Below are 144,179 nucleotides of genomic sequence, written 5' to 3'. Positions count from 1 at the left end.
AAATGGATTTTCATCTTCCATTTGAAGAGTCAACAAGGAGTACTGGATGGGATGCATTGTAATGAGATGGGTGTAATAATCTATTTGAGTCAACTTGGTGACAAATTTGAATTACTCAGGCAAGTGAAAAAATATACTAACATATTAATATAAAGCACATCTTAAATTTGCAATCGGAATAAAAATCTGGAATTTTTCAAATAATTATTGATATCTTACTTTACTCCCAATACTTTACTAATATTTTTCTTCTTTCCCATTTCATTACAATAGAACAAAATATTCCTTAAAACTTATGAAAATTATAAATGTTACTAAAAATCAATTGTCTCTACACATATTTATTATGTGATATATGACATAGTGGTTGAATGTGGGGAACCATCTGATTTTATTTTGACATGCATTATTTTATATTTATCCAAAAAATAAGAAAAAAATTAAAAACAAAATCTGGTGCATATTTTGAGTATTGTAAATCGTATATAGGTTTAAAAATGAATTTTGCCAACACAAAATTCAAAATCACTAATTTTGTCAACACTATTACTCTTGATTTACTTTCATCTTGAACTAATGATTGGATTTTGAATCACAAAATTTTCTTAAGATACATTTTTCTTTATTTTCATTAAAAATTTATAGAAAAAAATTTATTTAACACAATCATATAATCAACTTTAAATCTAAGTGATAATAGATCCTACACAAAATGTTGATATCCACTTCAAAATGTTTATAGACCCTTTTCAAATGTGTTGTAAGAACATTTTGGGTTTAGTACTTCACTGACATAAACAAGGAATATTGTAATCTTATGCGAAAAAACCTATCAATACTTTGAGAAAGTTATACGACACTATATGATTAGATCTATAAACAGAATTGGATCATGCATGAATTCCTAGTTACCGAGAGCTCTCACACGAGATGGTTGAACTTGAACAAAAAGAATATATGAAATTTCTTTCATTTAGCTTCAAATTATACAAGTTGTGATCTTCTTAATTAATTAATCATTAATATACACTCAAGTTAGTAATTAGCTCTTAAATTATGGGATGGTTGAAAAGTTAAGAGGATGAGAAATTTCAAGAGTTCTACTATAAAGGCTAGATCTTACGAAGGTTTCAAGAACCCCATAGTCCTTGGGTGACTGCCATCTAACTATGTAGGGATTGTTTCCTTGATCGATTGGCAGATGATCATCCATTTCCTTCATTGATCCAACTCTCATTTTGGTGTTTTCGCCTATGGTTTGAGTTATGGGGGAAGTTGCTTCTTCTAAATCCTTCCCATATGTATTTAAGAAACAACCTTCAGTTCCTATTGATGGTAGAATGTTCAAACCTATCTCAACTAGGTTCAGATAACCGACAATCTTGTTCCAAAATTCAAACGTGGAGGTTGGCTCAATTAGGTTTAGATTTGATTAGTGGGATTTTTTTTTTTTAAATCAAGAACCTCAAAGTTTTTTCATCCAAACATTGAGGTTATTGTGAGATTTATAATATACAAAATATTTTATTCACATAACTATTAGTCTATAATTTTCAAGATCAAGAATCAAGAATCATTCATATATCTCAAGAATCCTATTCATGTTCCTAAAGATAAAAAAGTTTAGGGTACCTATCTTATGTCACAAATTGATGATACAAATATAGTTAGATATGTGCCTTTCATAATCTACGTGCCAATGATCCAATGTGCGTAAATCCCCAATCATGAATCTTTGTTCTACATGTTCTTTAATTGTTCAGACTCACCTTCTCTCTCCTCTCTATGTTGGACCGACTAGAGTTCTAGTGATTGATGGGATCACCACTATTCAGAATTCTATGCGTATGTATGTCTCTTTTCTATTATAAGATATCGATCCATTTAAATAGATGGAAATAAAATGCTTAGATATCATCTTTTAATAGGATTCCTATCCATCAAGGTTTCCTAATAAAACTTAAAGAGTATTTCTAATTATGATTTTATTGGGATTTAACATTAATTATTGATGTCTTTAATTATATACGATCCTAGTGCAAATTAAATATTTAAAACGTGTAGGTCAAATTGGGCCATATAATATTCGGTTTTAACGTGCTCTCACTTGGCCTATTAGACCAATTGTGTTAAAGTTAATGTTCTTTTTACAAAATAATTTCCTTCTGAAAATGACTCTATTTAGGATTCTATAAACAAAAATATTTTTACACGTTATCACGAATTTTGAAATCTTATCAATAATCCCAATATTCAATCAGATACTATAATACTATATTTTGATTATACTAATGTCAATAATGGCGGTTGTATGTCATCTATATCATACTTCATTCCATGTATCACACCATTAATATCTTTTCTAATATATTCATAATTGTGCTCTTGTTATTTGTATTGTCAAAGCATTTCATGTATTACTTAAATTCAAAACAGAATATGATTATAAGATAAATGGAAATAAGAAATCAACAGAAATAAACTCTATTTAGTATTAATGTTAATGTCAATTACATAATCACTTCAAAATAAAATATTCCAAATACATAAGAGATTTTTCCCAAAAACCTATCTTAACAACATGTTCTTTGTAAGCTTTTGGTGATAACTCCTTTATTAGTGGATTAGCTATCATTTGAGTGGTATTAATGTTCTCTATTGACACTAACTGTTTCTAGACCTTCTCTCTAATCACCGAGTACTTAACCTTCATATGTTTCGTACCGTTCGAGTAATATATCTTCAACGGCCTGGTTATAAAGTCAACAATCCCAAGTTCTAAAATAAAATTTTGCAACCATAGAGTGAAAGCGCTCTCGATCCGTGGGGTGCGTGGATCAGCTTTTGATTTTTGAGGTTTGGGAGTCGCCACCTAGTTATTACGGTTTAGGAACCAAATATTGATTCTACCAATAGATAAGATACTGATCTACATAGAGAATAGGTCCGAGGATCAGGTTACGGTGTTGGAAGGTGTTAAGCACCAACCCCGCCCGACAAACGTCGGTCTTTACTTTTTTCAAATAATACTACATTGCAAAATAGACCTAAAAACAATAAATAAATAAAAATAATTATTTAGCGGATTACGACGGTTCCCTCAGTACTAGCAAATAATGTCCTTGTATGAGTTTCCTTACTATTCTTCCATCACTGGATTTGTTTCTGATCTCCAATATAGTAGGGGCAACCTATGCTGAAAATAGTCTATCCTTCTCAGACTCAGATCTCCCAAAAGAAGGGCCGAGCCACACAAAGCCGCTACACATTACGATTGACTGCAATGGAATGAAAATCCCTCTAGTCTTGGTAGATAATGGAAGAGCACTAAATATCTGTCCTTTGAAAATTGTAATTTACCTCGGGTTCAAAACAGAAGACTTCAAACCAACTAGCCAAGGCGTCAGAGCTTATGATAATACGAAAAGGGATGTACTAGGGACTTTGCAGCTACGAATATCCACAGGTATAGCAGGCTTCCCTGTAGAATTCCAAGTCTTGGATATTCAGTCATCATTCAACCTATTACTAAGGAGACCATGCTGCATCAGATTAAGGCTGTACCTTCTACTTTGCATTAGAAGATTAAATTCATTAAGGACGGTTTGGTGATCACACTTCATGGGGATGCCGAAATTATGGGGATTGTGAACGAAATAGAAACCAAAGATAAGTAGCTGCCTGAAATTCAACCCGACCAAAAAGAAATACAACTCAGTGGGTTTGAATTTGAAAATATTCATGTTGTTTAGTGGGATAATTCTACAAAAGAGCTGAGACAACAGGGGATGGGTTTGGGTCATAGACAACAGGGGATCAAAGCTGTACCAGCCATTTAAGAAGTAGTTAGGACATTCGGATTGGGGTATGAACCTACCAAAGAATACTGAGCCCGATATTGGAAGATAAGGAAAGATAAGGCAAATGCGAGGAGACAAGGGCATGTCACCAATCTGATCAATATGAAGCCTTATCTTAAAACCCTTAATGGGCGCTTTGTGAAAGTAGGGGAAGATTTCATTTATTGTGGTTTTCCAGAACCCTTTATCGACCACGTTACGGGTACTCGCCAACTAGGATTTGAGATTTTCTTTGGAATGGGTTGATTTGACAAGGAAGAAGATAGAGCATCTGAAGAATTCAAAGGAGAAGGTGATTGGCAGACAACCGTGGATTTACTCAATATCGCTCAGATGTTTATCGAAGAAGAAAATATGTCAGTCCTGTCAGTCAAGAGTGGTGTTCAAAACTCACAATCTGTAATCAAACCCTCAGTCGGGTCTCTTTCCAATTACCATGTAATAAGTCCTTTGTTGTATATCGGGTCTTGTCATGATGAGTCTATCGAGTCCGCAGTAAGTCTTGTTACCCCATCTATCTTTAATGAAATAGAAGAAGTTTCTGATTACCTTGAGTACAATAATGATTTAATTGATAATCTGACTTCGAAAGACGAATCTTCTGAAACTCCTATCGAATTAATTAAACTACTTGAACAATAAGATGAACGTCGGGCTGAACCTGTAATGGAAGAAACAAAACTAGTCAATCTCGGGACCAAAGAAAATCCTCAAGGGATTCATATTGGAGTCACCTTATCTCTTGAGGAACGCGAAGGGATAGTGGATTTACTCAAAAAGTTCGAAGACGTATTCGCGTGGTCTTATTAGGATATGCCATGAGTAAGTATATATATCGTTCAACATCGGATTCCATTGCATCCCGATGCTCGGTCGATAAAGCAGAAACTCCGACGTTTGAAGCCAGAATAGACTTTGAAGATTAAGGAAGAGGTCACTAAACAGATCAATACCGGATTCTTGGAAGTAGTATAGTACCCAAAATGGATCGCTAACGTAGTTCCAGTTCTTAAAAAAGATGGGAAAGTGAGAATGTGCATGGACTTCAGAGATTTAAATAAGGTCAGTCCAAAGGATAGCTTTTCGTTGCCTCATATAGATGTATTGGTCGATAATACAGCAGGGCACGCCATGCTTTCATTTATGGATGGGTTTTCGGGGTACAACCAAATAAAGATATACCCTTGTGACATGCAAAATACGTCATTCATCACACAATGGGGAATATTTTGCTACAAAGTCATGCCTTTTGGTTTGAAAAATGATGGGACTACCTATCAGAGAGCAACTACGACCTTATTGCACGACATGATACACAAGGAGGTCGAGGTCTATGTAGATGACATGATAGTGAAATCCAAAGAACAACTACGACCTTATTGCACGACATGATACACAAGGAGGTCGAGGTCTATGTGGATGACATGATAGTGAAATCCAAAGAACGATCGGGACACATCTCTACACTAGAGAAGTTTCTTACAAGGATCCAAAAATATCAGTTACGTCTTAACCCTCAAAAATGCGTATTCGGAGAGACCTCTAGAAAATTACTTGGATTCGTAGTCAGTCAAAGGGGGATCGAAGTAGACCCTGAAAAAATCAAAGCTATACAAGAAATGACACCTCCTAAGACTGAAAAACAGATTCGGGGGTTCTTAGGCAGAATTCAGTATGTCAACAGATTCATCGCTCAGCTCACCAATGTGTGCGAACCTATATTCAAGCTTCTCAAGAAGAACGAGCCGACAATATGAAATGAGCAATGCCAAAAAACTTTCAACCAAGTTAAGAAGTATCTCTCAAATCCGCCCATTTTGGTTCCACCTACCCCAGGTGAACCTCTTCTCCTTTACTTGTCAGTCACTGAAGAAGCTATGGGATGCATGCTGGCACAGTACGACAAAGACAGTCACAAAGAGAGGGTCATCTACTATATCAACAAAAAGATGTTAGAGTATGAACGAAAGTATTCAGCTCTCGAAAAGACCTACCTAGCACTAGTATGGGCTACTCAAAGGCTTTGACACTACATGCTCTCTCATTCAATCATTCTGTTATCTCGGATGGACCCCTTAAAATATCTCTTCAAGAAGCTGGCATTGACAGGTAGAATTACACGTTGGTTGTTGTTGTTATCAGAATTCGACATTACATATGTTACGCAAAAATCTGTTAAGGGAAGAGCAAAAACAGAATACTTGGCTGATCTCCTTGTGGCAGAAGGAACAAGACCTATCAATCAATTCCCAGATGAAAATATCCTGAACCTTGAAGAAGAGTCACGAGATAGAGTATGGTAGTTATACTTTGATGGAGCGGCGAATCAGAACGGATTTGGAATAGGGGCAGTCTTATTCTCTCCCGAATGATGCCACATTCCAATTGTTGTTAAGCTAGCTTTCTCCAATATTAATAATACAACTGAATACGAAGCATGCATCGCCGGACTTGAGGTTGCTTTGAATCTAGGTATCACAGAAATTGAAGTATTTGGAGATTCAACTTTGGTTATACATCAGTCATTGGAAGAATGAAAAACTATGGATGTGAAACTGAAACTCTATCACGAGTATCTGCTAAATTTAGTAAGGAAATTCAAAGCCATCTTGTTCTAACATCTGTCAAGGGAAGAGAACAGATTCGCTGATGCTCTACCTACTCTTTCTTCGATGATCCATTTGCCTTCAGGCATGGAACTAAGGCATATCACAGTCGAAATCAAAGATAAACCTGTATATTGCCATCAGGTCGACATCGCTGCTCGACTCCCTGACGGAAAGCCATGGTATACTGACATCCAGAAAGTATTGAAAAGACAAGAGTTCCCAGTTGAAGCGTCAAGGAAAGAACAATAAATCCTACAAAGATTCGCATCCCAGTTCATCATGTGCGCAGGAAACTTATATAAGAGGTCTTATGTTGGAATTCATTTGTCATGTGTTGACGAAAATCAAGCTGAACGGATAATAGAAGAGTTGCATTTCGGAGACTGTGGACCGCATATGAGTGGGAAGATGTTAGCCAAACGAATCATGAGACATGGATATTATTGGCCAACAATGGAAACAGACTGTCATCACCTGGTTAAGACTTGCCATAAATGCCAAGTACATGCTAACCTTATACATGTACCTCCATCTCAGTTAGTTGGTTTGACTTCATCATGGCCATTTTCTGTCTGGGGTATCGACATAATTAACAAAATCACACCTAAAGCATCGAATAGACATGAGTACATTCTTGTGGCCATTGATTATTTTACAAAATGGGTGGAGACCACTTCATATGTTGTTCTCACTGCATCCAAAGTTGTCAAGTTCGTCCAAACCCACATTATCAGTCGATATGGGGTGCCTTCTGAATTGATCACTGATAACGGGTCACACTTCAAAGTTGAATTTATTTCCTTGTGTTCAGTTCAAGATTCGACACCACAAATCATCACCCTACCATCCCCAGACTAACAGAGTAGTTAAAGTAGCCAATAAGAATCTCAAGACGATCATCAAGATGATGTGTCAATCGCATAGGAATTGGTATAAAAATTACCATTTGTGCTCTGGACATACCGTACCTCGATATGATCTTCCACTAGAGCCACCCCTTATTCACTAGTGTACGGAATGGAAGCTGTCTTACCAGTTGAAATGGAAATCCCATCCCTCAGGAGTCTAATGGAAAGTCAGTTATCATAAGTAGACTGGGTTCGTCACCAGTACGAAGAGTTGAACTTAATCGATGAAAAACAACTTAGAGATTTGTACCATGTGCAAGTTTATCAGAGAAGAGTCGCTCGAGCATTTGATAAAATGATCAAAGTTCGTGACTTACAAGCTGCAAACCTCGTACTTAAAGAAAATCGAGCACCCATCTTCGATCCTAGAGGTAAATTCAAGCCTAATTGGGGAAGTCATTTTATTATCAAAGAGATACTACCTGGGAAAGCTGTCAAACTCCAAGATCACGATAGCATCGAATTACCAGAACCGACAAACCTTGACCAGATCAAGCGGTATTACATTTGAGGAGGCCATCTTTGGTCGAACCAATTTTCCTATCACCCAGTTAAATATCTCCTTTCTCAGCCCTTTGCAGCCATCTTAAAAATAAAAAAATAAAATAATAAAGCCTTTTTTTCTCTCTCAACCCGATCACCTAACCTAGGGGAGGGAAATGTTCAAACTAAATTTTGGTCTGATCCCAAAATTATGGGGTACGTAGGCAACCTGAGAAGTTACTTTAGGCCCGACCAGTAAAAAAAATAAAAACTATGTTCCCCCACAAAGAAAAATTTTGAAAATGGAGAAGAAAAAGAGAACTATTTTAAAGAAATATCACACAAGGGGCATTCGGGTTCTTAAACCTCAAGTCTCCTTTCTTTCTTAACCTACTCCTATGCCCACGTATGGAAGTCCTCCAAAGAACCGCACGAAAAGTTCAAGGAAAATAGCAAGCGTGATCAGACAGTAGCTCCAGAAGTTCAAAAAAAAAAAGAGCCTACTAGGTTGAAAACCCGAAAGGGTGACTTAGGCAAAAATTAAGGCAAGCTTGCAAGGTTGAAAATCTGAAAAGACAGTCTTGACAACAATCAGAGTAAAGAAAAAAATTTATAAGCTCGCTAGATCGAAAACCTAAAAAGGCGATCTAGGCAAAAATTAGAGCATGCTCGCTAGATTGAAAACCTGAACAGGCAATCTAGGCAAAAGATAGAGCAATCAAAAGAAAATCTCCGTCGAACCGAGAATCTAAAAAGACGAGCCGAGTCAAAGCATCAGAAGTCTGAATGACCAAGCTTCAATACTCAGTTTAAGTCAAGCAAAGACTTAGAAGTCACATGTATCTCGTCTACGATTGATCTGAAAAAGTTTACTTTCCTAAACGAGCCAAAGGGGCAAAAACGTGATCTCCAAGATGAATCTCAAAAATGAATATTTATTTCCAACAGATGAGCCTGACTCATGATCTTCAATAAAATCAAAATTAAAAGTAAATCCTTATTGAACTTATGGTAATCTAAGACTTTTAATTTTCATATTGGGGGGCACTTCTCCTTTTGTTCGGAAGTATATTTATTTTTCCCCTACATTAGGGGCATGTCTTTTCAATTATCCCTAGTGTAAGGTCCTATCAAACTAGGGGCATTTTTTTTGTTCTTAAGCCTGACCAATTCCAGCCCTAAAGGATAAGGAAAATCTGAAATTAAAGGTTACCCTTTAGATAACATTTTTTGAAAATCCCTGAGGTTCAAATGTTGACTTGACCATTTAAAAAAATTTTAAAAAATAAATAAAAATGATTCTTGTGGAGTGAGATTTTTACTCCAATATTTTACTCAGACCCATCAAGATTCTTACTCAAATTTTACTCAGACACTGCCAAAGGTTTTCTCGGATTTTGCTTAGACACCGCCGAGGATTTTCTTGAATTTCTTAGACACCGCCGATGGTTTTCTCGGATTTTGCTCAGACACCACCGAAGGTTTTCTCGGATTTTACTCAGACCTACTCAGATTTTGCTCAGACCTGCCGAGATTCTTTCTCTGATTTTGCTCAGATCTGCCGAGATTCTTTCTTGGATTTTGCTCAGACACAGCCGAGGATTTTCTTGGATTTTGTTCAGACACCACCGACGATTTTCTCGGATTTTACTCAGACCTACTCAGATTTTGTTCAGATCTACCGAGATTCTTTATCGGATTTTTCTCAGACACCGCCGAGGGTTTTCTCGGATTGCTCAGACACCGCCAAGGATTTTCTTGGATTTTGCTCAGACACCGCCGTTCTCGAATTTTACTCAGACCTACTCAGATTTTGCTCAGACCTGACGAAATTCTTTCTCGGATTTTGCTCAGACACCGCCGACGGTTTTCTTGGATTTTGCTCAGACACCGCTGAGGGTTTTCTCAGATTTTACTCAGACCTGCTTAGTTTTACTTAGAACTGGCGAGATCTTTCTCGGATTTTGCTTAGACACAGCCGAGGCTTTTCTCAAATTTTGCTCAGACCCGCCGAGATTCATCTCGGATTATTCTCAGACCTGCTCAGATTTTGCTTAGACCTGCCGAGATTCTTTCTCGGATTTTGCTCAGACCCACCGAGATTCATCTCAGATTTTACTCAGACCTGCTCAGTTTATGCTTAGATTTTACTCAGTTTTATCTGATTTTCTGAAAAAACATGTTGCACTGATATTATGTTGACCTTACACAGTTGTTATCCTTTTAGCATGAATTTGTAGAATAGAGGTGCATATTTTCAAAATCATCACTACATAGTGACACACACATGCACTCACATTGCATTTACATTAGTTAAGGAGAATTTTTCAAAATTCAAGGATCTGACATTTTTTTCCAAGGAGAGGTTATCCTTAAGGATCTGGACGTTTTGACAAATTATCGAATCAGACTGCAAAATGAGCTGTTACTAGCTTTGGCATTCGGATGTCGCATTATCTACCATAATAGATTGGGCATCTAGTTTGCTTCCACCCTCTGTCAAAGAGGGGCATCTGTAGACACCCCATTTTTGCATCTGCCTAATTCCACAATTCGTCACATAATTGTTGGATTCCTAATGATGAATATAAAAGAACTTGAAGGCTTGTGAGTACTACTTGATTCCTTCTGTTTCTAGTTTCTTTTCCTCTCCCTACTCGTCACGACTCGACATAGAAGTTTACGTACGCTTAGGATCGCTACATCTTACGACCGACTTAGCAAGCACGTACGCTTAGGTTTGCTACATACTTTGATAGTTTAGAGACCTCACTACGCTAGAAAAATATGACTTTGAGACTTAGAAATAATCACGCAGGAACTAAAAGAAATCTCACGCTAAAATTTGTAAAAATCATCAAAATGATGAAAATACCCCTCATAAATTCAGACTCCCAAAAAGCCTTGAAAGTACCTCCATTGTATTCAAAAGGTGATTTCGAGTCTAACGGGACCCAAATCGATGAAAACAGATAAATTTGTAAAAATTTGTAAAAAATCATCAAAATGACGAAAATACCCCTCATAAACTTCGGACCTCCGAAAAATCTCGAAAGTACCTCCATTGCACTTAAGATGTGATTTTGAGTCTAACGGGACCCAAATCGATGAAACAGAGAAATTTGAGAAAAATCTGTAAAAATCATCAAAAAGACCAAAATACCCCTCAATATCCAACTCTAACATAGAGACCCTAATCCCTAGAAAAATAAAATTCAAACTGAAAATCAAACAAAAATCCAACTAGAAAACCAATTTAAAATTCAAATCAAATTTAAACCAAAAATCAAAATAAGATTCAAATTGAAAATTAAACTAAAATTTAATCAAAATCAAATTAAAATTCAAAATGTAACAACAATTTAAGATCAAATTAAATGTCAATTAAAATACAAAATCAAAATCAAAATTAAGTAAAATATCGACAAAATCCAATTGCAATTAAAATTCAAAATCAAAATCAAATCAAGTAAAAAAAAAGTCATTTAACCAATTAAAAAAAAAAAGTAAATCGATCAACTAATCAAAATAAAATCAAATCGACCAACAACCAATATTAAAATCAAAATTTAAATTTCAATCGAATAATCAAAATTTAAAAATCAAATTGAAATCAAACCAAATGCAAATTCAAATTAAAACATTAAATTCAAATCAAACTGTCGACAACTTCGAAATTCAAATCAAATCAACCAATTAGAATTCAGCGACAATAGGCTACTGTAGTACGAGTAGCGTGAGATTCCTCCCTCATTCTATTAAAAGAAAAAAATAAAAATAATAAAAATAATAAAAAAAGAAAAAGAAAAGACCCACGTTTCTTCTTTTTCGCCACGTGTTCCTCTTCTTCTTCTCCAACTGCTCTATTCACCCACACAGCAGCCACGTCTCCAACGAAAGCACTTCCTCTACCCACGTTCTCAGCTCTTCTTCTTCCCCAACCCATCTCTTCCCTCTCTCACGTTTTTGGTGGGGAGAACTACCATAAAAGGAGGGAGATGGAACCATTAGAAGGACGATTTTTTTGGCTTGGCTGATTGATAAAAAAGATTTAAAAAAATCTACAACACTCTCTTCTCCATAAAAAAAAAAAAAACCTGCAACTACACCACATCCATCTTCAAAGTAAAAACAGCATCAACCTCCCCTCTATCCCATCTCTTCCCACTCTTCTTCTCTCACATTTTGTTTGGAAGACCACCATAAGACGGCAGCAACCATCCACCATTAGAAGGACATTTTGGCTGTCCTCAACTTTAAAAAAAAAACTGTATCGTTTTCTCTCTCAGCCCCTCCTTCTCCCTCATGTTTTGGACACCACCTCCTCCACATTGGAGCAAAATCAGCGATCTTTACATCATATTCTCCAGCACCCTCTTCTCCATAAGAATCCAGCCAACACTGATTTTAGGAAAAATATAAAAAAAAATCAGCAAACTTCCTTCACCTTCATCACGTTCTACCCTCATAACTTCTGTTTTTTTTTTTTTTTTGTTGTTGTTGCATCCATCACCATTACAGCATCCACGTTTTGGACAGTTAACTCCTCCATCATCTTCCTCTCCTCCATTAAACCTGTCCCTTGCTATTCTTATCGACCAACATCCCAGCAATTATCGGTTGCAGCATTCGTTTTCGACCAATGTCTCTGTCCAATCACTCTCTCTCAGTCTTTCTCTATTTTATGTAGCTGTTGCATTCACAGCATTGAAATACAGTCATTCACAGTACTGTAGTAAAGCCCTCTTGTCTGTCCAACCTCTCCATGCACTGCTACAACACATCTCCCGTTGCTCTCATCTTTGGCATTCTCACGGTAGCGAATACTCACAATTTTTTTTGAGTTGGACCTAAAGGACATTACTTCATTTTACAGGTAAATATTTTTTTAATTATTTATTTATTTTATTTTTAATTGATTTTGCGCATCGATAGAATTAGGAGAATCTTCCTTTGATTACATATTATTCTCTACGTTTTTTGCATGTTGATAAAATTAGCGAAATCTCTGTTTATGCATTTCTTTATTTTTTTATTCATGTTTACCAATTGATAGGATCATTAAAAAAATTTTATGCATTCGAATAAATTCACTGATTTATAAGGTACACGTGGCACTAATGGCAACCTTTAAATTTCTAAAATATTAGTTGATCGATTCGCTCATTTTTGTGGATAGATTGACTGAACCAACTCGCTAATATCAAAGTGGTGGACCGGCTCATTCGGTGGTAATATTATCGGGTCAATTTATCGATTAATGATGTTATTGGGCCAACTCGCTAAGATTGATATCAATTAACTCATTGATTTTGGTAGACATGGTGACTAAAAAAAATCAATTTAAAAAAAAAATATATATGTGGATTAATTCATTAATTTTGGCACACGTGAAGGGTAAAAAAAAATCAAATTTTTTTAATTTTTTTTTATCAAGATTGTTGCGTTGACTCGTTGATGTTGTGTACATTAGAAATATTGGGTATACAGAATTGACTCAATGATTTTTGCATGCATTGAAAGTCTCAAATCGAAATTTTTTCATGAAATTGGGCATGCGAGTCGACTCACTGATTTTAATACACGTAGCAATTCATAGAATCGAAATTTCTTTGATTAAAAACATATGAGTTAACTCAATGATTTTGGCGCACGTGGCGATATTGGAAATTCCAAATCAAAATTTTCTATGAAACGGGCACGTGAGTCAGCTCACTAATTTTTGTGTGCGTTGCAAATTCTAAATCAAAATTTTCTATGAAAAAGCATATGAGTCAACTCATTGATTTTAATACAAGTGGCAGTTAAAAAAAATCAAAATTTCTTTGATTAATAATTTGCAGGTTAATTCGCCGATTTTAATATATGTGACGTTTCAAAATTGAATTCCTTTTATTAAAAACATGTGAGTCGACTCATTGATTTTAATGCACGTGGCAATTCAGAAATCGAATTTCCTTGATAAAATATCGTCAATGAGCTAATTCACTAATTTTGTATACGTGGTATTCAAAATCGATTCCATATTATTCAAAATGTGATTGAATTGATCCATTAATTTTGGTGCCACGTAAGCCTTATTAAATTGTGGGATTCATTTATGCAAAATTCGAGAAATCATTTTAACTGTAGGATTTATTTAGCAAATCCGATGCAATTTGATGATGATTGGACTCTAGTTTGACTTTTAGTCTTTGAATGTTGACCGTAAGATATTTTTGGATCGTAGTAGAGACTGATCATCTTGATCATGCGGGTTCGGTGCCTAACACCTTCCGAAATCCGTTACCTGACCCCTTACCCATCTCTCTGATCCACGGACCGACCCATATCCATTTGGAGTTAATTTTGATTCCTAGACCTAAACTAGGTGGCAACTCCTTATTCTTTTAAAATCCTCGAGATACGTAGATTGAACCACTATCCACTATTTAGTGGACCGACGGGGGTCGAGGTGATTTCAAATGGGCAATTGGTCCGTCTCGTTAATGGGCTGAGGACTAACTATAGTAGTCGCTGGGCCTACTTGGTTGGACAGCTAGTTTGTCTCACGATCGGGCTGGGAGTTGCCCACTGTATATGATGGGCCGCCTAGTCCAGAGTGTAGCCCCATCTCGCGTTCAGGCTGAACGTTAAGTTCATAAGTCAATGGGCCGTCAAGCCCAGGCAGTTGGTCCACCCCAACGTTAAGTGCATAAGTCGATAGGCTGCTAGGCCTAGATAATTGGTCCGTCTCAACGTGAAGTTCATGAGTTAAACGGTTCGTCTCGTATATAGTCTACTCACATTTTGATTCTAAAACATAGCTGCCTAGTTGACTAGGCCTAATCGTTGCTCCATCTATGATTCTGGTCCCTATGGCTTCTACCACGTCAGCACAAAAATCCTTTGCGTAAGAACATTTGCTTGTCTCGTACTCAAGTGTAGCCGCCTTCCCATTCCTGTGATTTGACAAATCTGTTTTATAACCCTCTTTAGTGCCCACTATTTTATAACATGATGCCCACTGTCAATGGTGCATTGCTTGCTGGAATTTTAACCCATCTGAGGATGTCTAGGTCCCTCCGTCTAACCTTGATACTAGCCACTGTGAGATATTCCAAGGATCGAGTACCCTCCTTGACCTCCATAAGTCCGCCTAGCATATCACCAATGAGCTTAAAAGACTTAGGCTCCCACCTATGGAATGGAAGCCCAATGATGTCTATCCAAGTGCTATCCTGCATCCAACTCTTCGCAATGCTATTATAGTTAGTGTACCACGCTCTCAAGTCAACCACGGCATCTTGAACCTTAATTTGTTTAGATTTTTGAAAATGGTGAAATCTCTCCTCCTGTGGCATACAAATATTCTTATGTTAAACCCGCACAGTCTTAGAGCAAGTTTTCTGGATTTGGAGCTAAAGAGTTAACCACTCTCTCTACTTCTTCCCAACAAACCGATTTGTCCCTTATTTCGCATATGATCGCCCACCTCCATACACAGAAGTTTTCTATTGTACCAATCTCATTGGTTATTATTGGTGGTTTCTAAAAATCGTTCGTTCTTTTTCCAAGCAAAGATCTACCATCAACTTCTCTCTTCCAAGGATGTAACTCAACTGCTCCACCTCTACTTAAGGCCTCACCAAGGTTGTCCCATCCTATTCCTTCAACTCCTTCAAGGATCAAAAGTGAAGGAAACCAACCTTGCCCTAAATACTTCAAAATTTTTAGGAATCGGCCGTATTCGTTCTCATATCCTTGTGTCATTTTGCAGTGACTCATAATTGTCGATTTCTTCCAAAATAAACTGTCTGTTTTCCAGCTCTTGGCATCTTCCAAGGTCTGCACCAAATCTTTATTTTTCAAAAAGCACAAGCTCCGATTCTCCCTTGTCTCTTCTCTCCACTACCCTGATTGCTTGATTCTTCTTCACCCAACATTTCTGAACCTCAAAGACCTTCTGATCAACTTGAACTACAATGGACCTCCCCACCAGAGAGTAATTTGTGCGTATCCTCAACATTTCAAATACATTGTTCCTCAACATGTTTTTTGTTGTTAGAAAATAGAGATTTTGAGTTCAAAATATGTATATAAACTCATCTAAAAGCTTTTACCACTATCCATTGCATGAAATGCTTGTTTTAAACCTCGATTTTACGAGATCACCTCAAGATTTTAATGGAGATACAATGATAACAAAAATTCAGAGAAAGGATGACTTGATTCAATGAAGAAAACAAACTCTACACTTTGATCTGATCCATTATAATCTTCTTCTTCTTCTTCTTCTTTTTTTTTCTTTTTTAAATTAAATTATTTTTTAAAAACAAATTCTTCAGCAGAATACAAAGCGGGTGAAACTTCTACCCAACTAATGGGTGCAACTTGTTCTATTAGTCTTTCAACTTTCAAGGAGTATCTCAAGTAATTACCCAAACGTACTTGGAGGGGTATGTCTATGGGTGCTCCTATTTATCTTAATCTTAAAAAGCGAGATATTAAGTAGTGATGCCACTTTTTCTTCACATCAACGAGAATGGCATATCCTCGCCGCCAAACATTAGTAGAAACTCGAGTTCAAATTTTGTTGTTTACAAAAAGAATAATGCTAGAGTGACTTACGAAAATTGTGTCAAGTGGATGAATCAATGGAATGATGTTACTGTGAAAAAATTCGAAATAGCAAAGATAACACAATCACACAAAACATAAGGATTTACGTGATTTGGCAGTGTGCCTACGTCCATGTAACAGAACAACAAGAATCATATTTTTTTCATACATTTTACAATCGTAGAAATCTCTATTTATATACTCGAGAGTTACCAAAACATGTACAACTCCCCAAAACAGAAACTCCCAAAAATACAAACTTTTGCAGTTCTGAGTAGTGCCAAAAATACAAGACATTTACACAAGTCACTTGTATGGAGAATAGAGTATAATCCTAAAAGTTAAATCCCTTAATCCATGTTCCCCCACAATTCTCTATCCCTCACCAATAATTCTAATTTTTTTTTTTTTTCAATATGAGTGGCATCCCTATGAATCAATACTCATACTTAAACAAAGCCTCTACCAACCCAAGTGAGAATAGTGGGTAACGAAAGAGAAGTCAATGGTTATCTAGATCAATAAATGGTTAATCATATTTTTATTTTTAATACAACATTTTATCAGCTTAATTCCATAGGTAGATGGCAATGGAAAAAATTAAAATATATATTGAGTTAGAATTGTATTCTTATGGGAGTCACTTTCTATGTCAATTATCCAACGGAGGCCAGGGACTAGTTAGTACCCATATAAGGGGCTGATCTAGTAAGTTGTGATTCGGTTTAAAAGATGAAGAAACCATGAAATAGGACCCTAAAGGGCCCAATTTATAATGCTAGGTTGATTTTGGGACCAACAAAGCTCTGTTCAAGCCTTTTACTAATATTTGACAATAGTCCAATTAGCCTATGATCCAGATGGCCAATTTTTGTTTGCACAAGGTCACACACCAAGTGTTTTAAATTTGGTCTTTTAAAAATGAGTCGTGCTGGTGTAACACAGGATTTATTGTGATTCTCACAATTCTGAGGTGGACATGCATACATAACTGTAGATGATTTTTAGTCAAGAAAACACATCTATGATTATGTGCACATCCCATGTCAGACTTGTGAGAATTGCAGTAAACACTTTTTTTTTTGTCATTTCAGCATTTTCCTTTAAAAATATATGAATAAAACGCAGGTCTGGCATGGCATGGACACTTTTCAATCCGGGTATTAATAGTTGTGCCACTTCCACATAAAATCGATCATGTTGGCTTGGCTCCGTCAAGGAACATTTCTCAGATATGAAGTTAGTCATGTAAGAAAATCCTGACCATCAGATCCAGCCAATCATATATTTTTTCTTATACTGTTCCAGATTTTATTTATTATGGGAATACTTATTTGTTTAAGAAATTCATGATCTCAATTAAACTTTTTCTGACGTTAGAAAAGTGCTTTTGAGATTTTTGATAAATGAGATTTCTTGAACTTTCATCTCAGCCGTTGATTTGATGGAGCAGGCTAGCATTTTCCAATAATAAATAATGAGTGCTGATAATATGACACACGCGCTTGACACATTTGTTCACAGCCCAACTAACGTTAGACACATGGTTCGAATGACATCAACAATAGAGAGATTCTCTCTCTTTTGCCCGGTGTCCACGTATTTATTATTTTAGATTTGAATTCTTTAAAAAAGTCATTCAATCCACATTTACAATTTAATAATAGAGTCTTTTAGATTTCATGAAAATATTCATATTCAAAAGAAAATATTGTTTCTTGAACTTAATTCAAGGTGTACCCAAATTTAAAAGTAAAATTAATTGTGAAAAATAAAATTTTTTATTATTTTAAATTGATATAATTTTATCCTCTACAATTCCATTGCATTGGATTACGTTTTTGAATGTCACAAGGTGATGATTAGATAAGAAATTTTCCTTTTTTCACTGTGGACAGCATAGAGAAAATGGTGTCAAGTGCGTTAAAAATAAATAATCCCATTGGCAGGTGGGAGAAGTGGGAACAAGATAAGAACAAGGTCATGCAGAGGGATACATTTGCACCACCACTACTAAAATTAGACCTTTTTTGTTTTTTTTTAATCCTCCACACACTCTGGGTACATTGTAACTGGTTATCAGACAGAATTGAACTCTTGAGCCCACCAGTGGGACTTTAGTGAGATACATCCATGTGAATATGTGATACTGAATGAGAGGTACTATAGAATAGAATAGAATAAAGGAAAGGCAAGAGTTGAAGAAACTTATTAATAGCCAGGTAGCATCTGCTGCTGCTGCTGATAAACCATCTAGATCGATTGATTGACCGAGGAAGAGATGGCCGCCGACACTGTTGTCTCTTTAGTCTTGGAGAAGCTAAGACAGCTACTAATAAAAGAAGCAAGTTTGCTTGGTGGATTGGAGGATGCAGTAAAGTCACTCTGTGATAAGCTGGAAATGATGCTCAGGGATTGTGGGAGGGTATCCCAAGAGGACGAATCTGTAAAGTTGTTCTTAAACAAAATCAGAGATCTAGCTTATGAAGCTGAGAATATTATCAACAGATTTGTCACTACAAAAGTTAGTGGAAACAGTTTTATGGTTTTAGGTGTTCTAAGAAGGATCAATGATATCATGAAGAGGATGGACGAAATTTATGATCCGAAGTATAAATCAAGCAAGAACACAAGAATCTCACACGACACAAAATATACGTGGTTCGGTCAAAGAATCGACCTACGTCCACGGGCGAAAACGGCGATTTCACTATATCAACCAAAGAAGAACACGGTTACAATATCTCTCTGTCTCTCGTATCTTTCTCACACCCTTTAGGGTTTCATCTCTTACCCTTTATATACTTAGGGTAACAAAGAGGTTAAACGGGTCGGACCAAAACCAAACCAAATGGGCCCAATATTTTGCTTTGTTTCCTATATTTTGATATGTTCGCTAAAGATCATGAAATCTCAGCAAGACAGTTGATCCAGCTGTGGATAGCAGAGGGATTTATTCAAGAAAAAGTTGGAGAAATGATGGAAGATACCGCAGAAACATACTTGGAGAAGCTAGTTGATCGAAGCCTTATCCAAGTGGCAAGTAGGAGGTCGGATTATGGGGTGAAGACGTGCCGTATCCATGTTCTTTTGCATGATCTATGCATTATGAAGCTCAAAAAGAGTGTTTTTTTTTTCCAGATTCATGGGCAAGAAATAAATTCTCCTCCCCCAACAAATCCTTTTCGACTTTCTGGGAATTATGAGAGTCTTGTAGACATTATTTGTGACCCCCATGCTGTTGCAAGAGTCCACTCTCTCCTTTGTTTCACCCAAAGCTCAGATGCTTCTTCAGATTCGAAATCTGATGCTTCCCTCAATGTTCGTAGAACATTGCCACTGCTTAGAGTGCTGGGGATGGAAGGTTCGGGTTGTAAACCCAAGGACATAAGAAGGCTGGTTCATTTGAGGTACTTGCGGGTGAGAAGCAAAACTACAACTGTAACAATTCGACACTCCTTACACAAGTGCTGGAATCTTGAAACCCTTGATTTAAGATCAGGCTACTTCCCTCATGCACAAGACGCACCAGATAGTATTTGGAAGATGAAAAATCTAAGACATGCTTATTTCGAAGGCCAAACTCTTCTACATATGCCACCCCGGTCTTTGTCATCGAAAAATAATGATGACTCTTCACTAAAGTACCTTCAGACTTTGTCTACCATATGTCCCAGTAATTGTACACGCCAAGTCTTCTCCAAACTACCCAATCTTTTAAAATTGGGAGTTTGTGGAGACTTAGAATCCTACATTTATGCTTTACTCGATAATCTCATGATATTGATGCGCTTTCAGTCATTAAAGTTGGTAAGACACCATTCTTTCAAACCACTGACAAGAATTCCAAATCAGTTTCCGCCAATGCTTACCAAACTCACCTTACGTGACACTGGACTACACGAAGATCCCATGCCGGTGTTAGGAAATCTACCAAAGCTTCAGATTCTCAAATTGGTGGGCGATACATACAATGGGTTTCAGATGGTTTGTTCATCAAAAGGGTTTCAACAACTCCAATTCTTGAAAATTGTGAGATCGAAAGTACGTGAATTAATAATCGAGAAAGGAGCAATGCATCATTTGGTTGTCCGTGACTGCGATCATCTATATACTTTTGACGAAGAAGATTTGCAGCTGTCTGCTGTTAAGAATGCAATAGAACAATGGCAAGAGATAACAGCAGTAAGAGTTGAAGAACAAGTTGAGGAACAAGTTGAAGAAAAAGAGATAAAAGATGAAAGCATACGGTACATAAGTGTACATGGTTTCCCCTTTATCAAGGTATATCCATGGATCCACACTGATTTTGTTTTTTTGTTTTTTTGTTTTTCCTAAGTAGGCCAAGAGTATAATAGAACTACAATTTTTTTATACATGTTCAAAAGCCCAAAAAAGAAAATTATAATCTTTCTTCCATAGAAAACAACTGTCACTCCTAACGAATTAGGATTAGCATCCTACAAACATAAATCCCCTGGACCCCTAATAGGAGAGGAAAAGGGGAGGAAGGGGGGGGGGGGGGGGGGGGGGGGGGTGGTATACTGACCCCTGCAACCCTCCAACAGAAGAGAAGAGCAGGCTCCGCGATCATGGGGCAGGTAAAACCAGGCCCTACCAATTGCTCCATCCATGCACATCAGTACCATCATGCTCCAAAAAATACAACAGAGCACACATAATCAACATGGATGGTGTGAGTGTGAGGTGAGTTCCACCTTCATACAATTAGTAAACTCATGTTGAACATTACTAAATTCTGGCTCCACCCATCCTATTTTGAATGTTGTCTGTTGATGCTAATCTATACACCAATTCATATGTATTCTTTGAATGCTGAAATTTTCTTGTTTGAACACTGCACTGATGTTGTAGTGTGTAGAAAACCATTGATATATATATATATATATATATAGGGTAGCGTTCAAGGGCAAACTTTTTAGCAAACTTTTTGGCAAAACATTTTTCAAAACATGGGTTAGAGGTTTTGGAATGGGCTGATTTTTGGTGAGGATGATCTCTATGGTGAGTAGATCATCCTCACCAAAAATCAGCCCATTCCAAAACTTCTAACCCATGTTTACCAGTTGAAAAATCGTGGACCGTCCATTTTTTGTAAACTATTTTTGATGGTGTTAGAAGTTTTGGAATGAGCTGATTTTTGGTGAGGATGATCTCCTCACCGTAGAGATCATCCTCACCAAAAATCAGCCCATTCCAAAACTCCTAACTCATGTTTTGAAAAATGTTTTGCCAAAAAGTTTGCTAAAAAGTTTGCCATTGAACGCCCCCCATATAGGGTAGCGTTCAAGGGCAAACTTTTTAGCAAACTTTTTGGCAAAACATTTTTCAAAACATGGGTTAGAGGTTTTGGAATGGGCTGATTTTTGGTGAGGATGATCTCTATGGTGAGTAGATCATCCTCACCAAAAATCAGCCCATTCCAAAACTTCTAACCCATGTTTACCAGTTGAAAAATCGTGGACCGTCCATTTTTTGTAAACTATTTTTGATGGTGTTAGAAGTTTTGGAATGAGCTGATTTTTGGTGAGGATGATCTCCTCACCGTAGAGATCATCCTCACCAAAAATCAGCCCATTCCAAAACTCCTAACTCATGTTTTGAAAAATGTTTTGCCAAAAAGTTTGCTAAAAAGTTTGCCATTGAACGCCCCCCATATAGGGTAGCGTTCAAGGGCAAACTTTTTAGCAAACTTTTTGGCAAAACATTTTTCAAAACATGGGTTAGAGGTTTTGGAATGGGCTGATTTTTGGTGAGGATGATCTCTATGGTGAGTAGATCATCCTCACCAAAAATCAGCCCATTCCAAAACTTCTAACCCATGTTTACCAGTTGAAAAATCGTGGACCGTCCATTTTTTGTAAACTATTTTTGATGGTGTTAGAAGTTTTGGAATGAGCTGATTTTTGGTGAGGATGATCTCCTCACCGTAGAGATCATCCTCACCAAAAATCAGCCCATTCCAAAACTCCTAACTCATGTTTTGAAAAATGTTTTGCCAAAAAGTTTGCTAAAAAGTTTGCCATTGAACGCCCCCCATATAGGGTAGCGTTCAAGGGCAAACTTTTTAGCAAACTTTTTGGCAAAACATTTTTCAAAACATGGGTTAGAGGTTTTGGAATAGGCTGATTTTTGGTGAGGATGATCTCTATGGTGAGTAGATCATCCTCACCAAAAATCAGCCCATTCCAAAACTTCTAACCCATGTTTACCAGTTGAAAAATCGTGGACCGTCCATTTTTTGTAAACTATTTTTGATGGTGTTAGAAGTTTTGCATTGTATATTGAGATCAATGATTTCTGCACACTGCCACATCAGTGCAGTGTCCAAGGAAGTCAGTTTAGAATGACTCTTTCCCTCTTTCTTTGAGGTCTGATGGAAAGGTCTTATGAGGCTCTGTTCAGATGCTAGTGATTCATTAGAAAAGGCATCCCTAGAAAAACCTATACTAATTGCTAGACAAGTTAAGTAATTGACTTTATATTTACCAAGTTGACTCGAGAAGTTTGTTCTATGGAATTTTGGGGCCAAATCATCTCAAAATCCAAGTAAATTTAGTCAATTCAACGATTTTTTTTTTGGCTCAACAGACCAATCAAATGAGCCCACGTGAATTGACGTGGTGTGCAGTGGAGAGCCTGTGAGCACTGTGATGATAAAAAAATCCACTCTCTTTTTATAGTTCTTTTGGTGCAATCAAATGCCTGAATTCATTTTATTTTCCATGACCAATTTTTCCAAGGTATCTAGTTTTACTTTCCATTGAAAATAATTGAAAACAGACCCCAAATAAATAATCCCGTTTGTAGTTGGGAACAAGATAATATTGGCTATGAGAAAGACCCCCACCATTTACAATTAGATGAACACTTCCCTTACTAACTTAGAAGGACTTGAAATCTTACTAAGAGTTGTTGAGCTCAAATGTCCATACACCACAGCCCTCTATATTTCATGGGAAAACTTAGATCCGATATTCTTTGGACTTGATCCAAGGTGTTGAAAATGGATGGCTACTGAACTCCCACCAAACTCCCAAACTTAAAATTAAAATTCAACTGTGAAGTATGCTTCTTGAAATTAATATAGTAGCATCTGCAGATGGGTCGAAATCGATTGGATGGAGAGATGGCCGATACTGATGTTTTCTCTTTTCTCTTGGAGGACCTAAGCCAGCTACTACTAAAAGAAGCAGATTTGGTTCGTGGAGTGATGAATGAGGTGCAATCTCTCTCTGATCAACTCAAACTAATGCATCCCATCCTCAAGGAATGTGAGCAGCTATACCAAGAGGACGAAAAAGCAAAGATGTTCCTAAGCAATATCAGAGATCTTGCTTTTGAAGCTTAGGATACTATCTACACATATGTCTCTGCACAAGATAGTAGCAGGAGGGGTGACTTCGTCAATATGACAAAGAAGCATGAGGTTCCAAAAAAGATCAAGAACATCAAAGAGAGGATGGAAGAAATTTTTTCTACTAAAGATAGGTTTGGGATAGGAATAAAGAAGGCTTCAGAAGCATCAAAAGAGCACCCGTTTCGTAGGAAAGCTTGTGTCATTGAGGAAGAGGATATTGTGGGCTTTAAGGATGAGGCAAATACGTTGGTGGAACGGCTTATAGGAGAATGGGTTGTGTAAGAGGTTGGTAGATTGATTTTTGGGAGAAGGAAGGGAATGATGCCATGTGGCATATGTGAGGTGATGAGATTGGTTGATTGGTTGATGGTGGTTATTTGATTAGAGAGAAGCGTATGGGTTGGTTAGTTGATGATGAGGGAAGTATGGGTTGAGGTGATTTCATTGGAGTGTTTTAAGGAAGATGATGGGTATAGATATGGGTTGTGATGTGGGTGGTTGTTGATGTTAGAGAATGATGATAGGTTAGGGTGTGTTGGGTATGGGTTGTGATGTGGTTGGTTAGAAAATGAGGATATGTTAAGTTAGGATAGGATATGGGTTGAAATGATTTTGGAGGGAAGTGGTGTGGGTTAGATAGATTTTTTAGAGAATGGTGATGGGGTGGGTGATTAGATGAGGGAGGTGGAAAGGTATGATGACATGTGTCATCTTTTGGTGTGAAGATTGTGATTGGTTGATGTGGGTAAAGGTTGATGGGTTAGGGTTGTGGGTTGGATAATGAGTTGGGTATGGGTAATAGTTAGTGGGTTTTTAGTGTATTGGGCTTGGGTTTAAAAGGGTTGTGGGTTGTTTTGGTTTGGATGAGGTTTGTTTGTGGGTTGGATTTTTGAGGGTGGGTTTACTTTAGGGCTTAGGTGATGTGTGATCAATTTTAAGTTAGGGGTAAGGTGGGAAATTGATTTTTGTAGATTCGATAGTTCATGGGTTTTGAATGGGCTTAGGGTGTTTGCGAATTCGGAGGTGGAGCGGCGAGAGTAGAGGAGGGGTAGGCATCCCAAGTCTCACATTTTTATTTTTTTGATTTTTTTGAGATTTTTGCGATCGTTGATTAGATCAAAAATGCCACGTGTTGACAAATCGGACTTTTTGGGCCCGTTGGATAATTTCGTCGAGCGTTCGATTTTTCTTGGATATAAAGTAGGTGCGGTGAGGTTGAACATGTGTCGGATGGGTCACAACCCTTTTTGTAGGTCCCCTAGACCATTGGGGGGTCTTAGGGGCCTCGGTTCAATCAAAATGCCATTTTTCAGTTATTTAGGCCCTTGAGGCCCGTTGGCCAACTTTGTCAAAAGTCGATGTTTTGAATGGAGTGAGGTAGATGGGAACATGCTCGATCTTTTCATGTGGGTCCATTAGACCCTTAAGGGGTCTTAGGGGCCTTGATTTTGACAAAAGTGTCACATTTCAATGATTTGGACTTTTGAGGTCCGTTGGCCGAATTTATTGGAAAACTGCTATTTTTGGGCCCTTTCGAGTGAGGACCCGTTCAAATTGGCATGTGTACAACAGCAAAAGTAATTTACTAAAAAATGACGGTCTACAATTCTTCAACTAACAAGCATAGGGTTAGAAGTTTTCGAATGGATTGATTTTTTATGAGGATGATCTCCTCATCATAGGGATCATCCTCATAAAAAAATCAGGCCATTCGGAAACTTACATTGAAAAATATTTGGCACAATGTTTGGTTATCTTTGGGGCCTTTGCACGCTTCCACATATATATTTATATATGTTGGGCTTATTTCGTAATTTGGTAGTGGTGTTCTTATTATTTTAACTTTAAAATTCTAAATTAATTCTTCTCTTATTAGGATAAATCCCAAGGACTTAATGATGGGAAACTTTGAGAATTGATTTTTTTGACGATGAAATCATGCATGTGATCACCCCAAAAGTTCAGTAAGTTGTGTAGCTCTTGAATTCAAATAGTTAAACAATTTTTAATTGTATATTAATTTTTTAAAGGGTTGGGATCCGTTGACTTTTAAGAATGACTCCTAAAAAAAACACATGATCTCAACCCTTCGAACACAAAATCCAATAAGTGAGATTTATGAGTATCTTGAAAATACATATCTCGGAAATACTTATCATAAGGATAAATCTCAATCATTGGATTTTGTATTTAAAAGATTAGGATCATGCGTTTTTTTCACGAATCATTCTTAGGAGTCAAGAGATCCTATCCCATTTTTAAATTGTTAAAAAATTATACTAAACTAATGGTGGACGGATCAACTAACAGTAATTTAATTATTTTTCTACCCTATACTCATTTTTAAACCTTTTTTTAAATTGTTAAAAAATTATACTAAAATAATGGTCCATCGATCAACCTAACGGTAATTTAATTATTTTTCTACCCTAAACTAAATTTTAAATTATTAAAAAAATTATATTAACCAGTGGTGGATCCAGCCACATAACGGTACGTTAAAATTTAAGTGTTTTCCATAAAAGATATCAAAAGCTGGTTAACTGCCAGTATTGCCAATGGGAGACCAAATTCTAGACGCTGCCATAGGTGGACAAATGAGACCACAACACGGCCAATTAATTGAACAAATTTGGTTGATTCAGATATACCCCTCCAAGTTTTGGTAATTGTTTGAGACCCCACTATGTATCCAGATGGAATTTCCATTGATCTTAGTATTCTCTAATATGCTAAAAGAAAATGACTTAAATGCCCTCATTTTCAACTTGTAGTAAAAAAAATCCATTTTTATATATAAAAAAACTTGCCATCCTCAATCTCTTCAACTTTGTGGTAAATTATTTTTAAGGGAAATTACCAGAAGAGTAGAAAAATTTTTGAAATTATTTTTTCAGTGCACTGTTCATTTTAATTTCGAAAACAATATATTATCATTTTTAAAAATTGAACCTTTACCAAAGAGGTAAAAAATATTTTAAATTATTAAAATAACCCTTAGAGTTTTTTTTTTAATTTTTATTTATTTTTTAATTTTTTTTTTAAACAACACAATTTAGAAGGGTATTCACGTAGTTAAATTAATTTTTTTCTATTTTATAAAAAAATTAATTCCAACAATGGTAACTTATTGATTTTAGAATTAAAATGAATGGGAATTTCACAGTTTTCAGCAAATGATTCAATTAATTAACCTATTTTCAATTGAAAACCCTTGATTTTTCTCTCCAAAATTTTGTCATTCTAGTTGTCAAAAACTCTTATCTTGTTATTGAGATTTAGAGATTGAAATAGATAGAATTTTAAGGTTGAATATAAAGATAAAAATATTTACCTTGAGATTAAAGATGACTGGCTTTAGAAAGAAAAATCAATGGTTTTTTTTTTTTCACGAATAGAGGATAAAGGTATTTAAGTCATTTTCATTGTCTATTGATGTAGACCAAGGTCAAGGGGCATGCCATCAATTTAAAAACACGAGGGATATCTCAAATATTTACCTAAATCACCAAATTACTTGGTAGGCTGTGATCAGCAAATAAAGGAACATTTGTAGCAAGTGCAAGGGGGTCTCCACGAAAGAACATATGCGCTCCAAATTATTAATGAAGTAAATGCTCACCAATACTTTATGAAAAAAGTACATATATAAAGAAGACTTGTTGTTCAACGGAGCCTCAAATTATAAAAATATATTTCTTTTTCTTCTTCATTTGCTTTTGCTTCATTGTTTAATGGAAAAATACTTGGGTCTTCTAAGAATTAGGGTTCATCGAGGCATTAATCTGGCTATCCGTGATCTTCGTAGTAGTGATCCTTACATGATGATCAAGATGGGCAAACAGGTGAAATCAGAAAACCAACTTACTCACTTAATTCTATTTTGATTTGTTTGTAGTTCCTACTCAATTGGTTTCAATTGATCCATAAATTTTTTTTCTCTCGTTTACATTTGATCAGCATATTGGGTCTGATTGAGCTATGGCTCCATGTTTGGATCCTCTGTTCTTTTACTTAAAAAAAAAAAAAAAAAAACAATCTATTTTTTCCTTTAGTATCAAAGGGCTTTTCTTAGTTTGGATAATTTTCTATTTAAGAATTAAGTTCAAAACCCATATCAATTTTTTTTTTTTTTTAATTGATTGATTCATTAATTGTTGTTGTTGTTGTATCAAAGAATTATTATTTCTGTTTTTGTGTACTTTGGATAATTTTCCATTTAAGAATTAGTCCAAAACCCATTTATCTGATTTCCTTTATTGATGTTGTATCAAAGGATTTTTCTTAGTTTGGGTAATTTTCTATTTAAGAATTAGTCCAAAACCCATATCTGGTCGTTTTAAATGAGTACAAAATCTACAAGATTAAGGATTCTTTTATGCACCATCCCCTTCTTCATGTGTTTCATTTGTTTAAGTTTCTCTCTGGATAACTACAGCCCACCTATTTAAAGACAGTTTGTGTGTTACTTCTGGACTAGTTCATAGTTTATGACATTTTCCACTGATCTGGGGTGGTGTTTAGGTGTACAAGGGCTTGGCTCAAATTTGGTGAACATAGTAACCAAGTTTGGATTCAACAACTATTCCACGGTTTGGGGAGTTCAATTTGACTTAATTTGGATAAATCCAGAAAATTTTGGGAAAAAAATTAGTAATGATATTTTATTTTTGTGGTGGAAATGGAATTTATTCTTTCCAATAAATATTAGAATTTTATTAAATATGTTATATATGAGTTGAGTCAGGTATGCCTATTTATAAATGGGTTAGGTTTGAGTTTAAGTTTTTGACACGATTATTAAATGGGTTGGGTTTGAGTTTGGTAAATTTTCATAATACCCTTACCTCAATACTACACGATCCCGACCCGATCCATTGCACCCCTATAAAAAACCATTGGTTATGTTAACATATCTACTCTTCTGCACCAAAAACTAAATCTAACAACCAACTAAGTAAAAGGTTTGCAATGGGGATTAACTTAATTGTTTTCTTAATTTTAATTGCACCCTGCCCTCATAATTTTTGTTACATAAGAAGTCAAAGTTTAATGGAATCAAATTAACCCGATTTAACATGAAAAGTTATAATTCCTTTCCTCATAGCCATCATCTTTTGTGTAATTTGTAGGATGTTTTCGACAAGGATACATTCACCTTTGATGACAAAATGGGAGATGCAGAGTTTGACATTAGACCATATGTGGAAGCTGTGAAAATGAACTTGGAAGGTCTTCCAAGTGGTACAATAATAAAAAAAGTGTCACCGAGCAGGAAAAATTGCTTATCCCACGAGAGCTATATTATTTGGAAGAATGGAAAGGTTGTTCAAGATTTATGTCTGAGATTGAGAAATGTGGAACATGGTGAAGTAGAACTCCAACTGCAATGGATTGACATTAAGTCCTAGTTCTATGTGTTTGTTGTAGAGAAATTTACCAAAAATATCATTTTATGATCTAATGTTAGAAGGATCATTTTAACATTATATAAAATTCATTTTGATCTTATGTCAAAAACATCCTTCTAACACTATATAAAATAAAAAATATCCGTCTAACACTATATAAAATATATTTTGATCTAACGTTAGAAGAATCCTTCGGAAAAAGGGGGATTTTCAGTAGCAAAAATATAAAGATTAATATTTTTACCATTTTGGTAAAATAAAATATTTTAAAAAATGGTAAATTACCAGTTTCAAAAATAAGATGTACAGTTTACCATTTTGATAAATAATCGATATGTCGTACATGTTTTGATATAGAAACAATCAAGAAAAATCCAAGTTTACATGGTTTGGTTATGCCTTCGTCCATATTATCTATAAATTTTGATTATGAACATATGATTTTCTAACGTCAATCTATAGAAGTCCATTCATTGCTAGAAGAGCCAAATAATGAGGCAGTAGGAATGGTTTATTTAAAATGAAGACGATCTTAGTCTCACTTGCCCCTCCAATTGCCCCTCCAATTGTCTTGAAGTTTAAATGGGCATGAAGAAAATAATTGACATAGATAATGACTCCCATAAAAATGCAATTCAAACATGTTTCTCTATTGCCATTCACTTTATTTATATATATATATATTATGTGTATTGCCCTCTACAGTTTTGGAATTAAGGAAAACAATTCTTGGAAACAAAGTTCTTTTCAATTAGGAATGTTTTTGGAAACGTGATCAACTTTTGATGAATTTATGATTCCAGCTCACTGTTCATTTTATGTACCAAAGTATGAACAGTAATGATATTAGAGGTTTTAAAGTGACAATTTCACAGATTTCAAGTGACTTTCTCACATGTTTCGCTACTTTTAGCGAAATCGCCACTATACATGCCAGTGAATTTGTCACTTTCACTACGTCACAAACCAAATATTGCGAAAAAAACGACGGACTAAAGCCGTCGTTTATATGCGACGGTTTTCACCTATCACTACAAGAAAATGTGTATTTTGGAACAAGAGGGCGAAACGGACTTTGGCCGTTTGTAATAAAAAACGGGTTAAAACCGTTTTTTATATTAGTGACCGTTTTTATATCTTAATCCACTCGATTTAACCTGAACCAAACTGAAGATGTCATAATCTCCTTCTTACAAGAACGAAAGACGAAAAGAGTATGAGAGAAGGGAAAGTCGCTCGAAATCTACGAAAATCCAGTCGCTTCTCAACGAACTCAGGATTGACGAAGATTTATCAATTTCAGAGCGAAAATCATTTCGTTTCTTAGCGTCGATCGATTCTTTGTCTAAGATCTGCGAAACCTAAGGTTGGGATTGTCGAAAACCCTTTGTCTCCCATGTAAGATATTGTTTTCTTTCAATTTCCTCTTCGATCTATCATTTTTTTAATGATTTTGGAACCCTATTACGCGATTCTTAGTTAGATCTGATTTGATTTGCTAATTTTTGGCTGAGATCGTTGCGTTTGGAGTCAATCGGTTGTGTTTAGCTAGTATTGCTATTTTGATTTGTGGATCTGAGGTAGAAATCTATCGTTTTTGGCTGAGAATCCTTGCATTTGGTACGTCTTCGATCCCTAGATTTGAATTTTAGTGATTTTGGATTTCTTAGATGGAATTCCGGTCAATGTAAGGTTTAATATCTTGTTTGATCTTTTAAGAACATTTTTTGTTGTTTTATTGAAGGTTTTAGTTCTGATTAAATCATCTTGGATCTCCTGTAGATTCTCTCTAAACACAGAGGTAAGCTTCGATCTAAAACTTGGACTTGGTTTTTGTTTTGATGTGCTCTAAGCCTCTCTAACTGAACAGAGCTTCAACCATTTTACCAAAAAAAAAATAGTTGCATAAACAAATTTTAGGAAATAATTGAAGAAAAAATGACAACGAACTAAGCTAAAAAATTCCATTTATCAACTCACTAAATTTGTTATGGGTAGAAGTAGAGGAAAAGGTAAGATGTCTACTGTTGTTCCCAGTCATGAGGATCATATAAGAGAGCATTCTATAGGATTTGAGATCAACTATGGAAACTGATTTGGAGCTCAGCCTTGCAGCATCTCAGACTTCCAATCCTGGAGGGTCCATTGTAGTGATTTGAGATCCTGAGATGGTTAGGGAAATTAAGATAATTGTGCTTGGGTTTTGTGGAAGGGGTTTGTTTGTGGGGTTAAGGGCTTTTGAGGAACTTAGCTGTTGTGTTTCATTTACTTTTTGTCGGGTTTAGGAGTTTGTGTCTTTTTGAGGAAATTAGCTGTTGTTGTTTCATTTACTTTTGTGTGCTAAATATATGCAAAAGTCTTCAAATTGTTTTTAGTCCCTTTTCTATTATTATTGTTATGGTATCATTATGGAGTTAGTTAAGCACCGTGGTGGTGGTACTGGGGCTGTTGGGATTATGCTGATTATTAAAAAAAAAAAAAAAACGGTTTGAATGTTTGATTTCTCAATTGCTTTCCTTGTAAATGCATCTAGTGCCGCCTTGGCATAGAATCCTTGAATGTTTCTTTCTGGAGCTGGTGGCCCCTAACTTTTTCCCTCTTTAAACAAAATACAGGGGAAGTCAATTAGCCAAAACAATACACTGTTGGTTTTAGTTATTCTGAATATAACTATGTGACTTGGTGAACAGACCTTAGGTCAAGGAGACTGGTAGGTTATGTTTCAAAGAAAGAAACCTAATATGTTCCTTTAATTATTATTTCTATAATTTTTTTTCAAAACAAAGTGTACCATCTTACCTAATCTAGGTCTAAGTCAATATGTGATGCAGTTAGAAAATATGGGGGGGGGGGGGGGGGGTTTAGGCAATTTGATTTAGGATTTGGGTATGATATGTTTTGTATTTATCAATATGATTGTTAGAGGCTTGGGATGGGATCGATGGGTGCTTCAAACTTTTGTCTTTGTTGGGCTTGGATGCCAAATCTTCCTCTCTGGTCGGATGGTAGCAGAGGCAGTCAGGTAGGTTGAGGAAGTTTTGCATTTGCAGTGTACCATGCTGGGCCCAGGATGGTTAATTGAAGCTTTCTTTTGATTGTTAGTTGTCTTGGACCAAACTGAAATAATTGCAAAAGAAGAACAGACGTTTAAAATGGCATTAAGCCATTTTTTTTAAAAATGGTATTAAACCATTTTACTTTTTAAAGCCAACCTCGAGTTTTTTGCAATAAGAAAGCCTTTATATGTGGCTTGCAACAAGCCATTAATGTGCTGTTTTGCTTTCATTTAATTTTTTTGAAAATATTTTCACTTATAATTGTCCATTGAAAAGGGAAAAAAGATAACAAGAACTTATATTGCATCAAATCCAACCGTAGGATGTTTCACTTATTGAAACCTGAGATGCATTTTATTCTAGGGAAGGTGGTTGCCAAGGATTATGTGGAAGGTCACATGTAATAGGTTTTTTCCTTTCTATTTTGACGAAAATATTTTTATGGTTAACATCTAATATGTAAAGTAGAGTAGGGCTCAAACCTTAGCAGGTTTTCCTATACTATTTAGAAAAAATTAGATCTAGAATCAAGAAGCTGTAAACAAGTAGAGAACATCTGTAGAAAATAACCTTTCTCTTTTACTATGCTTTGGCTCTACTTGATCTGCTGCAAACATTTTCCTGGAATTATTTCTGCCATTTTTAGTTATTTAGTCATGCCAAAAATTTACAAACAAGGAAAATGCTTGCATGATGGCCCATACTTTCAGTTGTCTACATTCCTATTTGGTTTCATCTACTACAGGCTAGATATATTGCCTTATGCCTTTCTACTTGCGTTGCCAATTTCATGTTTGTAGACAATTCAATGATAAATATTATTAAATTATTGAATTTCTTGTTTATTAGCTAATTCCCAAGATCATATTCAAAAGATATGGTAACCTATAGGATGGTCCAACACTGGTAGTCCACCAATCATATCTGAAAAATATATTTCTTTATAAATCTGGAATTATACTCTTTTCCTGGTTTGTTATTTCTGCAGACGGTTCGATTTAAAAATGAGCTGGAGCGTAACATTACTATCAAGCTTGGATATGCTAATGCAAAAATATACAAGTGTGAAGATGAGCGATGCCCTCGTCCTATGTGCTACAAGTATGGTGATCTCTAGGACCTAAGGTTCTTATCTTTTCATTGTTGCTCGGATTTTCATTATTTATGTATAAAATTTGTATACAGGGCGTATGGCAGTGGAAAAGAAGATAGTCCTCCATGTGATGTTCCAGGATTTGAAAATGCAAGAATGAAGCTACTTAGACATGTCTCTTTTGTAGATTGCCCGGTAAGGTGATTGGCCTTTAGACGTTAATGTCAATGTATATATTAACTAGAATACTGTGATATGGGCATAACCACTGGTCTATATTGGATGAGAGCGATTGTGTTAATTTAGGTTTTTTGATCCATTAGTTTCTTTTGGAAGCTAACTTTTGATTACACAACAGCGTGAATTTTCTTAACTCCACGTTTGAGTTCTTTTTACCCTCTGCAGTGAATTGTGAATCTGCAAATCTGCAGTATGAACTTTCTTCTAGTGGACATATGCAAAAGTATTGAGTGAGTAGACAGCTGTATTCTTAATCATTTTTATCAAGTTAAGATCATAACTTGAAGCAAGATTGAAGAACAGAAGTTAGGCCAGGAAAACTAGTTGCTTGAGTTGAAAGTGGATAACATTTTATGAAAACCATTGACTGGTTGAAGGATCTAATGGACAGAAGGTGAGTGAGCCATAAGGTATCCATTGAGGTGAGATATTGACTTTCGAGGGATGAGTCACGTGGACCAAAAGGTTAACAAAATACATAATCAACCAATAATATTATGAATTGATAAAAGACAATTAGAAAAATGGGGGAACTGATAACTCAAAATCGTCACATTTTTGACACATTGAAACTGTTAATTCACAATTTATCTGTCCAGATTACTGTCCAAATTCCAATTGAAGGGTTTTTTTTTTTTTTTTTGGTATAAGCAAAATTTTTATTGAAAAGAGGACAAGGAGTCCTCAAGAGATGAAACAACAAAGGCAAGCCCATAAAGCAACAAGAAAAAGAGAAGAGAAAAGAAAGAAAAAACAAGGACAACCCAAACTAACAAGAGGGTCACCCTTTACACACAAGATCCCACCGAAAGAAGAAGTCGTCAAAGGAAACCCCCCTGAACTCAGAAAAAAGCTTACACCAATAAAAAAATAATAATTCCATAACATAATCCACATGAAGTTTAGTTTACATAGTCGGTCACTAAAATTTTTATTTATGTAAACTACGTTTGTATAGAGATGTAGAGTTGAAGACCAGCCAGTGATAAAACAAATTTCTGCACTAATTCTTATTTGTATATTTTATGTGCCATAGTTACCTCATTTACTGCTCCCAATGACACTAATTGCAAGTTTGCATTGACGGCCTTGTGTGTATATATTTGTGGTTTTCTCTCTATAGTGGATCTGAAATTTTTTATTCTGCTTTTCTATCATTTAGGGTCATGATATTCTTATGGCTACCATGCTCAATGGAGCAGCCATTATGGATGGAGCATTACTTCTGATAGCCGCCAATGAGAGTTGTCCCCAACCTCAGACTTCCGAGCATTTGGCCGCTGTTGAAATTATACGCCTCCAACACATAATCATCCTTCAAAATAAGGTTGATCTTGTTCAAGAAAATGTAGCCATCAACCAACATGAAGCTATCCAGAAGTTTATTCAGGTCAGTTTTCTTGGACCATAACCGATGCAATGTATATATATATTTGCTAAGCAAGCAAGAGATTATATACTTCCATTTGTTTACTGTACTGTTTTGAGTTAAATTTCAAACGTGAAAATTTGCAGAAAATGGTTGCTGATGGAGCACCAGTGGTTCCAATATCTGCACAGTTAAAATATAATATTGACGTCGTATGTGAGTACCTTGTAAAAAAGATCCCAATCCCAGAAAGGAACTTTGTCTCACCACCCAATATGATAGTAATCAGATCTTTTGATGTGAATAAGCCGGGGTCTGAGGTTGATGAGATTAAAGGTGGTGTTGCTGGTGGAAGCATCCTTAGGGTATGCTGTTAATCCATTACTTTCAAAGATAGGTATCTAAGGTATATTTCGACAAGGATTTGTGGGTATCCTATTTATAACTGGCCAATAGGCATTATGCACTGCAGGGTCTTGAGACAACTCTTGTCCATCATTCATTTCTATCCAGATCCATATATTTTGAATTTCATCCACTGTCAACACCATCACTAGCTTTGATTGAAGAAAGCATGGAGAGTTCATTTAGGAACTTTTGTAGTGGTCAACACATTTTGATTGCAGAATAAATACATTGGTGCGTTTCTCTCTTTCTTTTTGTCTTTTTCTATACATAGACATGCTGTTTCCTAGAACTTGGATGTTCATGTTTGGGAAGCCTTTCTCCATGTAAACTAGTTCTTCTATATTTTGTGTATTTCCTGATTTATTCTCGTTCTGTTATGAAATAGGAGTGAAAGAACCATCCATGGGTTGTATAAACACTTTTTATTTTATATTTTTAAAATTGTCCATTCAAATAAACATTGAAATTACGGGCTTTGTACCGTGTCTAAACCTAGAGGGGGGGGTGAATAGGTTAATTAAAATTTAAGTCTACAAAACACCCCACGAAGTTTCAACTTTCTCGATTATACTAAAATGTATACAACTTAGAGATGTACAAGAATAATATCTTATGAGCTAAAGCCTACATCATACATCATACATCACAAAATAAGTATTTTATCAAGCATTTGATGAGCAAGTAGTTGCATTCATATAAATTAACGCTTAGAGCATAATCGTAAAGGAAACACACGATTTATAGTGGTTCGGCAACTTACCTACATCCACTACCAAGTACCCTACTCTTGGGTCTTGGGTTCCACTATCAAAATGGAGGTTTATGGTTCACCCCGAAACCTTACACAGAATTTTTTAAGCCTAGGACAAATTCTAAACCTTAAGATTGAGAAAATGACTTTCTCTCGAAATGGGATTTTTCTATCGGTAGAATCCCCAAACCGATTTGTTCAAATGAGGTACCACCTCATCCAAACACTAAGTTTTGTTCTTTGGAAAACTTAGAACCTTGTTCTCTTGAGTAGAGTCCTCAACTCTTCTCAAGAGCTTGGTTTTAGGATGAAACCAAGAAACTCCTTTTTGGTTGTAGAAAAATAGAAATCTAACAACAACAAATCATACTCACAAGGACTCGACTCAATGGATCGATCTACCACGATGTAGCGTTGAGTTCTTTCATGTCCTTGAGAGTGATATCTTCATCTTGTTGTACTCCTTGCTTCAAAGAGATGTTTCAAGCTTCCTTTTGGGTTCACCAATGTGTGCACAAGCAAGGGTGTGGTTAGATGAAGAGGTTCACCATTGAATAAACTTAGATTAAGGTTGTTCAACTAAGTATGTAGCCTATTCAAGCTTAGAGAGAGCAAGGGGATGTAGATATGAAGTGTGAGCTTTCTCTAGGGCTAGAACCATCAGAGAAATGAGCCAAAAATGCCTTTTTAAAGTCATTTTCGAAGTTCCAACGGCTCTTTCGGTGGAACCGTGCTCCAACAGTGTTCTACCGTGCTCAAATGGTAGTTGCTGCCGGTGCTACCGTGCCTAATGAACAGTGCTACCGTGAAAATTACAGAAATGCCATTGGAGGAGTATTTTGGCCATAACTTCCAAACGGTAAGTCCGTTTTGCATGCCGTTCGGGGAGGAGATAGATCTTACTATATAGAACATCCCCAAACTGAAACAAAGGGTTAGATCTAAGAATAATGAGTGAAATGACCAAAATACCCTTTTTATCTTTTTGGATCAAATTGGGCTTTCGGGAAGGCCGGTGCAGAAACGGTTCGAAGGTGTACTAGATATTATCTATATAATACTACCTTAAAAACACCAAGGTCAGAAAATGGGATTAGGATGATTAAATCGTTAATGTCCCCTCTTTAGCCATTTTCGATTCTCGAAAAAGCCTTTTTACCTTTTTGGGTCAAATCGAGCTATCGGGAAGGTTGGTGCTGAAACGGTTCAAAGGTGTGCTAGGTATTACCTATATAATGACACATATAAAGCACCAAGGATAGAAAATGGGTTTAGGGCGGTCAAAACTTTAATGTCCCCTCTATGGCCATTTGGTTCCCGAAAAGTCCGATGATAGAATAGGTCGAAGAACGAGTTTCCCTAATAATTATGGGTCGACCTATCATTCATATAAATGTTGGAAAATGGTCTTGGGTGGTCTCATTACCTTTTGGGCTTCTTGTACACACAATGGAGGTTTTTGTTGAGCCCGTGCGATTGAGAAGCTTTACCGGAGTCTTCATTAGTCTTCAATGGTAGATCGATCCGACACTCAACATATGTCTTGTAATTGACAAAATATGGAATTAACAACATGCATATCCAGGCCGCCAAAATGATTGGTTTATGTTTGATACAATAGCTGCCCATGTCTTACATTAGTAGGTATCTCAATCACCAAATATCAGATTATGTTTCTTGCCTTCCGACAGTTCATGACTAACGTTCAATTCCTTCCATTTCTAGCCTATATCTAGCCCCTTGATTTGTTTGTTTATGGTGCTGTGGATGCAGCTATCTGCTTAAGATTCCTTGCCTATCATTTTTCTTCCTGAAGTTGTATAACCTATGTGTCAAAGTCATTCATTAAGGTGCAATGACATGGTCTAAGCACCATGTCATTTGTGGGCCACTCTATTCGTGAGAACCTTTGATATTGCTGTTAGTTTTTAAGTAACTGTAAACAAGTTTAGTTCCATTTATTGCCTATAAGTGGGAAGGAAAACTTGACATTCAAACCCTCCGATGCCTTTAAAAGCATTTGCACCAATCATATTCAATGAGGCCAATGCATTGAGTACAACCACAAATAAAGAAGACAACACTAAAGGACCCACCAAATACATTGTGATCCTAACTGCTTCTCAGTTTCTCTGCTTCTCATAGGGAAGCCATGATTAATATAATTTAGTTAGAGTAATTTACACTTTTTAATGGTTGTCTTGTTCTTTGCCTTATCAGTTATTGTGATGAGCAATAACATTAATTCGTTTCATGTTCATATCAGAGCTAAGAAGAAGAAGAAGGAGAGTTAAGTGTTAATGGCATTTCATCCGCTCTTAAACCTCTAGATCTAAATGAGGATACGTAAGACAAGTCTTAGCTAATGCTCGAACCGAGGTAACTCTTCTTCTTTCTTCTCCAATCCTTAATAGTTGATGATTCCATATTTCAATTTCATTTCTAATTAATTTATATGTTTTTTTTTTTTTAAATTCTTCTATGACGGCAATTTTTACAGATCTTTGATACCTCTGTTGGCATAGCAGGTGAATAAAATTTACTTTTCAATTCAGAATTTAGAAAAAAAAAAACAATACTTTTATAACCAAATTTTATGAAAGTTTACAGAGGAATTATTAATTATTTATAAACATTTGCTTTATCCCCTGACCTCTGGTCGTTTTGAAAATTTTTTCACAGGGAACACTCTTGTGGACTACTATTGAATTCTCAAAATAGCGCTTTGCAAGTGCTTGGAATTTGTAATGTATATATGGTAATGTAGGGAAGAAGTGATGGGTAGATTTCTTGTTTTAGGGGGGTGGTAGTAATTCTATTTTGTAATTTTGATGGTAAAGTATTTGGTAATTTTTAAATTATAATTAATTGTAACTCTTTTTTTGTGTAAATGAATGTGATAGAGAACCTCAATGTTCTCTATTTGTGTCCATTTTGACTGCGGTTAATGGTGGCGTAGAAAAAAAAAAAAAAGTTTTAATTAATTTTTTTATAAAACGTTTAGATATCGGTTTATGATAACTTTTGACATCGGTTTGTAACCGATGTCTAAGTCCTAGACTTAGAACATTATTCTTATAGACATCGGATTTTAAATCGATGTCTAAGGTGTTAATTTTTTTTACTAATACTTTCAGATTTGGAACGGATTTAAGCCGTTCCAAATTTTGAAATCTGGAACGGTGTTTAACTGTTCCAAATCATGGAATATAGAACGACTTCCAGCCGTTTAAACTCATTAACGACGCCTCGATTAAAGACGGTCTGCAAACCGTTTCATACTGTCTTAGGAACGGTTATAAACCGTTCCTAATTTTTATATTTGTTGTAGTGTATTGTTTAACCCTTAATGACGATTATAGTAATCGTTTATTAACAACTAATTTAATCCGTCATTTAATTAGTAAAAGAATCACTATTGCCACACCAAAGTTTACTAATGTTACATCGTTTGGTGTGGTGTTAATAAAATGTGAGTACTACTATTGCCGCACCAACCTTTACCAAACCAAAATTTCGATCTCTTCTCTGTATCTTCTTTCTCAAAGACAACCTAGAAATCATTTTCGATTTCTTCTCTGTTCTTCTTCCTCTAAAAAAAATCCTAGAGTTTTAACAAATCCCATTTTCGATTTCTTCTCGATTTCTTTTCTCGGGATTTTGAGTTTCGGACTTACGAAACCAGGCGAGGTTCGCACGGTAGTTCTCTCTTTCTCTCTCTCTCTCTCTCTCTGAGCATAATGTTTTCTACATCCATTTGAAAATGATATGTATCTATTTCTTTAATTTAAGCTAGGTTTTGCTTGAGTAATGGAGATTTCTTCTTTACTTTTATTTCTTTGCAGATCTCAAAGTTCTGTTACGGATTTTGCGATTCCAGTATTGATTCGAAGGTTCTCTCATTAATTTGCATTTTCTACTATTTGTTTAAGGTTTAAAATCCTGAGGCATTGTTTCAATTAGTAGAAAAACCAAAAGAGTCTTGGTTGAATCATTTCAAAACAATTTGAAACATCTTGAGAACTGGAATGTTTCAGTGTTTTGGGGTTAATGTTTCGTTCTGATCTTGACCAAAACTTACTTCCATTAAGATTTTGGGTATCAACATTATGATTTTGAATTATATTTGCTATCTGTTCGTAACCAGATTCACCTTATTTGGTTGATATATGATTTAACTAAAGGACTATAATGCCATATTAGATATATCATATTTATGCTCTTGATGTTCTGCAGGCATCTTGTAATGCACTTATATTTTAATTGGCCAAAATAATTAAACTAAGAACAGCGTTACAGGCTAAAAAATCTTATCATGGCTTTAACAAAATATATTATTCTTAAAATGAGTTATTTGCATTTAAGGAGGTGCTTAGCCAACCAATAGAGGTTTGCCAGTCTATCAAGCCACAATGTTGTGCTTAGCTTGGAAATTTCATATCAAATTTCATGGGGTAATTGATACTTAGTTTTCTTCCTTCATCATCATTATTAGTGACTTAAAGCTGCAATGTCTCTTTGGCTATATGGATTTTTAAAATACATTTTTCAGTTGCTTAGCTTCGTAATGTTTGAATGGTGTGTTTTAATTTTTAATTGGGGTATGATAAACAATTTAAGAAATTGGGGTGTAATTAGTAAAAGTTGGGGTGCCAAGCCAATAGCAGCTCTCATAAATTTTTAACTGGCAAACATGACCTTTGTGTCTATAATTCACTTACTATTACATTATATCTTCTTTCTTTTGGGATATTTGCAGTTTTGCTCAAAGCTGCTAGAAAAGCTAACTTCAAAGATATATCAAACCGAATAGCGGCCGGATTCTCATCTGGAAGGTATAGCATTCTAGTAAAGTTGAGTTGGGCAGATGTGTTACATAGAGAGACAATACATAATGTTTTACAATCAATGACTTTTTCCTTCTAAGGGGATGCAATTTTAAGTTTCTGTTCAACATTGCTAATATCTCTACAAATATAGGAACATTATGTGAATTATTTTACTAAAGCGTGTCTTTCTCTACATGTTGAATATGGTTTAGTGTGCCACTTTGTTTTGGTGAGATAATCTGTGCTATCGGTTGATATTTCTACTAATACTTTTGTTGGCATTGGTGGCCTAAAATGACAATTTTTTTTTCTTTTTTTCTATAAATTTTATGTTGTAAGTGTACATTTTTGAAGAAACAACATTATGCATTTGGATTGGCACCAAGGGTGTGGTATGGTTATTCATTCTTAGAAGTAACCACTTAGTTGTTTTGCAAGAATTTAGCACCACTTGATAAATTATTAGGATTGAGTCTTTGGCTCAATTGCACACTGCTTCAGGTCATAAATTTCTGATTCCAGAAAATACTAAGCTCGAGTTTTCTTACTATACAAACACTTGATTAAGTGCTTATGGGGAAAAAAAAAACATTTGAATGCAATTTTGTATAGTTTCCTTGATAATCTGTAATTCAGATCTCGGATGGGATCTTGATATTGGTTTTGTCCATCTTGTCCATTTGCCTTATCATTCTTCTCCCGCCTAGTCTCACAAATTAATTTAAGATTGTAATTTCAACACCATAGATTTAATTACAGCATACGAGCTCCATTAGCATGATTAGTTGCTTTCAGTAGTAAATTTATATCAATAAGCTGTAGTCCATGATCCTGGTCTCATGTAAAGATAGTATAAATTTTTTCGTGTCATATCTGGCAACTCCCTCATAAGTCATCAGACTACAATAAACAACAATATAAAGTATGCCAAGAAGATCATTAGTGTTTCGCTACACGTTTATGCATATATTTGTAGTGGTACTATGTACACGTGTTAGCTTTTTCTCAGAAATAGCCCCCACCAACCACTTACACGCACTTACTATTCCCTCATCTCCATACAAAGATGGATAGGTAGTATGGTAGAATCAAAGCTTAAAGACAACACAAGGCCAATAGCAGTTTTTTTTTTCAATGGCGGAAAGGACATAATCATTTGTCACACTTCATAATTTTTCTTTCCCCTTTTATGTACGGATTTGATGACTACGATATGAATTCACTCCTACATGCTCAATGTGGAAAGTTTTGTGCATGGATAAGGACATGAATGACTTAGTTGAAAGTGGTGGGTTACCGACACTGGGAGATTTAGGTGGTGGCGTTGGTGCTGGTGCTGGTGGTGGTGTTGGTGGCGGTGTTGGAGGTGGTGATGGTCTTGGTGGTGGTGTTGGAGGTGATGATGGTCTTGGTGGTGGAACTGGTTTCTTCCTCACCCTTAAGTACTGTTTTTTTTTAGTGATTGTATGTCTGTTTTAGTTATATTTGTGTATTTATGTTACATAAGTTGGAAGTTGTATTCTGTTTAGAGACCTGCCAGTGTTTTTTAACCAGTGGTGGTGCAGTGCTACTTTTTTCAGTTCTTCAATGTGTTTCTTGGACATGAAGATCTACACCATTATATTATTAGAGATGATTCAGATGCTACAATTGAGATCTATTCCCTATTTATAATGCTTGGGGCTTGGGAGTGGCTGAAATGTCAAATACGCACGTAGTTAAACTGTGAGTTTCTCTATTTGGAAATGGGTTGTGGTCAGATTTCCCACTTATTTTTTATTAGCATTCCCCTCAGAGGGTTGACTGAACTTGTCACATAGAAGAAGGATGTTTCAAAATAGTTGAGTTTATTCAGGGATGTGCTTGCAATTACAAAAAATTGATAGAGGTGGGTGTGTGGTGGAGGGAAGGTGAGAATTGTTGCCAAGCTTGTATTAGGTGTACTTTGTTGGGGATACAAATTTATTTTCACATTGCTCATTATGGAGGAAGTGTCTATATAGCTGGAGGGAAGGTGGGTGGGTATTTTTTTTTCCACTGAGACTAGTCTTTGGTCATAGAGTACTAGATTGAGTGTGATATTGAGAGGTCCAACTTCCAAGTGCTGACCCTTCAAACTTGCTGACTCCTCAAATTCTCCAAACAAGAGTTCTAAAACTTGGTCAGAGAGAGACTCCACATGATTTATTCAGTAAAAAATGTGCTGGTAGGGATACATATGCATTGAGAAGTATTAGATGTATTCATGTATATGTATACATGCATTAAAATCATTACATTTAGTTCCTCTCTTGGCTGTATAAAGCTGCCTATGTTTAAAGTGACTTCCTAAGATAATACATGCAACATTGCACCGACACAGTAGTGTTTGATCCATAACCCATATATCAATTGAGTAGTCATTAGAACAATCCACCACAGAAAGACACCCTCCTAACACCCCAAGTTGATAACAAGTTGATAAAGAGTAATGTCGTTAGAACAATCCCCCTTTTAAGTACGGATTGAATCCACTTAATTCTAGATTGAGTGGAGAAGGAACATTCGCTGATTTGACATGCGGTGATATTATTGATTGGCCCAAATTTCACATAAAGTTTTACTGAACAGAGGTACTTTTCTTACTTTATATGGTGATAGACACTAAACATAAAAAATTATAATAAAATAATTAAATGTTTGACAATGATAGTTATGAGAACTCTTTTATTTTGTAATTTGGTATATTCATCTTTCTTGCATAATTACTTGAATTGCTTTAGGTAGTCGGTGTCATTACTATATATCTGACAATGTTTTTTAATTTTTCAATCACAGATTTCGACAAGGACCGAGAAAGACATGTTGGTTTTGATTTCTACAAGTGAAGTGAAGTGAAGTTGGTAGAAGATATTTTTTGAAAAACTTCTTTAAACATTGGGATGTATATTAAAATCAACACCATGAAAACGAGGCATGTTGGACTATGATTGCACATGTAAAATTTGAATGAACATGGTTTCCATTTGAAAAATGTAAAATTTTATTTTTTTTGGTATATTTATTTATTTTGTTAGATTTTAATTTTCTGTCCAATGAAAATTGTCATTTTCTTTTTAGGTGAAAAATAATAAAAATAACAAACAATACTAGTTAAATTAAAAATAAAAAAAAAAGTTTGACGGAAAAACGGCGGCTCTAAGCCGTCGTTTATCTCTATTAATTAAATTTAAATTCGACAAATAAAATGACGGGTTTGGGCCGTCGTTTTATTTTGACAGACTATGACAGTCATTTTCCACAAAATTTTGTTGACACGTGCCAACCGTCGTTCACTAAAAACGACATCGTTATTTACAACGGCTCTTGCGACGGCGGGGGCCGTCATTATTCTTAAAAAACGATGGCTTTGGCCCGTCGTTTTTTGTGAAATATGATGTAGTGTTTAAACCTACGATCTCGTCACTAGAAAAACTTTCGATTTCACACAATAATGTTTTTGGTAATTAAATGAACAATGAGCCGGAATCATAAATTCGTCAAAAGTTGGTCAAGAAATGGTAATTTACCTTATAATTATATTTCAGAGGGTGTTGAGTCCGGGTCGAAATCAAATAGAGTTTAAGCTATAAACAATTACATTAAAATATGATTAACCATTTATTGATCTAGATAGCCATGGACTCGTCATTTTTTACCCACTTGGTCTTGGAGTGTTCTCACCTGTGTTTGGATTTGGTGGTAGAGTGCTAGAGGCCTTGCTTATTAAGATTTTATGAATAAAATTATGGGGTACGTTGTGTATATGGGAATGGTCTCACAAGGTCATAAATCATGTATTCATAGAGTTTTTTTTAAATAATATTGTATTTATGAAACAAAACCAAGACGATAAAGTTGACCAACCTAGTGAGGCCTTACAAGACAGAACTATTCACGCATAGAACAACAAATCCCATCCCACCTGGACAAAATATCCTCAAAAAACAGGCCCCTAAACTCCTTATATACTTTGGACCAACAAAAGATAAGACCCAAGATAGACATAATCATATCTGAACAATCTTTCTGTTTTCCCTCGAAAATATGCGTATTCCTTTCAAGTCACACCTCCAACAAATTGCGAAAGGTATAATACTCCACAAGATCCTCGTTGAGCAGCTAAACAAGTAACCAATTGACGACCAACGAATGAAAACATCCTTAACTGATTTCGGCAAGCATGTTGGGAAATCCCATATAACTTGAAAAGGTGAACCCAAATGTCATGTGAGAACTTGCAGTGGATTAAAAGGTGGTCCGATGATTCTCCATTTTTCATACATAGCACACATCAACTCACCCTGCACCATCCACGCCGCATCAAAAAATCCACCATTTGAATCCTTCCTAAAATCGTCATCCATATGAAAAAAACGACTTTGCTTGGCATTTTTAGACTCCAAATAAAAACATGGGAAAAAAACGAATCCATATTATTGCACAAGGATTGGTAGAATGAGCGTACTGAAAATCTTCTGTCCTTACTAGTTGTCCATATTTTCTCATCTTCGCTTCCCGTACGTAGTTCGATATTTGAGGCACCAACGACTAATCTACCAACTTCTTGAAGTTTCAACTCATTAATGTTTCTTTGAAACCCAAGGTCTCATGCCCAGTCTTCGCCCATAACTCGACGGGAGGATGCGATAGGAACGAATCCATATTATTGCACAAGGATTGGTAGAATGAGCGTATTGAAAATCTTCTGTCCTTACTAGCTGTCCATATTCTCTCATCTTCGCTTCCCGTACGTAGTTCGCTGCTTGAGGCACCAATGACTAATCTACCAACTTCTTGAAGTTCCAACTCATTAATGTTTCTTTATAACCCAAGGTCCCATGCCCAGTCTTCTCCCCTAACTCGACTGAAGGATGCGATAGGCTACCCTTTCTTCGAGGATATGGAGTACAAAGTTGGAAATACCTCCATTAGAGGCCGATTGCCGCACCATGTGTCTTCTCAGAACCTTACTCGGTTGCCTTGACCCACTTTGAATTTAATTCTCGTTTTGAATAGTAGAATGATCTTCATGATGCCTTTCCACATCCTGCACCCATATGGTTGTCTAATTGGTCCGCTTTCCTACTTTATCCGGCTCAATCCGTATTTGTTTTCTATAACTTGTCTCCATAATCTATTCCCATCAATCCTAAACTTCCACAACCACTTCCCCCTCAAGGTCAAGTTCATTTCCCTGAATTTCCTAACACCGAGCCCACCATGTTTCTTAGCTGAGCATACTAGTTTCCAATTTACAAGATGATGTTTTCTATTCCCATCTCTGTTGTGCCATAGAAAGTTACGGAACAACTTATCTAGCCTTAGTTCTACACTTTGAGGTATTGAAAGAAGAGAGAGAAAATATATTGGTATACTAGAAAGTACAACTTTTATCAAAGTCAATTTACCTCCCTTGGATAAATACTTGTCTTGCCACATTGCTAGTTTCCTTTCGATTTTTTCTATTATCGGGTCCCAGAAAGCCACCCACTTGTAGGGGGCCCCTAGAGGCATCCCCAAGAAGGACGAAAGAAGATTACCCATCTACTAACCCAATGAGGTTGGTAGAAGAGACGCGCATCTAGCCAATCCAACTGGAAATAACTTACTTTTCCTCGTGTTAATTGGAATACCTGACACCACTTTGAAATAACATAACAATCCGCCTAATCTCCTTATCTGATCTATGGAATCATCCAAGAACACTAGAGTATCATCTGTGAATTGAAGATGTGAAATAGTAACAATGCATGCATCTATTGAGAATCTCGAGAAATATCCATTCACTACCCCTATTTCCATCATTTTCTCAAATGTTTCTGCTACTATGATAAATAATAAAAGGGATAGGGGATCCCATTGTCTGAAGCCTCTTGTATTCTTAAAAAAATTATGAGGTGACCCATTCACCAAAACCAAGTAAGAAGGGGAAGTAACACAGTCATAATCCATGTGATCCATTTCCTGCCGAAGCCCATATTCCCCAGCATATATTCCAAAAATTGCCAATTGACGTGGTCGTAAGCCTTCTCAAAGTCCACCTTGCACACCATACCCACTGTAGACACCCAAATTTGATCGGGCCCTCGACACAAAATGCCACAAAAATTGAAAAAATCGGAATGGGCTCCGAAGCCTAAACCTACAAAAATCCAATAAATTTTGTCATCTTAATTTTAATAAACGGCCTAAGGCTTCTCACGTGGCCCACGGACCAAATCCCTTACCACCCTTCTACACTCTTCAACTCAATCGACCCATTCAACCTAAACCCATCCTTATTCTACCCATTACCCAACACATTATCCAAACCCAACACATTACCCAAGCCCAATTCTCTACCCAAGCTCAACATCAAAACCAATCACCCAACATCCTCAAGATATGACACATCTCATCACCCCATCTCACCTCCCCCATCACCTTAACTATCACATTACTTTTCTTTAAATATCATCTACCCATACTTACAACCTACACCCCCTAACCTATCATATCCATTCATTCAAATCAAACACTTACAACCTACACCCTCCCTAACCTATCCTATCTATTCTCTCAAATACAACACTTATAACCTACACCTCCCCCTAATCTACCCCCATCATTCCCTACAAAACCCATCTCTACAACCTAAACCTACACTCATCCTCTCAAATCAAACACTCATCATTTCCCATCAACTCATCTCAACACTTCATTTCCACCCACTTTAACACATGTCATCATCTCCCTCACCCTCCCAAAATATCATCAACCACCCCCTTAAATCCTCCATTCTCTTAAATCAAATACCATTTAATCACAATCACCATCTTAAACTCACCTCACCAAACACTCCACCCAAATGGGTTGGGTAGGATCCAAACCATTTGGGTCAAAACTCACCCATTTAACTCCCATTCCCTAAATACCTTCCAATCTCCTCTAAATTACACCCACTTCTTTCTTAAACTCATAACCATTCTATCATTTTTCTTCATTTCACCCAACTTTACCCCTAAAATAACTCCCCAACTTCTATAAAAACCCACCCATTCTCCCCTTACAACAACTAATGATAATTTGACAAAAAAAATCCTCTAAAAAAGACAACTCACCTTACTACTCTCAACCCTCAACTCTCAACCTTCAACCCTCAACCCTCAACTCTCAACACCCAACTCACAACTCTCAACCTTCTCTCAAACAAATCAAGCAAAGAAAAAGAAATCAAGGAAACACTACAACATTTTTGATCTACAGCGGCGGTTTATAACAGCGGATAATTTTATCCGACGCTATATGTACCTTTGTTGCAGCGGATAATTTTATCCGCCACTATATAAGTTCTTTTTTGCAGCGGATAATTTTATCCGCCTCTATAGGAGCCGCGCATACAAAAAAATTCAATTCACATACATATAGTAGCGGAAACATATATCCGCCACTAAAAAATTGATTTTTTTTTTTTTCATTCAAAACTTTGTTTAGTGAGTTTTTTCATTTTTTTAAAACTTAATATAATAGCGGATTATATTTTCCGCAGCAATAACTACAGCATTTTCATGTTTTTGGCAGCGGATAATTAGTTCTGCCGCGATAGAGATCCATTTATATTGAAATTTTTACAAATGGCAGCGGATGATTGGTTCCGCCGCGATAGAGACCCATTCATATATGAAAGCCAATTTCATTTAAAAAGAAATGGCAGCGGATAAATGGTTCCGCCACAACAGAGTCCTATTCATATTGAAAAAAATTCCATTTATTTACAAATGGCAGCGGAGAAACCTATCCGTATGTAAAAAAATTGAGGGAAAAAGAAATTTAACAGAGGATCCGTCCGTTTATCTACAAATGGCAGCGGAGAAAACCATCCGTCTGTATAAATCTTGCGGGAAAAATAAATTTGAGCGAGGAAAGAACGAGGCGCGAAAATCATTTTCCCTCTTCCCTCTCATTTTTCCCTTTGTTCCTTCGTCTCTATCACTCACTCTCGTTTTCTCTCTGCTGTTGGTGCTCACGATTACTTCTACAAGCTGGATTGCAGCATCTGGTAAGCTCTCTCTCTCTCTCTCTCTCTCGTTTCGATCTTTCATTTTTTGCAATTGGTACTCTAAAACCCATCGATTTATATCCGATCCTTCAACACCCATGGATTCAATCCGTAAAGACGACACAAATTTCAAACCCTAGAGTTCCATCGATTTCTTATTTGGATTTCTTCATGTAATTGTGATTTGTTAAACCCATTTCTTTTTTTTTTTATATTATTATTATTAATTATTTGAATTTGTGTTGGATTGTTGTTGCTCTTTATGGCTCCAATGGAGGATTATAGATCTAATTTTTGAGATTGTGAAGGAGTTTTCAAGGTTTTTTGAGTGTCAAAATATTTTCAAACTCACTACCATATTAATATTTGGAACACCCCTTATTGGAACTATGCACAAAAGTTAGACTTATTGGTTGTTTAGAACCATTGGATTTGAGCATTTTCATCTGCTAACGTTATCTGTCTGATTGTAGCATTTTTTTGGTAGTGAAATCTAACATTGTAACACACCAATCAGGTTGATTTTTTGTTGGGTTTGAAAGAGTGGAACATCTCATTTTTGCTTTTGGAGACCAAACTCTATTTCCATTTTTCTATTTATTTATAAGTATTCTCCAATATTGGAATCAAAGTAATTCTTCCTATGGATTTGCCTCGTGAAAATTCTACACTGATTGTCTTCTACTTTTTTCTTTTTTTATATCAGATATGAATGTACTCATCTTTTAAAATAGTCAGTTTTTCATTGCCATTTATCTAACTTGGGAAACTTTTATAGGTATATATACGAATATGGGGTGCCTGATACAGCTTTACTCGAAAAAAGGAAATGATTAACTATCTAAAATTTAGTGTATTTATGTTATATGAAAATATTTAAGAAAGTTAGTCATATTTTTAAACCTTTTGGACATGCTTGTTTGTGTTATTACTTATCAGGGCTTAAAGAATACATATTCACCTTTCTTGCTTTCGTGGTGATTTGTACAAAAAAAAAGTGTTGTTTTTAAGAGAGTAAAGAATTTGTTCAACTCTATGGCGTAGAAGGCCAAGATACCTTTGTATTTGTTGGTCATCCATCAATCTCTATATTTATGGTATCCATTTTTATGATTTTGTCTCTAGGTGTGGAAAATTTATATATGGGTTGTGCTAGTCCTATTGATTTTTTTGTTTTGTCTGATATGTAGGATAGAGTAGCCAAATATATTGGAAAAAAGAAATAGATTTTTGGTGAATCAAAGGGGGAAGTCACTTAACATAGGGAAGCTTTTTGGTGGAATGATGATGTTCAAAAAGCTGTCAAGTCCAAAAGAAGGGTAAAGTGAAGGACTAGAGGAGGTGAGAAAATTGTTTAACAACAGAATAGATTGAGAAAAACTTCAAAAAGGTGTAAAAATGCTAAAAAGGGAGGCAAAAATAGGGGTGAAGTGAAGGACTAGAGGAGGTGAGAAAGAATTAACAAATGAATAGATTGAGAAAAACTTCAAAAGGTATAAAAATGCTAAAAAGGTATGCAAAATAGGGGAAGAGTGAAGGACAATGTGTTGACATCATTGAGAATAAGGTTATCGAAAAATGATTTTGATATATGAAAAAAATAGGAATATCAGGAAACAATATGATATTGTTTTGTGTTGGGCAAGTTAGCCATTGAGGCTGTACCATGATAGTCATGATGATGAACAAAGAAAAGAGGTAGAAACTTCATATTGTCATTTTTGACCCTGAGAATTAGAGTACCTAGTACGTAGTTGGTGGGAATATGGGGAAGGAAATGAGCCTCCTTGAAGTTAAAACTTGGTGACTAAGATGGAGAGATGCTTTTGAAATGCTGTGTGACTGATGTCAGATCTTTTTTAAGAGTTTGTTAAAATGTTCTGATCTTTTTTAAGTGATTGTTTCAATCCATCATCGAGCATTCACGCATAAACATAGGAAGAGACTTTCCAAATAAATTACTTAAATGGTGTCAAATTCAACTATGTTCCAAGATTAAAATAAAATGGGTGATTAGAGAAACTATAGCATACATGCTTAAATGTGCACCTATAAAAAAGTATTATATGCTCAAAAATTTTATTTGTCTTCTTGTAGTTATTTGCTAGTATTGTAGTATTTAAGAGATTTCTATATAAAATTATAATTTTTCAACTTCATTAACAGTTGAGGGTTTAAATTTACTTACCTATTAAATGTGTTACACCTGTAACACAACTTGATGAAACTCTTCAATGGAACCTTGAGGTCATGAGTTTAATTTCAACTCACCATACAAGAAAGAAGATAAACAAATTATTAGAAAATCCCTCATGTCGATGCACTGTTATCAATTATTTGAGGGTTTTGGATTGATCATGTTGTTATTATGTACTCTTGTCATCCTTGCTGACCATTTCATATCGCTTTTTCACAGTAAGCACTCTTGGAATGTATGCAGAGATCAGGACTCTATATACCACACCAAGATAAAATTGCCTATGCTTTGTAAGTAAGGTCATCTGAGAGAGAGAAATTTCAAAAGCATCATAGGTGGGAAACAGAAAACATAGAAGACTTGGACCAATGTCCGATTCAAGACGAGAACATTATCGAGAAACCTGATCCACCAGCCATGACGTTGCTTCATTATTTTATCTCAAGATAACATATCTTTTTTAACTGATGTGCATACATGTGAAAAGGTAAATGTGTGTTTATTCTATGTATTTTGTTTTTATGTTTGTTTTTGGATGGTTTGCTTTGTGTACTATCATGTTAATTTTCTTTAACGTGGGAAACATTAAAATCTAAGAATTTTTTATGATACTTTCGTGTTTTCAACACATACATTTGGTGAAACATTTCAGTTTTTTTAGTGTCTATTTGGTTATTTTTTCTTTGATCAGAATGTCTTGCAAATGAGAGTGCTCGGAAACTGCAAAGAACAACATTGTGTGAGTTTCCCAATCTGTTTGTTGAAGATATGTTGGTGTGTCCTAATCGGTATGATAGTGAGCTAGAAAGTCTCTAGTTTTCGTGAAAGTTCGTGGATTGATCTAAAAGTGGAAGCAGGTTCAGAAGCAACCATAAACTCAGCTGCAGCCGTTGCAGAAGCAGTAACAACAGTCTCAAAGCTCTTCTAAAGGAAGCGGGAAGTGGAGGAAAAAACTACTATTTCTGTTTCTTTTGTCTGGGGTGATTGGGTCCATATGGTTATTTTGATTCATAAACAAGAGTACAATTTTGTAGATGACAGAGATGCTTGCCAACATGTGTGATGAGAGGGCCCGGATGTTGCAAGATCAGTTCAATGTAAGCATAAACCTTGTCCATGCCTTGGTCATTCTCATCTCAACCTTCTACAATTAATCAGGTTATTCTATCTTTTAACCCAAATTTTGGTTTCATTCATTTTTCAGATCTTTTAGGTAGGAATCATGAAGACCCAATAAAATTAATTGATAAGAGTCATGAAGCATTAGGTAATACCCTTTGCACGTAATTACATAGATGAGGATCGAGGTTGGCATGTCTTTGGTTTCAATATTGTATTGTAGGAATTATGATGTTGACTCTCTCTTTTCCACAAAAAACTTTTGCAGCGTATATAGAAAGAACAGGTTTTGAAAGGCCACTAACTAGTGGAGTTGCTTACGCTTTGAAAGCTCTGCATTCTGAGAGAGCAATTTGAGAAGCTGCACAAATGGACAATAAAGAAAATGAAGACAGAGGACCAATCCCCAGTTCAAGATTACATTCTTGAGAAGTTGGATCCTTCACCCATCCACTATGAATATGCACCTATTATATTCTCCCAAGAAACTGTCTCCCATATTGTCTCCTTTGATATGATGTCTGGCAAGGTGTGCTTTCTTTTCATTGCAATTTTGTTTATCTTTTTTTACTCTTATTTTAAAATAGGGGTAATAGATGGGGAAATCTAATGCTGGAGCATATATGCAATAACATAGTATGTGTTCATGTGTGTGTGTATGCATAGTTGTACAATCCGTTCCATTTCCATATATGAAGGACTGTCATTAATGAAGGGGTGACATATAACTGTGTAACGTCTTTCATAGTGTCTTCACAAGATCTAATAACATATAGCTAAAAATTTCTTAAATTTTCATAAAATTCCTTCAACTGTGAGAAGTATGTGGGTATCTATAATAGAGGTGCCAAGCCATAGATAGCTTCATGGAGTTCCTTATTAGGTACTACTACTTATCGAAATGTTTGTGAAATAGAAACCTTATATTGCTGTCTAAATGAGATTAATTCTTTTATTTTATTTTATGTTTTCAGTTAGCTTCCTTTCATTCAGTGGATACTTGAACAAGACCCCATCATCCAAAATTGCTTAGTTTTATCATTGCCATGGTTCTGAAATACCAAATGTATTGTTTTTAATTGAGGGTATTTTATGGACTGCTTATGTGTTTGGTGGGCATTATATTATGACCTGCTTATGCCTTTCACTCAATAGTTTGTGGATTCTTGATTACACACTCTTTTCTAAAGTTATCATCTTCATTTCTTTGCTATGAGCACATTTCTTGGTGCTTGACATGGATACAAGGTGTCTGACATGATACCTTTTGATCGGTATTCTTACATTCGTAAAGCGGATTTTAGATTTTCATTGCTGATGTTCTGCATTAGCGGAGTGTGTGAGGCTGCAGACTACAATCCCCGAAGGTTATCAACTCCTAATCGAGTCCATGGCCAGTGCCTCTTCATACTGCATGCCTTCTTGCCTTCCATCGTGCCATTGAAGTTCGACCTTTCAATTGCACTAAAAGTGTCCTTGAACTGGCAAAGGAACCATCACATTTCTGTGTGGATGAGGTAAATGTATGTGGTCAAACATTATATGTATGCCATTTCTTCTTCCAATTGGTGTGAATATTTATTTTCCCCTAGTGGAGTTTATTTCTAAAAACATAACTAGAGGTCTTTCATCTTTGAGCTTATAATTCTCTGGTTATGTGGTCCTCTTTGGCTTCTAGCAAACTTTATTTAGGGCCCATTAGGATGGAACATGAAATATGGCTGATGTTATTTTTTAATGAGCCCCAACTGTGATTTGAATTCATTTGCATGGCTATACCCATTTTCTATTTGAAATTCATATGGAGGACTTAAAATACAGTTTGCCCTGTTATAGGGGAAATGTGCTTTCTCTCTATAAATGTTAACTCCAATTTCATTTGCACTATGGAGTCTAGTTCTTGTTCAAATGTGGCTTAGTGTCATAGGTACGTTTTGAATAAAAGATTTAAGGCATCGTATAAAACTGTCCCTTTTACTCTTTCTTTTAGTTATGCATTATATGGTTGGGCTAAGATCGTCAAATTTGGGCTTTTTTCACATAGTGTGTGTGGCCAAGGGCCTCCAATCTTTCTCATTGAGCTGGCCAGCAGCATTTGTTGTTCTTCACGCAGTTTATTTCTTCATCCACTATATATTTGCTCGTCAGGCAGCTCATATTGGAGCCTTGTACTTTTCATTTCTTGCCATGCACTTGGCTTCTGGTGTGCCTGGTGTATTGGCAGCACTAACAGTGGTGTTCAATTCATGTCTTTTTGGTGCAATAACACCTTATTATAGTGGTTGTGCTGCAGCTTATTATGGAGGTACATCCTTTTCTCTATAAAATATTTGGTTTTTTATTTTATTTTTATTTTTATTTTTTTATGCTTGTTTTCAAATTAATTTCTCTTTTTTCAGTCTCCTAGGATTTAATAACCATTTCCACGCATTCTTTTATCATATCTCATAATCGTATAACTTCTTTTTGGGTAATTTCCGTTCATGTTGTAGTGGCATAGAAAATGGCCCTTTAGCCATTCATATTTTTCACATTTTTCCAAACTAAAACATCATGCACGAACCATTGTTGGTTGTAAAATAATTTTTAGAAGTCAAGTTTCAAAGCGTGATGTTGGAAAAGATTCATAACAATTTTATATTTAAAATAAGAAGATAACTTTTGAAAAAACATATTTATAATGTGGATCATTGTAAAGATCTCAGAGAACTTTCTAATGGAATAATTTTTATCATATATCACCTAACTTCTGGGAAGTTTTGTCTTATGTAAAATTCTGAACGAAAGAGGCACATGGAGTCGCAACATGGTTGCTTGAAAATATTGTAAATTTTACAAGGAAATCTTTGTGGTTGTGGCCCTTTCTATGCTTTTAATTGATAATATTCAGGGTATTCACGAATAGTATAACAGTGACAAGGACATTTTCTACAGATTCTAGATCTATTGTTTATTGTTTTATGACAAGGTTGCCACTTTTTACTTTCTAACTCCTCGCTCAATGGGATTCATGCAGTGAGGGCCTTTCCTAAGGATGACCCAACAAAACCTTGTAGATTGACTGCATTTATGGGATACAGGTTGACTCACATTGTGAGAGATGTTGATAAACCTGGATCTAGTGAGCCTTTTCTCATTTATAGTCATTCTTGATCCAAGACCCACTCATTCTGACGCTGATGATGCTCTTGAATTTTATAATATATCTTTCTAAATTATGTTCATGTACTACTTACTATGTTGTACTTACAAATTCCTTTCTTTTAACACAGAGCTTCACAAGAAAGAAACACGTGAGGCAGTGACTATAATAGAGACACCACTTATGATCATCGTTGGAGTTGTTGGTTATGTGAAAACTCCTTGTGGCCTTCGTTCTTTGAACACTGTTTGGGCTCAACATCTTAATGAGGAAGTGAAGAGGAGATTTTACAAGGACTGGTGTAAGTTGAAGAAGAAGGCATTCACCAAGTATTCAAAGAAATATGAAACTGAAGAAGGGAAGAAAGATATTTAGTCCTAACTGAAGAAACTGAAGTACTGTTCTGTAATTCGTCTTTTGGCTCATACCCAGGTATTCCTTCTCTTCTTGAGCTTATTTAGTCTCTTTTACATATTGAGATGACCATATTTATATTTTACATCCCCATTTGTGGTTTTATAGATTAGAAAGATGAAGGGACTAAAGCAGAAGAAAGCTCACCTTATCGATGTAACCAGAGCATAGGACCTATTATGTAAGATGGTTTATGTTTCTATTAGTTCGGGTCAAATAGGTAGACATTGATGTAGCATAGTCAGTTTTAATTTTTGTTGGTAATCGGCTAATGGGATAATATTAACATTTTTCTTATGAAAAGGTTCAGCATAACCAATGTTCCATTTGTCAAAAACAATGATCAATGAAAGATAAGTTTTAGTCAAATGTAAACAAGTAATGTATTATTGACTTAGATGCTCAAGCCTAAGCTCGAAGTTACTTAGGACATGGGTGTGTATTGATCATTAGATATATCTTTAGGATGCATTGACACCTGATAGAGTCTTGAACAAAGTGATTTGATGTGTACGTGCGTGTGTGCACATATATTGTGTGCATAAACACACCATTTGTCAAGTGATATGTGAGCTTGCATAAATTGAACATGATCATAAGTATGCTATGTGATCCACTTTTAAAGTTGTAGTCCTTGTTGCAGATCTATGGTGATTTAGAGGGAAAACTAAAACAGATGACCCTGCCATAGGTTGAGGGTAAGTGGTAGAACTTGTCATTTTCTATTGTCACTTAATATATTTTTGTACTTAGTATAAATTTTTCACTTATACAATTGCCATTATGATGGAATCAGTCACCTATGCATTTTTTAAGGTTTTTATAACTAAGACACTGAATTCAGCCACCAACAATAACCAACAGAAATAAGTGCTTGTTTCTACATTGATTTCTAAGTTTACACCTAGAAAATACACTATGCACACTCCCTAGTCAGGATCCATGGCTACTTCTTCCCCTTAAAAGCTCTGGAACTCAAAAGTAGGCTATTTGCCCCCTTTCTTTAAAAGATGTGTTGGTTCATGGGGCAAGGTAACTATGATTTAATCTTTAACTATGGTCACACTTCTTTAACTATGATTTTTTTCTTTTACTTTATCAACTATGATTTTGATAATATTTTCCTTTTTTTTATGCAGGGTTACCAGGGACCAATATTTGAGTACTAAAGAGTTCATTAATGTTGTTATAGAGGAGCTGAGAGCAAGACTATTGGGGAAAGCAAAGTTGTAAACCCCTATCCAATTTAATAATATATGCACATAAAACACATTTAGAAAACAATCATTCTCTTATGCCTGTTCTGTCTCTATCTGCATTATTCTCTTATCGTTGATCATTGTTGCCGATTTTGTTTAATATCATTTCATACAGATTATATCATTGTTTGGTAGTATCCACATGTTTCTGAATGTTTGTTACTAGAAAAATTAGTGTTGCACAATGGGGTTTTGTTCCTGTTGATGAGTGGATGCAAATAACTGATAAAGATGGCAATATGGTCTGTAATAAATTTTCTTAATGAGTTTGCAGTTTTTGATATCTGTTTCCAACAATTACTGATATGGTGCTTTAATATGTAGGTTCCTCATTTGTACTGCATCGGTGATGCAAATATGTGATAGGGAAATGTTCAGCAACAAACATTTTGGCAAACATTTTGGCAAAACATTTTTCAAAACATGGGTTAGAGGTTTTGGAATGGGCTGATTTTTGGTAAGGATGATCTCTACGGTGAGGAGATCATCATCACCAAAATCAGCCCATTCCAAAACTTCTAACCCCATCAAAAATGGTTTACAAAAAATGGACGGTCCACGATTTTTCAACTTGTAAACTGGGGCTAGAAGTTTTGGAATGGGCTGATTTTTGGTGAGGATGATCTCCTCACCGTAGAGATCATCCTCACCAAAAATCAGTCCATTCCAAAACCTCTAACCCATGTTTTGAAAAATGTTTTGCCAAAATGTTTGCCAAAATGTTTGTTGCTGAACGGGACCCTATGTGATATATTTATGAAAATGCTTTAATCATGTCATTCTTCTCTATCTCTTCACTCTATTTTTGAAAATGCATCTCACTTATTTGACCACCAATGCAATATCTGCTCTCTTAAGGAGTCCTCGTGATTATGTTGCTTTCTCTCTCTCTTTGGTGATTCCATGTGCTTTGATGTCAGATTACTTGATCAGTTCACAACCTGAGTTGCACCCTAGATGACTTGTGTTACAATTATCTTAATGTGTTGTCCACCAAGATTGTTTAGCTCCAATTCTATTTGAAGTTCATATTGGTTAATGACAGATCTTAATTAGTTGCTCCATGCATTAATAGTTTGATATATATATAAAATGTTTAAACTGTTCTATCCACCGAGCCACTATTTAGCTTGAATTCTATTTTAATCATCAAAATTTTTATACTCTTAACTTTCTAATGAGACAGAAATGATATTTTTATTGAAGAAACATTATACTCTTTTTTTGTTAAGTTTGTAAATATCTTTCTCACTCTCTTTTGTGCTCAACCCATTATATTATCATGCACCGATATTTTGCCTTGTTTACTGCTTTTTTGTTTCATTTTTAACTTTTTCATCCCATGTGCCATGTTAAAAGAATTGTCGTATCCATCATTTCTATTTGAACTACCTTTTGATGAATGAAACATCTTACAAAATTTTTTTGCTCCATGTGTAGTTAGCTCGATTTTGAAGCTAAATAATAATTATTCATGGATTCTTTACAGGGTATGAAACCTATCAACTAGTTCTATTCTACTGTTGGTAATAGGTGTGCAGAAAAAAAAAAAAATTAAAAACTTAATTTTTTTTTTATATAGTTTAGATATCGGTTTGTAATCTATGCCTAAAATCTCAGATTTAGAACATCAATCTTATAGACATCGGATTTTAAATCGATCTCTAAGATTTTTTTTATATATTTAAATGAATATTTGGAACGGTTTTTAACCGTTCCTAAGTAACTTATTGCAGCGGATATTAAAATCCGCCTCTATATGTTGTATATTCTATTATTTTAAAATTGATGTATTGCAGCGGATATGAAGATCCGCCGCTATATGTTGAATATTCTATTAATTTAAAATTTTATCTATAACAGCGGATACTAAGATCCGCCGTTATATGTTGAATATTCTATTAATTAAAAAATTGATCTATTGCAGCGGATATTTATATCCGCCGTTAAAGATATTACATTTAACAGCGGAACCTATTTTTCACCGCTACATTTAGCGACCGAGGCAACAGCGTCGGATCTTTTTTCCGCTGCTCATCGCCGCAATATCTTTTAGCAGCGGAAAAATTACCTTTTAGCAGCGGAAAAATCCGCCGCTGTAGACCAAAAATGTTGTAGTGAAAGTCAAAGGAAGTCAAGGAAGGAACAAGGTGGGTTTGACAAAAGGAACACCCCCTCAACTCCCCTCCTCTACTTACCCATTTTTCTATACTTTCACACACATCACAATGATTTGAGTCCTTCAAGGGCCCCTTTTTTCAATAAGGGTGCCCTCAATGGATCAAATCAACATCAAAGCCCCTCATGCTTGAAGGCACACATCGAGTTTTCTTTCGATTTTATTTTTATATTTTTTTTATTTTAAAAAATCGAATCCGAGGTTACCACCTATGGTGGATGGAGTAGGGTGCCTAACACCTTCCCTACTTCATAAATGGACCCCCTTACCCTTGAATCAAAGGTCGGACCAAGTGTGCCTTATCTTACGAGAGTCATCAACATGTCAAAATGCCATGTTTTTCAAAGAAAAACAATTTCAGGTGACCATTCACACCCCTTTCTGAAAATGAATGGTGGCGACTCCAAAACACCCCAAAGTGGAGGGATGTTTTAAAAAATGTTGAAAATCCCATGTCCACAGCTTGGCGACTCCACTGGGGAATACATACTAGCGAGTCCGACCCTCTTCTTTGATTCGGTCATTGTAAAAAAAAAAATGTTTGTTTTCCTTTCTTTGTTGTTTATCTATTAACGTTTGCTTTGTTTTTTTTTTTTATTTTGTTATTTTTTGCAAGTTTCACATGGGAATGATTGTAATATTTATTTACATATGTTTTTTATTTTATTTTTATTCTGGGACAAAGAATGTAAGGATGGATACATTTCAAAAAAATGCACGCACATGCACATGCGATTCATACCCCTATGCATAAGCCACCCCCTCCCCTTTAAATTCCTAACCCCTGATGCCGGTACTCTCAAGCCCCCGAAATCGCTATTTTGGGTGGCTGGGAGGAGAACATCCACCCCATTCACCAACCTAAGACATGCACACTTCGGTGTACATCGAGGTTTGAAAAATGGGTAGCCAAAAAACTACCTATAAACCGCATGCATCGAAACGTAATTAATAGACAAAGGACACTAAGGCTTTCAAAATCATTTTCGTATCCATCCCATGCTCATATGTGATGTAATTTTTCTTTTTTTTTCAAGCCTACGATGGCAAGTTGTATAGATATTAGGAGGTTTTCCGTTTTATGTATCGTTTTATGTCCCCCTAGGTAAAGGGGGAAGCCGCTTTTATTTATGTTTACATCACAAAAAAAAATGTGACATTTTCGTGGCCTAAGCCAAAAAATAGAGGCTATGTGCCTCAAAATTTAGAAATTCCGGACCAAAATGGGACGAGGACAAAAAAACAGAGCAACTTGGGAGGGCCAGAAAAGGTTCTGGTCCGTGTTTGAAGCACGAACTTAAGGAAAAAGACTAAGTCTATGCTTAAAGCACGGACCAGTGAAAGAAAAAATGAAAAAAAAAATTTCCTAAAAATTAAGGTTCTGGTCCGTATGTTAAGTCCGTACTTGAAAATGGACTTTAAAAAAAAAAAAAAAAATTTTGCTCATTTTGTTCCTTATGTCAGTCCTGACAACTTTCCTTCTCGGAGTTTTTTTTTATTTGGAGTTTTAAGGCTTGAAAATGATTGAACGACTCACTTTACCCTTAAACTCAGGGCCTACCACTTAAATTGATCCCGCTCATGATTTATGTCGCCAAATGCGACATGCTATCGATCTAAGTTATAATCAAACCCATTATCATCTCTTACTTAGTATCCAGTTCAAAAATTGGGTCCGGCCTATATCCATTTTGACTGGGTCCATGACCCAGATCCATGTCTATTCCAACTGGGTACACGACCCAAATCCAATCAAACTGGGTCCACGACTCAGACCCATTCCAATTGGGTCCACGACAAAAATCCAATCAAACTGGGTCCACGACCCAGATCCATTTCAATTGGGTCCACGACCCAGATCCAATCAAAATGGGTTCACGACCTAGATCCATGTCAACTAGGCACGACCCAGATCCAATCAAACTGGGTTCACGACCCAGATCCATTTCAACCAGATCTACGACCCATATCGAATCAATAAAGATAACAACCGATCAATCAATGCATTCAACTTTCTCAAAAAAAAAAAAAAGAGATTTCGGAAAGCACTAATTGCAGTCCTTGATCAAAGTCGGTGCCTAGAAAGATCTTACCCTATTAATACGAGGGGGATAGACTACTTCTATTCAGGGAACAAGGTGATTTAAGAGTGCCATTGTGCGCCGCCTCTTCCTTGGAGATCGGCCTGACCGACGATGATTTCAAAGAACTGAATTGGAGGCTAACAAAAATATAGGTTATTTTAACTTGATTTATCTCAAAAAACTACTTTTCAAAATACTTTCTCGACTCCGTGTCGATATCAGCTCCGTGCTGAGGAAATTTCTTTTCATAATGTTCTACTGACTCCATGTCGATGCTAGCTCCATGCTGATGTAATTCATTTTCAAAACATTATACCGACTCCGTGTCGATGCCAGCTCCGTGCTGATGTAATTTCTTTTCAAAATACTTTCTCGACTCTGTGTCGATGCCAGCTCCGTGCTAATGAAATTTCTTTTTCAAAATATTTTTTCGACTCCGTGTCGATGCCAGCTCCGTGCTGATGAAATTTCTTTTTCAAAATGCTTTACCGACTCCGTGTCGATGCCAGCTCCGTGCTGATGTAATTTCTTTTCAAAATATTCTACCGACTCCGTGTCAATGCTAACTCCGTGCTGATGTAACTTCTTTTCAAAATACATTACCGACTCCGCGTTGATGCCAGTTCCGTGCTGATGAAATCTCTTTTTCAAAGCACTTTACCGACTCCGTGTCGATGCCAGCTCCGTGCTGATGTAAGTTCTTTTTCAAAATTCTTTATCGACTCCGTGTCGATGCCAGCTCTGTGCTGATGTAATTTTGTTTCAAAATGTTTTACCGACTCCGTGTCGATGCCAGCTCCGTGCTGATGTAATTTCTTTTTAAAATGTTCTACCGACTCCGTGTCGATGCCAGCTCCGTGCTGATGTAATTTCTTTTCAAAATGTTCTACCGACTCCGTGTCGATGCCAGCTCCGTGCTGATGTAATTTACTTTCAAAATGTTCTACCGACTCCGTGTCGATGCCAGCTCCGTGCTGATGTAATTTCTTTTCAAAATATTTTACCGACTTCGTGTCAATGCCAGCTCCGTGCTGATGTAATTTCTTTTAAAGTGCTTTACCGACTCCGTGTCGATGCTAGTTCCGTGCTGATGCAACTTTCCAAATACTTTACCGACTCCATGTCAATGTCAGCTTTGGCTGATGTAAATTCTTTTTTCTCCCAAACGATCCAGCTCCGTGCTGACAAACCACGTTTTTAAGTTCACCTAACTAAATTTCTCTTTTGAGTACCATTCCTAATAATTACCAGACTTAATAAAACATCATGCATTTTCCTTTTTTGTAAGTAAGATGGTAATGCTTGGTCTTCTATACTCACAGGTGGCCAAACGAAAAAAGTACAAGCACCCTGAGAAACCTCCGTATTTCCTTCGATCTTCATCAAGTATGAGTAACTCAAAAGACCCACAACCTGCCATGAATGAACTAGTTGAGGCTAATGCGATGATAGCAAAGCTGTTAGAAACAACGAAAAGGCAGGAACAAATCTTGATGGCCGTTTTAAGTAGTACTAATTTTCTACAAGCACAGGCAGCTCAGCACCACGCATCTGGGTCAAACCCTGAACTCCCTGAGCAAACACGACCAGATCAACAGACCACCCCACCTCCTACTGTACCAGTATACCAGGGGCCTCCACTCTACATCTCACAGAATCAACCACATCCGGTGGTGATCCCAGACGATGAGTGTAACTTCAAGGTTCCCGAAGCCAAAAGTTCCACCGATGACAAAATGACCCAACAAATCGAGTCTCTCCAAGAAGAAGTGAAACGAATGAAGGGTACAAATACTTTAGGAGGGACAAGAATTAGGGACCTTTTCTTTTACCCTAACGTACAACTGCCGGCTAAGTTCAAGTGTCCGAAATTTGAAAAGTACAACGGGGTTGGGTGTCCTTTGTCGCACCTCAAATTGTATTATGGATCGATGTGACAATATGGCGAGGACGACAGATTGCTGGTACAGTTATTTCAGAGAAGTTTAACAGGGCCGGCACTCAAATGGTTCTCAGGATTGGACCATACACTCATCAAAAGTTGGCAGGACTTGGCTGAGATGTTCTGGCACAATTATCGGTTCAATACGGATATCGGTTTTTATAGAAATGACATGGTACGAATGACGAGGAAACACAAAGAAACAGTGAAAGAGTATGCCCAGAGGTGGCGAGAGTCAGCTTCCCAAGTACGGCCAGCCATGACAGAATAAGAGATGAACACCATGTTTATCTCTACACTAGGGCATTCATTCTATACCCATCTGGTAGGGCATACCACGGGCACTTTCTCCAATTTGGTTCAAGTAGCAGACCGGGTCGAGAACGGGATCCGAACCGGTCTAATATTTAACTTCACAGCCCTAAGCGCAGCAGCAGGGACATCGACACGGAAGAAACCAATGCCATTAGTCAAGAAAAAAGATGAGCCTCAAGTCAACAATGTACAACCCAGCCAACCTATCTTTATTCAGGCACCAGTTCAAAGGCCACAAGCACCACAAGTCCCTTGGACACCAGTACCTCGAGTCGCTTGGGCTCCGGCGCCGCAAAATCCATTCCGGATGGTTCCTCTCAAGCCATGCCAGCACAGCCAGCGCAACAGTATGGGCAAAATCAACAAGAAAGACCGAACATGGTTAATAGAGTGTTCACCAAGTTACCGATGACGTTGTCAGAACTACTTCCCACATTATTACAGGGAAAATATCTTACTAAGAGACTACCGAACCTAGAAGCTTCTAAAGGAGTGGGGTACAATCCAAACCTCTTCTGTGAGTTTCATATGGGTGCACCAGGGCACTCCATTGATCAGTGTTGGCAGCTCAAGCACCAAGTGCAGAATCTGATTGATCGAAAAGCCATCATATTGGATGGGCCTGCCAACCCGCCCCAGCAACAGAATATTAATCAAAACCCCCTGCTTACTCATAATGGGGAGGGGAGTAGGCATAGGGTAAATGTTATTTGTGGAGAACTCGACTTTAATCCCTTGGATCTGATAGCACCTATTGAGGCAAAAATCAGGGTACACTTCACAAACGAATCAAGTACGTCAACAGTTAACACAGTCAACCACTATGCAGATTCATCGCAGAATTCACAGCTACCTCTCAAAATGGCCAACCTCACCATCCATCCCACTCATTAAAATACTACCACCCGACCACCTTTAGTCATACCTTACGGATCACCCCATCATCAAAATTCAACCTGACCTCCCCTTGTTATACCTTACACACCACCATATTCCCAAGGATCAACTCGACCCCCCCTCCATATACTGTACACTTCATCTTCATGTCCACCACTCGTCATTCCATACACTCCATCGACTCCTCACATAACTCCCCCTACCATCACTACATCCAAATCATCACCACCCCCTCTCATTCTCAATATGAAGCCCGATCCACCTCCCATAACCATACTCTCACCTAAACCATTCCCCTATAGCTTCGATCAGGCAATTCCTTGGAGCTATGAGACCACTATCACCACAACCAACGGGGTCGAAACAATGAAGAAGGCAATGGTGACTGATATCGACCGTATAACCAGGGCAGGAAAGTACTAGAAACTGTCAGAAAATACATCAGGGAAGAAACAAAAGAGGCTGCAAAAGAAGTGACAAACGACGAAAAAATAAAAGCAAAGGGAAAGGATAAACTGATTAAGGAGGACAAAATGGAAGAGAAGGCGAAAGTGACAGACAAAGAAGCTATCGATTACATTAAGCTCGTTCTCAAGAGAGAGCATAATATCGTGGACCAGCTAAACAAACAGCCAGCTCAAATCAGTATTCTGGGTCTAATGCAAAAGTCTGAGGAACACTAGGAAGCATTACTGAGAGTTTTGGAAAAATCGCATGTACCTGCAACTACCTCACCCGCGCAACTAGAACAAACGGTTGGCCAGATAATGGCTCCCAATCCCATTATTTTCACTGAAAGTGAATTCCGCCTGAAGGAACGGGGCACGTCGAGCCACTAAATATTATGATCATATGCAAGGGCATGATGGTTGCCAGGGTATTGATTGACAACGGCTCAGTGCTTAATGTTTGTCCACTTGAGACCTTCCGGAAGTTGAACGCTGATTGGTCACATGTCAAGCCCAACAACAAGGTTGTCCGAGGTTTTGATAGCTCGAGAAGGGATTCTCTAGGAGAAGTGGATTTACCCATCACGATAGGCCCGTGCACTTTCGAAGTAACATTTGAAGTCATGGAAATACCGACAACCTTCAATTTATTACTGGACAGGCCATGGATCCACATAGCAGGGGCTGTACCTTCTTCTCTACACTAAAAAGTCAAATTCATTATGGGACAGAAGATGATATCCATTTTGACAGAGAACTTAATCCCGGCTGGCAGAGCTCCGGATGTGCCATTCATTGACATAGAAATGACGAAGGACAAGGAACTCTATCACTCTTACCAGTTCGCTGTTGTCAATCATATTGAGAAAAGGGAGAGAGAAAGTAAGGGCAAAGCTATCAAGAGCGAACCTGATGATTGGTCGAATTATGAAAAGGGCAGGTTACCGACCTAGACAAGGATTGGGACCAGGCGGAAGAGGGAGAGCTACACCGGTCGAAGTAAAAAAGCATACTCCTTATTTTGGTCTGGGGTTCAGGCCCACAAAAAAGGATATAACAGAAATGAACGAAAAGAAGAAAGAACTTCGACTAGCAAGAAAACAAAATCGGGAATCGAATGTCTGGAACCTAGGCCGAGTCCCTCATATTAGTGTTAGCTTTTCAAAGTCCCATATCAGACCCGACAACTTATCAAAACTACCATTGGCAAAAAGGCCAAAAACGGTAAATATCGCACCACTGCACATTCAGGAAGACTCAGTTGTTGAGTCATAGCCGTCCTTCGTAGAAGGCATTGATGTTTAATTCAATGGGGATTCCAACGAAAGTCTATCAGAGACCGCTTTAGATTCCACCAAAGTGGAAATCACTACTAACCAAGGGAACGAATCACCTTTTCCCACCGGCATTGACTGGGCATTAGTCGTCATCCCACCGAGTTTGGGAGGGATTGTGCCCCAACCTGACAACAACAACAATCAATCGGAGATCCTGGTTATCTCCGAATCACCAACTAAATCACCCAACAAATCACTCTCACATCTCATCCACCCCCTCAGAGAAGGGGAGATTATGAACAATTTGGAAGAATTCCCTCTAACCCTTGAGGCTACCATAGCCTCAAAAAAAAAACGTCATTAGGCGACATCAGTTTACCCGAGGATCATAACGAGCCCTCGTCCTCGGGTAAAGACTATTTTGGGGGCTCCCTATCTTTACTAATGCATGACTGCTCTTCTATTTTCAGATGTCCGGAAAATAGTACTCAAAAATCAAAAAAATCAAAAATTCTTCAAAAACCAAAAAAATCAAAAAGTCTTCAAAAAATGAAAAAATCAAAAAGCTTTCAAAATCTAAAAAAAAATTGATATATTCCAAAAACCCAAAAAAGAGTTTTCTCGGAATTTAAGAGATTTGTCTCAATCGAATGGACCTTTGGATAGAACAGAATATGAAAAGGATGAGTATGACTTCGATCTCATGAGAATTGAAGAAGAGTCTAAGGACGAAGTGGAATACCCTCCTAAAGAAATCAACGACCTATTAAAACAACATAAAAAAGGTGTTCAGCCAAACATTGAGGATACAGACTCAGTTAATCTCGACAATAAAGATGACCCAAGTGTTGTGAAAATCGGAGCCTTGTTAACCCCTCAGCAAAAGGAAGAAATGATTGAACTACTGCGTAGCTATCAAGACATCTTCGCCTGTCTTACAAAGATATGCCCGATTTGGACACAGATCTTGTTGTTCATAAGCTGTCGATCGCTCCTGGGAGTAAGCCGATCAAGCAAAAATTAAGAAGATTCAAGCCAGAATGGACACTCAAAGTCAAAGATTAAATGATGAAACAGTTCCAAGCAGGATTTCTCGCAGTCGCTACGTACCCTGAATGGCTAGCCAATGTCGTTCTAGTACCAAAGAAAGACGAGAAAGTAAGAATGTGTGTCGATTATCGGGATTTGAACAAAGCCAGTCCTAAGGACGATTTTCCATTACCTCACATCGACACTCTAGTCGATAGCACAACAGGGCATGGTATGTTCTCATTCATGGATGGTTTCTCCGGGTACAATCAGATAAAAATGATAGAAAAAGACCAAGAGAAAACGGCATTCATTACACCCTGGGGCACTTTTCATTACAAAGTCATGCCATTCGGGCTTAAAAACGCAGGGGCAACCTATCAACATGCAATGACGACTTTATTCCACGATATGATCCATAAATAAATGGAGGTCTATGTGGATGACATGATCACTAAATCCGGCATAGAAGAAGATCATCTGGTAAATCTCAAGAAACTGTTCGACAATACATCAGTAGGTTCATCGCATAACTCACGCCTATTTGCGAACCAGTATTTAAGCTACTCAGAAAGAATGTGCCAAAATCATGGAACCAGGATTGTCAAGAAGCCTTCGACAAGATAAAGAAATATTTGCTCAATCCACCAGTTTTGGTTCCTCCTACACCAGGACGACCCTTACTGATGTATATCTCGGTGCAAGAAACGTCTATGGGCTGTGTACTGGGACAACACGATGAGTCAGGTAGAAAAGAGCAAGCCATCTACTATCTCAGCAAAAAGTTCACTGATTATAAGGTAAAGTATTCGACACTCGAGAAGACTTGTTGTGCGCTGGTCTAGGCATCTCAACGACTACGCCACTACCTCCTCAGTTACTCGACTATGCTTATCGCTCGAATGGACCCTCTCAAGTACCTCTTCTAGAAGCCAGCGTTAACAGGTCGTATTGCAAAATGGCAATTACTATTATCTGAGTTTGACATCACCTATGTCACTCAAAAGGCCATAAAGGGGGAAGCCATTGCCGACCATTTAGCTGAGCATCCATTGCCTAATTATGAACCATTGAAAACAAATTTTCCTGATGAAGCCATATTACTCACTGAGATTGAGGACGATGACGAAGAACCAGGCTGGAAAATGTACTTCGATGGAGCAGTGAATCAAAAAGGAAACAGAATAGGGACAGTCTTGATCAAGCCAGATGGGTCCCACGTGTCAATTGCAATCAGACTGAAGTTCCAATGTTCTAACAACGAGGCTGAATACGAAGCATGCATAGCAGGGTTGAAAGCAACACTGGATCTCGAGGTAGATGAAATCGATGTTTTCGGAGACTCAAGCCTAGTAGTCTATCAAACAACTGGAGAATGGAAGACCCGAGAGCAAAGATTGATTCCTTACCATGAGTACCTCGAAGAATTAATCTCAAGCTTCAACAAGATTTCATTCACATATATGCCGAGAGCTAAGAATCAATTTGTTGATGCACTAGCAACACTTGCTTCCATGATCAGTATTTCAGAAGATTTAGTCATTGACCCTATTGAGATTAGACTTCAAGATGAGCCAGCTTACTGCCTACCCGTCGAAGTTGAAGAATCTGAAGAAAAATCTTGGTACTCAGACATCAAAGCCTATCTCGAAGATCAGACTCTCCCACCAGACGCCACGTCTAATGATCGAAGGACTATTCAGAAGCTAGCGGGTCAATTCTTCCTGAGCAATGGCATTCTATACAAGAAATCACATCATGAAGTCTTACTCCGATGTGTGACAGAAATAGAAGCAAAACGACTGATCGAAACCGTGCATGGTGGAGTCTGCGGACCTCACATGAATGGTCACATACTTGCTAAGAAGATCATGAGAATGGGATATTACTGGACTACCATGGAAAGTGATTGTTATCAACATGTCCGTAAATGTCATCTCTACCAGATCTATGCCAATAAAATCAATGCGCCACCGTCAGAATTACATAATATGACTACTCCTTAGCCCTTCTCACTCTGGGGCATGGACCTTATTGGACAGATTTCGCCAAAAACTTCAAATGGGCATCGCTTCATCTTAGTCGCTATCGATTACTTTATGAAATGGGTAGAAGCAGCTTCTTATGCTAATGTCACCAAGAGCAGCGTTCTGAAATTCGTCAAAAACAACATTATCTGCAGATATGGGCTTCCCAACGGATTAGTGACTGACAACGCCAAGAACTTCAAAAACAAGGACATGATCAAGATGTACGAAGACTTCCAGATCACTCATCACAACTCTGTACCTTATAAGCCCAAAATGAACGGAGCAGTTGAAGCTGCCAACAAGAATATCAAAAGAATCATCGAGAAAATAGTAGTCACTTATAAGGATTGGCACGACATGTTACATTTCGCCCTTCATACTTACCGGACTTCATTTCGAACCTCAACTGGGGCAACGCCGTATTCATTGGTATATGGAATGGAAGCAGTCTTACCCGTCGAGGTTGAGATTCCCTCCCTCTGGATCTTAAAAGAAGCAGAGTTGGATGAAACAGAATGGGTTCGAGCTCGATTTGATCAGCTAAATCTGATTGAAGAGAAGTGCCTTGCAGCTATTTGCCACGGACAGATCTATCAGAGACGAATAGCTCGAGCCTACAACAAAAAAGTCAAACCCAAAGATTTTCACCAGGAGACCTTATTTTGAAAAAGATTCTGCCAATTCAAGAAGATGCTAGGGAAAAATTCAGACCAAATTACGAGGGACCATTCATTGTGCAGAAGGTGATGACGGGGAGGAGCTTTGATCCTTACAGAGATGGACGGACAAGTCTTCCCTCAACCGATCAATGCTGACACCGTTAAGAAGTACTATGCCTAAGATTTGATCCTGAGATGACAAAAGGCCATCTTTGCTATCTTGAAAATAACTATCTAACCCTAGTCGACCCTTTTGAGCCATCACATTCATTTCTTAACCTAAGACTGGGGCAAGTCAATGTTAAACAAAAAAAAAAAAACAAAAACAAAAACAAAAACAAAAAAAGAGAAGAAAATCGAAAGTCAAAGCATCAACTTACTCCTGGCACGCATGAGGATAAACTGTGAACGGCTAAAATATAAAAAAATCAAAAAAGTCAAAAACTCGGATACTTGATCTTGAGCTCGACCCAAATCTCCAGCCTAAACAAGTTTGAGAGACGCTGGGAGGAGACATAGATCACCTTTTCGAAATAAGAATAGACAAACCCCATATCTAACCCACTTTAGATAAACTCAGACCTTAACCTCTTTTGTACTTTTCCACTAAACCTAGCCTTAGCCAACACTTCGTCCCACCAAAAGTCCTTTCGGATCAGGGAACGTCCTAAGGCATCATAATGATGGTGACAGCATCAATGATCTGGTAACTTGATCCGGACCTCAAGTCTTATTAGTCGTTGGAAGACTCGAGAGGGGAATCCAGGTCGGATATTCGAAAAAAAAAGAGTACTCGAAGTGTAGAGTAGCCGATCTAGCAACTCAACTTGAGTTGCCGAACCACAAATAGTCATCAGCAAACTCGAGAGGGGAATCCAGATCTGTCACTCAAGAAAGAGCGCCACTACAAGAGTAGAGTCTCCGATCTCGCAGCTCAACTTGAGTCACCAAGCCACAAAGATAAAGAGGCTCCAAACAAGATTTGTAATGTAAAAAAAAAAAATATAAGCATAGTCTGAAAGGGCATAGTGAAAACCCGAAAGGGCGCTATGAGTAACAGAATCAGACTATGGCAAGATCAAAGCCACCGGCATGATGAAAACCCAAAAAGGCATCGATGCGCAAAAATGTGGAAACCGGGTCTAGTGAAAACCGTAACTAGCACCAGGGGCAATAAAAGAAAAAAAAAATAAAAACAAAAAAACAAAAAATAAATAAAAAAAATATGAAAAAAAAAGTGAAAAACTCCTGGCCCGCATGAGTATAAACTGTGAACGGTAAAAATTTCCCAAAATCCTAAGTCCTATGCTCAATCGATATTCACCCAATATTGGGGCACTGGGGATGACTCTAAAAAGAGTCCAAGATCTACTGACATCTATATTCTCAGTAGTTGGCAAAAGCATAGATATCATCGAGATAACAAATGTTTTTTGAAAATCTTCATATTTTGGATCTACAATATCTATTCGACAAAGATAAACCACCAAAAATTCAAATGTTCTCAAAACTACTATTTTGGCCAGTGATGAAAAATCTAAGACTTACTCAAACTTCATGTTTTTCAAAAGCAATAGATACACCTGAGGCCAAGTAAGTAAAAAAACATATTTTCTTTAAAACAAAAAAATAAAAATAAAATAAAAAGAGAAAAAAAATCAAATCTCTCTTCCAAGGCATGGATTCGGGCAGCTTGCCTCATCACTACCACCTCAGTGTCCAAAACATCATGACTCACCAGGTAAGACGCGAAGGCATCAAAATAGGGACCATGAGCAAGCCTTTCCTGAGATCACTCTCCGGGCCTACTGAGGGGAACAATGGTGGGTACATAACCTTGATCGTGCTTATGAGATTCTAAGTGAAAATGAGTACATGCAAACATTCCCGAGGGGAATTGGGCCAAAACCATTTGGATTGAAGTCATAAGCTTCTCGAGAAATCGCCGTTGTTATCATGAATCACATTAACCTTGTTGAGATCCTTATAGATGTGAATCAGTGACCTACCATATTTTCTAACATCGTTTCAAGAGCAATGATTCTTAAGGTCGTATCAACAGGCTAGCAGAAAACTATAATAGAGCCCTTCAAGTGATGACAACAGAATTTCAAGTCCCTTCACCTCTGGTTTCTACTTGAGAGAGTTTCTTTGTAAGGTATTGTAAACAACATGCCGAGGGGATTAGCTTGTGGTCCAACAACAAAACACTTTCTTGGATCAGTGACAACTGTTAACAACCATATTGCTTGCACCGTTGAAAAGATCAAATGCGCCATTACAATGGACAATACATGAATTGAGAGGATTAACTTGTGTTCCAACAGCAAAACTCTCTCTTGGATCTGTGGTAGCTGTTAACAACCATATTGCGAGTTGTCTAACAGCAAAACTCTCCCTTGGATTGGTGGCAACTGTTAACAACCATATTGCGAGTGCTCCAACAAAAAAAAAACTTTCTCGGATCTGTGACAGCTGTTAACAACCATATTGCTTGTACCGTTGAAAGGATAAGATGTGTCAGTACAAAAAGCAAAAAAATCAAAATAATAAAAAAATATCAAAATTCAAAAATTCAAAAAAATTAAAAATGCCGACAAAATAGCATTTTTGCAAAAACGAAATTCAAATTTGTTTAAGACTCGTTAGAAAACTCTCGTCTCAAAGTTTTTCTCCAAACTATCACAAATCTAAGACCTCACACGAGCTCCGCGCCACGAGGTCGAGGAAATCAGGCTCACCCTGTCAGACCCCGTACTTGGGTAGCCACTTCTTATCATCAAATTCTTCAAATCGAATCAGTATTTTCAAAACTTGTCTGAGGAAAATCCTCGGGCCTGTACAAATCAGGGTTCCGTCTATTCTTTGCAGTTCTTTGCATGCAATTCCTACAAAGAGCGGCAGCTGTAGACACCCAAATTTGATCGGGCTCTCGACGTAAAATGCCACAAAAATTGAAAAAATCGGAATGGGCTCCGAAGCCTAAACCTACAAAAATCCAATAAATTTTGTCATCTTAATTTCAGTAAACGGCCCAAGGCTTCTCATGTGGCCCACGGACCAAATCCCTTACCACCCTTCTACACTCCTCAACTCAATCGACCCATTCAACCTAAACCCATCCTTATTCTATCCATTACCCAACACATTATCTAAATCCAACACATTACCCAAGCCCAACATCACAACCAAACACCCAACATCCTCAAGATATGACACATGTCATCACCCCATCTCACCTCCCCCATCCAACCACCAACCTCCATCAACTTAACTATCACATTACTTTTCTTTAAATATCATCTACCCATACTTACAACTTACACCCCTTAACCTATCCTATCCATTCCTTCAAATCAAACACTTACAACCTACACCCTCCCTAACCTATCCTATCCATTCTCTCAAATTAAACACTTATAACCTACACCCCCCTAATATACCCCTATCATTCCTTACAAAACCCATCTCTACAACATAAACCTACACCCATCCTCTCAAATCAAACACTCATCCTTTCTCATCAACTCATCTCAACCCTTCATTTCCATCCACTTTGACACATGTCATCATTTCCCTCACCCTCCCAAAATATCATCAACCATCCCCTTAAATCCTCCATTCTCTTAAATCAAATACCATTTAATCACAACCACCATCTTAAATTCACCTCACCAAAAAACTCCACCCAAATGGGTTGGGTAGGATCCAAACCATTTGGGTCAAAACTTACCCATTTAACCCCTATTCCCTAAATACCCTCCAATCTCCTCTAAATTACACCCACTTCTTTCTCAAACTCATAACCATTCTATCATTTTTCTTCATTTCACCCAACTTTACCCCTAAAATAACTCCCCAACTTCTATAAAAACCCACCCATTCTTCCCTTACAACAACTAATGAAAATTTGACAAAAAAATCCTCTAAAAAAGACAACTCACCTTACTACTCTCAACTCTCAATTCTCAACACCCAACTCACAACTCTCAACCTTCTCTCAAACAAATCAAGCAAAGAAAAAGAAGTCAAGGAAAGTGAAAGGAAGTCAAGGAAGGAATAAGGTGGGTTTGACAAAAGGAACACCCCCCTCAACTCCCCTCCTCTACTCACCCCTTTCTCTATACTTTCACACACATCACAATGATTTGGGTCCTTCCAGGGCCCCTTTTTCAATAAGGGTGCCCTCAATGGATCAAATCAACATCAAAGCCCCTCATGCTTGAGGCCACACATCGAGTTTTCTTTCGATTTTATTTTTATATTTTTTTTATTTTAAAAAACCGAATCCGAGGTTACCACCTATGGTAGATGGAGTAGAGTGCCTAACACCTTCCTTACTCCATAAATGGACCCCCTTACCCTTGAATCAAAGGTTGGACCAAGTGTACCTTATCCTACGAGAGTCATCAACATGTCAAAATGCCATGTTTTTCAAAGAAAAATAATTTCGGGTGACGATTCACATCCCTTTCCGAAAATGAATAGTGGCGACTCCAAAACACCCCAAAGTGGAGGAATGTTTCAAAAAATGTTGAAATCCCATGTCCACACCCGCTTTACTAGATTTCAATTTAGAATCAATGCATTCGTTTGCTATTAGAACTCCATCTAGAATCTGTTTTCCTTTGACAAATGTACTCTGATTGCACCCTATTATCCCTTGAATGACATATTTTAATCTCTTAGCAAGGATGCTTGTGATGATTTTGTAACTAGTGTTTACCAAACTAATGGGCCTCAGGTCTTTAATGTCTTCAGTCCCCGCCACCTTTGGAATTAGAGCGATAAAAGTATAGTTGGAATCATGATCCAACACTCTCTTTTTGAAGAATTCATCTAGTAGAGTGATGAAGTCATATTTAATGATATCCCAACAAGTTTTGTAGAATTCCACAGGAAAACTATCGGGCCCAGGTGCTTTATCACTCTTCATGCTTAAGATAACATCCCAAATCTTGTCTTCTTCAATGGGTCTTTCCAAACTTTCACCTTGTACCTCAGAAATTCTGTCAAACTGTTGTAGATCAGGTTTAGTCTGTCACCAGCTTCTTCGATATACAGTTTCAAGTAGAATTATATGATCCCCTTAGCAATCGCTTCTTCTCCTTCCAACCACTCCTCATTCACATACAACCTCGTGATGTGGTTGTTCCTGCCTCGGGTATTGGCCATGCAATGAAAGAATTTTGTGTTGCCATCTCCTTCTTTAAGCCATCTAATCCTGGATTTTTGCTTCCAACTAATCTCTTCCATAAGTGTCATATGTTGATATTTCTCACGAAGGTTTAGTCTTAATGTCCTGTCGTTCATTGAAATCAGATTCATCTCTTCCTTGTGATCCAGATGTTCAATTCTCAAAAGAATCTCATTTCTCTATGCATCCACCCTTCTGAAGGATTCTTTGTTCCATTCTTTTAGAGCCTTTTTTAAAGCTTTCAACTTTTTTCTAAATGCCTCCTCTACTGTTCTTGCAAATGAAAACCTCATCCACCATTCAGTTACCAATTCCTTGAAATTGTGATGCTTCGGCCACATCACCTCAAAATGGAACATAATGGAACCCTTATTGAGCGGCCCTGCTTCTAACTGAATAGGGAAATGATCAGACACTTGGTTTGGGATAGCCGTCTGAGAGAGCTAGTAGAATAATGACGACCAATCATTTGAAACAAAAAATTTGTCTAATCTATTAAGACTAGGTACAACATATTGATTGGATCAAGTAAAGCTTCTACTCCAGAGTAGGATGTCCATTAAGTTATTCTGATTCACGAATTCCCCAATTCTCTTCATCCTTGTTATTATCCTCGATCCTTCTTGTTTCTTACAAATGAATTTAATAACGTTGAAGTTTCCTCCCAAACATCACGAGCGGTTCCAGTAGTTGTCCATGTCATCCAACTCCTCCTAGAATTGCTTTTACTCTCATTCTTTAGTAGGACCTTACACTCCCGAGAATACCTAACTATCTTCTTTTCCTATACAACGGCACAATATATATACAGAAAATGATCCCACTAATGAATCCTTTACCTCAATCAGCCTCTTGTCCCACAACACCCAAACTCCCCTTGTTGTCCCATTTATTGTAAGATACTTCCAACCCAAGTTCCGTCCATCCTAAATGTCATGCAACGCCACTTTATCTACTTGGTCCAATTTAGTTTCTTGTAGTGTTACGATGTGTGGTTTGTGTGCTTGTATTATTGCCTTAACCGAAGCCCTTTTGATTTTATTATTGAGTCCACGTACATTTCAAGAAAAAAAATCTAATTGTCATTTGCAACCTTAAGTTTTCTCTCGCTCCTTAAGACTAATGATGTACTAGCCTTGACCATAACCCCTAATTTTTGCAATTCCTGGACCTCTTTGACCAATCTGACCTTTAATTTCTTTACTTTGTTCTCATCTGCTATCTCAATTCTTTCCCTTTATTCAGGCACCCTTGCTGTCTTGTCTCTTCTTAATCTACCACTATTATTAAAATTAACTCCACATAATCCTAGATAATAGTTTGTTCCTCGTCTAGCAGATCCTCCTCTCTCATCACTGTATCATAGCATTTGCCAATCTCATTCCATTTCTTGAATGCTAGTTCTAACAGAATACTGGCTCCTTCTGTCTGTCCTTCTTTAATCAATCCAGCAGCCAACTAATCTCACTCAAATTATGAATTTTCCAATCAACAAGGGCTTCCACTATCTGATCTTTCGATTTATATCTTCCCCAACTCCTCGAGCTCTCCTCTAAGTCTATCATGGCTAATGGGGTGACATACATTTCAGTTTCCATTTGTATGACATCTTCTATAACAAAACCATCGTATTCTCCTTCAGTTACCAACTTCCCATTACCGAATCCATCTCTCCGAAAATCCAAGCCTTCAGCGAACTGTAGTAATTGTAAAAATCCTCCCAATCCTAAGGCAAACCGTTCTCCCCACCTCCGATCCTCTGCTACCTCCTATTGCAACACTTCATGCCCTTCTAGTTGAGTTCCACCTCTAGATAATCGTTTACACACTGACGACTACTCATAAACCAGTACCAAAGGCCCCTCAACGATTGGTATTGTCTCTACAATAGCTTCCTAACAATCAACCTTATCCAAACCACCAACCCTAACGACTTCTGACTTCAACATGTCCTAAATGAGGTCACCTTCCAGAAATTCAAGACTCAAATATTTCATTCCTATCACTAGCGCTTCCACTAACTAAGAGCCTATCTGTTGTAACTACAAAACTACCTTCTGTACTCATATTTCCACTACGGCCATCTATTTGAAACAAATCAAAATTGGGCTGAGGACATTCCTTTGTGTGTGCTGATCTACCTAGAATGGGCAATTGGTCCGTCTCGTTAATGGGCTGAGGACTAACTATAGTAGTCATTGGGTTTACTTGGTTGGACAGCTAGTTCGTCTCACGATCGGGCTGGGAGTTGCCCACTGTATATGATGGGCCGCCTAGTCCAGAGTGTAGCCCCATCTTGCGTTCAGGCTGAACATTAAGTTCATAACTCAGTGGGCCGTCAGGCCCAGGCAGTTGGTCCACCCCAACTTTAAGTGCAAAAATCGATAGGCCGCTAGGCCCAGATAATTGGTCCGTCTCAACGTGAAGTTCATGAGTTAAACGGTTCATCTCGCATATAGTCTACTCACATTCTGATTCTAAAACATAATTGCCCAGTTGACTAGGCCTAAGCGTTGCTCCAGCTATGATTCTGGTCCCTATGGCCTCTACCACGTCAGCACAAAAATCCTTTGCATAAGAACATTTGCTTGTCTAGTACTCAAGTGTAGCCGGCTTCCCATTCCTATGATTTGACAAATCTATTTTATAACCCTCTTTATTGCCCATTGCTACAGTGGTACAGACTGAGATTGCATTAAAATCATTTGCCACTATTTGAACTGTTAAATCCACACCAACTTTGCTACGGCCAGGCTTTCCAATCCGTTCTTCTTATTTTCAGGTAACATGATGCCTACTGTCAATGGTGCATTGCTTGCTGGAATTTAAACCAATCTGGGGATGTTTAGGGCCCTCCGTCTAACCTTGATACTAGCCACTGTGAGATATTCCGAGGATCGAGTACACTCCTTGACCTCCTTAAGTTCGCCTAGCATATCACCAATGAGCTTCAAAGACTTAGGCTCCCACCTATGTAATGGAAGTCCGATGATGTCTATCCAAGTGCTATCCTGCATCCAACTCTTCGCAATGCTATTATAGTTAGTGTACCACGCTCTCAAGTCAACCACGACATCCTGGACCTTAATTTGTTTAGATTTTTGAAAATGGTGAAATCTCTCCTCTTGTGGCATACAAATATTCTCATGTCAAACCCGCACAGTCTTAGAGCAAGTTTTCTGGAATTTGGAGCTAAAGAGTTAACCACTATCTCTACTTCTTCCCAACAAACCGATTTGTCCCCTATTTCGCATATGATCGCCCACTTCCAAACACATAAGTTTTCTATTGTACCAATCTCATTGGTTATTATTGGTGGTTTCTGAAAATCGTTCGTTCTTTTTCCAAGCAAAGATCTACCATCAACCTCTCTCTTCCAAGGATGTAACTCAATTGCTCCACCTCTACTTAAGGCCTCACCAAGGTTGTCCCATCCTATTCCTTCAACTCCTTCAAGAATCAAAAGTGAAGGAAACCAACCTTGCCCTAAATACTTCAAAATTTTTAGGAATATTCGTTCTCATATCTTCATGTCATTTTGCAGTGACTCATAATTGTCGATTTCTTCCAAAATAAACTGTCTGTTTTCCAACTCTTGGTATCTTCCAAAGTCTGCACCAAATCTTTGTTTTTCAAAAAGCATAAGTTCTGACCCTCCCTTGTCTCTTCTCTCCACTACCCTGATTGCTTGATTCTTCTTCACCCAACATTTCTGAACCTCGAAGACCTTCTGATCAACTTGAACTACAACGGACCTCCCCACCAGAGAGTAATTTGTGCGTCTCCTCAACATTTCAAATACATTGTTCCTCAACGTGTTTTTTGTTGTTAGAAAATAGAGATTTTGAGTTCAAAATATGTATATAAACTCATCTAAAAGCTTTTACCACTATCCATTGCATGAAGTGCTTGTTTTAAACCTCGATTTTACGAGATCACCTTAAGATTTTAATGGAGATACAATGATAATGAAAATTCAAAGAAAGGATGACTTGATTCATGAGTAAAGAAGACAAACTAATGAACAAAATCCTAAAGAATAAACTAATTCAATGAAGAAAACAAACTCTACACCTTGATCTGATCCATTATAATCTTCTTCTTCTTCTTTTTTATTTTTTTTTAAATTAATTTTTTTTTTTTAAATTAAATTCTTTAGTCGAATAAAAGCGGGTGAAACTTCTACCCAACTAATGGGTACAACTTGTTCTATTAGTCCTTCAACTTTCAAGGAATATCTCAAGTAATTACCCAAATGTACTTGGAGGGGTATGTCTACGGGTGCTCCTATTTGTCTCAATCTTAAAAAGCGAGATATTAAGTAGTGATGCCACTTTTTCTTCACATCAACAAGAATGGCATATCCTTGCCGCCAAACATTAGTAGAAACTCGAGTTCAAATTTTGTTGTTTACAAAAAAGAATAATGCTAGAGTGACTTACGAAAATTGTGTCAAGTGGATGAATCAATGGAATGATGTTACTATGAAAAAATTTGAAATAGCAAAGATAACACAATCACACAAAACACAAGGATTTACGTGATTCGGCAGTGTGCCTACATCCATTTAACAGAACAAGAACAATCATATTTTTTCATATGTTTTACAATCGTAGAAATCTCTATTTATATAATCGAGAGTTATCAAAACATGTACAACTCCCCAAAACAGAAACTCCCAAAAATACAAACTTTTGCAGTTTTGAGTAGTGCAAAAAATACAAGACATTTACACAAGTCACTTGTATGGAGAATGGAGTATGATCCTAAAAGTTAAATCCCTTAATTCATGTTCCCGCACAATTCTCTATCCCTCACCAATAATTCTAACTTTTTTTTTTTCAATATGAGTGGCATCCCTATGAATCAATACTCATAGATAATATATCTTAAACAAAGCCTCTACCAACCCAAGTAAGAATAGTGGGTAACGAAAGAGAAGTCAATGGTTATCTAGATCAATAAATGGTTAATCATATTTTTATTTTTAATACAACATTTTATCAGCTTAATTCCATAGGTAGCTGGCAATGGAAAAAATTAAAATATATATTGAGTTAGAATTGTAGTCTCATGGGAGTCATTTTCTATGTCAATTATTGAATGGAGGCAAGGGACTAGTTAGTACCCATATAAGGGGCAGCTTAATTCCATAGGTAGCTGGCAATGGAAAAAATTAAAATATATATTGAGTTAGAATTGTATTCTCATGGGAGTCATTTTCTATGTCAATTATTGAACGGAGGCAAGGGACTAGTTAGTGCCCATATACGGGGCTGATGTAGTAAGTTGTGATTTAATTTAAAAGATGAAGGAACCATGAAATAGGACCCTAAAGGGCTCAATTTATAATGCTAGGTTTATTTTGGGACCAACAAAGCTCTGTTCAAGCCTTGTACTAATATTTGACAATAATCCAATTAGCGTATGCTCCAGATGGCCAATTTTTGTTTGTATAAGGTCACACACCAAGTGTTCTAAATTTGATCATTCAAAAATATATAAATAAAACACGGGTCCGGCGTGGCATGGACGGTTTTCAATCCTGGTATTAATAGTTGTGCCACTTCCACATAAAATTGATCATGTTGACTCTGCTCCGTCAAGGAACATTTCTCAGATATGAACAGGGGCGGATTTACAGTGGGGGCAGTGGGGGCAATTGCCCCCACAAGAATTTCTAAATTCAATAGGGAGGTACAAATAATTTTAAATTTTTTTTTAACATTCTACTGCTTTGCGCCCACAGAAGTTTTAAAATTTTTTCTATTTGTAATTTGCCCCCACAAAAAATTTTAACATTCTACTGCTTTGCCCCCATAGAAAATCAGAAAAATTTTCTATTTGTAATTTGCCCCCACGAAAACAAAATCCTGGCTCCGCCCCTGGATATGAAGTTAGTATTTATGAAAATCCTGACCATCAAATCCAGCCAATCATATATTCTTTTTTAGATTGTTCCAGATTTTATTTATTATGGGAATACTTATTTGTTTAAGAAATTCATGATCTCAATTAAACTTTTTCTACGTTAGAAAAGTGCTTTTGAGATTTTTGATAAATGAGACTTCATGAACTTTCATCTCAGCCGTTGGTTTGATGGAGTAGGCTGGCATTTTCCAATAATAAATAATGAGTGTTGATAATAAGACCTGCTTGACACATTTGTTCACATCCCAACAAATATTTGACATGTGGCTTGAATGACATCAAGAATAGAGAAATTCTCTCTCTTACCTGTTGTTCATATTTTTGTTATTTTAGATTTTAAATCTTAAAAAAAGTCTTTCATGTTTATAATTTAACAATACAATTTTTTAGATTTCATGAAAATATTATTTTTGAACTTGATCCAAGGTATTAAAAATAAATAGTGAGAGAATACTTAAATTTAAAAATAAATTTTAATTGTGAAAAATAAATTTTTTTTTTTAAATTGATATAATTTTGTCCTCTAATATTCAATTACATTGGATCACGTTTTTAAATGTCATAAGGTGAATAGATCAGAAATTATTATTATTTTTTTTTTTTGGCAGCATGAACAAAATGGTGTCAAGTGCGCTAAAAATAAATTATTCCATTTACAGGTGGGAGAAGTGGGAACAAGATAAGAACAAGGTCATGCATCACCACTACTAAAATTAGACCTTTTTTGTTTTTTTTATAATCCTCCACTCACTTTGGATACATTGTATCTGGGATATCAGACAGACTTGAACTCTTGAGCCCACCAGTGGGACTTTAGTTAAATACATCCATGTGAATATGTGATATTGAATTATTTACTAATGAGAGGTACCATAGAATAGAATAAAGGAAAGGCAAGAGTTGAAGAAACTTATTATTAATAGTTAGGTAGCATCTGCTGCTGCTGCTGATAAACCATCTAGATCGATTGATTGACCGAGGAAGAGATGGCCGCCAATACTGTTGTCTCTTTAGTGTTGGAGAAGCTAAGACAGCTACTAATAAAAGAAGCAAGTTTGCTTGATGGATTGGAGGATGCAGTAAATTCACTCTGTGATCAGCTGGAAATGATGGAGCCCTTCCTCAGGGATTGTGGGAGGGTATCCCAAGAGGACGAATCTGTAAAGTTGTTCTTAAACCAAATCAGAGATCTAGCTTATGAAGCTGAGAATGGTATCAACAGATTTGTCGCTACAAAAGTTACTATAGACAGATTAATGGGTTTCGTTCGACCTGAATTTTGGAGTACGAAGAGTGGTGTTCTAAGAAGGATCAATGATATCATGAAGAGGATGGACGAAATTTATGCAACTAAAGATAAGCTTGGGATAGTAATTAATATGGCTTCAAATCAAGCTTCAGAAGAGGATGTTGTGGGCCTTAAGGATGAGTTAGATACATTGTTGAAGCGGATGTTTGAAGGAGATCAGCCAGCGGAACGCACAGTCATTTCCATTGTAGGAATGGGCGGTCTGGGGAAAACAACTCTGGCTCAGAAGATTTACAATCATCCAATCATTAAATATGAGTTTGAAAGCCGTGCATGGGTGACTGTATCTCAAAAATATAAACTTAATGAACTTCTGCAGAGTCTCATGAAACAATTTACAAGAATCACAGAAGCAATGGAGATGATGAATGAGCACGACCTGGGTATGGTTCTCTACAACCACTTGACAGATACTAAATACTTGATAGTCATGGATGATGTCTGGAAACCTAAAGTCTGGCGAGATTTGAATTCATTCTTTCCCGATCAGGGGAATGGAAGTAGAATCTTGATCACGACACGAAATAACCAAGTGGCTGTGCAAGCCAATACAGACCAGCCAAAGTGTCCTCCGCACCATCTGCGCTTTCTAGACGAAGAAGAAAGCTGGGACCTATTCCGAAACAAGGCATTCCAAGGCAAAAATTGCTCATTAGAGTGGGTAGAGGTGGGACGACAGATCGCACATAAATGTGGTGGGCTGCCATTAGCCATTGTTGGTTTAGGAGATTTACTATCCAGACAGGAGCCCAACTTGAACGAGTGGAGAAGATTTACCCAACATGTGAGTACCTATCTCGCTTACGAGTCAGATCCGTGTAAAGATAAATTGGCTTTAAGCTATGATGCTCTGCCTTATTACTTGAAGCTTTGTTTCCTATATTTTGGTATGTTCCCTAAAGATCATGAAATCCCAGCAAGACAGTTGATCCAGCTGTGGATAGCAGAGGGATTTATTCAAGAAAAAGATGGAGAAATGATGGAAGATACCGCAGAAACATGCTTGGAGAAGCTAGTTGATCGAAGCCTTATCCAAGTGGCAAGTAGGAGGTCGGATTATGGGGTGAAGACGTGCCGTATCCATGTTCTTTTGCATGATCTATGCATTTATGAAGCTCAAAAAGAGTGTTTTTTTTTCCAGATTCATGGGCAAGAAATAAATTCTCCTCCCCAAACAAATCCTTCTCGACTTTCTGGGAATTATGAGAGTCTTGTAGACATTATGTGCGACCCCCTGACTGTTGCAAGAGTCCAGTCTCTCCTTTGTTTCACCCAAAGCTCAGATGCTTCTTCAGATTCGAAATCTGATGCTTCCCTCAATTTTCATAAAAGATTGCCACTGCTTAGAGTGCTGGGGATTGAAGGCTTGGGTTGTAAACTCAAGGGCATGAGAAGGCTGGTTCATTTGAGGTACTTGGGGGTGAGAAGCAAAACTACAACTGTAAGAATTCCACACTCCATATACAAGTGCTGGAATCTTCAAACCCTTGATTTAAGATCAGGCTACATCCCTCATGCACAAGCCGCACCAGGCAGTATTTGGAAGATTAAAAGTCTAAGACATGCGTATTTCCAAGGCCAAACTCTTCTACGTATGCCACCCCAGTCTTTGTCATCGAAAAACGATGATGACTCTTCTCTAAAGTACCTTCAGACTTTGTCTACCATATGTCCCAGTAATTGTACACGCCAAGTCTTCTCCAAACTACCCAATCTTTTAAAATTGGGAGTTTGTGGAGACTTAGAATCCTACATTTATGCTTTACTCGATAATCTCGTGATATTGATGCGCCTTCAGTCATTAAAGTTGGTAAGACACCATTCTTTCAAACCACTGACAAGAATTCCAAATCAGTTTCCGCCAATGCTTACCAAACTCACCTTATGTGACACTGCACTACACGAAGATCCCATGCCGGTGTTAGGAAATCTACCAAAGCTTCAGATTCTCAAATTGGTGGGCGATACATACAATGGGTTTCAGATGGTTTGTTCATCAAAAGGGTTTCAACAACTCCAATTCTTGAAAATTGTGAGATTGAAAGTACGTGAATTAATAATCGAGAAAGGAGCAATGCCGAACGTAAATCATTTGGTTGTCCGTGACTGCGATCATCTATATACTTTTGACGAAGAAGATTTGCAGCTGTCTGCTGTTAAGAATGCAATAGAACAATGGCAAGAGATAACAGCAGCAAGAGTTGAAGAACAAGTTGAGGAACAAGTTGAAGAAAAAGAGATAAAAGATGAAAGCATACGGCACATAAGTGTACATGGTTTCCCCTTTATCAAGGTATATCCATGGATCCACACTGATTTTGTTATTGTTTTTTTTTTTTTTTCCTATGTAGGCCAAGAGTACAATAGAACTACAATTTTGTTATACATGGTCAAAAGCCCAAAAAAGAAAATTATAATCTTTCTTCCATTGAAAACAACTGTCACTCCTAACGAATTAGGATTAGCATCCTACAAACATAAAACTATTATTTAGACCTTTGGATCCCCTGGACCCCTAATAGGAGAGGAGGAGAGAGGGGGGGGGGGGTGTACTGACCCCTGCAACCCTCCAACAGAAGAGAAGAGCAGGCTCCGCGATCATGGGGCAGGTAAAACCAGGCCCTACCAATTGCTCCATCCATGCATATCAGTACCATCATGCTCCAAAAAATACAACAGAGCACACATAATCAACATGGATGGTGTGAGTGTGAGGTGAGTTCCACCTTCATACAATTAGTAAACTCATGTTGAACGTTACAAAATTCTGGCTCCACCCATCCTATTTTGAATGTTGTCTGTTGATGCTAATCTATACACCAATTCATATGTATTCTTTGAATGCTGAAATTTTCTTGTTTGAACACTGTACTGATGTTGTAGTGTGTAGAAATCCATTGATATATATATATATATATATTTGCATTGCATATTGAGATCAATGATTTTCTGCACACTGCCACATCAGTGCAGTGTCCAAGGAAGTCAGTTTAGAACGACTCTTTCCCTCTTATCTTTGAGGTCTGATGGAAAGGTCTTATGAGGCTCTGTTCAGATGCTAGTGATTCATTAGAAAAGGCATCCCTAGAAAAACTGTACTAATTGCTAGACAAGTTAAGTAATTGACTTTATATTTACCAAGTTGACTCGAGAAGTTTGTTCTATGGAATTTTGGGGCCAAATCATCTCAAAATCCAAGTAAATTTAGTCAATTCAACGATTTTTTTTTTTTTTCGCTCAACAGACCAATCAAATGAGCCCACGTGAATTGACGTGGTGTGCAGTGGAGAGCCAGTGAGCACTGTGATGACAAAAAAATCCACTCTCTTTTTATAGTTCTTTTGGTGCAATCAAATGCCTGAATTCATTATATTTTCCATGACCAATTTTTCCCAGGTATCTAGTTTTACTTTCCATTGAAAATAATTGAATCCCTACAATCAAACAGTCCCAAATAAATAATCCCGTTTGTAGTTGGGAACAAGATAATATTGGCTATGAGAAAGACCCCCACCATTTACAATTAGATAAACACTTCCCTTACCAACTTAGAAGGACTTGAAATCTTACTAAGAGTTGTTGAGCTCAAATGGATTGCCACATTGGCAACCCATACACCACAGCCCTCTATATTTCATGGGAAAAATCAGATCCGATATTCTTTGGACTTGATCCAAGGTGTTGAAAATGGATGGCTACTGAACTCCCACCAAACTCCCAAACTTAAAATTAAAAGTCAACTGTGAAGTATGCTTCTTGAAATTAACATAGTAGCATCTGCAGATGGATCGAAATCGATTGGATGGAGAGATGGCCGATACTGGTGTTTTCTCTTTTATCTTGGAGGACCTAAGCCAGCTACTACTAAAAGAAGCAGATTTGGTTCGTGGAGTGATGAATGAGGTGTGGTCTCTCTGTGATCAACTCAAACTAATGCATCCCATCCTCAGGGAATGTGAGCAGGTATACCAAGAGGACGAAAAAGCAAAGATGTTCCTAAGCAATATCAGAGATCTTGCTTTTGAAGCTCAGGATACTATCTACACATATGTCTCTGAACAAGATAGTAGCAGGAGGGGTGACTTCTTCAATATGACAGAGAAGCATGAGGTTCCAAAAAAGATCAAGAACATCAAAGAGAGGATGGAAGAAATTTTTTCTACTAAAGATAAGTTTGGGATAGGAATAAAGAAGGCTTCAGAACCATCAAAAGAGCGCCCGTCTCGTAGGAAAGCTCGTGTCATTGAGGAAGAGGATATTGTGGGCTTTAAGGATGAGGCAAATACATTGGTAGAATGGCTTATTGGAGGGAAGTCAGAACATGACGTCATTTCCATTGTAGGAATGAGCGGCCTAGGCAAGACGACTCTAGCCAAGAAGATTTACAATCATGAAAGCATTCAGAATGGGTTCCAATGCCGTGCATGGGTGACAGTGTCTCAAGAATATAAACCTACGGAGCTTCTGCAGACCCTCATAGAACAATTTATAAGAATTACAGAAGATATGGAGACGATGAGTGAGGAACAGCTGGGAAAGGTGCTCAAGAATTGCTTAACGGGCTGCAAATACTTCATAGTCATGGATGACGTCTGGATACCTCAAGTCTGGCTAGACTTGAACTCATTTTTTCCTAACAAGGGGAATGGAAGCAGCAGAATCATGATCACGACCCGCAATAACGAAGTGGCTATACAAGCCAATCCAGTACCAAACTTCCCTCCACACTATCTACGCTATCTAGACAAGGAAGAAAGCTGGGAGCTATTCCGAAATAAAGCATTCCGAGGCGAAAATTGCTCTCCACAATGGGTAAACTTGGGAAGACAGATGTCCGGAAAATGTGGTGGGCTGCCACTAGCCATTGTTGCTTTAGGGAGCTTAATATCAGAAAAGGAGCCAGACTTCAACAAGTGGAGAAAAGTTACCAAACATGTGGGTAAGTTTCTCGCCGAGCATCCAAATCTGTGTAAAAATGCATTGGTTTTAAGCTATGATGCTCTGCCTAATTACTTGAAGCCCTGTTTCCTATATTTTGGTATGTTCCTGAAAGATCATGAAATCCCCGCAAGACAGTTGATCCAGATGTGGATAGCAGAGGGATTTATACAAGTGACTGGTAGAGAAACACTGGAAGATACTGCAGAAACATACTTGGAGAAGCTAATTAATCAAAGCCTTATCCAAGTGGCAAGTAGAAGGTCAGATTATGGGGTGAAGACGTGTCGTATCCATGTTCTTTTGCATTATCTATGCATTGCTCAAGGCCAAAAAGAAAGATTTTTCCAGATTGATGGGCCTGAAATACATTATCCTTCTCCAACAAATCCTGTGCGACTTGCTGGGAATTATGAAAGCTTCGTGCACATCATTTGCAACCCCTATGTTGTTGCAAAAGTCCACTCTTTCCTTTGTTTCACTGAAAAATCAGATACCTTGGGATCGGGTGGTAATGATAAGTATAATTTCAATGACATTTATAAAAAATTTCCATTTCTTAGAGTGATGAGGATTGAGTCTTCATCAACGGCAGGTAATGCTTTGTGTGGTGAAATGATGGGAAAGCTGATTTATTTGAGGTACTTCAGGATGAGTAGCGAAATTTCCCTCAAAAAAATTCCTCCTTCCATATGCGATGCTTGGAATCTTCAAACTCTTGATATAAGATCGAGATGCCTCCCCAATGCACCAGACGAGATTTGGAATATGAAAAAACTAAGGCATATACATTTCCAAGGCCAAACTCGGCTGCCTCAACCATCAAATGACGATGACTCTACACTAGAGTACCTTCAGACTCTGTCCACCATATGTCCAAGCAGTTGTTCAAGCCAAGTCTTCTCCAAACTACCCAATCTTTTAAAATTGGGAGTTTGTGGGGATTTAAAACCCCACATGGAAGCTTTGTTCAATAATCTCAGTATATTGAAGAACCTTCAGGTATTGAAGTTGATAAGAAAGACCCTCTCTTTCAAGCCACCGACGAGAATTCTAAGTGGGTTGCCACCAAGCCTTACCAAGATCACCATATGTGATACTTCACTACGCCAAGATCCCATGCCCGTGTTGGGGAAGCTACCAAACCTTCAGATACTCAAATTGGTGGGTGATGCATACTACGGGAGTTGGCTGATTTGTTCACCTCAAGGATTTCCACAACTCCAACTCTTGCACATTGTGAGATCAAATGTGCGTTATTTAATAATCAATGAAGGAGCAATGAAACGATTAAATCGTTTGGTTGTTCGTGACTGCCCTTCTTTGAATTTGGACAAGGCAATGCCACAGCTTACTTCCCAGCAGCTGGTTGTTGAGCACACATGACATAACCAAGGTACTGAGGGGTTGTTATGGTTGGTGTGAGCATGTATCAGGTAAGTTCCACAATGATATTCTTTTTGCTAATGACTCCTACTTTATCTTCAGTTTATATCATATAGATGCTTAATGGATAAAAATCTCTTTGAACTATAATTTGTATCTTCTCACTCTGTTTTTTTCCATTATGATAGAAAGGGATGGTTGAGTCAACAAGCAATCAGGGTATCTTGCTTTGAGGCAGACCTCCTAACCCAAGCCGCACCTATATAGTCGAGGAACACTCCAAAAACCTGACTTCCATGTCAGGTCACTTCCAAGAAGCCCCTCCCATTTGTTCACATGCAACCTCCAGTGTTACTCACCGTGTCACTAGAAATATGGAGGAGAAGGAAGGTAGGAGACCATTGGATGGGCATCCTCAAGCATCTGGTGACACATCAGGTTTTTCCATCAATCGGCTGATATTTAATGAGGGAAGAAGTCTCAAGCTTTCTGTTGCTTTTTTTTTTTTCTTCTCTTTTAGTTCACTATTGACATCAAGTTGGTTTGCCTCAGTTTTAGCAAACTATCTGTGATTTCCTGTTCCGTATCTGTGGGATTAAAGGACATGAAGGGAGGAAATCTCCATGTGGTAGGTTGATTTACAGTACTTGATTGGATTTCAAAAGGTTTCCCTTCGGAAAAATAAGAAATGTTCATTATTGCTTTTGGAATCCTTTCAACAAACCTTAATGTCTATGTAACAAGACAATGTTGTACTTTTTAAATTAAAAAAAAAAGATAATAATGTACATATGGTATTTTATTAGATTCAATTAAATTGAAAAATGATTTTACTTTTTCCCCAAAGTGTATGCATGATTTGTTTTGTTCATGTGTCAAGCAGAGCTCATCAGTAATTCGACTCCCTAATTGCACAAATTTGGATTGGTTTCAAGACATTTGTATGTAACAATTCTAAACAGTAAAAATACTCCGGCAACGATCCAAAGTGTTGCACAAGTCCATTGTTTAAACAATTCCAATCATGAATAATAATAATAAGAGTTGTGCTGGAGTGCCCTCAAGCTGGAGTCTCATATTGCACTTCTTGATGTGAAAGTGGATAGGAACCATAGATGGTTTTTCACTCGTATCTCAATGAAAAGAATCTATGGTTCCCATTCACTTTCACGTCAAGATGTGCAATGCAATATGAGGTTACAGCCTGCTGAAGTCACTTCAGCATTATTCTGCTCCATACTCCACTCTTTCCTGTAGTTTGGCTTAGACCCAGACGTTGGACACTGTTTTATGAAACCTTGGAATTACTAGAGTGCTGGATTTAGGTGATGTAGCTAGACACACAGAACTTTTCTAACATGAGAAAGCTAACCTTAGGAGACCAAAGCTATCGGTGACCAATGCCAACACTAGAGCATCTTTTTAACATGAGATCCTAAAATTAAAGAAGTCATTACATGTCCGTGTGTGATTAGTTACTCAATTGGTGGGTTTCCTAAAACTCCAAGTAGTGCAACTTGTGAAACTGGAAATAATTGTCATGGATCGATCAATGAGATACCTACGATATGTAGTTATAACTTATAAGTCAATGTAGTCTATACGGATTTTCTGCATTTGAGAGAATGAGAGTAAATGTCACTTCTTCCAGACGACTTAGAAGGATGACACGGCACACAATGTCCACTCGCACGGCATTGAACGACTCACGCATGAGAGAACTGATCCTAAGCCTCACAAACGAAACCATGTCCCGTTTGAAAGGGAGAAGTGTAGTTAAGTTAAATAAACAAATATCATCTTAACCACACCAAATTAAATTGTTTTAAACATTTTTTTTAGAAATATTTCTGTTGCACAAGCCCACTATTTTATTTTATTCAAACCATCAGATTCGGATAAATTCATCTAAGAAAATTGTCCATTAATTGATTTTTGATGATTGAGCCTTCTTTTATAAATTGTATTCCTGACGAAGTAGGGAAAATGATTCATGTGATGTAATTCGGGACAGGGTGGGGTAAACATTCAAACAAAAAAAAAAACTTCACTCTCTATGTTTAATAACCTCGTCATATTGAAACACCTAAGATCATTGAAGTTGAATAAAATCATCAATTTCCACCATTGAAAGTTTTCCCTCGCCAAGCTCACCTTATGTGAAAATTCAACTATCGGAAGATCCAATGTCAATGATTGTTATCAATACCAACACTAGAAAATTTTAAATATTTTTGTGTGGGCAATAGTGACTCATCAATTTCTCAAACTCCGAACATTTGAACTTGGCTAGCAACTATACATTTGGGTAAAAGTAGAGGTTATTAAATCGAGTCCTACTCATAGTGTTGAGACCTTTCATTCTTCCCATTTCTTCTTGCAAATACTCAATTTGTTGAGCCAATTTTTCGTCCGTCGTACTTTTGGCCTCTGTGGCCCTATACTCGCATTCGTCATCAGGAATAACCATCGAAGGTGATCAATTCTATGGAATATAGAGCGGGGGTCCTTGGTATTCTAGCACTATGTGTGGCAAGGTGGTCTGTGGTCCTTGCGAAGGTTACTTGGGTAGATCCTGATTTGACCCTAACACATGGTGTTGTACTATTTGGGCTTGTATAAAGCTGGCATTGGCTAACACGGCGTTCAACATCTTTTCTTTCTTCTCAATCATTTTCAATAGTGATGTTATCTTTGCATCAACATTTAACATTTCGACCGTTGTAGGTTGTGCTGCTTTGAAAGTGGTAACGATTGAAGATCTAAGGAAATACGAAGGCACCTCTGGCTGTTTATACTTCTTTCGTTTAGCCACCTGTGACTACAAAGGACTAATGCTCTATTTGGAAAAGTTGTATGTAAAGTTGCTGATGCTGAATTAAGTTGCTGAAGCTGAGAGAAAGTTGTTGTTGTTGTTGCTGAAGCAACTTGCTGAATTGAGTATATTGTTTGGTAACATGCTGTCTAATTGTTCTGTTATGATATTGAATTGTTTGGTAACATGCTGTCTAGAAATTACTTGATGAAATTAAAAGTAATATTAAAAAAAGAGATTATTTATTTGATATAAGTAATAATATGTTAATAATAAATATAAACATAAGATTTAATATTAAAAATAAAAATAAAAATTCAATTTCATTTTTTCTGTACTAACATATTTAATGTCTATCAAATAAATAATAAATAATTAAATAAAATTTTACATCATGTATATATGGCATTATAAATTTGTTGAGCAATCTCATCTCATACAATATTCATATCAGCAACCAATTCATCATCAACTTCATTTGGTGTCGTATTAAATGCGCTTCCTCCATCAATGTCAACATTTTCATCCTCATATTGTGTAAACTAACTATCAGTAACTGATTGTTATCGGATAAAATTATGTAAGGCCATACACACACATACACTACGTATCTGAGTCACAAAAGAGTATGAAGCCATCTGTTTCAAAATCGAGAATCGTTTTTTCAATATGCCGAAACAACGCTTAATAACGTTTCTTCATGAAGAGTGATAATAATTAAACCACTCCTCTTTCGTTCTTGGCCCATTTCCTCTACGAAAATCATGAATGTGATACCGTGTATTACGATATGGTGCAAGATATCATCGCATATTTTGGTAACCCGCATCAATCATGTAATATTTTCCTAAGATAATTAAGATATTTTTTTCAGTAACTTTAAATTACCTTAATGGATATAAAAAATATCAAAAATAAGAAAATAAAATAATATTTCATTACCAACATGAGGATGTGGGAAATTCAAACTCGGATCGTAAGCGCAGATTAAAAGACTCTCCAATCATGTGCTGAACCTTCCCATCCAACTAAAACAAAATTGAACTGCATGTCAAATAAACAAATAGCCAAGACATTTTGTGTACATTCGGTCTTTCTTCCTGATCGAAATGGTATTTTTTTGTCAAATGGTATAACTGCAGGTATATGAGTCCCATCAATTGCTCCTACGCAATCATGTTTCATTTAAAAGTAAACATTAAATAATTAGTATGTTATTGATTATATTAATTCAAATATTGCATAATTAATTACCTTAAACCATGTAAAATATCGTCGATCTGCTAATATTTTTGGTGGTGTGACGCTCAAGTCAAGTGTTTTTATTAAGTCATGGGCAAAACTATATAATGCTTGCAACATGTGATGAAAATATCGACTTATCGTTTCACCAGAATGTTGGAATCTATCTTGATTATTTCTATTCCTAACATTATGCCCAACTGTATATAAAAAAAATTGCAATTTGTTCTTTAACTCTCACTGTTCTACTATCTTGAAGTAATCCTCTATCTCTCATAAAATAGCATAATCTATTGAAGACATATTTGTCCATACGAAAATTGTCATAACAAGGCATTGGGTTGTATGAATCAAGTATTTCTCTGACATATGAATCACCAGAAAATAGTAAAGTTCGACATGGTTGCTTCATGCGTCGATTCTTTATACGGTAGTAATACTACAGTAAAATAAAGAAAAAAAAATTCTTATTTGTCATATCATCCATCTGTTATTGCATACATGTAAATCACATGATTATAAATATATAATAATTCATAATTATCAAATCATATAGAGTTTAAATGAAAAATAAAAAATTTAAACACAAATATTTCTACCAATTATAACGTAAAACTATTAAGTAAAAAATGAATTTAAAAATTTAATAAACTTAAATAATGTCTTCTAACAATTATAGTAATAAAAAAATAATAAATAATATCACTATTCTATTATAACATTTAATAGAATTTATAATCATAAATCTACCCTATCCTTAAAAAATTATCCATCACAAGATCCCATGAGCCTCTTCAAACTTCATTTTAATTCATTCTGATGCAGACATGCGGTCAATATCCATCAAGCCAATAAAAATCTCCCTGTTAGAAGACTCTTTAAATAATTTATCAATTAAAAACATCCATACTGGTCCACATCGATTCATGTCATTGAAAGTACTTAATAGGTTGATGCATGAGATAATAGAAGTATCTTTCTTATTTTTTCAAATCCGTCTCTATATTATCAGTCATTACACAACAAAGTATTCTATGGACTTCAATATCACCCATTTTTGCATTTCTTTTCGCATTCACACTTGTGGTAGAAGAGGGGTCAAACTCATTCGATCTCTTATGACGTCTTCTAGGTATCTCTTCAACAAATTTTTCAACTTGATCAATTGAAGTATTTGGTGTTGACCCTTCATTCACATCATCAATATCTGTTCAAATCATCAAGAGAAACACGACTATCTTGCAAGATTGAAGAAGATGTCTCGTTTGGGGTCATACAATGTTTTCCAGTTGCAACGGTCCCACCAAATATTTGATCTAATTCATATTCGTACTCCAGTGCCTTATATCGAAATTGATTGGAATGTTTATTTAACTGATAAAAGATATAAAATGTAATAAAAAAAAATTAACTAACACATTTAACTTCAATTATTATATGAAAAAAAATATTACCAAAACATATAACTTCCATTGTTCATCAGTTGTTTCAAAAGATCTTGTATTTACATCCCATCCTAATCCAGATTTCATCATAAGATTCTTCCATGCTTTCCATCTATCCTTCTCATAATCCCAACGATGCTTGTATTGAACTTTGGTATAAGATTTTTTTGACTTTTCTTCAAAGATAGTTATAAAATAATCATGTCCTTTTAAAGTTAGATCTCCTCCTCCTTTACCATACTTTTAAACTACTTCAACATAACATTGCATCCAAATTTTGTGTGTTGCTGAATCCCAATATGCTTTTACTGATGGTTGACTAGACATTATTTTGATAAAAATTACAAAAATAAATTTTAAATTAAAAATATTAAGAAAAATAATAATAATAAATTAATTCACATACAAATTTGTCTATGCATCAACCTGATTAAGTTATTGTTTAACTTACTTGTAGACATGTCACCAAGCATTCTAATTAAAAAAACTACTCTAACTCAACATAATTAAATATTATAACACTCATTTAAATAAATTTATTAGTTTTTTACTATTAAAAAAATGGTCATATAAAAAATAAAAAAATCTAAGCAAAATATATAAAAAAAATGAGAGTTTCTAATGGCACCTCAACTTGTACTTATTCTCTACCATTCACCTATTTTCTTTATTTATTACTAAGGTTTGCCTCAAATTACAATGTCAACATAATAAAATATTATAACACTCATTCAAATAATTTTACTATTAAAAAAATATTCATATAAAAAATAAAAGAATCTAAGCAAAAGAAAGAAAAAAAAATGAAAGAGTTTCTAATGGCACCTCAACTTATACTTACTCTCTACCATTCACCTATTTTTTTTTATTACTAAGGCTTACCTCAAATTACAATGTCAACATAATAAAATATTATAACACTCATTCAACTAATTTTACTAGTTTTTTACTATTAAAAAAAGATTCATAGAAAAAATAAAAAAATCTAAGCAAAAGAAAAAAAAATGAGAGAGTTTCTAATGGCACCTCAACTTGTACTTATTCTCTACTATTCACCTATTTTCTTTATTTATTACTAAAGTTTGCCTCAAATTATAATGTCAACATAATAAAATATTATAACACTCATTTAAATAAATTTATTAGTTTTTTACTATTAAAAAAATGTTCATATAAAAAATAAAAGAATCCAAGCAAAAGAAAGAAAATAAAATGAAAGAGTTTCTAATGGCATATCAACTTGTACTTATTCTCTACCATTCACCTATTTTCTTTATTTATTACTAAGGTTTACCTCAAATTACAATATCAATATAATAAAATATTATAGCACTTATTCAAATAATTTCAATAGTTTTTTACAATAAAAAAAAAAAAAAAATTCATATAAAATCATAAACCTAAAACAAAAGAATTTAACGTGTGTCCTAAAGGGGCACCCGATAATAAAATACTAAAAATATATATGAATACACTTAGATTTCTTAGGAATATCTTCATATCTTAATGGTTTGTTGAACACTAAAATTTTCCAAAAAAAATTAAAGAACACGAAAGTGCTCACTTTTAAAAATAAAGAGCTTTTATTGAACACCAATCCTTAATAAATCAGCAAATAATTGTATAGTTGTTGTAGCCTTAGCAAAATTTAGTGTGACAGTAGTAACTCTCTTTTTACTCTCTTTCTAACCCAATCAATTTTTGTGGCTGTGGTGTACATTGGAGTCCAATCTCCTCCAAAATTAGTCCTCCACCATGTTTGATCTCCATCACCACCACAAATTTTTCACTACAAAGTGAACAAATCTTTACCATCTCCACTCAAAGATTTATCTTCCTCTCAAGAGAGCCTCAATCTCTCTCAAAGTTTCAGGTTTGTCCCAAATTTCTTCATATTTTACCATTCAATTTCAAAACAACATTCTAGTTTTTTTTTTCCTACTTAAAGAATTTATCTTTCTTTAGTTTTTTTCTTATTTCCATTATGATCAAGAGTGATAATTAGAAGATAGAGATTGGAGAGCAATTGCCGACTGAAAATTTAAGGTTTTGAATATTGAAAGAAAAAAAAAATAGAGGAACGCTGCTTACCTGACAGAGATGAAGATAGAGAAAGAAAGTTTCTTTGTTGTAAGAGAGAGAGAGAGGGAGAGACATATGACGCCAAATTTTTCCCTTTTATTTTTGTGGAGCCGTGTGATATTGCGGAGGCTCGTTAAAATATTGGAAGTCGAGAGAGTCAGAAGATTTTTTCGAATGAAACGGAGTATGAAAGGACTTCTTATCGAATCCAAACACTCAAGTTCCAAAATCAGAATGAGTTCAGCGTGATTTTAGCCGTGCGAAGGTGTTTCCAAACAGAGTATAAGCGTTACTATCTTATTTACAAAAATAAAGTTGTATGTTGTTTTTATTAGGTTGGGTCAATTTATTTATTATAAGGTAAAGGAGTTTTAAAAGTTGGCATCAACACGGAGCTGGATTGTGTATTTTTAAAAATAATTATATCAGCACAGAGCTGGATTGTGTATTTTTTAAAATAATTACATCAGCACGGAGCTAGCATCGACACAGAGTCGGTGAAATATTTTGAAAAAAAAATTTCATCAGCACGGAGCTGGCATTGACACGAAGTCGATGAAATATTTTGAAAAATAAATTTCATCAACATGGAGTTGGCATCAATACGAAGTTGGTAAAATATTTTGAAAAATGAATTTCATCAACACGGAGCTAGCATAGACACAGAGTCGGTAAATATTTTGAAAAAGTAATGTCATCAGCACAGAGCTGGCATCGACATGGAGTCGGTAAAATATTTTGAAAAAGAAATTTCATCAGCACGGAGCTGGCATCGAATAGAATTGGTAAAATATTTTGAAAAATTAATTACATCAATACAAAGCTGGCATTGACATGGAGTTGGCATCAACACGGAACTGGCATCAACACGAAATCGATGAAATATTTTGAAAAAGTAATTTCATAAGCACGAAGCTGGCATCAACACGGAGTCGATAAAATATTTAAAAAAAATAATTACATCAGCACAGAGCTAGCATCGACACGAAGTCGATAAAATATTTTGAAAAAGTAATTTCATCAGCATGGAGTTGGCATCAACATCAAGTCGGTAAAATATTTTTAAAATTTTGATTTTTACAAGGAAATTGGGTTGGAATAGTACACATTTTTTGTTAACTTCCAATTCAGTTCCATGAAATCAAGGTTGGCCAATTAGATCCTTAGGGAAAAAGTAGCGCATGACGCTTTTGCAAGGGTACTCTTAAATCACCTCATTTCCTTGAACAGACATAGTCTATCCCTCTCGTATCAACAAGGCAAGATCGTTTCTAAGCACCGACTTTAATCAAGGATTACAATTGGCACTTTTAAATCTATTTTTTTTTTAAATACACTTTATTTGATAAAGATTGAGTTCATTTGCATTAATTGATCGGTTGTCAACCTCGTTGGATCATAGATGGATCATGGACTTAATTCGAAATTGGATATGAGTCGTGGACCCATTTCGAAATAGATATGGGTCATGAACCCAATTTGAAATGGATATGGGTCGTGGATCCGATTTAAGTCAATACGAGTCGTTGACCCGATTTAGATGGATATGGGTTGTGGACCAATTTAAGTGGATACTGGTCGTGGACCTAATTTCGAAATAGATATGGGTCATAGACCCAATCTGAATAGATATAGGTTGTGGACCCATTTTGAAGTGGGTACGGGTCGTAGATCTGGTTTAAGTGGGTACAGGTCGTGAATCCAATTTAGATGAATACAGATTGTGGACCCGGTTTGAATAGATACGGGTCATGAACCCAGTTTGGGTGGATACAGGTCCTGAATCCCGTTGAAGTGGATATGGGTCATAGACCCATTTTTGAAGTGGGTACGGGTCGTGGATCCCGTTGAAATGGATATGAGTCATAAACCCATTTTTTAGGTGGATATGGGTCATGGACCCATTTTTGAAGTGGTTACGGGTCATGGACCTAGTTTAGATGGATGCGGGTCGTGGACCCGACTCGGATGGATACGGGTCGTGAACCCAATTTAGGTGGATATGGGTCGAGGACCGGATCGAAACAAATATGGGTGGGGCTACAAGGTTGGTTTGATTTTGAGAAATTTCACACATTTTGTTTTTTTTTTATTTTTAATTTTTTTTTTTTTTTTTGAAATTCTTGTTTAGAAAACCCATTTTATCCAATTTTCCAAAAATTGGGCACATTTTTTTTGTTTTTATTTATTTTTGCTTTTGAAAAGTGGCATTGATGTGTAAACAACAAGTGGGAATCCTAGTCTGTTCTCAGATTCTTACTGGTCCGTATTGGAAACACAGGTAAAACAACCATTGTCTTATCCGTACTTTTAACACAATTGAAGCATCCACTGTTTCATCCGTGTTTTGAACACGATTAAAACGTTAATTGTTTCATCCGTGTTTCCAGAACGGATGAGGCACTCACTGTTTCATCTGTGTTTTGTACACGGTTAAGAGGTCCATTATTTCATCCGTGTTTCCAAAACGGATGAGACACATATATGTTTATCCATTTTATGGACACGGACCATAAAGAAATCTAGTTTCTGCAAATATAGAAACTAGTTCCTTAGCCATTGTTTTGAATGTTCCTCATTTTTTCTCTCATTTTTCACTGTTTTTTTTAATGATGCAATGCATATTCCTCGCTTTTACCTAAGGGAGGATGGAAATAAATCGAAAATATCAACCTATGATCTAAGTATGCCTCATTGGACTTACAACTTGGGCTTCGAGGCCCAACATCAACACTTTAAGTAAATTCAACTTGTTTTTGTTTGGGGGTCGATGTGAATTTGAGAACATGTATCCTAGCTTATCTAATTGAGCACATGCATGAGACTATTAGGTGGCTCTAGGGTTACCCAATCTTCAAATCTTGATGCACACCGGAGTACACACGTCATTGGTTGATGATCAGTTTGATGTGTTTATCCCCGACACTTGAAATAACGATCTCAAACCATGGAACTACTAAGCATCAGGGCTAGATATATTGAGGGTGGGGTGGTTTGTGCAATGAGACTATGCTTGTAAGTACACGTGCAAAAATATTTTTTCATTTTTTTTTCTTTTCATTGACCCCCTTACAAATATATAATGAAAGCAACAAAAGTAAATAAATATTACAATTTGGACATGTGAAAAAATAATTAAAAAAACATAGGAAACAAAAAATGTTAGCAAATAGAAATCTTTTTTTTTTAAATGATCGAGTTGTCACGAGAAGTGAGCCTAGCTTCCCCAGTGGAGTACCAATTGTAGATACGTGATCCTTGATTACGGGTACCACACTACTAAGGATTGGTGTCGCCACCATTCATATTGTAAGAGGGTGTAAATGGTCACTCAGTGTACATTTTTTGAAAAAGTAACATTTTGACGTTTAGTAACTCACGATGGATAAGGTACTAACCAAACCTTAAGATCGGGGTAAGCTGCTCGCTTGGAGAGAAGGGAAGGTGTTAGGCACCCTTCTCTCCCCGCCAAGTGATAGTAACCTTAACACAACTCTATCATTTTTTATTGAAAATGCAAAATAAAAAATAAAGTGCCACGTGTCGATAACTTGTACCCTAAGTAGGGATTTTTTTTCAGCATGATTATGAGATCATCCCATCGAAGGGGATAATCACTACAAACAATTAGCCTTAGGGATTACATGTATTTTTGAAAAAGTGTTGGCTATGGTTACGGATTCATTCTCATAAGTTGAGAAGAATCTGGATTCTGATTGCTTCAAAATATTTAAAAAGATTTAAAATTGATTTTTATTTTTGAAAGAGATTACAACCCCTATATTCTCAACTGAATCGAAGTACAATCTATCGGAGATAGGGGAGGGGAAACATTACATCCTAAGTCCTTCTAAAATAATAAAATAAAGAGAGGAGGGGATTATAGAAGAGGGATGAGGAGAGGGTGTAGAGAGAAGGGGGGTGAATTCCTTTGACCCACCTTGAAGCTTCAATCTTTTTTTCTTCTTCTTCTTAAATTCTTCTTCTTTATGTCCTTAGTGATTTAAGAGAATGTCATTTTTTTTATATGATTAAGGGAGTAGGGAAGAGATGATAAGAGAATTGAGTTGAGTGTAGTATTTTTTTATGTGAGACTTTGGGAGGAATTGGTAACCATTTTTGAAAGGGGGTGGGGGGTATTTATAGGTGTTGGGAGGATATCTTGGTGGTATAATGGGATGAATTATTGAGAGAGTAGAGAATGACAGGTTTTAAAGATGAGGGATATGAAATTTAGAGTAAATGGGAAGGTAATTGTGTAATAAGTGAAAATGGGTAGTGTTTGGATCTTACTCAATCCATTTGGGTGGAGTGTTTGGTGAGGTGAGATGAGTGATGTGTGATGGAGAGAATGGGGGTGTAAGGTGTTAGGTTGATTGGAGAGGTAAAGTATTTAGATTTAGGAGAATGGGTTGTGTAAAAGGTTAGGTGTTTGGATTTTTTGGAGGGTTAATGAATTGATGACATATGGCAAAAAGAATGAGAGATGGGTTAATTAGATGAATTGATTGGTGAGAGTAGGTGTTTGATTGGAGAGGAGGAGTGTTAGTTAGGTTTGTGAGAATGCTTTTGTAAGAAATGATAAAGGGAGGTGTGGATTGTGATGTGAGTTGGTGGAGTGTTTAGAGAAAGGTGATGACGACTTTTATTGAAATCCGGTATTTTTGGTTTCTGGAGCGAAGCGATGAAGGTGGGGGTACACCAAATCTTTGTTGGTGGGCCCACTAGACCATCAAGGGGTCTTAACGACCTCGATTCGATCAAAATGTCGTTTTTCAGTGATTTGGGCCTTTGAAGCTAGTTGACAACTTTTGTTAAAAATTTTGAATTGTTGGGTACTTTCAAGTAGGGGCTCGTTCAAATTGGGGTGTCTACAGAACATATGTAAAAACAATGTAATAATAACAATTTTTCAAAATATGGGTTAGAAGTTTTGGATTGAGTTGATTTTTTGTGATGATGATCTCTATGATGAGAAGATCATTATAAAAAATTAGTTCAATTTGAAACTTTTAACCTCATCAAAAGTGATGTAAAATGTGAATCGTTGAATTTTTACCAATAATTTTTAAACCACTTTTGATGGACTTAGAAGTTTCAGATTTAGCTGATTTTTTGTGAGGATGATCTTCTTATCATAGAGACCATCCTCGCAAAAAATCAGCTCAATCCAAAACTTCTAACCCATATGTTGAAGAACCATTGTTTTTTTTCATATCTCTCATGATCCGCCCCCATATATATATGGGTTGAGCTCCACATACACATAAAGCTACTCATAAAGTCACAACGTGTTTTGTCTTATATGGGCAAAAATATTCGGAATGGGCTGATTTTTTGTGAGGATGATCTCTATGGTGAAGAGATCACCCTTACCAAAAATTAGCTCATTTCGAAACTTCTAACTCTACTTTACAAGTTGAAGAATCGTGGACCGTCGGATTTCTATAAAATCACTTTTGATGAGGCTAAAAATTTTATAATAGACAGAGTTTTTGCAAGGAGGATCCCCTTGTATATATATGAGGACGGATCATGGGACATGTAAAACAATGTAATAATAATAAATTTTCAAAATATGGGTTAGAAGTTTTGAATTGAGTTGATTTTTTGTGAGGATGATCTCTATGATGAAAAGATCATCCTAAAAAACTCAGTCCAATCTGAAACTTCTAACCCTATTAAAAGTGATTTAGAATGTGGACCATCAATTTTTTACCTGTAATTTGTAAATCACTTTTGATGGATTTACAAGACCGATCCATTTGAACTTTCTTGAAATAACACACAAGCACTACCAAATGAAGTGTCACTTTAACTCGTTTGTCTTGTTTAATTCAGACGAGATTTTGAAAATCTCGTCCGATACGTATTGTTTAACTCGTGAATTATTCATTTCTATGAGGTCTTGTTTGTCTCAGACGAAATATTGAAAAATCTCATCCGAGACGTCCCGCTTATCTCATGATAGGCAGTTGCTCAAATTAGTTTGTGAGTTGGCCTCGTTCAACTCCAATATTGAGTTAACTCGGACGATACGTCTCGATCTCGGACAAGTTTAAAAACCATGACTTGGAGGGGTATGCCTATGGGTGCTCCTGTCTATCCCAATCTTAAAAAGTGAGATATTAAGTAGTGATGCCACTTTTTCTTCACATCAAGAAGAATGGCATATCCTTGCAGTCAAATAATAGTAGAAAGTCGAGTTCAAATTTTGTTGTTTATAAAAAGAATAATGCTAATGTGACGTACGAAAATTGTGCCAAGTGGATGAATCAATGGAATGATGTTACTGTGAAAAAAATCGAAATAACAAAGATAACATAATCGCACAAAACACAAGGATTTACGTGGTTTGGCAGTGTGCCCACTTCCACGGAACAAAACAAGAATAATCACTATTTTCTCATATGTTTTACAGTCATAGAGATCTCTATTTATATAATTGAGAGTTACTAAAACATGTAAAACTCCCTAAAACAGAAACTCCCAAAAATACAAACCCATGCAATTATGAGTAGTGTAACAAAATACAAGACATTTACATAAGTCACTTGTACGGAGAATAGAGTATAATCCTAATAATTAAATCCCTTAATCCATGTTCTCCCACAATTCTCTATCCCTCACCAATAATTCTAATTTTTTTTTTTCAATATCAATGGCATCCCTGTGAATTGATACTCATAGATAATTTATCTTAAACAAAGCCTTTACCAACCCAAGTGAGAATAGTGGGTAACGAAAAAGAAGTCAATGGTTATCTAGATCAATAAATGGTTAATCATATTTTAATTTTTAATACAATATTTTATCAGCTTAATTCCAAAGGTGGACGGCAATGGAAAAAATTAAAATATATATTGAGTTAGAATTGTATTCTTATGGGAGTCACTTTCTATGTCAATTATTGAACTGAAGCCAGGGACTAGTTAGTTCCCATACAAGGGGCTGATATAGTAAAGTTGTGATTTGGTTTAAAAGATGAAGAAACCATGAGATAGGACCCTAAAGCGCCCAATTTATACTGCTAGGATGATTTTGGGACCAACAAAGCTCTGTTCAAGACTTGTACTAATATTTGACAATAATTCAATTAGACTATGTTCCAGATGGCCAATTTTTGTTTGTACAAGGTTACACACCAAGTGCTCTAAATTTGATTTTTAAAAAATATATGAATAAAACCAGGGGTTGGGCATGGCATGGACTGTTTTCAATCCTGTTATTAATAGTTGTGCCACTTCCACATAAACTCCATCATGTTGGCTCGGCTCCGTCAAAGAACATTTCTCAGATCTGAAGTTAGTCATGTAAGAAAATCCTGACCACCAAATCCTGCCAATCATATATTCTTTGTTAGACTGCTCCAGTTTTTATTTATTATGGGAATACTTATTTGTTTAAGAAATTCATGATCTCAATTAAACTTTATCTGACATTAAAAAAGTGCTTTTGAGATTTTTTGATAAATGAGACTTCTTGAACTTTCTCTCTCTTGCCCGTTGTTCATATTTTTATTATTTTAGATTTTAAATCTTAAAAATGGTCGTTGGATTTATATTTATAATTTAACAACACAGTCTTTTTAGATTTTAAAAAAATATTTATATTTAAAAAAAAATATTATTTCTCGAACTTGATCTAAGGAGTTGAAAATAAACGGTTAAAGAATACTTGAATTTAAAAATAAAATTCAACTGTAAAATTTTTTTTTTTTTTTTTTTTTTTAAATTGATATAATTTTATCCTCTAAAATTCAAATACATTGTGATATTGAATGAGAGGTACCATAGAATAGAATAGAATAGAATACAGGTAAGGCAAGAGTTGAAGAAACTTATTATTAATAGCTAGATAGTGTTGGAATTATTATTATTATTATTATTATTATTATTATTATTTTCATAATTAAAATTATTTTGTGGCCTTTTCACATATACAAATTTTATATAAATACTGGATTGTAATTTGTTCAAAACATTAAGGATAAAATTGGAAACCATGTTAGTGGTCTGGCATTGGTTACCAGCATCAAATATGATGGGTTAGTGAACATCCTATCAAAACTTAAGTGGTATTCACCTAATACTAGAATTCTACGATGGGTAGAAAATCTAGTATCCTCTATTATAAATAGGTGGCCGTCCCCCCCCCTCTCTACACACAGATCATTCTATTATTGAGATAGAGGTTCCCATCACCAAAAGTGTAGGCAGAGTTGGGGTAGTGCACCTGTTCTTTGCAGATCAAGATTAACATACTCTCCGCGGATAATCGAAAAAGCGAATCCAGGTATTTTACAATTATTGTTCGTTCGATTCTATTATTGTATTGTTTGTTCAAGTTCAAATCCTAGATCCATGCTTATTATGTTCATAGTTATTGCAAACAATTGGTATCAGAGCCTTTGCGGATTTGTTCTTGTTCAAAACTGTTTGATTGAATCCAGTCGATTTATTTGATAATTAAATCTGCCATTATCTTTCTTCAAAGAAGATTAACGAAGGCAGGCAGGTTCCTAAATCTCGTTCTTACAATCTAAAAGAATCAGATTTTGATTAAATTCGAACTCGAATTTAAATTGATCTTGATTGAATCTGATACGAACCCCGATTTACATTTGAAATAAATCGATTATTGATTAGAAATCGAACACTATTCAAACCGAAATCGAATCTATAAGATATAAAGATTGTAAAACTCTGAAATCTAGATCTGTTAAGACCGAATACAAAAAAAAAAAAAGGAGGGTTTTTTCATTTTTCAAATTTCAGTCGATCAGATCTAACGATCTGAGTTGCGGGTTTTCAATCGGACGCTACCGGACGGTTTCCGGTGGCTGTATGTATCGTCAGACACCGTCGATCAGACCTGCCGGACGACGGATGGACGGCTGCGATCGAGTGGCGGCGCGGCTAGGGTTTAACAGAGTTCGGTCTTCTTGACGAAGAAGACGAACTGTTCTTCGTTTTGGGCTGGGCCGACTCAATTAAACTCTCGGTTGGGCTTTAAGTTTCGTTTTTGGGCCAGCCCGATATCGATTAGTTTACATAAGCCCGTTATTATTATCTGTTTGGGCCAAGCCCATATTAATATTCGGTTGGGCTTATTTATTGTGTTTGGGCTAAGCCCGTTTCATAGTGTAATTTATGAATTTATTAAGTCTGTTGGGTTAAACCCGTTTCAGACTCGAACCGACTCTCTTAACCGAACCGTTTGGGTCAACCTCTGACCCGATCTGAGTCCAACCGGTCCAGCCGAACCGGTTCAGTTGGTTCAAACATGAACCAGACCATAGAAAACCGGGTTTTTCCTTTAAAACTTTGAAAAATCATAACTAAATCGTTTTAACTCCGATTTAGACAAAACAAAAGTCCATTTTGAATATTTTTTCGAGATCTATTCAATAAAAATGTTAAAACAATTCATTGACAGCAACCTATAACAGTAAAGTCCAGATTAAGTTGTACCCTTTTGGAGAATATATCTATAATTGCTTTCTTTTATATTGAATGATTTATTTTGTTATTTGAATGTACCCACATGCAAAACTAGAATAATTAGAAAGCAAATTTAGATATATTAGGGTATAGGTCTTGCTTATAGGGGTTTAGGAAGACATTTTGAGTGATAGTTCAAGGAACGTGATGGAAATAGGATAGTAGTCTGCCTAAAGGTGACCGTTCTATGGAAGTTACGGGTTCTTGAATTCTGAGACTTAGTATCTCATTAAGATCACTTTGTGGCACTCTTTTACATGAAATCACTAATTTATGCCCAAAGGTGATTTAGGGATGTTTGTGTAGATTGAGTGAATAGAATAGTCACAAGTATGAAGGGGAGAGAAGGATAATCTTCTTGCCTAAAGGTGTGGATAGCGTCTGGATTGAACTGGAACATGAGTGGTTAGGTCTATGTGCGAACTCCAACGCAATTTTAGGGAACATATAGCATATTAAGATCTCAGCCCAAAGGTGAGTCTTGATGATGTGACTTGTTTGTACCTGCAGAGTGGAAAGTTTTACCCTTAATAAAACACTCTGAAACGATTCGACCAAAACCCCTGGTACGAATTGAAAGAATTGAATCCCACAGTATATATTTATACATATATTAATGTTTGACCATATTTTAATGCAGTTATGGATGGGTCATTGATTCAAAAGAGTCTGGCAGGGATTGAGCCTCTTAATGGCTCTAATTATTCATCTTGGAGGATGAATATTGATATTCTGTTGGGATGCATGGGTTTTTGATTTTGTTCTTTTTGAGGACATCCCACCAGCTCCACTTTCAGATTCTACGGAGTTGGTAAGAACCCATTTTGCTAAATGGGAAAAGGCTAATAGATTGTCCATGATGATCATTCGAGCATCTATTAGTGAGACTTTTCGAGGTGGTATTCAGACCACAGATACAGCTAAGGAACTGTTGCAGGTTATCAAGAAACAATTTGTGGGAACAAAGAGATCAGTTCAGTATGAGTATTTGGGTCAGCTAATGTATCTGAAGTATGATGGTAATGGAAATGTGCGGGAACATATTCTAAAGATGTCAAAGCTTGTCATTGGTCTCCGTGAACAAGGGATTATTTTTGAAGATGATCTTTTGGTTCACATGGCAGTTTTATCTCTGCCTAAATCTTTTGATACTTTTAAGGTAAATTACAGTGCACAAGAAACTAAATGGGATTTGAATCAACTGATTTCACTTTGTGTTACTGAGGAAGCAAGATTGAGGGGATCGAGGGTTGAGTCAGCTCACTTGGCAGTTCACCCAAATAGCAAGAAAGATTTCAAGAAAGGCGGCAACAAGAATTTTAAACAAGGAAAAGAGTTCAAGGATTTCAAGGATCAGAAAACAATCAAGGAAAAGATAGAGATTGAGAAAATAGATAATGAAGATTGCTGGTTTTGTAAGAAGAAGGGACACATGAAGAGAGATTGCTTTACGTATAAGAACTGGTTGCAAAAGAATCAAGGAGGGGTTCGACAGCAAGATAAACCCTAGACCAAAGGATAAATTTTTCTTAGGAATGCAGAGGCATTGTAGGTTGAGGTTGTTGGAGCTTATCGTCACATTCTCGATATAGGACATTCTTTGATTTTAGAGGAGATTTTCTACATCTCGTCTTTTAGAAGAAACATTCTTTCCATTTATAGATTGGACATTGTTGGACATTTTTATTTATTTATTTATTAGATGATATTTATCAGTTATCGTTGGATAATTTGTTTGTTTCTCCTCTGTTATGGTTATCTGTTGATTCGTATGTGCAGGGGTCTAAGCATTCTAGTTCGTTAGAAAAACTCTTCTGCATTATGACTTTTGAAATTAGATCACATTTCTAATAAAGACTGGAATCCTTAATTTTAGGAAAGAATTCTAAGTCCTCTAAATTTTCAGATTTTTGATGTTTGTATGAATTGCCTTAAAGATAAGATGATTAAGCAACGGAAGTTTGAAGTTACTAGGGTTACCGATTTGTTAGGTTTCTTGAATATGGTCAAAACAGTGGGAGTGAAAAGCGAAGGAAGATTATATTTGAAGAGAAACGTAGTGATCCACCAATATGTTTTATTCCGCAACCTTTACCTCATTTAGTGGCATCACCTATCCGTACAGTCGTTGTAGAAGATGCAACAATCCAACCAGAACTCAATCCTCAAGCAGTAGTTATTCCAGTTCCACAACCAATTATTCCCATTAGGAGATCTACTCGAGAACGCAGACCCGCTATTACAGATGATTATGAGGTATACTTTCAGGAAGGAGATGCTATAAAAGGTGATGTAGATGATCCTTCAACATTCAAAGAAGCAATGGACTCAAATGAATCTCAATTCTGGCAGGAAGCAATGAAAGAAGAATTGAGATCTATGAAAAAGAATGAAGTATGGGAACTGACGATGCTTCCAGAAGATCGTAAGATAATAGAATGTAAATGGGTTTTCAAAACTAAAAGGGATTCAGAAGGTAAGGTAGAGAGGTTCAAAGCAAGACTTGTAGCAAAGGGTTTCAAGCAAAAGCCAGGTATTGATTTCCGTGAAACTTATTCTCCAGTTTCTTCTAAAGATTCACTGAGGATCATCTTGGCGATAGTGGCACACTATGATTTACATTTACATCAGATGGATGTAAAAACTGCTTTTCTGAATGGTGAACTGGATGAGGAGATTTACATGGCACAACCAGATGGTTTTAAAGTTGATAAAAGAGAACATCTTGTCTGTAAGCTTAAAAGATCAATTTATTGGTTGAAACAAGCATCAAGACAGTGGTACTTGAAATTTGATCAAGTGGTAACCGGATACGGATTTAAAGAAAATGTCGTCGACAAGTGCATATATCTCAAGATGAGTGGGAGTCGATTCATCATTCTTGTACTTTATGTTGATGATATATTGTTGGCAAGTAATGATGTTCATCTCTTGTGTGATACTAAATCTTTTCTGTCAAAAAGTTTTGATATGAAAGATATAGGAGATGCTCAATATGTTCTAGGGATTAAAATTCATAGAGATAGACAAGCTGGTTTTTTGGGTTTGTCACAGAAGGCATACATTGAAAAGGTGCTCAAAAGATTTGGTATGGATAAATGTGCTCCTGGTGAAGCTCCTGTGGTAAAAGGAGATGTATTCAGCCAAGATCAGTGTCCCAAGAACAAATTTGAGAAGATGGAAGTCGATGCATCAGAATATGCCTCAGCAGTCGGTAGTCTTATGTATGCAATGATTTGCATCCGACCCGATATCAGTTATATCGTTGGTATGCTTGGGAGATATCAGCAGAACCCCGGTGTTACTCATTGGAGAGCAGTAAAGAAAGTACTTCGGTATTTGCAGAGAACAAAAGATTTTATGTTAGTATATAGAAGATCGAGTGAGCTTCAAGTTGTTGGTTATTCTGATGCAGATCATGCTGGATGTCGTGATAACTTGAAGTCTACTTCAGGTTATATTTTCATGCTTGGGCATGGAGCTATCTCATGGAGAAGCTCAAAACAGACCATTCTGACAGATTCGACCATGTATTCAGAGTTTATTGGATGTTATGAAGCAACTCGTCAAGCAGTTTGGTTGAAGAATTTTATCGATGAATTAAAGATTGTTGATTCCATTGATAGACTTATTATTATTTATTGTGACAACAAGGCTGCTACTGATTTTGCAAAGAATGAAAGAGTGACCAGAGGAAACAAGCACATTGAAATAAAATACCTTTTAGTATGTGAAAAGGTTCGTGAAGGATTGATCGAGATTACCAAGATAGATTCTGGTAATATGATAGCTGACCCTCTCACAAAAGGACTCCCGCCTAAGATTTTCAAGGAACATGTAACTCGTATGGGAGTTATCATGTCATTTATTCATGTTATTTAAGTGTTAAGTTTGTTTTATGCTTGTTTTGATTCATTTATACTCTTGATAGACTATTTATTGCTGCTTAAAGAAATTAATTATGACTAGTTATTGTTTATGTATTATTGTGTACACATGTTAAGTTGCCTGTGAGTAGATGTACTCGTAAAGTATTAAAGAAATGCTTGGACTAGACGTGACTTGGCATCACGTTGATGAAGTCTTCATTCTGGATAGAAAGGTGATGGAATATCACATAACTGGTTGCTGGTAAGATATCAGAATGACATACGATGAGTATGAAGCTGGACACCTAGGGAATGTACATACAGACTACATTGAAGGTTGTACATTGCCTTAATACCACAAAGAAAGTTCACGTAAAGGTAAACTCCTGAATTTATTGATGGTACTAGTTTTGAGACCATGGAACTGTCTTAGGGTCGACATATGAGCACTTTGTTACATCCATGATCCATTATTAGTGGTATCTTTGAATGAAGGTGACAGTTAAAGATTATCTGAATTGTTTTGAACAATTGTTTTTCAAAAGAGTGCACTCGATTATTCAAAAGGTAACAATCCAGAGAGTCGTTTTAAACAAAAGGTATATGTGAAGGCCAAGTGGGAGATTGTTGGAATTATTATTATTATTATTATTATTTTCATAATTAAAATTATTTTGTGGCCTTTTCACATATACAAATTTTATATAAATACTGGATTGTAATTTGTTCAAAACATTAAGGATAAAATTGGAAACCATGTTAGTGGTCTGGCATTGGTTACCAGCATCAAATATGATGGGTTAGTGAACATCCTATCAAAACTTAAGTGGTATTCACCTAATACTAGAATTCTACGATAGGTAGAAAATCTAGTATCCTCTATTATAAATAGGTGGCCGTCCCCCCCTCTCTACACACAGATCATTCTATTATTGAGATAGAGGTTCCTATCACCAAAAGTGTAGGCAGAGTTGGGGTAGTGCACCTGTTCTTTGCAGATCAAGATTAACATACTCTCCGCGGATAATCGGAAAAGCGAATCCAGGTATTTTACAATTATTATTCGTTCGATTCGATTATTGTATTGTTTGTTCAAGTTCAAATCCTAGATCCATGCTTATTATGTTCGTAATTATTGCAAACAGATAGCATCTGCTGCTGCTGCTGATAAACCATCTAGATCGATTGATTGACCGAGGAAGAGATGGCCGTCGATACTGTTGTCTCTTTAGTGTTGGAGAAGCTAAGACAGCTACTAATAAAAGAAGCAAGTTTGCTCGATGGATTGGAGGATGCAGTAAAGTCACTCTGTGATAAGCTGGAAATGATGGAGCCCTTCCTCAGGGATTGTGGGAGGGTATCCCAAGAGGACGAATCTGTAAAGTTGTTCTTAAACCAAATCAGAGATCTAGCTTATGAAGCTGAGAATGCTATCAACAGATTTGTCGCTGCAAAACTTAGTATGGAAAGATTAACGAATTTCGTTCGACCTAAATTTGGGAGTACGAAGCTTATGATGCTTGATGTTCTAAGAGGGATCAATGATATCATGAAGAGGATGGACGAAATTTATTCAACTAAAGATAAGCTTGGGATAGTAATTAATATGGCTTCAAATCAAGCTTCAGAAGAGGATGTTGTGGGCCTTAAGGATGAGTTAGATACATTGTTGAAGCGGATGTTTGAAGGAGATCAGCCAGCGGAACGCACAGTCATTTCCATTGTAGGAATGGGCGGTCTGGGGAAAACAACTCTGGCTCAGAAGATTTACAATCATCCAATCATTAAATATGAGTTTGAAAGCCGTGCATGGGTGACTGTATCTCAAAAATATAAACTTAATGAACTTCTGCAGAGTCTCATAAAACAATTTACAAGAATCACAGAAGCAATGGAGATGATGAATGAGCACGACCTGGGTAAGGTTCTCTACAACCACTTGACAGATACTAAATACTTGATAGTCATGGATGATGTCTGGAAACGTAAAGTCTGGCGAGATTTGAATTCATTTTTCCCAATCAGGGGAATGGAAGTAGAATCTTGATCACGACACGAAATAACCAAGTGGCTGTGCAAGCCAATACAGACCAGCCAAAGTGTCCTCCGCACCATCTGCGCTTTCTAGACGAAGAAGAAAGCTGGGACCTATTCCGAAACAAGGCATTCCAAGGAAAAAATTGCTCATTAGAGTGGGTAGAGGTGGGACGACAGATCGCACATAAATGTGGTGGGCTGCCCTTAGCCATTGTTGGTTTAGGAGATTTACTATCCAGACAGGAGCCCAACTTGAACGAGTGGAGAAGATTTACCCAACATGTGAGTACCTATCTCGCTTACGAGTCAGATCCGTGTAAAGATAAATTGGCTTTAAGCTATGATGCTCTGCCTTATTACTTGAAGCTTTGTTTCCTATATTTTGGTATGTTCCCTAAAGATCATGAAATCCCAGCAAGACACAGTTGATCCAGCTGTGGATAGCAGAGGGATTTATTCAAGAAAAAGATGGAGAAATGATGGAAGATACTGCAGAAACATGCTTGGAGAAGCTAGTTGATCGAAGCCTTATCCAAGTGGCAAGTAGGAGGTCGGATTATGGGGTGAAGACGTGCCGTATTCATGTTCTTTTGCATGATCTATGCATTTATGAAGCTCAAAAAGAGTGTTTTTTTTTCCAGATTCATGGGCATGAAATAAATTCTCCTCCCCCAACAAATCCTATTCGGCTTGCTGGGAGTTATGGGAGTCTTGTAGACATTATTAGCAACCCCCATGTTGTTGCAAGAGTCCACTCTCTCCTTTGTTTCACCCAAAGCTCAGATGCTTCTTCAGATTCGAAATCTGATGCTTCCCTCAATGTTCATAAAAGATTGCCACTGCTTAGAGTGCTGGGGATGGAAGGTTCGGGTTGTATACCCAAGGGCATAGAAGGGCTGGTTCATTTGAGGTACTTCCGGGTGAGAAGCAAAACTACAACTGAAACAATTCGACACTCCTTCTACGAGTGCTGGGATCTTCAAACCCTGGATTTAAGATCAGGCTACTTCCCTCATGCACAAGACGCACCAGACGCACCAGACAGTATTTGGAAGATGAAAAATCTAAGACATGCTTATTTCCAAGGCCAAGCTCTTCTACGTAAGCCACCCCGGTCTTTGTCATCGAAAAACAATGATGACTCTTCACTAAAGTACCTTCAGACTTTGTCTACCATATGTCCCAGTAATTGTACACGCCAAGTCTTCTCCAAACTACCCAATCTTTTAAAATTGGGAGTTTGTGGAGACTTAGAATCCTACATTTATGCTTTACTCGATAATCTCGTGATATTAATGCACCTTCAGTCATTAAAGTTGGTAAGACACCATTCTTTCAAACCACTGACAAGAATTCCAAATCAGTTTCCGCCAATGCTTACCAAACTCACCTTACGTGACACTGCACTACACGAAGATCCCATGCCGGTGTTAGGAAATCTACCAAAGCTTCAGATTCTCAAATTGGTGGGCGATACATACAATGGGTTCCAGATGGTTTGTTCATCAAAAGGGTTTCAACAACTCCAATTCTTGAAAATTGTGAGATTGAAAGTACGTGAATTAATAATCGAGAAAGGAGCAATGCCGAACGTAAATCATTTGGTTGTCCGTGACTGCGATCATCTATATACTTTTGACGAAGAAGATTTGCAGCTGTCTGCTGTTAAGAATGCAATAGAACAATGGCAAGAGATAACAGCAGCAAGAGTTGAAGAACAAGTTGAGGAACAAGTTGAAGAAAAAGAGATAAAAGATGAAAGCATACGGCACATAAGTGTACATGGTTTCCCCTTTATCAAGGTATATCCATGGATCCACACTGATTTTGTTTTTTGTTTTTTTTTCCCTAAGTAGGCCAAGAGTATAATAGAACTACAATTTTGTTATACATGTTCAAAAGCCCAAAAAAGAAAATTATAATCTTTCTTCCATAGAAAACAACTGTCACTCCTAACGAATTAGGATTAGCATCCTACAAATATAAAACTACGATTTAGACCTTTGGATTGGAAGCTTTCCCCTGGACCCCTAATAGGATGGGGGGGACTGACCCCTGCAACCCTCCAACAAAGAGAGGAGCAGGCTTCTCGATCATGGGGAACATAAAAAATCATGGCTCCATCATGCTATTCTCGATCAGTGCTAAAGGAGCACACATAATCAATTGCTCCATCCGTGCATATCAGTACCATCATGCTCCAAAAAATACAACAGAGCACACATAATCAACATGGATGGTGTGAGTGTGAGGTGAGTTCCACCTTCATACAATAGTAAATATTTAATATAAAATATTCTATCCATATATATTTGAATGTTGTCTGTTGATGCTAATCTATAGACCAATTCATATGTATTCTTTGAGATCAATGATTTTCTGCACACTGCCACATCAGTGCAGTGTCCAAGGAAGTCAGTTTAGAACAACTCTTTCCCTCTTTCTATCTTTGAGGTCTGATGGAAAGGTCTTATGAGGCTCTGTTCAGATGCTAGTGATTCATTAGAAAAGGCATCCCTAGAAAAACTGTACTAATTGCTAGACAAGTTAAGTAATTGACTTTATATTTACCAAGTTGACTCGAGAAGTTTGTTCTATGGAATTTTGGGGCCAAATCATCTCAAAATCCAAGTAAATTTAGTCAATTCAATGATTTTTTTTTCCGCTCAACAGACCAATCAAATGAGCCCACGTGAATTGACGTGGTGTGCAGTGGAGAGCCTGTGAGCACTGTGATGATTAAAATCCACTCTCTTTTTATAGTTCTTTTGGTGCAATCAAATGCCTGAATTCATTTTATTTTCCATGACCAATTTTTCCTAGTTTTACTTTCTGAAAATAATTGTCAAACACAAATAAATAATCCGTTTGTATTGGGAACAAGATAATGGCTATGAGAAAGATCCCCACCATTTACAATTAGATAAACACTTCCCTTACAAACTTAGAAGGACTTGAAATCTTGCTAAGAGTTGTTGAGCTCAAATGGATTGCCACATTGGCAATCCATACACCACAGCCCTCTATATTTCATGGGAAAACTCAGATCCGATATTCTTTGGACTTGACCCAAGGTGTTGAAAATGGATGGCTACTGAACTCCCACCAAACTCCCAAACTTAAAATTAAAATTCAACTGTGAAGTATGCTTCTTGAAATTAACATAGTGGCATCTGCAGATGGATCGAAATCGATTGGATGGAGAGATGGCCGATACTGGTGTTTTCTCTTTTCTCTTGGAGGACCTAAGCCAGCTACTACTAAAAGAAGCAGATTTGGTTCGTGGAGTGAGTATGAGGTGTCTCTCTGTGATCAACTCAAACTAATGATCCCATCTCAAGATGAGCGTATACCAAAACGAAAAAGCAAAGATGTTCCTAAGCAATATCAGAGATCTTGCTTTTGAAGCTCAGGATACTATCTACACATATGTCTCTGCACAAGATAGTAGCAGGAGGGGTGACTTCGTCCATATGACAAAGAAGCATGAGGTTCCAAAAAAGATCAAGAACATCAAAGAGAGGATGAAAGAAATTTTTTCTACCAAAGATAAGTTTGCGATAGGAATAAAGAAGGCTTCAGAAGCATCAAAAGAGCGCCCGTCTCATAGGAAAGCTTGTGTCATTGAGGAAGAGGATATTGTGGGCTTTAAGGATGAGGCAAATACGTTGGTGGAACGGCTTATTGGAGGGAAGTCAGAACGTGACGTCATTTCCATTGTGGGAATGAGTGGCCTAGGTAAGACGACTCTAGCCAAGAAGATTTACAATCATGAAAGCATTCAGAATGGGTTCCAATACCGTGCATGGGTGACAGTGTCTCAAGAATATAAACCTAAGGAGCTTCTGCAGAACCTCATAGAACAATTTATAAGAATTACAGAAGATATGGAGACGATGAGTGAGGAACAGCTGGGAAAGGTGCTCAAGAATTGCTTAACAGGCGGCAAATACTTTATAGTCATGGATGACGTCTGGCTAGACTTGAACTCATTTTTTCCTAACCAGGGGAATGGAAGCAGCAGAATCATGATCACGACCCGCAATAACGAAGTGGCTATACAAGCCAATCCAGTACCAAACTTCCCTCCACACTATCTACGCTACCTAGACAAGGAAGAAAGCTGGGAGCTATTCCGAAATAAAGCATTCCAAGGCAAAAATTGCTCTCCACAATGGGAAAACGTGGGAAGACAGATGTCCGGAAAATGTGGTGGGCTGCCACTAGCCATTGTTGCTTTAGGGAGCTTAATATCAGAAAAGGAGCCAGACTTCAACAAGTGGAGAAAAGTTACCAAACATGTGGGTAATTTTCTCGCCGAGCATCCAAATCTGTGTAAAAATGCATTGGTTTTAAGCTATGATGCTCTGCCTAATTACTTGAAGCCTTGTTTCCTATATTTTGGTATGTTCCCGAAAGATCATGAAATCCCCGCAAGACATTGATCCAGATGTGGATAGCAGAGGGATTTATACAAGTGACTGGTAGAGAAACACTGGAAGATACTGCAGAAACATACTTGGAGAAGCTAATTAATCAAAGCCTTATCCAAGTGGCAAGTAGAAGGTCAGATTATGGGGTGAAGACGTGTCGTATCCATGTTCTTTTGCATTATCTATGCATTGCTCAAGGCCAAAAAGAAAGATTTTTCCAGATTGATGGGCCTGAAATACATTATCCTTCCCCAACAAATCCTGTGCGACTTGCTGGGAATTATGAAAGCTTCGTGCACATCATTTGCAACCCCTATGTTGTTGCAAAAGTCCACTCTTTCCTTTGTTTCACTGAAAAATCAGATACCTTGGGATCGGGTGGTAATGATAAGTATAATTTCAATGATATTTATAAAAAATTTCCATTTCTTAGAGTGATGAGGATTGAGTCTTCATCAACGGCAGGTAATGCTTTGTGCGGTGAAATGATGGGAAAGCTGATTTATTTGAGGTACTTCAGGATGAGTAGCGAAATTTCCCTCAAAAAAATTCCTCCTTCCATATGCGATGCTTGGAATCTTCAAACTCTTGATATAAGATCGAGATGCCTCCCCAATGCACCAGACGAGATTTGGAAGATGAAAAAACTAAGGCATATACATTTCCAAGGCCAAACTCGGCTGCCTCAACCATCAAATGACGATGACTCTACGCTAGAGTACCTTCAGACTCTGTCCACCATATGTCCAAGCAGTTGTTCAAGCCAAGTCTTCTCCAAACTACCCAATCTTTTAAAATTGGGAGTTTGTGGGGATTTAAAACCCCACATGGAAGCTTTGTTCAATAATCTCAGTATATTGAAGAACCTTCAGGTATTCAAGTTGATAAGAAACACCCTCTCTTTCAAGCCACCGACGAGAATTTTAAGTGGGTTGCCACCAAGCCTTACCAAGATCACCATATGTGATACTTCACTACGCCAAGATCCCATGCCCGTGTTGGGGAAGCTACCAAACCTTCAGATACTCAAATTGGTGGGTGATGCATACTACGGGAGTCGGCTGATTTGTTCACCTCATGGATTTCCACAACTCCAACTCTTGCACATTGTGAGATCAAATGTGCGTTATTTAATAATCAATGAAGGAGCAATGAAACGATTAAATCGTTTGGTTGTTCGTGACTGCCCTTCTTTGAATTTGGACAAGGCAATGCCACAGCTTACTTCCCAGCAGCTGGTTGTTGAGCACACATGACATAACCAAGGTACTGAGGGGTTGTTATGGTTGGTGTGAGCATGTGTCAGGTAAGTTCCACAATGATATTCTTTTTGCTAATGACTCCTACTTTATCTTCAGTTTATATCATATAGATGCTTAATGGATAAAAATCTCTTTGAAGTATAATTTGTATCTTCTCACTCTGTTTTTTTCCATTATGATTGAAAGGGATGGTTGAGTGAACAAGCAATCAGGGTATCTTGCTTTGAGGCAGACCTCCTAACCCAGGCCGCACCTCCATAGTCGAGGAACACTCCAAAAACCTGACTTCCATCTCAGGTCACTTCCAAGAAGCCCCTCCTATTTGTTCACATGCAACCTCCAGGGTTACTCACCGTGTCACTAGAAATGTGGAGGAGAAGGAAGGTAGGAGACCATTGGATGGGCATCCTCAAGCATCTGGTGACGCATCAGGTTTTTTCATCAATTGGCCGATATTTAATGAGGGAAGAAGTCTCAAGCTTTCTGTTGCTTTTTTTTTTTTTTTCTCTTTTAGTTCACTATTGACATCAAGTTGGTTTGCCTCAGTTTTAGCGAACTATCTGTGATTTCCTGTTCCGTATCTGTGGGATTAAAGGACATGAAGGGAGGAAATCTCCATGTGGTAGGTGGATTTACAGTACTTGATTGGATTTCAAAAGGTTTCCTTTCGGAAAAATAAGAAATGTTCATTATTGCTTTTGGAATCCTTTCAACAAACCTTATTGTCTATGTAACTCTAAGAAGACAATGTTTACTTTTTTTTTTTTTAAAGATAATAATGTACATATAGTATTTTATTAGATTCAAGTAAATTGAAAAATGATTTTACTTTTTCCCCAAAGTGTATGCATGATTTGTTTTGTTCATATGTCAAGCAGAGCTCATCAGTAATTCGACTCCCTTATCACACAAATTTGGATTGGTTTCAAGACATTTGTATGAAACAATTCTAAACGGTAAAAATACTCCGGCCATGATCCAAAGTGTTGCACAAGTCCATTGTTTATACAATTCCAATCATGAATGATAATAATAAGAGTTGTGCTGGAGTGACCTCAAGCTGGAGTCTTATATTGCACTTCTTGATGTGAAAGTGGATGGGAATCATGGATGGTTTTTCACTCGTATCTCAATGAAAAGAATCTATGGTTCCCATTCACTTTCACGTCAAGATGTGCAATATGAGGTTACAGCCTGCTGAAGTCACTTCAGCATTATTCTGCTCCATACTTCACTCTTTCCTGTAGTTTGGCTTAGACCCAGACGTTGGACACTGTTTTATGAAACCTTGGAATTACTAGAGTGCTGGATTTAGGTGATGTAGCTAGACATAGAGAACTTTTCTAACATGAGAAAGGTAACCTTAGGAGACCAAAGCTATGGTGACCAATGCCAACACTAGAGCATCTTTTTAACATGAGATCCTAAAATTAAAGAAGTCATTACATGCCCGTGTGTGATTAGTTACTCAATTGGTGGGTTTCCTAAAACTCCAAGTAGTGCAACTTGTGAAACTGGAAATAATTGTCATGGATCAATGTGATACCTACGATATGTAGTTATTACTTATAAGTCAATGTAGTCTATACGGATTTTCTGCATTTGAGAGAATGAGAGTAAATGTCACTTCTTCCAGACGACTTAGAAGGATGACCCAAAGTGGCACACAATGTCCACTCGCACAGCATTGAACGACTCACGTATGAGAGAAGTGATCCTAAGCCTCACAAACGAAACCATGTCCCGTTTGAAACGGAGAAGTGTAGTTAAGTAAAATAAACAAATATCATCTTAACCACACCAAATAAAATTGTTTTAAACATTTTTTTTTGAAATATTTCTGTTGCACAAGCCCACTCTTTTATTTTCTTCAAACCATCAGATTCGGATAAATTCATAACCTTGTCATATTGAAACTCCTAAGATCATTGAAGTTGAATAGAATCATCAATTGCCACCTTTGAAAGTTCTTCCTCACCAAGCTCACCTTATGTGAAAATTCAACTATCGGAAGATCCATGTCAATGATTGTTATCAATGCCAACACTAGCAAAATTTTAAATATTTTTGTGGGGGCAATAGTGACAGATTTTCTTTTCCACCATTGAATTTCATCGCATTAGCCTATTGATCCTATAAGTTTTAAAAGTTCTTGTAGGGGTAAGTGCTGCCATTGCCCTCACTGTAAATCCACCTCTGGTGGTCTAGTGAGTAGTACCAGTGTCATGTTGTCTCAATTCCTCTATTAGCCCTTTTTTCCATCTTAGAAAACTATTGTGGAATCATGATCTGTATTTTGTAATTTGTAATAAGGTTCTGCTTGGTACACTGATTTGCACCGTAAATGTTTGCAATGCAAATGGTTTGAATGAAAGATTTACTATTACTTGATAACCATTGGAAAATCTCTTTCGAATCATTATTTTTATTTTTATTTTTGTTGTTGTGGTTGGTTGATATTTGTAATTAAAATTTCTGTTGTGATTTCTTGTCAAAATAAAGCGTGTAAACATTTTAACTTATTCAACCCTCGTCATATAAATTATTCAAATTACACGTATACCATCAATACTAGGTACATTAATCTAGATATGAATTTACCAAATTAGTCAACACAGTTGGTCAAAAACTGTGTTGAACCTCCGAAGATGGAGAGTGAGATAACAACAAGAAAGGTTGGATCAGACTTTCTAGAATAGAAATTTATTGATCAAGCAGACGGACGGTTGAGATGCTAAGGATTTCCAAGAAAAATGTATCTCTAAAATGGAGTTTAATTCCTAGAAAGCAATAACTCAACGATCTATTTGATAGTTGAAGCTAAAAATATACTAAATGTTTGATAGAGTCAGCGGTTGTGTTTTCAAAGTGATGATGAGAATACAAAACACTCTAGATCTAACAATGTATATATATATCATGAAGAGAAATTTATCAAAACAGAAAACTTTTCAAACTTATTTATCAAAATTGCACAATACATCTTATAGCCGGAAACGGAAATTTACTGTTTTTGAAAATATTTTATTTTATTAAAATAATAAATACAGTAATTTTTATATTTATATTATTGAAAATATATTTCTTTTGATCTTATGTCAAAATGATCTTTTTGACACTATATAAAATACATTCTGATCTCATATTGGAAGGATCCTTCCCACAAAAAAAATATTTTCAGTAAAAAAATATATGAAAATTATTATTTTTACTGTTTTTGTACAATAAAATATTTCTAAAAATGATAAATTACCATTTTCTGAAATAAAATGTGTAGTTTACCGTTTTGATAAATAATCGATATGTTGTGTATGTTTTGGTAAATTTAACTTTGTTGTAATCATGGACTTCCACTCATGGATGATGTATAGACTTCTTTCATATACTGGTTTGTTCATAGAAAGAGATGTGTTCTTATGAATTTTATGGTACAGTAAATGGAATTTTGTTTTAATGAAAGTTTTATTTTTTTTTTTGGAAATTTTATGTCATCCATTTAAAGAGTTTACTAAGAGTACTGGATGGGATGCATTGCAATGAGGTGTATAATAATCTATTTGAATCAACTTCGTGACTCATTGAGTTGACCCAGGTAAATGAACATAATGTAGTAATATAATAATATAAAGTATAGTTTAGATCCAAGATCAAAATAAAAAAATCATCATGTATTAGATTGTCTTAAATGGTTTTATTTTATTTTTGAAATCGCAGAATATCTACACATACTTAGGGATGGGACTCCTTAGGGTCGGGAGGCCACCTAATTTGAACCGCACGATTGGAGGGAGCATGGTTTCAAAACTCGTCCAACACCGAGACATATTGCCTGAGTCGTCTCGATATCAGGCATTGACGAGATGGGTAGACAAGACAATTTTTTGGATGAGATATAAAAATATTTGGCACAATGTTTGGTTCTCTTTAGGGCCTTTGCACGCTTCCACATATATATTTATATATGTTGGGTTTGTTTCGTAATTTGGTAGTGGTGTTCTTATTATTTTGACCTTAAAATTCTAAATTAATTCTTCTCTTATTAGGATAATCCTAAGGACTTGATGATGGGAAACTTTGAGAATTGACCTTTTTTACGATGAAATCATGGATGTGATCATTCCCAGAGTTCATCGGGTTGTTTAGCTTTTGAATTCAAATAGTTAAACAATTTTTAACCGTATATTAACTTTTTAAAGGGTCGGGATCCATTGACTCTTAGGAATGATTCATAAAAAAAAATACATGATCTCAACCCTTTAAACACAAAATCAAATGGGTGAGATTTATGAGTATCTTGAAAATACAAATCTCAAAAATACTTATTCTCATAATAAATCTCAATCATTGGATTTTGAATTTAAAAGATTAGGATCATGTGTCTTTTTCATGAGTTATTCTTAAGAGTCAACGGATCTTAACTTTTTTTTAAATTGTTAAAAAATTATATTAAATTAATGGTAGACGAATCAACTAATGGTAATTTAATTATTTTTCTACAATATACTTATTTTTAAACCTTTTTTTAAATTGTTAAAAAGTTATACTAAATTAGTGGTTGACCGATCAACCTAACGGTAATTTAATTATTTTTCTACCCTATACTAAATTTTAAATTATTAAAAAATTATATTAACTAGTGGTGGATCCAGCCACATAACGGTACGTTAAAATTTAAGTATTTTCGATAAAAGATATCAAAAGCTGGTTAACTGCCAATATTGCTAATGGGAGACCAAATTCTAGACGCTGCCATAGGTGGACAAATGAGACCACAACACGCCTAATTAGTTGAACAATTTTGGTTGATTCTGATATACCCCTCCAAGTTTTGCTAATTGTTTGAGACCCCACTATGTATCCAGATGGAATATCCATTGATCTTAGAATTCTCTAATATGCTAATAGAAAATGACTTAAATGCCCTCATTTTCAATTTGTAGTAAAAAAATCCATTTTTTTATAAAAAAAAAACTTGCCATCCTCAATCTCTTCAACTTTGTGGTAAATTATTTTTAAGGGGAAATTACCAGAAGAGTAGAAAACTTTTTGAAATTATTTTTTCAGTGCACTGTTCATTTTAATTTCGAAAACAATATATTATCATTTTTAAAAATTGAACCTTTACCAAAGAGGTAAAAAATATTTTAAATTATTAAAATACCCTTTAGAGTTTTTTTTATTTTTATTTAAACAACACAATTTAGAAGGGTATTTGTGTAGTTAAATTACTTTTTTTTCTATTTGATAAAAAAATTAATTCCAACAAAGGGAACTTATTGATTTTAGAATTAAAATGAATGGGAATTTCACAGTTTTCAGCAAGCGATTCAATTAATTAACCTATTTTCAATTGAAAACCTTTGATTTTTCTCTTCAAAATTATGTCATTCTAGTTGTCAAAAACTCCTATCTTGTTATTGAGATTTAGAGATTGAAATAGATAGAATTTTAAGGTAGAATATAAAGATAAAAATATTTACCTTGAGATTAAAGATGACTGGCTTTAGAAAGAAAAATCAATGGTTTTTTTTTTTCACGAATAGAGGATAAAGGTATTTAAGTCATTTTCATTGTCTATTGATATAGACCAAGGTCAAGGGGCATGCCATCAATTTGAAAACACAAGGGATGTCTCAAATATTTATCTAAATCACCAAATTGCTTGGTAGGCTGATCAGCAAATAAAGGAACATTTGTAGAAAGTGCATGGGAGACTCCACGAAAGTACATATTTGGAGCTATTAATGAAGTAAATGCCCACCGTTACTTTATGAAAAAAGTACTTATATAAAGAAGACTTGTTGTTCGACGTAGCCTCAAATTATAAAAATATATTTCTTTTTCTTCTTCATTTACTTTTGCTTCATTGTTTAATGGAAAAATACTTGGGTCTTCTAAGAATTAGGGTTCATCGAGGCATTAATCTGGCTATCCGTGATCTTCGTAGTAGTGATCCTTACATGATGATCAAGATGGGCAAACAGGTGAAATTAGAAAACCAACTTACTCACCTAATTCTATTTTGATTTGTTTGTAGTTCCTACTCAATTGGTTTCAATTGATCCATAATTTTTTTTCTCTCGTTTACATTGATCAACATATTGGGTCTGATTGAGCTATGGCTCCATGTTTGGATCCTGTGTTCTTTTCTTAAAAAATAAACAAATAAATAAATAACTATATATGTTTTCCTTTAGTATCAAAGAGCTTTTCTTAGTTTGGATAATTTTCTATTTAAGAATTAAGTTCAAAACCCATATCAAAATTTTTTTTTTTTTAATTGATTGATTCATTAATTGTTGTTGTTGTGGTATCAAAGAATTATTATCTCTGTTTTTGTGTACTTTGGATAATTTTTCATTTAAGAATTAGTCCAAAACCCATTTATCTGATTTCCTTTATTGATGTTGTATCAAAGGATTTTTCTTAGTTTGGGTAATTCTCTATTTAAGAATTAGTCCAAAACCCATATCTGGTAGTCTTAAATGAGTACAAAATCTACAAGATTAAGGATTCTTTTATGCACCATCCCCTTCTTCATGAGTTTCATTTGTTTAAGTTTCTCTCTGGATAACTACAGCCCACCTATTTAAAGACAGTTTGTGTGTTACTTCTGGACTAGTTCATAGTTTATGACATTTTCCACTGATCTGGGGTGGTGTTGAGGTGTACAAGGGCTTGGCTCAAATTTGGTGAACATAGTAACCAAGTTTGGATTCAACAACTATTCCACGGTTTGGGGAGTTCAATTTGACTTAATTTGGATAAATCCAGAAAATTTTGGGAAAAAAATTAGGGATTATAGAATGATGTTTTTTCGGGTTCCTTCAAAACCCATCATCTTCAAACTCCATAAAAGAAGCAATCTTGTTTATGAGATTTGAAGATTGAAGAAGATAATAGTGTCTTTTAGGAAAATAAAAATAAAAATCAAGGTTCTTATTTTGGAAATGAAAAATGAAAGGGTGTTTAATATAATTTTTTAAGAAGAAGAATGAAGGTTGAAGATGACGTGTCGTTAGGCAAAAATGAACTTTGCAAAAAAGACCTATAAACCTTGAAATGAAAAAAGAAGAAGAAAACAGGGCAGATGGAGATGGAAGGAGTTCGAAGGGTTTTAGAAAAATAATAAAGTTGAAGACCATATAGAAAAAAATTCCAATACATTTTAAAAAATTCGTTGAATTTTAGGAGTTTTTGTTAAGAGTTATGAATAAGGCACCTAAACACTTGGATAGCCGTTTGGAGATCATGGATAAATTTCATGCAAAGGTTATAAGTTAATCTACATAATTTCATGCATGGACTTGAATAGATCACTTTCACATCCAAGTGTATGGCATTCCATTTGTTAGTTCCTTGATCAGATTTAATGATAAATTTTATTGAGTTGACCATAGAAAGCAAGAACTAGTTATAAAAAAAGTAAGTAATTTTTTATTTCTTTGCTCTATCTTGAAATTCAGTTGTGTTTGAATGTAGTCCTTCCATTTATTTCTAATATTTTATAAATTTGATGCAGAAATTGAAGACCAAGGTGATGAAAAGGAATGTCAATCCTGAGTGGAATGAAGAGTTAACACTTTGTGTTGCAGATCCTAATCTTCCAGTAAAGCTTGTAAGTATTCTTCTCTATATTTTGGTTATTGTCTTCCAATATAGGTGTATGAAGTCAAATTATTGGCTTAAAATTAGAGACTGGTTTGAAATCTCAAGTTCATAATTTGGTTTAAGTAGGTACAAGATCAAGTTTAAACAATATTTTCTTTTATTTGTTTAATGAAACATTATTGGAGAATATTTTAGATAACTTGGTGCTGATGCCTTCTACATTACTTGGTCTATAACTTTGTTGAAAACTAGGGGTGGCAATCTCAACACAACCCGCGAACATGACTCAAAAATGACACAAAATTAGTGGGTTTGGGCAAGCCTAATTGGGTTTAGGTCATAATAGTGTCAACCCATCTAACACGATTATTAAATAGGTTGGATTGGGGTTCTGGGCGCCAACCCACCTAACCCGTTTAGTTATTCTATTATCAACGTGTAATTTTATTAACAATTACTTAATAATTTTTTAAATTACTCAACTTTTTCTAGAATTTCTTATAACTTTTTCATAATTTTTTTTTATCAAATTCTATAAACTATAAATGGTGTTTGAAGATATTTTTAAATTAATATATGGTTAAGCTTTAGTTTGGGAAACAAAAAATACTTTCCTAATAAGTTATTTATTTATATTTATATTTTTTTACTCCATTTTTTCATTAAAATCTAGAGGTATGTAGTGTTTGATTCCTAATATTGGCAAAATGTATTAGGCAAAATGACTGAAGATCTTACCAAATAAAACTAGTATGTCTAATGTGATAATAAAATACACTTTGCTTAACCAATAATAATAATAATATTGAAAAACACTTTCCTTATATTTTCTAACCACATCACCTTCTGGCATCCAAAAACATGATCTGATGCTACATGGTTGTAAAGGAAAATATTCTATGAACTTTGAAAAAAACAAATCAAAAAGAAAATTATTTTTCACCATTGAACTTAGTTTATAGTTGTGTGACTTTACTTTTAGTAATGATATTTTATTTTTGTGGTGGAAATGGAATTTATTCTTTCCAATAAATATTAGAATTTTATTAAATAGGTTATATTTGAGTTGAGTCAGGTATGCCTATTTATAAATGGGTTAGGTTTGAGTTTAAGTTTTTGACACGATTATTAAATGGGTTGGGTTTGAGTTTGGTAAATTTTCATAATACCCTTACCTCAATACTACACGATCCCGACCCGATCCATTGCACCCCTATAAAAAACCATTGGTTATGTTAACATGTCTACTCTTCTGCACCAAAAACTAAATCTAACAACCAACTAAGTAAAAGGTTTGCAATGGGGATTAACTTAATTGTTTTCTTAATTTTAATTGCACCCTGCCCTCATAATTTTTGTTACATAAGAATTCAAAGTTTAATAGAATCAAATTAATCCGATTTAACATGAAAAGTTATAATTCCTTTCCTCATAGCCATCATCTTTTGTGTAATTTGTAGGATGTTTTCGACAATGATACATTCACCTTTGATGACAAAATGGGAGATGCAGAGTTTGACATTAGACCATATATGGAAGCTGTGAAAATGAACTTGGAAGGTCTTCCAAGTGGTACAATAATAAAAAAAGTGTCACCGAGCAGGAAAAATTGCTTATCCCACGAGAGCTATATTATTTGGAAGAATGGAAAGGTTGTTCAAGATTTATGTTTGAGATTGAGAAATGTGGAACATGGTGAAGTAGAACTCCAACTGCAATGGATTGACATTAAGTCCTAGTTCTATGTGTTTGTTGTAGAGAAATTTACCAAAAATATCATTTTATGATATAATGTTAGAAGGATCATTTTAACATTATATAAAATTCATTTTGATCTTATGTCAAAAACATCCTTCTAACACTATATAAAATAAAAAATATCCGTCTAACACTATATAAAATATATTTTGATCTAACGTTAGAAGAATCCTTCGGAAAAAGGGAGATTTTCAGTAGCAAAAATATAAAGATTAATATTTTTACCATTTTGGTAAAATAAAATATTTTCAAAAATGGTAAATTACCATTTTCAAAAATAAGATGTACAGTTTACCATTTTGATAAATAATCGATATGTCGTACATGTTTTGATATAGAAACAATCAAGAAAAATCCAAGTTTACGTGGTTTGGTTATGCCTTCGTCCATATTATCTATAAATTTTGATTATGAACATATGATTTTCTAACGTCCATCAGAGTCAGAATCTATGGAAGTCCATTCATTGCTAGAAGAACCAAATAATGAGGCAGTAGGAATGGTTTATTTAAAATATAGACGATCTTAGTCTCAGCCCCTCCAATTGTCTTGAAGTTTAAATGAGCATGAAGAAAATAATTGACGTAGATAATGACTCCCATAAAAATGTAATTCAAATATGTTTTTCTATTGCCATCCACTTTATTTATATATATATATTATGTGTATTGCCCTCTACAGTTTTGGAATTAAGGAAAACAATTCTTGGAAACAAAGTTCTTTTCAATTAGGAATGTTTTTGGAAACGTGATCAACTTTTGATGAATTTATGATTCCAGCTCACTGTTCATTTTAAGTACCAAAGTATGAACAGTAACGATATTAGAGGTTTTAAAGTGACAATTTCGCAGATTTCAAATGACTTTTTTCACATGTTTCGCTACTTTTAGCGAAATCATCACTATACATGCCAGTGAGTTTGTCACTTTAAACCTACAATCTCGTCACTAGAAAAACTTCTGATTTCGCACAATCATAGTTTTGGTAATTAAATGAACAATGAGCATAAATTTGTCAAAAGTTGGTCAAGAAATGGTAATTTACCCTATAATTATATTTCAGAGGGTGCTGAGTCCGGGTCGAAATCAAATAGTGTTTAAGCTATAGACAATTACATTAAAATATGATTAACCATTTATTGATTTAGATAGCCATGGACTCGTCATTTTTTAACCACTTGGTCTTGGAGCGTTCTCACCTGTGTTTGGATTTGGTGGTAGAGTGCTGGAGGTCTTGTTTATTAAGATTTTATGAATAAAATTATGGGGTACGTTGTGTATATGGGAATGGTCTCACAAGGTCATAAATCATGTATTCATAGAGTTTTTTTTAAAATAATATTGTATTTATGAAACAAAACCAAGACGATCGAGTTGACCAATCTGGTGAGACCTTACAAGACAGAACTATTCACACATAAAACAACAAATCCCATCCCACCTGTACAAAAAATCCTTAAAAAACAGGCCCCTAAACTCCTTATATATTTTGGACCAACAAAAGATGAGATCCAAGATAGACATAATCATATCTGAACAATCTTTCTGTTTCCCCTCGAAAATATGCCTATTCCTTTCAAGTCACACCTCCAACAAATTGCGAAAGGTGTAATACTCCACAACATCCTCTTTGAATAGCTAAACAAGTAACCAATTGACAACCAACCAATGAAAACATCCTTGACTGATTTCGGCAAGCATGTTGGGAAACCCCATATAACTTGAAAAAGTGAACCCAAATGTCATGTGAGAACTTGCAATGGATTAAAAGGTGGTCCGATGATTCTCCATTTTCCATATATAGCACACATCAACTCACCTCACACCATCCACGCCGCCTAAAAAATTCCACCATTTGAATCATTCCTAAAATCGTCATCCATGTGAAAAAGATGACTTTGCTTGGCATTTTTAGACCCCAAATAAAAACATGGGAAAAAAACAAATCCATATTATTGCACTAGGATTGGTAGAATGAGCGTACTAAAAATCTTCTGTCCTTTCTAGCTGTCCATATTCTCTCATCTTCGCTTCCCGTACGTAGTTCAATACTTGAGGCACCAACGACTAATCTACCAACTTCTTGAAGTTCCAACTCATTACTGTTTCTTTGAAACCCAAGGTCCCATGCCCAGTCTTCACCCATAACTCGACGGAAGGATGCGATAGGCTACCCTTTCTTCGAGGATATGGAGTACAAAGTTGGAAATACCTCCATTAGAGGCCGATTGCCGCACCATGTGTCTTCCCAGAACCTTACTCGGTTGTCTTGACCCACTTTGAATTTAATTCTCGTTTTGAATAGTAGGATGATTTTCATGATGCCTTTCCACATCCCGCACCCATATGATAGTCTAATTGGTCCGCTTTCCCACTTTGTCTGGCTTAATCCGTACTTGTTTTCTATAACTTGTCTCCATAATCTATTCCCATCAATCCTAAACTTCCACAACCACTTCCCCCTCAAGGCCAAGTTCATTTCCCCGAATTTCCTAACACCGAGCCCACCATGTTTCTTAGCTGAGCATACTAGTTCCTAATTTACAAGATAATGTTTTCTATTCCTATCTCTGTCGTACCATAGAAAGTTACAGAACACTTTGAGGTATTGAAAGAAGAGAGAGAAAATATAGTGGTATACTAGAAAGTACACTTTTTATCAAAGTCAATTTACCTCCCTTGGATAAATACTTGGCTTGCTACATTGCTAGTTTCCTTTCGATTTTTTCCATTATTGGGTCCCAAAAAGCCACCCTCTTGTAGGGGGCCCCTAGAGGCATCCCCAAGTAGAACGAAGGAAGATTACCCATCTGCTAACCCAATGAAGTTGGCAGAAGAGTCGTGCATCTAGCCAATCCAACTAGAAATAACTTACTTTTCCTCGTGTTAATTGGAATACCTGACACCACTTCGAAATAACATAACAATCCGCCTAATCTCCTTATATGATCTATGGAATCATCCAAGAACACTAGAGTATCATCTGTGAATTGAAGATGTGAAATAATAACAATGCATGCATCTATTGAGAATCTCGCGAAATATCCATTCACTACCCCTATTTCCATCATCTTCCCAAATGTTTCTGCTACTATGATAAATAAGAAAAGGGATAGGGGATCCCCTTGTCTGAGGCCTCTTGTACTCTTAAAAAATCTATGAGGTGACCCATTCACCAAAACCAAGTAAGAAGGGGAAGTAACACACATCATAATCCATGTGATCCATTTCCTGCCGAAGTCTATATTCCCCAGCATATATTCCAAAAATTGCCAATTGACGTGGTCGTAGGCCTTCTCAAAGTCCACCTTGTACACCACACCCACTTTACTAGATTTCAATTTAGAATCAATGCATTCGTTTGCTATTAGAACTCAATCTAGAATCTGTTTCCCTTTGACAAATGCACTCTGACTATCCCTTGAATGACACATTGTAATCTCTTAACAAGGATGCTCGTGATGATTTTGTAACTAGTGTTTACCAAGATAATGGGCCTCAGGTCTTTAATGTCTTCAATGCTCGCCACATTTGGAATTAGAGCGATAAAAGTATAGTTGGAATTATGATCCAATACTCTCTTTTTGAAGAATTCATCTAATAGAGTGATGAAGTCATATTTAATGATATCCTAACAAATTTTGTAGAATTCCACAGGAAAACTATCGGGCCCAGGTGCTTTATCACTTTTCATGCTTGAGATAACATCTCAAATCTTGTCTTCTTCAATGGGTCTTTCCAAACTTTCACCTTGTACCTCAGAAATTCTGTCAAACTGTTGTAGATCAGGTTTTAGTCTGTCACCAGCTTCTTCAATATACAGTTTCGAATAGAATTCTATGATCCTCTTAGCAATCGCTTCTTCTCCTTCCAATCACTCCCCATTCACATACAACCTCGTGATGTGGTTGTTCCTACCTCGATCATTGGCCATGCAATGAATAATTTTGTGGTGCCATTCCCTTCTTTAAGCCATCTAATCCTGGATTTCTGCTTCCAACTAATCTCTTCCATAAGTATCATTTGCTGATATTTCTCATTAAGGTTTAGTCTTAATGTCCTGTCATTCATCAAAATCAGATTCATCTCTTCCTTGCGATCCAGATGTTCAATTCTCAAAAGAATCTCATTTCTCTACGCATCCACCTTCTAAAGGATTTTTTGTTCCATTCTTTTAGAGCATTATTTAAAGCTTTCAACTTTTTTCTAAATGCCTTCTCTACTGTTCTTGCATATGAAAACCTCATCCACCATTCAGCTACCAATTCCTTGAAATTGTGATGCTTTGGCCACGTCACTTCAAAATGGAACATAATGGAACCCCTATTGAGCGGCCCTGCTTCTAACTGAATAGGGAAATGATCAGACATCGGGTTTGGGATAGCCGTCTAAGAGAGCTAGTAGAATAACAACGACCAATCATTTGAAACCAAAAATTTGTCTAATCTTTTAAGACTAGGTACAACATATTGATTGGATCAAGTAAAGCTTCTACCCTAGAGTAAGATGTCCATTAAGTTATTCTGATTCATGAATTCCCCAATTCTCCTCATCCTTGTTATTATCCTCGATCCTTCTTGTTTCTTACAAATGAATCTAATAACGTTGAAGTTTCCTCCCAAACACTAACGAGCGATTCCAGTAGTTGCCCATGTCATCCAACTCCTCCCAGAATTGCTTTCACTCTCATTTTTTAGTAGGACCTTACACTCCTGAGAACACCTAACTATCTTCTTTTCCTATACAACGACACAGTATATATACAGAAAATGATCCCACTAATGAATCCTTTACCTCAATCAGCCTCTTGTCCCACAACACCCAAACTCCCCTTGTTGTCCTATTTATTGTAAGATACTTCCAACCCAAGTTCAGTCCATCCCAAACGTCATGCAACGCCACTTTATCTATTTGGTCCAATTTAGTTTCTTGTAGTGTTACGATGTGTGGTTTGTGTGCTTGTATTATTGCCTTAACCGAAGCCCTTTTGATTTTATTATTGAGTCCACGTACATTTCAAGAAAAGAATCTAATTGTCATTTGCAACCTTAAGTTTTCTCTCACTCCTTAAGACTAAGGACATACTAGCCTTGACCATAACCCCTAATTTTTGCAATTCCTGGACCTCTTTGACCAATCTAACCTTTAATTTCTTTACTTTATTATCATCTGTTATCTCAATTCTTTCCCTTTATTCAGACACCCTTGCTGTCTTGTCTCTTCTTAATCTACCTCAATTCTTAAAATTAACTCCACCTCATCCTAGATAATAGTTTGTTCCTCGTCTAGTGGATCCTCCTCTCTGATCATTGTATCATAGCATTTGCCAATCTCATTCCAGTTCTTGAATGCTAGTTCTAACAGATTACCGGCTCCTTCTGTCTGTCCTTCTTTAGTCAACCCAGCAGCCAACTAATCTCACTCAAATTATGAATAATCCAATCATCAGCAAGGGCTTCCACTATCTGATCTTTCGATTTATATCTTCCCCTACTCCTCGAGCTCTCCTTTAAGTCTGCCATGGCTAAGGGGGTGACATACATTTCAGTTTCCATTTGTATGACATCTTCTATAACAAAACCATCGTATTCTCCTTCAGTTACCAACTCCCCATTACCGAATCCATCTCTCCGAAAATCCAAGCCTTCAACGAATTGTAGTAATTGTAAAAATCCTCCCAATCCTAAGGCAAACCGTTCTCCCCACCTCCAATCCTCTGCTACCTCCTATTGCAACACTTCATGCCCTTCTAGTTGAGTTCCACCTCTAGATAATCGTTTACACACTGACGACTTCTCATGAACCAGTGCCAAAAGCCCCTCAACGATTGGTATTGTCTCTAAAATAGCTTCCTAACAATCGACCTTATTCAAACCACCAACCCCAAAAACTTCTGACTTCAACATGTCCTAAATGAGGTCACCTTCGAGAAATTCAAGGCTCAAATATTTCATTCCTATCAGCTCACTAGCTCTTCCACTAGCTAAGAACCTATCTGTTGTAACTACAAAACTACCTTCTGTACTCATATTTCCACCTGGGCCATCTATTTGAAACAAATCAAAATCGGGCTGAGGACATACCTTTGTGTGTGCTGATCTCCTAGAATGGGCAATTGGTTCGTCTCGTTAATGGGCTGAGGACTAACTATAGTAGTCGCTGGGCCTACTTGGTTGGACAGCTAGTTTGTCTCACGATCGGGCTGGGAGTTGCCCACTGTATATGATGGGCCGCCTAGTCCAGAGTGTAGCCCCATCTCGCGTTCAGGCTGAACATTAAGTTCATAAGTCAGTGGGCCGTTAGGCCCAGGAAGTTGGTCCACCCCAACGTTAAGTGCATAAGTCGATAGGCCGCTAGGCCCAGATAATTGGTCTGTCTCAACGTGAAGTTCATGACTTAAACGGTTCGTCTCGCATGTAGTCTACTCACATTTTGATTCTAAAATATAACCGCCCAGTTGACTAGGCCTAATCGTTGCTCCATCTATGATTTTGGTCCCTATGGCCTCTACCACATCAGCACAAAAATCCTTTGCATAAGAACATTTGCTTGTCTCGTACTCAAGTGTAGCCAGCTTCCCATTCCTGTGATTTGACAAATCTGTTTTATAACCCTCTTTATTGCCCATTGCTACAGTGGTACAGACTGAGATTGCATTAAAATCATTTGCCACTATTTGAACTTCTAAATCCACACCAACTTTGCTACGGCCAGGCTTCATCTTCTCCAATCCGTTCTTCCTATTTTCAGATAATATGATGCCTACTATCAATGGTGCATTGCTTGCTGGAATTTTAACCCATCTGGGGATGTTTAGGGCCCTCCGTCTAACCTTGATACTAGCCACTGTGAGATATTCCAAGGATCGAGTACACTCCTTGACCTCCATAAGCCCGCTTAGCATATCACCAATGAGCTTAAAAGACTTAGGCTCCCACCTATGGAATGGAAGCCCGATGATGTCTATCCAAGTGCTATCCTGCATCCAACTCTTCGCAATGCTATTATAGTTAGTGTACCACGCTCTCAAGTCAACCACGACATCTTGGACCTTAATTTGTTTAGATTTTTGAAAATTGTGAAATCTCTCCTCTTGTGGCATACAAATATTCTCATGTTAAACCCACACAGTCTTAAAGCAAGTTTTCTGGAATTTGAAGCTAAAGAGTTAACCACTCTCTCAACTTCTTCCTAACAAACCGATTTGTCCCCTATTTCACATATGATTGCCCACCTCCATACACAGAAGTTTTCTATTGTACCAATCTCATTGGTTATTATTAGTGGTTTCTGAAAGTTGTTCGTTCTTTTTCCAAGCAAAGATCTGCCATCAACCTCTCTCTTCCAAGGATGTAACTCAACTGCTCCACCTCTACCTAAAGCCTCACCAAGGTTGTCCCATCCTATTCCTTCAACTCCATCAACTCAAAAGTGAAGGAAACCAACCATGCCCTAAATACTTCAAAATTTTTAAGAACCGGCCGTATTCATTCTCATATCCTCGTGTCATTTTGTAGTGACTCATAATTGTCGATTTCTTTCAAAATAAACTGTCTGTTTTCCAACTCTTGGCATCTTCCAAAGTCTGCACCAAATCTTTGTTTTTCAAAAAGCATAAGCTCCGACCCTTCCTTGTCTCTTCTCTCCACTACCCTGATTACTTGATTCTTCTTCACCCAACATTTCTGAACCTCGAAGACTGTCTGATCAACTTGAACTACAACAGACCTCCCCACCAGAGAGTAATTTGTACGTCTCCTCAACATTTCAAGTACATTGTTCCTCAACGTGTTTTTTGTTATTAGAAAATAGAGATTTTGAGTTCAAAATATGTATATAAACTCATTGTCGACAATCAATTTCAACGGATCTACCTCGAGATTCGTGAAAAATAATCGTAAATGATTTTATTGATTTTTGATGAAAAGTAGATACAGATCTCAATGTTTCCTCTGATTAATAGTCAAATACAAAATAATAGTGACGATGTATGTATGTAGCTTTTCTTCTCTCCGAGCTTCGCGTTTTATCGACTGAGAAGGTTGCTTGGACGGTTACTTTGCTTTGTGTTTAATCTTCTGTAGAGGCTTCTGTAGATTTTCTTCTCTCCGGACTTCAAACTTTTTTGGTTGAGAAGGTTTTCTTGACTTCCGGAGAAGGGCTTTATGCTTGATCTTCTCTTTAGTCGGAATCCGGATCTCTGAAGAATCTTGTTTTGTTTCTGGAGGAGGACTTGAGAGCTTTTTCTTCTCTAGAGGGAGAGCTTCTGTCTTCTGAGAGAAAGTGATCCAGATCCTCCCTCAATGAGAGATGTTCTTGTATTTATAGACTTAAAAGTAATTTAGCTTTCCAATTATACCCCCAACTTAAAGAAGTTTAATTGATTTGTTTAAGAGGCTAAATTTGTCCAAATCCCATTTAACGATTTAATGGATTATTATTGGGCCGAACTCATTTGTTTGGGTATAAGACCCAATGCTTAATGTGGGGATCACTTGAATTTGCTTAAGTCACGGACTTTATCTGCGAAAGCCCAAAACCCAGGCTTATAAGAGGCATGTTCCCATTTAATGGACTCAATTTAGATTTGAGGCCCATTATAAAATTAGGGATTTTTATTTATAAAATTTGTAAAGGCCTCCTCAAAATTTTTGTGCCTACAAATGCCTCCTCAAGGATGCATCATCGAATGTGAGGTTGAGGATGAGGTATCCTTGATTATGTCGACTGTCACGTGAAAGCTTCGAGTTTAGAAGAATTTGCCACGTGTCTTTGGAACCTTGTAGTAGGACTTTTTTTTTTTTTTTTTATATATAAAAAAAAAAAATGGGTAATCCTTGAGAACAATTTTACCCACATGAAGATGCATAACCCCAGTATACTTACCTTTCCCGTAGTTGAAATATATGAGATTAAATTCATGTGTTTGGTACATGCATATACTAGAAGATAGTATCGGTACTTCGTCAAAAGCATTTAGAAATAATTGTTGGGCTGCTTGGCTTTGAACCCCTCCTAGCTTCAACATTGAAAAATTTTGGATGAGTATTTACTATGACGATCTTGTTGATGAAAATCAAACTAAAATTGATCGTGCTGCACGATAATCATTGATCATGATATTTCTCATTTAAACTCCATTCAATGCAATGTGGCCCTTGTATTGGCGTTCAAATCCACAAATTCAAGATTGCATTTTTCTTTCTTCTTTCCTCATGGGCTATAGCATAACAGAAAAGTTAATTTCAATCAACGATTTCTTTGAGCCCATTACACACACCACAACTAATGCAAGCTAACTTATTTGCGTCAGTCGTATTGGATATCAGGTGAATACATCGATTTTTTTTATCTTTGTAAGGTGGACTTAGTCTTAAGAAAAACACAGAAGTATGAGCTCCATAGGCCCAACTTACAAATGACTTTGAGTTGGCCCATAATTATTAGGTACCATAGGCAAGAGACTGTATCAACCTCAAATGCAATTTTCTTGAACTTTTATTTTCTTGTTGAGTTGGAACAAGACTTGGAAGCAATTAAGTCCCATTACAATTTGGTGTATCCAGTGTGCATGGGATCAATGCCACTTCTCAACAACTTTATTTTAACAGAACTTGAATGCTGCCTCTTCAGCCCAACGTGTTTGTATCATGTACAGGAACATTACCGCACTAACCTGGCCCAATGGGCTGTTTTTTTTGTACAGCTCATAGCACTTATGCTTTGTTGTTATTAGGCCCAAAATGGTATAAGAAAATTGGATTTTTCTTTACAAACGCTCCCTTAAATTTCCCTTTTTCCGCACAAACAGATGGCCTTGTGTAAGTCATTACGGGCTGAACCATGCTAATTGTTGGGGTTGGATAAGAATTATAAAGGTACATTAGACCCAAATACTTAGACCCATAACTTGATGCACACTACGTGTATGGGATCAAACCCAAACACATTGTTTTTTTTTTTTTTTTTTAAACAATCTGAAATTTGTCCTTTACCAGCATATGGCTCCAGGTCATGAATGCTTCTAAGTGAGCCAACGTTCCTTAGTAAGATTGGCCTCTTACTAAGTTAGTAAGCTTAGCCTTTCTATACATTTTTTTCACGTCTCCACTACACAGCAATACTGCTCTTCTTCTTCACGTTTCTACTATGGCTGAGAGTCCCACTCCTCTTTCAACTCTACTTTTATTCCCTCTCCAATTCCCCTTCCAACTCTTCTTTTTCTCTATTTATTCCATTCTTCATTCTTTTTTTTTTTTTTTTGTTGCGTCTTTGCACATCCGTGGGAACAAAGAGGTACGCGAAACAGCCGACTTTAGTTCTTCTTTCTTTTACAAGCAGGTAAGTTCATCTTCTTTCTTTTCAAACGAAAAAAAATCAGCAACATAGTAGTCCGCCACCACGCCGTGAACTCTTTCTCTTCCTTCTTTTCTAAACAAAACAGGGGCTGCGACTTCCACCCACAAACGAGCCATCGTACAGTCCATCTCTCTTTCTATGTTTATTCCAATAGCAAATACGAATAACAGATTTGATTTTTGATTTTTTTTCTTTTATCCAATCTACACCAACGTGTTCAAGAAGGGCTTCTACCACTTCTTTTAAAAAAATAAAGCATCGGCTGTCACGGGTTTGCGAGTTTGCAACTAGATATTGTAACACATCATTTCTGTTTTGAAGAGGATTGCCACAGGTATACTTCGTTTCCTCTTCTCCTTTTCCTTTTTCTTTTTTTTTTTTCTTTTTATTTATTTATTAATCTTTTTGCTGGTTTATTCCCAAACACAGAGGACTTGCAGTCTACAGATAGGTACTATATATATTTTTTGATTTGAAGAACCATTTGTATTGTTTATATATATTTGAACCTCCATGATTGTGTAGCTTAATACCTATCCATACTTGCCATACAAGGTGAATCAAGCTATCCGTACTTGCCATACCAGGTGAATCAAGAACAAGTTTATTTTGATTTCATTCTCTTCCAGCCAACCCAAGGAGTTTTAGATCCAATCTTGAATCTGATTCGTCTCGGAGATGAATTATTGATTGTTTACACTAGATGGAATGCCAGTATATCAGTTCGAGTTCACCAAATTAATATAACAGCAACCCAATCGGTGTGTCAAAATTCTGTTAATCTATCTGCTAGTTCAACGATCAGTTATTTGTCCATCTTATTGGCCATGGTAAGTTCTGTAACTTATGTCTTCTCTTGCAATAAATAGGGCTAGTTTTTTTTTTTTTTAATGGGAATGGGATATCAGAATTAGAAGTAGAGCTACTTTGAGTCTTCCGACTCTTTTACAAGCAACCTATCACATGTTGACCGTGAGCATCTGAAACAATACTTCTTAGATGAATAAAAAACCATGATCTTTACCCATAATTGATCGATCAAACATATGACTTTATATCCTTTCTTCTTTTTTTTTTTTTGTTTTTCTGTTTTTAAAAACTCTTCCCATCCTGGATATGTTGCAAGGGCCTTGAAGAGATAGAAGTGTCATGGTTGTGCCGCAAATCAGATTACCAACTTTGATCTCGACAACTAATAGCTTCAGTCTTCTTTATCCCATCTCAACAACTAACACCTTCGATTCTTGTTATTTCTTCTCGACATCTTAAAGCTTAACTCTTTGTTATTGCCAAAGGGTAATCTCTCAAACTTACATTTTTTTATACCCTTTGTTCTTGTATACAATGATTTGTAACATGGTGCATTGATCAAGAAATTAGGAAGTCATGCTCGTCCGCTAATTTTTATAATGACTATATTTGTTAATCATGCTTGGGGCGAACATAGTTGACTTGTCAAAAGAGTTGCGTGATGAGAGATGTACCCGTAGAAGAATCATGCGACGAACTCTTTGTCCAGCTAGTTGGCCAATCTCTAGCATAGCTGTTCATCAGTAGTGCTTAGGAGGTGACAACGTCAACTGGCTGACAAACGTCAATTGGCTAGAAAAATCACTTGATGCAGGATTTGTTCAAGTAGAAGAACCATGCGATGAACTCTTTGTCCAGCTAGTTGGCCAATCTCTAGCATAGCTGTTCATCAGTAGTGCTTAGGAGGTGACAACGTCAACTGGCTGACAAACGTCAATTGGCTAGAAAAATCACTTGAAGCAGGATTTGTTCACGCAGAAGAACCATGCGACGAACTCTTTGTCCAGCTAGTTGGCCAATTTCTATCATAACTGTTCATCAGTAGTGCTTAAGAGTTGACAACGTCAACTGGCTGACAAACGTCAATTGGCTAGAAAAATCACTTGAAGCAGGATTTGTTCAAGCAGAAGAAACATGCGACGAATTCTTTGTCCAGCTAGTTGGCCAATCTCTATCATAACTATTCATTAGTAATACTTAGGAGGTGACAACGTCAACTGGCTGACAAACGTCAATTGGCTTGAAAAATGACTTGAAGCAGGATTTGTTCAAACAGAAGAACCATGCGACGACCTATTTGTCCAGCTAGTTGGCTAATATCTAGCATAGCTGTTCATCAGTAATGCTTAGGAGGTGACAATGTCAACTGGCTGACAAACGTCAATTGGCTAGAAAAATGACTTGACATAAGATTTGCTCACACAAAATAACCATGCGACAAGTCATTTGTCCAATCGGTTGACCAATCTCAAAAGTAACTGTTTATCAATAATGCTTAAGGAGTGGACAATGTCAACTGACTGACAAACGTCAATTGGTTTACAGAATAGCGAGACCAAAGATTTGTATACGTAGAAGATCCATGCGACGACCTATTTGTCCAGCTAGTTGGCCAATCTCTAAAGCAACTGTTCATCAGTAGTGCTAAGGAGTGGACAACGTCAACTGACTGACAAACGTCAATTAGCTAATCTCTAGCACCATAACATTATTGAACATGATGGATTTTTTATTCATGTTCTTGTGTACTTTTAGTCAATGTGACACTAGTACTTAGTGAGCCCCCCCCTTTTTTTTTAACAAATGTGTTTATTCTTTTCTTTTTCGTTGAAAATTTCGTAGAGATGGTTAGGGACACTCTTTCCAAAGGTTCAAGGAATAAGAATCGTTTCAAACAAAGCTTACCGCGTGAAAGTTGGGTAGATGACCATGAAGATCCTTCTCAGAAAGGAAAATGATTTTGTTTTTCCCATGTTATGATATCTGGTCATTCAAGAGGAGGAAACAGTTCATCTGTGGAGCTGAAGCTTGCAGTGCACACACCGATGACTAGTCCTTTGAAGGCACATGATACAGAAAGGGACACATCACTTGATTTGACAGCTTTGAGTGAATATCCTTCAACGGTTGACCTACTTCCTGGAGATGAGATTGATACGGAACGTCAGCCATCTTTATGTCATCCTCCACATCATGATCGAACTCGTAATTGTCCACAGGCTGTTTTGACACAGAAAATCATGCAATGTTTCACTCGATGAGGTTCGGATATTGAACCTCGAGGCGACATTCGATATCTCAGTGGTTTTTGGGACTGGAGCTTGGATGTGAGCCATAAACTACAAAGTAAAAAATCGACAGCTTCCTTTGGTAAAGCTATATTTGTAGCTAGTAAAGAGTGCAGTCATCCTAATGGTATGTACCGGGCTTTGTGTGAGTTTTGGTGTCCCGAGACCAATACTTTTGTGACATGTCATGGGGAAGTTGGCATTTCTTTATGGGAAATGGAGAAGATTTCTGGGCTTTCTATCACTGGTGAGTATTATGAAGAAGTGGTACCCAGTCTCGATGAACTCATGGGTTGCAATGGTATTTCAAGACTTCCTCTTTCCTGTCAGTATCTATTCAAGGCCTATGCTTTACTAATTCTTGAAAAAGGGAGTGGCTGTATTAGTCACAGTGAGTGGCTTGATTTCTGGTACATTAAAGCTGAACGAATTTCTAATCCTCGTCTGACAGTAGAGTATAAAGTAAGGGTAAAATTGTTCTACATTAATCGTAATGGCCGTCAATACCCTAGAACAAAATTACGAAGACCCTTTTCTTCTCGAGTTTCTTTGACTAAGGGGGGTCGTAAGGAGGGAGAAAATCCATTTATCAGGCTCGGTTTTCTTACAAATCAGAATGTTGAAGATGAAGCAATGACAGCTGCATACCTCTCTTTGTGGTTGTGTCGTTTTGTTCTCCCTTGTGAAAATAGTGATATTATTCGTCCAAGTACTTTCAAGATAGCAGCATTGATGACTCGAGGTACTACGTTCAGCTTGGTACCTCAACTTCTGTGTTGTTTATACAAAGGTCTAACTCAGACCTATTGGGGTACGAAAACACAGAAAGTTGTAGGTGCTTTCACGAGTTATTGTCCCCTTCATTACTTGTTTGGGTGGGTTGGACTTCATTTTCCTCGGGGAGTATTTGGTAACATTGATGTTGACTTTGGACCTCCTATCTGGTTCGCACAGCTGGTGTTTCCAACTCATACTTTTATTGGGAAGATAATGCTAAAGATGCGAGGAATCTGATCAGCACCATGGATTCTAGTGATTTTAAATGGCATCCTGAGGAGATTTTGTCACCAAAAGGTCATAGAAGGATGCGAACTGATGATGGTGATGATCCTTCTGAAGTTCAAGCTTTCATGATAAGCTGTCATCATGGATTTGTTATGTTTCGATATGGTGATGTTTGCGAGGTGGAAATGTATAGCCCTCACATGTTTGCTCGTCAACAAGGCTTTCGTCAGCGTATCCCTAAAACTCCAATTCCTTTCACAAGATCCGTGGATGGGATAGAGTTATACAGTTTATGGTTGTCTTTGACTCAAACCAAAAGTCGAGTCAACTTTTTCATTCCTCTAAAAGTACAAGACATGAATCGGTAATTTGATAAGAGTTATAGGGATTGGTGGGTTCAAGATGTACTACCTCATTTGGATGTCCTTGATTTTCGTCTTCTTGAAGATAGTGTCTCCATTCCGAACTTTAATTTTGATGAAAGAAAAGGATTTGAAGATCGTGAGGCATGTCGTGCTTTGCTTGTCACGTAAAAACCTTCTCGAAAAAGAAGAATAGAACACACTCGCATTGATGATACGCAAAATGTCATTACAGAGCCTAGATTGAAATTGCGTTTCAAAAAAAATACTACCAGCGCCAGCGACTACTCAGACGGATCAAGCCAATATCGTTGGGGTAGATGTAGAACAAGTTGTTCATAGATCAAGTCCCGTGGATTCTTTAAAGCCTGTTGTTCAGACTGAGCCTAAAGATACGAGTGTGACTCCGGATAAGCAAGAAGCTGAAGCTGAGAATGATGTGTCTCCTAGGAAAGGTAATTTTACACATTTTTTTTTCTTTCATAGAAATTTCATGTGTTTTTTTTAATGTATAATCTTTTGTGATTTAATTGATCCCGCAAAATCATCAACCAATATACATTCCATTGTCGATTTGTTCGCCTCAGAAGATTTTCCAATCCTCCATGTCTTCTCGGGTATGGGAGATGTTTTTGAATGTCAGTCATCTTAGTAGAGGGCTTTCAAAATTGTTTGATACTAAAGACCCCTCAAAGAGTGATGGGGACGAGATTTCTTCATGTCATCGTCAAAATTCCCATGGCACTTCATCAACTTCAACTACACATACGGTTCCTACCGCATTGGCTTTACCTACTTCTAATAAGTTGGTTGATTCAGCTGTAATTGTTCCGAAGTCACGTGGCATGCTTACTGTTTCTACCCAAACTCGACAAGCTTCTCTGCATGATAGTGACATCGATTTATGCGTTCAACAAGCATTACATAGAGCTCGTGATGAATTCCTTCGATCTAGAGTTGAGTTGATGCTCAATATTGGCTTTTCCAACCTAAGAGAATGGCAATCCCTTCATATGTCTGCCTTCATCTCTTCTCTCAAGAATGCTTTCAAAACTGATCCTATGCCTTTTGCTAACTTCTTCGAATTATTTATAACTGGAGTAGAAGCGTATCTTTCAAGACGAGAGAAGGCTTTATCATCTTTGTCAGCAGATGATAGGGATCTTCAGCTATTTGTCTTAGATCAGGAAGCTCAACTAAAACGTCAATCAGTGGATAGTTTACGTATGCAACTGCCTAAAGTTAAAGATAAAGAAGTTGAACTGACTAAACGAGAAGTTGAGATAGAAATCGAGTTGATTCAGATCAGAGAAATGCTACCACAAGTCGCTGCTTTTAAAGAATCTCTTAATACTCAAGTTCAGGAAGAGGAGGTGGCTCTACTTACTGTTGAAGCGGAGTGTACTCACTTATCTAATGCTCCAATCATTGATGATGATGAAATAGCTATTTGCGAAATCGAGAAAGAGTCTTTGAAGAAGAAGTTTTGGAATCTTACTTCTTTATATTAAGTTTATTTTTATTTTATTTTTTTACTGTATAGGACTTAGGAAATTATAACATTGTTTATTTCATTTGAAATCAATAAAATTCCCCCTCTTTCCTTATACAAGTATTTTTTTTTATGTAATTGAACCTGGAGTAATTTTACAAACTGCCTACGTACCCAAAAACGGGATCAAACCATAACGTAGTTCAGATGGATGCTCTAAGTTTTGCCTAGATCGCCCCCTCGGATTTTCAATCTAGCGAGCTCAATTCTTTTTTTTTTTTGACCGTTCACAGTTTTAACTCATGCAGGTCAGGAGTATCATGTAGTTTAAACTCGTACGATAATGAGTATTGCTAAACAGTTTAGACTTGTGCCAAGGAGCATTGTCAAACAGTTTAGGCTTGTGCTGGGGAGCGTTTTCAAACATTTTAAGCTCGTGCTGGGGAGCGTTGTCAAACAGTTTAGGCTCGTGTTGGGGAGCATTATCAAACAGTTTAGGCTCGTGCCGGGGAGCGTAGTCAAACAGTTTAGGCTCGTGCTGGGGAGCGACGTCAAACAGTTTAGGCTCGTGCTAAGGAGTAATATTCTTTCAAGCATAGTACCTTTTGAGGAATTTACCGTTAATTGGTCCAAGACGTAATCTTTCTGGTGTTACAAGAAGATATGCACCATTAGTGTATACTTTTTTCATTACATGAGGCCCATCCCATTTTGGATTAAACTTTTTTCCAGAACGGTGTGAGAGGATGATTGGTCATTGTACAGCGAGAACCAAATCGCTAACTTGAAAAGAACGTTGTCGAACTTTCTTATTGAATGCACGTGACAGACGGGCTTGATAACATTTTAGCCGTTGTTGTGCTTCCTATCTTTTTTCGTCCAATGCTTCAAGTTCAGCTAGACGTAACTTAACATTCTCATCGTAGGTCAAACCTTCTTGAATCGTAATCCTTAGTGAAGGTATTTGTCATTCCAGTGGGAGAACAGCTTCAACTC

At 36.5% G+C, this 144,179-nt stretch overlaps 8 protein-coding genes across 16 annotated transcripts; all 8 read left to right on the top strand.

The window, feature by feature from the left end:
• Nucleotides 1-19,317: 19,317 nt before the first annotated feature.
• Nucleotides 19,318-24,095, top strand: LOC147394095 (toMV resistant protein Tm-2 netted virescent-like). Its single transcript, XM_086453235.1, has 2 exons — nt 19,318-20,745; nt 23,585-24,095. The coding sequence occupies exons 1-2, from the start codon at nt 19,351-19,353 to the stop codon at nt 23,831-23,833; spliced, it is 1,644 nt and encodes a 547-aa protein (XP_086309361.1). The 5' UTR covers nt 19,318-19,350; the 3' UTR covers nt 23,834-24,095.
• A 3,481-nt stretch (nt 24,096-27,576) lies between these two features.
• On the top strand, nt 27,577-39,151 carry LOC147394094 (eukaryotic translation initiation factor 2 subunit gamma-like). Its single transcript, XM_086454556.1, has 12 exons — nt 27,577-27,687; nt 28,975-29,086; nt 30,860-30,873; nt 30,998-31,054; nt 33,298-33,410; nt 33,495-33,597; nt 34,805-35,032; nt 35,158-35,376; nt 35,484-35,650; nt 38,437-38,549; nt 38,671-38,698; nt 38,853-39,151. Exons 1-9 carry the CDS (start codon nt 27,577-27,579, stop codon nt 35,640-35,642), a joined length of 1,116 nt encoding a protein of 371 aa, XP_086310682.1. The 3' UTR covers nt 35,643-35,650; nt 38,437-38,549; nt 38,671-38,698; nt 38,853-39,151.
• A 9,660-nt stretch (nt 39,152-48,811) lies between these two features.
• LOC147394093 (large ribosomal subunit protein uL3y-like) lies at nt 48,812-57,210 on the top strand. Of its 8 annotated transcripts, none has more exons than XR_015181808.1 (10): nt 48,812-49,058; nt 51,499-51,742; nt 51,947-52,352; nt 52,460-52,522; nt 52,643-52,903; nt 55,391-55,495; nt 55,647-55,948; nt 56,039-56,111; nt 56,574-56,628; nt 57,070-57,204. XR_015181808.1 is itself a non-coding variant. In XM_086454792.1 (6 exons), exons 1-3 carry the CDS (start codon nt 54,367-54,369, stop codon nt 55,889-55,891), a joined length of 663 nt encoding a protein of 220 aa, XP_086310918.1. In that variant the 5' UTR covers nt 54,175-54,366; the 3' UTR covers nt 55,892-55,948; nt 56,039-56,111; nt 56,574-56,628; nt 57,070-57,204. The 8 variants fall into 8 exon arrangements, 2 of the variants coding, with proteins under 2 accessions (XP_086310918.1, XP_086310919.1); XR_015181810.1 differs by having other exon boundaries at nt 51,475-51,742; nt 52,706-52,903; XR_015181807.1 differs by having other exon boundaries at nt 51,475-51,742.
• A 24,833-nt stretch (nt 57,211-82,043) lies between these two features.
• On the top strand, nt 82,044-89,342 carry LOC147394092 (uncharacterized). Of its 2 annotated transcripts, XM_086453234.1 has the most exons (4): nt 82,044-84,780; nt 86,271-87,426; nt 87,541-88,861; nt 89,000-89,342. In XM_086453234.1, the coding sequence occupies exons 1-3, from the start codon at nt 82,165-82,167 to the stop codon at nt 88,809-88,811; spliced, it is 5,043 nt and encodes a 1,680-aa protein (XP_086309360.1). In that variant the 5' UTR covers nt 82,044-82,164; the 3' UTR covers nt 88,812-88,861; nt 89,000-89,342. The 2 variants fall into 2 exon arrangements, with proteins under 2 accessions (XP_086309360.1, XP_086309359.1); XM_086453233.1 differs by having other exon boundaries at nt 86,271-88,861.
• Nucleotides 89,343-110,971: 21,629 nt separating this feature from the next.
• LOC147394091 (putative disease resistance RPP8-like protein 2) lies at nt 110,972-111,814 on the top strand. The gene has a single exon (XM_086454554.1). It carries the CDS (start codon nt 110,972-110,974, stop codon nt 111,812-111,814), a length of 843 nt encoding a protein of 280 aa, XP_086310680.1.
• Nucleotides 110,986-115,130, top strand: LOC147394090 (disease resistance protein RPH8A-like). Its single transcript, XM_086454553.1, has 2 exons — nt 110,986-113,606; nt 114,984-115,130. The coding sequence occupies exons 1-2, from the start codon at nt 112,281-112,283 to the stop codon at nt 115,128-115,130; spliced, it is 1,473 nt and encodes a 490-aa protein (XP_086310679.1). The 5' UTR covers nt 110,986-112,280.
• A 37-nt stretch (nt 115,131-115,167) lies between these two features.
• Nucleotides 115,168-118,245, top strand: LOC147394089 (putative disease resistance RPP13-like protein 3). Its single transcript, XM_086454831.1, is given in 3 exon segments — nt 115,168-116,238; nt 116,241-117,543; nt 117,686-118,245. Coding segments are annotated over 2 exon segments (2,316 nt in total). The 5' UTR covers nt 115,168-115,175; the 3' UTR covers nt 117,494-117,543; nt 117,686-118,245.
• Nucleotides 118,246-123,313: 5,068 nt separating this feature from the next.
• On the top strand, nt 123,314-126,895 carry LOC147394088 (protein C2-DOMAIN ABA-RELATED 4-like). The gene is made up of 3 exons (XM_086453888.1): nt 123,314-123,483; nt 125,022-125,117; nt 126,571-126,895. The coding sequence occupies exons 1-3, from the start codon at nt 123,373-123,375 to the stop codon at nt 126,847-126,849; spliced, it is 486 nt and encodes a 161-aa protein (XP_086310014.1). The 5' UTR covers nt 123,314-123,372; the 3' UTR covers nt 126,850-126,895.
• The last annotated feature ends 17,284 nt before the right edge of the window (nt 126,896-144,179 follow it).

Source organism: Akebia trifoliata, chromosome 9, assembly GCF_017979445.1.
Source record: "Akebia trifoliata isolate Shusen 1 chromosome 9, ASM1797944v1, whole genome shotgun sequence".
Classification (NCBI taxonomy): domain Eukaryota; kingdom Viridiplantae; phylum Streptophyta; class Magnoliopsida; order Ranunculales; family Lardizabalaceae; genus Akebia; species Akebia trifoliata.
The sequence above is the reverse complement of the archived record's forward strand: the minus strand, read 5'-3'. Positions and strand labels throughout refer to the sequence as shown.

Coding starts and splice junctions, on each gene's coding strand:
- LOC147394095 (XM_086453235.1), top strand. CDS start 19,351: ATGTTCGCTAAAGATCATGAAATCTCAGCAAGACAGTTGATCCAGCTG. Junction 20,746..23,584: donor ATGGTTTCCCCTTTATCAAG/GTATATCCATGG, acceptor TAGCATCTGCAG/ATGGGTCGAAATCGATTGGA.
- LOC147394094 (XM_086454556.1), top strand. CDS start 27,577: ATGGAAAAATACTTGGGTCTTCTAAGAATTAGGGTTCATCGAGGCATT. Junction 35,033..35,157: donor CTATCCAGAAGTTTATTCAG/GTCAGTTTTCTT, acceptor GAAAATTTGCAG/AAAATGGTTGCTGATGGAGC. Junction 35,377..35,483: donor CTGGTGGAAGCATCCTTAGG/GTATGCTGTTAA, acceptor TATGCACTGCAG/GGTCTTGAGACAACTCTTGT.
- LOC147394092 (XM_086453233.1), top strand. CDS start 82,165: ATGGCCGCCAATACTGTTGTCTCTTTAGTGTTGGAGAAGCTAAGACAG. Junction 84,781..86,270: donor ATGGTTTCCCCTTTATCAAG/GTATATCCATGG, acceptor TAGCATCTGCAG/ATGGATCGAAATCGATTGGA.
- LOC147394091 (XM_086454554.1), top strand. CDS start 110,972: ATGGCCGTCGATACTGTTGTCTCTTTAGTGTTGGAGAAGCTAAGACAG.
- LOC147394088 (XM_086453888.1), top strand. CDS start 123,373: ATGGAAAAATACTTGGGTCTTCTAAGAATTAGGGTTCATCGAGGCATT. Junction 123,484..125,021: donor TGATCAAGATGGGCAAACAG/GTGAAATTAGAA, acceptor AATTTGATGCAG/AAATTGAAGACCAAGGTGAT. Junction 125,118..126,570: donor CTAATCTTCCAGTAAAGCTT/GTAAGTATTCTT, acceptor TGTAATTTGTAG/GATGTTTTCGACAATGATAC.
- LOC147394093 (XM_086454793.1), top strand. CDS start 54,367: ATGCATTATATGGTTGGGCTAAGATCGTCAAATTTGGGCTTTTTTCAC. Junction 54,680..55,390: donor TGCTGCAGCTTATTATGGAG/GTACATCCTTTT, acceptor GGATTCATGCAG/TGAGGGCCTTTCCTAAGGAT. Junction 55,496..55,646: donor TGTTGATAAACCTGGATCTA/GTGAGCCTTTTC, acceptor CTTTTAACACAG/AGCTTCACAAGAAAGAAACA.
- LOC147394090 (XM_086454553.1), top strand. CDS start 112,281: ATGATGGAAGATACTGCAGAAACATGCTTGGAGAAGCTAGTTGATCGA. Junction 113,607..114,983: donor ATGGTTTCCCCTTTATCAAG/GTATATCCATGG, acceptor TGGCATCTGCAG/ATGGATCGAAATCGATTGGA.